General features: G+C 47.8%; 1 pseudogene; it reads left to right on the forward strand.

The window, feature by feature from the left end:
* The first annotated feature begins 59,483 nt into the window (after positions 1-59,483).
* LOC119977922 lies at positions 59,484-59,707 on the forward strand (annotated as a pseudogene).
* The last annotated feature ends 84,472 nt before the right edge of the window (positions 59,708-144,179 follow it).

Genomic DNA, 144,179 nt, shown 5'->3' on the forward strand with positions numbered 1-144,179 from the left:
TCCACACATGAAACAAACATAGGGCATACATAAATACACAATGTAAATACATGGTCACAGGCATCGGGTGAAGCATACGGAATGTAGGACTACTCAGTCGGGCAGATGTTTGAAGAAATCAGATCAGTCCATATGATGGCCATTAAGTAAGTTAAGAGCCCATTGTGTTAAGGGTAAGATCCTGGCATGGATAGAGGAGTGGCTGACTGGCAGAAGGCATGGAATGGGGATAAAGGGGTCTTTTACAGGATGGCAGCCGGTGACTAGTGGTGTGCCTCAGGGGTCTGTGCTGGAACCACAACTTTTCACAATATAGATTAATGATTTGGAAGAAGGAACTGAAGGCATTGTTGCTAAGTTTGCAGATGATACAAAGATCTGTCAGAGGGACAGGTAGTATTGAGGAAGCAGAGGGGCTGCAGAAGGACTTGGACAGGCTAGGAGAGTGGGCAAAGAAGTGGCAGATGGAATATCATGTGGAAAAGTGTGAGATTATGCACTTTGGAAGGAGGAATGGAGGCATACATTATTTTCTAAATGGAGAAATGCTTAGGAAATCAGAAGCACAAAGGGACTTGGGAGTCCTTGTTCAAGATTGTCTTAAGGTTAATGTGCAGGTTCAGTCGGCAGTTAATAAGGCAAATGAAATGTTAGCATTCATGTCGAGAGGGCTAGAATACAAGACCAGGGGTGTACTTCTGAGGCTGTATCAGGCTCTGATCAGACCCCATTTGGAGTATTGTGAGCAGTTATGGGTCCGGTATCTAAGGTAGAATGTGCTGGTCTTGGAAAGGGTCCAGAGGAGGTTCACAAGAATGATCCCTGGAATGAAGAACTTGTCTATGAGGAATGATTGAGGACTCGTTGGAGTTTAGAAGGATGAGGGAGGATCTTATTCAAAATGACAGGATACTGCGAGGCCTGGATAGAGTGGATGTGGAGAAGATGTTTCCACTTGTAGAAAAAACTAGAACCAGAGGACACGATCTCAGACTAAAGGGATGATCCTTCAAAACAGAGATGAGGAGGAATTTCTTCAGCCAGAGGGTGGTGAATCTGCGTTATTCTTTGCCGCAGAAGGCTGTGGGGGCCAAATCACTGAGTGACTTTAAGACAGACATAGATAGGTTCTTGATTAATAAGGGTATCAGGGGTGATGGGGAGAAGGCAGAAGAATGGGGATGACAGAAATATCAGCCATGATTGAATGGCGGAGCAGACTCGATGGGCTGTGAATAAATGAATGGGAGGCGGGTCAATGAATGGGAGGCGGGTCCGCGTGATGGATGGGCTGTGTTCACCATTCTCTGTAGTTTCTTACAGTCTTGGGCTGAGCAGTTGCCATACCAGGCTGCGATGTAGCCAGATAGGATACTTTCTATGGTGCATCTGTAAAAACTGGTCAGAGTCAATGTGAACATGCTAAATTTCCTTAGTTTCCTGAGAAAGTAAAGCCACTGTTGTGCTTTCTTGGTCATAGAGCGACGTGGGTGGACCAGGACATATTGTTGGTAATGTGCACACCTGGAATTTGAAACTGCTAACCATCTCCACCTCGGCACCATTGATGCAGACAGGTGTGTGTACGATATTTTGCTTCTCGAAGTCAATGACCATCTCTTTAGTTTTGCAGACATTGAAGGAGAGATTGTTGCTGTTACATCACTCGACTAGTTTTTCTTTCTCCCTCCTGTACTCTGACTCATTACTGTTCGAGATCTGACCCACTACGGTTGTGTCATCAGCAAACTTGTCGTTGGAGTTGGAGCCAAATTTTGCCACACAGTCGTGTGTGTGTAGGGAGTGTAGTGGGGGGCTAAGTATGCAGCGTTGCAGGGCCCTGGTATTGAGGACTATCGTGGAGGAGGTGTTGTTGTTTATCTTTACTGATTGTGGTCCATGGGTCAAGAAGTCAAGGATCCAGTTGCAGAGGGCGGAGCTAAGTCCTAAATTTTGGAACTTTGATATGAGCTTGGCTGGGATTACAGTGCTGAAGGCGGAGCTGTAGTCAATGAATAGGAGTCTGCGTCGGAGTCCCTGTTGTTGCGATGCTCCAGGGATGAGTGTAGGGCCAGGGAGATGGCCTCTGCTGTGGACCGGTCATGGCTGTATGAGAATTGCAGTGGATCAAGGCATTCTGGGAGTATGGAATTGATGTTTCTCACGACTAACCTCTTGAAGCATTTCATAATGATCGATGCCAAGGTTATCGGATGGTAGTCATTGAGGCACTGTTCCTGGTCCTTCTTTGGCACAGGTATGATGGTGATCTTCTTGAAGCAGGTGGGAACCTTGGAACAGAGTAGGGAGAGGTTGAAGATGTCCACGAACACATCCGCAGGACCTGAATGCACGACCAGGGACCCCGTCAGGGCCCGTCACTTTCCGAGGGTTCACTTTCAGGAAGACCGATCGGACTTTGGAAGCTGTGACGGTGGGTATGGGTGTGCCCTGGTCTGCTGGAGCAGTTGACAACGGTTTGATGGTTTCCTGCTCAAACCAAGCATGGAATGGACTAAGTTCACCGGGCCGGGGTGCATTGCTGCTGGAGATTCTACTTGGCTTTGCTTTGTAGCCCACTTTGGTGTTTTAGACTTGCCACAACTGATGAGAGTCATGGTGTTAGTCTGTGACTCTAGCTTAGTATGGTATTGTCTCTTTGCATCTCTGATGACTTTGCAGAGGTTGTACCTGGATTTCTTGTATAGGTCAGGGTCACCAGTCTTGAACGCCTCAGGCCTGGCCTTCAGTAGGGGGTGAATCTCCTGATTAAACCATGGTTTCCAGTTGGGAAACGTCCATATTACCTTCTTTGGCATGCAGGAATCCACACACTTGCTGATGAAGTCTGTGACGATGGTGGCAAAGCAAACTCATGTAGGTTAGTCTCTGAGTTCTTGAATATGGACCAGTCCACTGACTCCAAGCAGTCATGTAGGAGCTCTTCTGCTGCCTCAGACCAGCACTGCATGATCTTTTTAACTGGATTCTCTCACTTAAGTTTCTGCTTGTATGCCGGGAGAAGGAGCACGACTTTTGGTCTGATTTTCCAAAGCGCGGTTGGGGGGTGGATTGTTAAGCACCCTTGATTTTTATGTAGCAGTGGTCGAGAATATTTGTGCCCCGGTGGGATAGGAGATGGGGTGGTGGAATATTAGAACATAGAACATAGAACGATACAGCGCAGTACAGGCCCTTCGGCCCTCGATGTTGCACCGACATGGAAAAAAAAAACTAAAGGCCATCTAACCTACACTATGCCCTTATCATCCATATGCTTATCCAATAAATTTTTAAATGCCCTCAATGTTGGCGAGTTCACTACTGTTGCAGGTAGGGCATTCCACGGCCTCACCACTCTTTGCGTAAAAAACCCACCTCTGACCTCTGTCCTATATCTATTACCCCTCAATTTCAGGCTATGTCCCCTCGTGCTAGCCACCTCCATCCGCGGGAGAAGGCTCTCGCTATCCACCCTATCTAACCCTCTGATCATTTTGTATGCCTCTATTAAGTCACCTCTTAACCTTCTTCTCTCTAACGAAAACAACCTCAAGTCCATCAGCCTTTCCTCATAAGATTTTCCCTCCATACCAGGCAACATCCTGGTAAATCTCCTCTGCACCCGTTCCAAAGCTTCCACGTCCTTCCTATAATGAGGCGACCAGAACTGTACGCAATACTCCAAATGCGGCCGTACCAGAGTTTGGTACAGCTGCATCATGACCTCATGGCTCCGGAACTCAATCCCTCTACCAATAAAGGCCTATGTACATGGACACCGAGATCCCTCTGCTCATCCACACTACCAAGAATTTTACCATTAGCCAAATATTCCGCATTCCTGTTATTCTTTCCAAAGTGAATCACCTCACACTTCTCCACATTAAACTCCATTTGCCACCTCTCAGCCCAGCTCTGCAGCTTATCTATGTCCCTCTGTAACCTGCAACATCCTTCCGCACTGTCTACAACTCCACCGACTTTAGTGTCGTCTGCAAATTTACTCACCCATCCTTCTGCGCCCTCCTCTAGGTCATTTATAAAAATGACAAACAGCAACGGCCCCAGAACAGATCCTTGTGGTACGCCACTCGTAACTGAACTCCATTCTGAACATTTCCCATCAACTACCACTCTCTGTCTTCTTTCAACTAGCCAATTTCTGATCCACATCTCTAAATCACCCTCAATCCCCAGCCTCCGTATTTTCTGCAATAGCCGACCGTGGGGAACCTTATCAAACGCTTTACTGAAATCCATATACACCACATCAACTGCTCTACCCTCGTCTACCTGTTCAGTCACCTTCTCAAAGAACTCGATAAGGTTTGTGAGGCATGACCTACCCTTCACAAAACCATGCTGACTATCCCTAATCATATTATTCCTATCTAGATGATTATAAATCGTATCTTTTATAATCCTCTCCAAGACTTTACCCACCACAGACGTTAGGCTCACCGGCCTATAGTTACCGGGGTTATCTCTACTCCCCTTCTTGAACAAAGGGACCACATTTGCTATCCTCCAGTCCTCTGGCACTATTCCTGTAGCCAATGATGACCTAAAAATCAAAGCCAAAGGCTCAGCAATCTCTTCCCTGGCTTCCCAGAGAATCCTAGGATAAATCCCATCCGGCCCCGGGGACTTATCTATTTTCACCTTGTCCAGAATTGCCAACACTTCTTCCCTACGCACCTCAATGCCATCTATTCTAATAGCCTGGGTCTCAGCATTCTCCTCCACAATATTATCTTTTTCTTGAGTGAATACTGACGAAAAGTATTCATTTAGTATCTCGCTTATCTCCTCAGCCTCCACACACAACTTCCCACCACTGTCCTTGACTGGCCCTACTCTTACCCTAGTCATTCTTTTATTCCTGACATACCTATAGAAAGCTTTTGGGTTTTCCTTGATCCTACCTGCCAAAGACTTCTCATGTCCCCTCCTTGCTCGTCTCAGCTCTCTCTTTAGATCCTTCCTCGCTTCCTTGTAACTATCAAGCGCCCCAACTGAAACTTCACGCCTCATCTTCACATAGGCCTCCTTCTTCCTCTTAACAAGAGATTCCACTTCTTTGGTAAACCACGGTTCCCTCGCTCGACCCCTTCCTCCCTGCCTGACTGGTACGTACTTATCAAGAACATGCAATAGCTGTTCCTTGAACAAGCTCCACATATCCAGTGTGCCCAACCCTTGCAGCCTACTTCTCCAACCAACACATCCTAAGTCATGTCTAATGGCATCATAATTGCCCTTCCCCCAGCTATAACTCTTGCTCTGCGGGGTATACTTATCCCTTTCCATCACTAACGTAAAGGTCACCGAATTGTGGTCACTGTCTCCAAAGTGTTCACCTACCTCCAGATCTAACACCTGGCCTGGTTCATTACCCAAAACCAAATCCAAAGTGGCCTCACCTCTTGTTGGCCTGTCAACGTATTGTGTCAGAAAACCCTCCTGCACACATTGTACAAAGAACGACCCATCCAATGTACTCGAACTATATCTTTTCCAGTCAATATTAGGAAAGTTAAAGTCTCCCATAACAACTACCCTGTTACTTTCGCTCTTTTCCAGAATCATCTTCGCCATCCTTTCCTCTACATCTCTAGAACTATTAGGTGGCCTATAGAAAACTCCCAACAGGGTGACCTCTCCTTTCCTGTTTTTAACCTCAGCCCATACTACCTCGGAAGAAGAGTCCCCATCTTGCATCCTTTCTACCACCGTAATACTGTCCTTGACTAGCAGCGCCACACCTCCCCCTCTTTTGCCCCCTTCTCTGACCTTACTAAAGCACCTAAACCCCGGAACCTGCAACAACCATTCCTGTCCCTGCTCTATCCATGTCTCTGAAATGGCCACAACATCGAAGTCCCAGGTACCAACCCATGCTGCCAGTTCCCCTACCTTATTTCGTATACTCCTGGCATTGAAATAGACACACTTCAAACCACAGTCCTGAACACTGCCGCCCTCCAGCGAAGTCAAAACTGTGCTCCTGACCTCTCTACTCTCAATCTCTCGCACCCCAAAACTACAATCCAGGTTCCCATGCCCCTGCTGAATTAGTTTAAACCCCCCCAAAGAGTACTAACAAATCTCCCCCCAAGGATATTGGTGCCCCTCATTGGCAGTACACTCTTGAGGTTGGCCTGGTAGAAGTCCCCCGCCACGATGAACAAGGCCTCTGGGTATTCAGTTTCATTGTTATTTATAGCAGTGTACAATTCATCAAACGGCTTTCTCACTTCCGCCTGGGGTGAGATGTAGACCGCCCTGATAATGGCAGAAGTGAACTCCCATGAAAGCAGTAGGCAGCACTTTACAGTCAGGAATTCCAGGTCCAGGGAGCAGTAGTTCGGCAGGATCGCCACGTCTGAGCACCAGGAGGAGTTGATGAAGAGACAACCCCTCCATCCTTTGCTTTTTCCGATGGCGCCATGTCGTCCATCCAGTGTATTGAGAAGCCGTCAGGTTGTATGGCACAGTCCGGTGAAGCAGGGGTGAGCTACGTCTCCGTGAAACAGAGCACACAGCAGTCTCTTACTTCCGAGGAAAGGTTGAGGGTGCTAGGCCTTTTCTCATTAGAACGGAGAAGGATGAGGGGTGACTTGAGGGAGGTTTATAAGATGATCAGGGGAATAGATAGAGTAGACAGTCAGATACTTTTTCCCCGGGTGGAACAAACCATTACAAGGGGACATAAATTTAAGGTGAATGGTGGAAGATATAGGGGGGATGTCCGAGGTAGGTTCTTTACCCAGAGAGTAGTGGGGGCTTGGAATGCACTGCCTGTGGAGGTAGTTGAGTCGGAAACATTAGGGGCCTTCAAGCGGCTATTTGATAGGTACATGGATTACGGTAGAATGATGGAGTGTAGATTAATTTGTTCTTAAGGGCAGCGCGGTAGCATTGTGGATAGCACAATTGCTTCAGAGCTCCAGGGTTCCAGGTTCAATTCCGGCTTGGGTCACTGTCTGTGCGGAGTCTGCACATCCTCCCCGTGTGTGCATGGGTTTCCTCCGGGTGCTCCGGTTTCCTCCCACAGTCCAAAGATGTGCAGGTTAGGTGGATTGGCCATGATAAATTGTCCTTAGTGTCCAAAATTGCCCTTAGTGTTGGGTGGGGTTACTAGGTTATGGGGCTAGGGTGGAGGTGTTGACTTTGGGTAGGGTGGTCTTTCCAAGAGTCGGTGCAGACTCGATGGACAGAATGGCCTCCTTCTGCACTGCAAATTCTATGATAATCTATGTTTAATCTAGGACAAAGGTTTGGCACAACATCGTGGGCCAAAGGGCCTGTTCTGTGCTGTATTTTTCTATGTTCCCTCTGAGAGCTAAGTCTAGCATTAAGCTTGATCGCTTGAACGTTTGCCAGGAGTATGATGGGGAGAGGCGAGTTGAAACCAAGTTGTTTTAGTCTCACCTGCAGACCGCCGCGTTTCCCTCTCTTCCGCTGTCAGCGGCTGCTTCTGGATGGGATAAGTCTGATCTGGTTGAAGGTCAGTGGTTGGATCTGCTAGGGTCCCGGGTGCTGTTTTCGATTTTGGGGTCGCGCGCGGCAGGGCTGACTGCGATTTTGGGGTTGCTGGGTGGGGGCAAGTTTGCAGTCCGGTCAGGCCCCTGGGTTCTGCAAGGACAGGTCTACTTTTTGGCGTGTTTGGGTTCTCGCGTGGGGTCTCCACCGTTTTGGGGGTCTTTTGTCCGGGTTTGGGTCACAGGCAGGGTCTCCCTGGGTCAGGATGGGCTGAGTCTCGTGTTTGGTTCCAGCATTGGCTGGTGTGGTCGGCCACTCCTGGAATCGGGCCTTGGATTAGGCCTGATTGGGCCTCCACAGGAATTCTTCTTTCCTCCATCTGCCGGTAGGTCTGGGTGGGCCAATCCTGGTTGGGAGGCTGGGTGGGTCTCTCTGGTTCACGTTGTGCCGGGTCTTGTGGCCGAGGACTGGGTCGGGCGTTCCGGCGGCTGGCTGGGGCAGTCCGGGGGCTGGTGTCGATTCCCATACCGGGTAGGGCGCTCCACGGGCCGGGTGTGGTCCTGTGTTAAGTTGGGGTTGGGTTTCCTGTTCGGGCCTCATTTGCTTCCAGATCGTTGGTGGAGTCCTGCTAGATTGGTTGGATGGGGTCATCCGGGCCAGCCCACAGACGTTGTAGGATCTTCAGACCTGCAAGGGAACATAAAAGAGAAAGGTTAGAGACAGTGGGCGGCATTCTCCCCTACCTGGCGTGACGGAGGGTCCCGGAGTAGGGGAGTGGCGCCAACCACTCAGGGGTCGGACCTCCCCAAAGGTGGGGAATTTTCCCCACCTTTGGGGGCCAGCCCCGCGCCGGAGCGGGTGGCACCAGAAGACCGGCGCAAAAAACCGGTGCCCCCGGCAGCGGGGCTGGCCGAAAGGCTTTCGCCAGTCCGCGCTTGCGCGATGTGGGGTTCTCTTTCGCTTCCGCCATGGCGCGACCCTGCTGGGGGTCGGAGAATTTTGCCCAGTGTTAGTGTTAGAATTAAGTTCTAAAAGGTTCGTACGGTTATAAGAGCTGTAGGACGAGGAAGAGAAATGCCTTAGTCCTTAGTGAGCAGCGTCTTGTTCTGAGATGTGCCCCTGTATTCCAGATGTCCCAGCCAGTGGAAATAATCTGTGTCTCCCCTGTCATCCTCTTCAAATTATTCTAGGCTTTAATGAGATTATAAACTTCAAAGAGTACCGAGCCAATTTACTAAATCTTTCATCACAGTACATTGTCAGGGATGAATCTTCGATCTACTGTCTCCAATGTCAAGTATGTCCTTCCTTAAATATGAAGTCCAAAATGTACACAGTGCCCCAAATGTACCTTGCTCAATTGTGGCAAACCTTCCTTATTTCCAACTCCAATCTGCTTTCAATTAAGGGCAATTTAGTGGGCTGCACTGTAGCACAGTGGGTAGCACTGTTGCTTCACAGCTCCAGGTTCCCAGGTTCGATCCCCGTCTTGGGGAGTCTGTGCGGAGTCTGAACGTTCTCCCTGCATCTGTATGGGTTTCCTCCAGGTGCTCCGGTTTCCTCCCAGAAGTCCGGAAAGACGTGCTCTTAGGTGAATTCGAGAGTCTGAATTCTCCCTCCGTGCTGGGGTGTGGCTTTTCATTGTAACTTCATTTTAGTGTTAATGTAAGCCGACTTGTGACAATAAAGATTATCATTATTATTTGCCATTTGCCTTCCTGATTACTAGCTGTAACTGCGTGCTTTCTGACAGCCTTATATGATCGTTCAATATTCCGCACCATTCACGACTCCTCAGATACTGAAGCAATCTGTGTCCGAACAAATCAAGAACTGAACAATATTCAGGTTATGGCTTATAAGTGGCAAGTAACATTCAAGCTACACAAGCGCCAGGCAATGATCATCTCCAACAAGAGAGAATCGAACAATCTATCCCTGACATTAATATCACTGAATCTCCCCCCCCCCCATCAATATCTTGGGGGGGTTACCATTGACCAAAAGCTGAAGTGGATTAGTCATATAATACTACGGGTCCAAGAGCAGGTCAGAATTTAAAAAAATAAATAAATTTAGAGTGCCCAATTCTTTTTGTTTTCCAATTAAGGGGCAATTTAACATGGCCAATTCACCTACTCTGCACATCTTTGGGTTGTGGGGGTCAGACCCACGCAGAAACAGGGAGAATGTGCAAACTCCAGTGATCCGGGGCAGGGATCGATCCCGGGTCCTCAGTGCTGTGAGGCAGCAGTGCTAACTACTACGCCAACATGCCCGCTCCAGCAGGTCAGAATTCTGCAGCGAGTAACTCACCTCCTGACTTCCCAAATCCTACCCACCATCGACAAGGCAAAAGTCAGGAGTGTGATAGAATATTTTATACTTGTCTGGGTGAGTGCAACTGTCCATCAAATGATACCATCAGAGATAGATTAGACTGTGATTAAGGAGCGGAGCTATTCAAAAGCGATTGTCGACCGACAGCAACCTGACCTTAAAGAAAGCTTTGGAAATTGCTGTATCCATGGATTTAGCAGCCAAACAAGCTCAAAAGTTGAGTTCAAGCTCAAGAATTCACAAGGTGCCAGTCTAAACATGAACAGAGACACAGACTCGCACTTGCCAAAGGTCTGCACAAACCAGGCACTCAGCAGCAGATTGTTGGTGCAAATTGGCCCGACACTGGTGGCAAGAACGGCACAAAGTACTCCAGCATTGGGCCAACCGGAAGTTGCAGAATCCTCTGCACTTCCGGGGTCTATGCTGGCCGGCGAAGGGCTGGCGTGAGTTAGCGCATGCGCAGAACTGCCGGCGTGGTTCCGCACATGCGCACACCAGCCGGTGTGTTCTTGCACATTCTCAGGGGGTTTCTTCTCCGCGCCGGCCATGGCAGAGCCTTACATGGCGGGCCAGGCCACCGTGGGGGTCCCCCCGCGCCCCCCCCCCCGAGGTCCGCATCAGCCGGTCTACCAGCCAGGTCCCGCCGTGTGGGACCATGTCCATTTCACACCGGTGGGACTGGCCAAAACGGATGGCCGCTTGGCCCATCAGGGCCTGGAGAATTGCCAGGGGGACCGCTGCCAACGGCCCTTGACCGGCATGGTGTGATCCCTGCCCCCACCTGAAAACCGGCGCCGGAGAATAAGGCTTTGGAGCGGCTGGGCGGGATTCCTGCCGCCCCCCCCCCCCCCCCCCCACCCCCGGAGATTCTCCGACCTGGTGGGGGGGTCGGAGAATCCCGTCCATCATGTGCAGAAATTGTGGCAGAATAGGCCACTTTGGTCATGCTTATTGGAAAAATAAACAAGCTTTAGGCAAAACTTGCAAATGCAGGAGCCCAAAAAAGCAAATGGGAAACTGAATAATGGAAAAAGCTTCCACGTGGCACAAAAAGGACGTGAGAAGAAACTTGATTCACAGTCCGAAGATGAACTGCCACTAAAGGTGCTGGCTACTGCTGGTGAAATAAACAGTCACTGGGTAACTCTGTGACTGGGCAGTTAGACGATGAGGATAGAGGTGGATAATGGAGCAGCGTTTCATTGGTACCAGAAACCAGAAATGTTCTACTTCAAACATGTCGATAACACTGCTGTAATCGCAGGACAAATTCGGAAGCCAGAGGTCAGAGAATCATGGCATTTCAGCAGTGCAGAAGGAGGCCATTTGGCCCATGGGGTCTGCATCAAACCTCTGAACGAGCAGCCTGTCTCCGCCCACTCCTCCACCCTATCCCTGTAATCCCACCTAACCTTTGGACAGTCTGGGGCAACTGAACATGGCCAATCCACCTAACCTGCACTTCTTTGGACTGTGGGAGGAACCGGAGCACCCGGAGGAAACCCACAGAGACACAGGGAGGAAGTGCAATCTCCACACAGACAGTCACCCAAGACCGGAATTGAACCCAGGACCCCGGAAGTGTGAGGCAGCTGTGCTAACCTTTGTGCTAGCCTGCCGCCTGTGTCATGGACATGGTGCTTTGAGGAAAAACTCCAGGAGCAAACCCTGAGCTAAAACCATATTCCACTTGAAGACATGAATTACCCATACAGGCAGGTTGTCTCCTCTGGGGAATGAGGCATTATTCCACCACGATTAAGAAAACATTGGCCATTGTGGAGGAAGGGACTAGCCAGGGGCTCTTTCTGGTGACCGTGGCTGGATGCCAATATCATGGAGAAGGCAGGAATGTGTTTGTCTTGCCCAAAAACACAGAACCTGTTGCCATTAGCGCCGTTACATCCATGGGATTGGCCAGAACAGGCCTGGCAACAGGTACATGTTGATTATGAGGGTCCGGTCGAAGAGTGCATGTTTCTCATTCAAGTCAATGCTTTCTCGAAATGGCCTTATGTTGCCACCATGAAAACAATGTTTGCTGAGAAAACAATTGTGAGATTGGGTGAAATCTTCAGCAGATTCAATTACCCTGAACAACCCATGACCCGTAATGGACGGTAGTTATTTTCGCAAGAGTTGATACACTATTTGAAGGAGAATGCAATTCAACACATCTGATCCACCCATCATCATCCTGCCCCAAATCTGCTGGCAGAACATTTTGTACAGAGGATGAAACTAGAACGAGAGAACAAGGTTCATTTTCTAAACGCTTCAGCCAATTCCTGCTCACATGCAGGAATACTGCGCCCTGAAGAACCCAAGTTTCTCTGGCGTTGCTAATGGTTAGTGAACAGGAAAAGTGAAGATTATGGGCAGGACCAAAAACAGGGTGGATCACTCTGGCGTGGGCCCCCCCGAAACGGCGCAAAGTCTCCGGCCCGGAAAGGGCAAGGAGGGGCGTGACGCCATTCGCGATAGCGTCACCCGTCGTGGACGCGCGGTGTCACAGCGCAAAAGACGCCACCCCCACCCCTCGGAGAGCCGTTAAGATGGCCACCCGACGCGCAGCTCTGAGGTTCCAGGAGCGCGACATCGAGGCGCTCCTGGATGCAGTGGAGCAGAGCACGGAGGCCCTGTACCCCAGACATGGCCGCAGGGTCACCCCATGCCTCAGCCATGCCTGTGGAGGGAGGTGGCAGAGGCCGTCAGCGCTGCGGCTGTAACACCAAGGACAGGCGCCCAGTGCTACAAGAAGGTGAATGACCTTATCAGGGCAGCCAGGGTGAGTAACCCCCCCCCCTCACCCCCCCCCCCCCCGAGGTGTGGCACACCCCCAGGTGCAACTAACCCTAACAATAACCCTACCCCTAACACTAACCCTAACCCTAGCCCTAACCTCCCCCCCGCCCCCCTCCCCCCCCATGTGCGGCACATCCCCAGGTGCAAATAACCCTGACACTAACCCTAACCCCAGCTGTAACACTAACCCTAGCCCTAAACCTAACCCCCCCTCTCCCACCGCCATGTGTGGCACATCCCCAGGTGCAACTAACCCTAACCCTAACCCTAACCCTCGCCCTAACCCTAGCCCTCGCCCTAACCCTAACCGTACCCTAACCTTAGCCCTAACCCTAATCCTAGCCGTAACCTTAACCCTAACTCGAATGTGCTGCGCACTTCTGCCAATATACACACAACCACTGGCTTGCATGTGTATCCCTGCCTAACACTGTTGTCTTTTATCCCTGCCCCCCACCCGCCCGCCCCCCACAGGAGAAGCGCGCACACAACAACAGGGAGCGTGAGAGGACCGGAGAGGGCCCAGCTGATGAGAGACCACTCACCATTCATGAGGAAAGGGCCCTGGAATTGGCAGGCAGACCCAAGGACCGGGAAGTTGCCGATGCAGAGGTCGGGGGCACACCACCAAGTGAGACCCCCCACGGCCCATCCCCCTTCCTCCATATCCCACCTCCCCCACACCCTCCATTCCCAAATCCTCTATATCCCCCCATATCCCCCCTCCCCCATAACCCCCCTCCCCCATATACCCCCTATCTCCCCTCCCCCATTCCCCCAATATGAAATGAAATGAAATGAAAATTGCTTATTGTCACGAGTAGGCTTCAAATGAAGTTACTATGAAAAGCACCTAGTTGCCACATTCCGGCACCTGTTCGGGGAGGCTGTTACGGGAATTGAATCGTGCTGCTGGCCTGCTTGGTCTGCTTTCAAAGCCAGTGAATTAGCCCTGTGCTAAATATCCTCCCTCCCCCATATCCCCCCTCCCCATATCCCCCATATCTCCCTTACCCAAATCCCCTATATCCCCCCCATATCCCCCCTCCCCATACCCCCATATCCCCCTCCCCATACCCCCTCCCCTATATCATCCATATCCCCCCTCCCCCATACCCCCCATATCCCTCCTCCCCCATACCCCCCATATCCCCCCTCCCCATACCCCCCATATCCCCCCTCCCCCATACCCCCATATCCCCCCTCCTCGATTTCCTCCGATCACCGCCTGCGTGTCTAACCATGCATGCTGTGTTGTGTATTGTAGGACCAAACATCGAGGCTCCCATCCCCGCGGATGCCGACTGCCCCCAGGGTGGCCACGGATCATTATGCGGTGGTCGCAGACCACCTGAATGTTCATGGAATAGGTCCCCCAACTATTGGTGAAGACGGCCCTGTTATCTGCAGGTGGCCGCACGGCGACGTGCATCCCATCGATCGCGCCCTGGACCATGGGAAACCCGGCTACGGCAGCGAGGCCCGCTGCCCGGGCATCCTGGCTGGCCCGGTCCACAGTGAATGGATGTAGCGGGCTGCAATGGCATACAGTCTGTCACTGCCCGGCGCACCGATATCTGCGAGATGCCGGACAGGTCCACACTCTGCGCCTGGAATGACCCCACGGCATGAAATTTCAGGGCCACCGTAACCTTGACGGACACGGGAGAGGGTGTCCTCCGCAAGTGCCACGCGGTCCCAGGTGTGCCATCAGGTGGCAGATGTGTGCCACAGTTTCCTGGTATGACGAGCGAGGCCGGTACACACGGGGCCTCCTGGGGCATCTCCGTCGCAGTGGCGCCACCACCTCCTCCACCCCCTCCCCCTCCTCCTCCTCCTCGTGCTCCTCCTCCTCCTCCTTGTCCTGTCGGGCGGGCGGTCCTCCAACCTGGGCAGTTACCACCTGCCCCTCTACAGCACGCTTCTCTGCAGCAGCCTCCGCCGCCTCGCTGGCACACTCCTGCTCCTCCAGGGCAACATGTTGAAGTGCGGCTCCCGCCACGGCGGCCAACATCGCTGGGCGGCGACCAAACATAAATGCCTGCAGGGGGTGTGGGGTGGGGATGGGGGGAGGGTGGAAACAATGACATGTCAGCATTGCCCGTACCCCTCCCCCAGGTGCCATGGGCTGCATGGCCGCGTCTGTTGGAAGCAGCACGCGGCCAGGCGGAAGACCTCCCTCGTCCTCTCCCCTCTCCCGGGGCTCCTACCCTCTCCCCGGTCTCGCCCTCCCCTCCCTGGCACTCGCCCTCTCCCCCCTTCCCCGGCACTCGCCCCCTCACCCCGGCACTCACCCTCTCCCCCCCTCCCCGGCACTCACCCTCTCCCCCCTCCCCGGCACTCGCCCTCTCCCCCCTTCCCCGGCACTTGCCCCCTCACCCCGGCACCCACCCTCTCTCCCCTCCCCGGCACTCACCCTCTCCCCCCTCCCCGGCACTCGCCCTCTCCCCCCTTCCCCGGCACTCGCCCCCTCACCCGGCACCCACCCTCTCTCCCCTCCCCGGCACTCCCCCTCTCCCCCCTCCCCGGCACTCGCCCTCTCCCCCCTTCCCCGGCACTCGCCCCCTCACCCCGGCACTCACCCTCTCTCCCCTCCCCGGCACTCGTCCTCTCCCCCCTCCCCGGCACTCGCCCTCTCCCCCCTCCCCGACACTCGCCCCCTCACCCCGGCACTCGCCCTCTCCCCCCTTCCCCGGCACTCGCCCTCTCCCCCTTCCCCGGCACTCGCCCCCTCACCCCGGCACTCGCCCTCTCCCCCTTCCCCGGCACTCGCCCCCTCACCCCGGCACTCACCCTCTCCCCCCTCCCCGGCACTCACCCTCTCCCCCCTCCCCGGCACTCGCCCTCTCCCCCTTCCCCGACAATCGCCCCCTCACCCCGGCACTCGCCCTCCCCCCCTCCCAGGCACTCACCCTCCCCCATCTCCGGCACTCGCCCTCCCCTCCCCACCTCTCCAACCCCCTCCACACTCCCCTCACACCCCCCCTCCACACCCCTCTCACACACCACTCCCCTCACACACCCCTTCCACACCCCCCCTCCACTCACACACCCCTTCCCTCACACCCCCCCTGCACACACACCCCCCTCCACACACACACCCCCCCCTCAACACACACCCCCCCCCTCCACACACACACCCTCCCCTCCACACCGACTGCGGCCGCGCCGTCACTTCTCCTGCGGCCACCCCACGCCGTGACCCACCTCCGCGCTGTCCGGCGTCAGCCATCAGCACTGGTTGACGCCGTTATATAGGTGTTTTGATTTACGCCAGTATGAGCCGTGGTCACGTCGGCGGGACTTCAGCCCATCCGGCTGGGAGAATTCGGGCAGTCCCGGGGCCCTTAGCGTCGCGCCGGTCCCCGCCATTCTCCGAGGTGGGTGGCGCGATTCACGCGGGGCCAGAATTTGGGGGGTCGGAGAATTCGGAGGATGGCGTTGCGGGATTCACACCAACCCCCTGCGATTCTTCGAACCGGCGGAGAATCCCGCCCTATATCCCAGGTCCATTGTAGAAAGTACAATTAGAGTGTGATTTGGCGGAGTGTTCAAAAAGTTACCAGTGGTCAGAATAGACTTATGTTTTGATTTGACAGGAGTGAAGGTTGTAGCTTCATCCATGATTACAGAAAGTCTGAGGGAAATACTGCAGATAGCGCATGAGATATCAATGGCAGGACATGTGGGAATTCGGAGAACTCATTGGGCGTTAAATTACTCAAAGAAATAAATATTGAAAGACATTAATCGCACATCAAGGCAGTGAATCTGATTCTGCTGAGAGTGCTGAAATTATCTCCAAGAGAATGGTTCCTCACAAACGTTTGTCAAAGACAAAATCTAGGAGAACTTCAAGACCGAAGGTGACCCGAAGAAAGAGGAATCCAAATCTAATAGTACTGACAGTGATGAAGGTTGAGCCAAGAGTTCTGAATCCAAATTGGATTCTGATTATGAAGAAATGCTAATCAAGTGCTACCGAATAGACTTGTCACTAATTGATCTTGAACAAGTAATGGAAAGTAATTCTTCCAAAGCTGAGGAAGAAGACAGCAAATCAGACGAAGAAAGTGAATTGGACATTCCTAAAAGTAACTAGTTACAGCCTCTTGCAGGAAACCCATTGCCATCCACTTCAGGTGCAAATATTTCCCAGAGCATGTCTGTCTTGCAGAAAAATATACGTAATAGCTTGGCATCAGCTATTCAGGATGAGGACAGCAATGCCTGTGGAAAGACACCAAGCAAACAGCTGATTAACACACCTCCTTTGAAAGGCACACAGTGCCTGTTCAAGGTAAAGGAAGCAAATAGCAAAGGAGATTAAATAATTAGTGATCAGTTCCTTTTGAAAATGAAGAGGAAGATCGATGAAGAACTATGCAGTGATTCTGAAACCACATCTGTTGACAAAAAAGACAGCAGGTTCATGGAATCAACAATGTGCTATCCCCCAATTCTGATAATGATGTGAAAGATAGTTACATGCCACCACCATTTAAAGGAACAATGTCTCTTCAATTCAACACATCCACCATGGACACGCCTAGCTTCACCTTGCTAATCTGAAAGTAAAGCAGAAAAGTTGAAATCTGGAAAGCCCAAATTGTCTCAGCCCCTCTTACTAAATGGAGATAAAAGCTGTGATTATAAAGGCTCTGATAAAGAAGTAAGGGCTGTAAAACAAAGAATGGTGCATATAAAGCCAACCAACTCTACAAAGATTGAATCCTCAGCTTTACTTGTTGCTGAAAGTAACCGTGTGAAGGAAAAGAGAGAATGTAAAGTTGGAGAGGTGTTTATTGATTAAAAATTAACCAAATATTTCCCTCAGCAGCGATAATATTGCTTGTAGTTTGGTTGCAGAAGATCCTCGAAATTTGGAAGAACATTAATTGGACAATCAGAAAAGACTGACTGCATTACACGAGAGACAGAAAGAGACAGAAATGCAGAAGAAACTCATTCAGGGAGCCCTCTCAGTCAGAAACCTGACAAAGAGGACCAGGTTGTCTTTCATTTTGAAGACAAGAGTGAAAACAAGGCAGTGTTTGAAGATATTAGAGGGTGTTCTGAAACCAAAGGTGCAAACCTATCTGCAGAAGATGAACAGAGGGAAGATTTAATAAAGATACTGCAAAAATATAGGCAGCTTTGTAGGGAAACACCAGGGTGCACTACTTTAACTCGTCATAATGTAGACATAGGAAGCTCTGAACCAATAAAGTCACATCTGTCTCAACTAAAACCATGGAGCTTGGCTCAGTTAGAGACTGAATTCTGGTGTATGTTGGAAGTATTGCAGGAACAAGCGAAAGCGCTGTGATCCACATAATGCCAAAGTCGAGTTTGTGAGTGCCCGCCGGGTGGAACCATGAGAGAACCACGCCGGTGGGAACTCAGCCAGCTGCACTTGGAGAATCGCTGCAGGGGTCTCTTCTAATGGCCCCCGACCAGCACCACGTCGACCACGCGTGCCTGATTGGCGGCAATCCTCCGGGGTCTGGAGAATCATGGGAGTGCCATCGGACCCGATCTCGGGTCTGATGTCCATTCTCTGTCCCCGCGCCGAGCCCGATTTCGGCTCGGAGAATCCCGCCCATGGTGCCCGGCCCGTTAATGGGATCCAAGTGGTTCCGAATTATTCTTTTTCAACTTCTCTAAGACACGGGTGCGAACCTTGATCCTGCCACCATCAGGGGACGGGAGCGTCAGAACGGGATCGATGCCCTCCTGCCTGCATTGGATTCTCCGACACATTGGGAGCTCCGTTACCAGGCGGCGGAGAATCTAGCCCAACATCAGCGGCCATTTGCGCAGATAAGCGTGCAGTGTAACATAGCAACCTGTGGTGTTAACACCTCCTGAATAAACTTCTTCTTTTGTTTGAGCCTCTGTGCCCTGCAGACTTAAATTTAAAACCACCACAGAATCCTTCATCCATGCTGATATATTACACCCAACTCTATTGGCCTTTATCTTGCCTATTAACCTTTTGTGCAGCACATTATAAATGCGTTTTTAAAATCCAGGCATAACGCAGCTACTGGCTCCTTTTATCTATCCTATTAGTTACATTCTCAAAAAACACAAATAAATTTGTCAAAAATGATTTTCCTTTTTGTAAAGCTTTGTTTGATCATACTGTGATTTTTTAAAGTGCATTGTTAAGACTTCCTTAAAAATAGAATCCATCCATTTCCTGACAACCGATGTCAAACTAACCGGCCTGTATTTTCCATCTTTCCTCTCTTCCTACTTTGGGGTATTCTAACATGTTTCTGTCATAATATACACATCAGTATATAATGGTGCAGAGACACACACTGACTGACACACTGCAAGACCAATCAACACACACAACACAGCAGCCAATCGCCAATTAGAGCACGCTCACTATAAAGCCAGAGGGCACTAGTTTTCCCGCTCATTCGGGATGGAGCCTCTGAGACGGACAGAGCTCGCAGCTAGTAGCACAAACCTTCACCATGCGCTAACAGTTTAGACTGGTTAGGGTAGGCATAGGTCTTCAGTTAATCTAACATAGTGTTGACCCACAGTGCAAGTATGTTCAACAGTTCTTAGCTTAATAAAATAGTGTTGTACTATTACAAGTGTTGGTAGCCTGTCTCTGTTAATGCTAAGGTAAACGCAGAAACCACAGATCCAGAGTACCCAATGCATCAGTTTCTTGTGGCAATGTGGCTCTGTTTGTATGCATACAGTGTAAACAAATTGTGGTAACCCACGTGACTGTATTGTCTGGTCTGTACTGTATCAGACATGCCTAGACTTGTCCAGGTTGGCTCCGCCTGTGGCTCCTCTCCTCGGGGCTTTCTGTATTCTGTATAAGAGTGGCAAGTTTCCGCCTCCGGCCCCAGTTTGGGTCCAGAGACTGGAGGTTTGCTGTTTAGTGTATTGAAGCCTCAGTTAACTTTATCAACTCGTCGTGTATTATTGATGGTGCATCACAAATATGACATTTTGGTATGCTATGGTGGTTGAAATGCAGCTGGCAGAGTGGTTAACCCTGGTTAAGTCATAACAGCTGCTGTAATGCTTGACATTGACCTGCACGATGTGCTCCCTACAATTACACTAAAGTTGCACATTAGATTCCAGTACATGGCAATTTTTTGTATTGTTTCAAAATAGGCAATCGATAGCACTCTGCAAACTTCGCAAACTTTTATGCCCACTGTACCTGCTTTTCTCTGCCAGAACAAGCTAAATGCAATAACTTCTCTTTGACGAGAGAGCCTCAGTTACATGCCTTATGCAGCAATAAGCTCCAAACTGTAAGATATTGCTAATATTTCCAGTAAAAGTGTGGAGGAGCCAGATACTTAAGGGTTCATTGCTGCGGTCATTTTCACAGCCACTGGCAATGCAATTCCTGCCCTGCTCTGAGATCGATGTTGTGAATGCCATATTGACCATCTTGGTGGGGAGTAAACATCTAAAACATTGGTCATCACTGAGGTTCAGGTAAGAGAATCACTTCCTGAATAGCCTTGACAGAAATGGCCTACCGCAGAGATCACTTTGCGCCCATTGCTTCTTCCAGCAGCTTGTCCTGTTCTGCAAGGACTTTGTTCACTCCTGTGAATGGCACACAACTCCCTTTAGAATTTTGGAACAATCATAAAAAGCTACAGAAAATTATAGAATTGCAAACAGACCAAAGAAATCAACCAGGAACTAAGGATCTAAATGTTGCTGATCCCTTAGCATTGGTAGGGGTCCTTGCTTCTTGGCACGTGCCTTAGTAAGAGAGACTGTTAGCTGGAATATGCATCTTCGAAATGACGAGGTGGTCTCAGAACAGCATTACATTTTAACGCCAGTGAATACTAAATGCATGAGCACTTTACAAATATGGCAGTCAAGACATTAAGGGGCATATCTAATTCTACAGTATGTCACCAGACAGGATTAGTTAATCAGGCAGTCCTAGAAATCGAGCATGTTAACTAACCTCCTAGATATTGTTGTATAGTTTCTTAACTTCAAATAAAGAACCCACCAAATTGAATTACCAATCTCCTTTATGTCAGTGGTATACTTGTGCAAAGTAAAAAGATGACAATTGAGGCCACTATACTTTGCACCGGAATTGCACACACACGGGTGAATATCATTTTGCAAACCTGAGTGTGCTCACAAACTGCACAATGCCATGATGAATTTCCGTACCCCTAAGTTCCCCAAATCATTTCAGGCAGGTTCATGAAATAATAATTTGATGTTGAATAATGTCTTTGTTGTTTTGAAACAGTTAGAGTTTAAACTTTCCATGGTGAATTTAAATTATTTCCCCATTCAATTGACAATCATCTACATTGTAATGAATGTAGGAATTTCAGTATATTGAATGATAGGCATTGGGTGCAGTAAGGGTTAAAAGCCTCTGTTAGTGAATGTGTGACTGCTGCAGTCATGTTTGAAAATAATCCTGGTTTGAAAGCCTTTGAGAGCCAGGGGTGCAAATTAAGCCATCGAGAAAGCTTGCACTAATGACATTTTGTTTGGGTTAGGGCAGGGGTGTCAAACTCAAGTACACCGTGGGCCAAAATTTAAAAATCGGGACAAGTCGAGGGCTGGACTGGTTCAATGTTTTTTTGCAAAACTTATTGAAATGAACTTATTGAACCTGGAACTAATAAAGCTTAGGTTATTGCCTATAAAAACAACATTAAATATTAAATAAATAAAACAATTAGTTGCATTTATTTCTTATTGCTTTATCTGGAGCTTTTCCAGAGTAATTTCTAATGAAAACATTTTTCCACAGGCCAACACTTTGTGATTCACACTATACCTGAATAAACTCGGCATCAGCCATATCATACGCCATAGGCGCTTCAATTGCTGGGGCCAGCTTTAATAGTAATTAGATATTATTAGGGCAGCACGGTGGCCTAGTGGTTAGCACAACCGCCTCACGGCGCTGAGGTCCCAGGTTCGATCCCGGCTCTGGGTCACTGTCCGTGTGGAGTTTGCACGTTCTCCCCGTGTCTGCTTGGGTTTCGCCCCCACAACACAAAAATGTGCAGAGTAGGTGGATTGGCCACGCTAAATTGCCCCTTAATTGGAAAAAATAATTGGCTAATCTAAATTTTTAAAAAAAGTAATTAGATATTATCTCGCGGGCCAAAGATAATTCCACCGCGGGCCGGATTTGGCCCGCGGGCCTTGAGTTTGACATATATGGGTTAGGGGATTCCCTGTGGAGTTAACTGGGTTTGAGCTTGGGAAGATAATGTTGTTACTGGGTGGAGCTAAGTTATCAGGTGTTTTGCAAAATGCAGTTTAGTGGAGTTCTCGATTAAGCTGCAAACAGATGTTCAGCAGTTTACTCTCTGCAGTTCAGTTAAATGATATGCCTGCAGATAGAAGGGCAATGTGTTTGGAAAGGTGAACAAACCAGCTAAATAGTTTCTGAAGACATACAGCCAGAGTTTCTGCATGGTTCTGACAGGATTCAAAGCTTTTCTTTAAAACAGTGGTACAAGATCTCTCTTTCTCAAAGAACATCTGTGTACAGCAGGTACTCCTTAATGGTAGCTTAAGTGGATTGAGAGCTGAGATGGTATTTCTTGGGCGCGATTCTCCGCTCCCCACGCCACGTGGGAGAATCGCGGGAGGGCCCCCCGACAAATTTCACGCCTCCCTCGCGCCCCCCGCAATTCTCCCCCGCTCGGAAGAATCGGCGTTCGCCGTTTTTCACAGCGACCGGCAATTCTCTGACCCGGATGGACCGTTTCATGACGGCGGCAACCACACCTGGTCGCTGCCATCGTGACACAGGTGCGGAGATGCCCGTTTGGGGCTTGTAGGGGGCCTGGTGGGGAATGTGCTCGGGAGGGGACAGACCCGCGATCGGTGCCCACCGACCGTCAGGCTGGCGTCTCAATCGGACGCACTATTTCCCCTCCGCCGCCCCGCAAGATCAAGCTGCCATGTCTTGCGGGGCGGCTGAGGGGAAAGACGGCCACCGCGCATGCGCGGGTTCGAGCTGTCAGCGTCGTGACGTCAGCCGCGCATGCATGGGTTGGAGCCGGCCATCCTGCGCATGCGCAGCTGACGTCTGACGGCGCGGCACCCCCGCGGCCGAGAGTTACGGAGTGACTCTCTTAGCCCCGCCGGGAGGGGAGAATAGGGGGCGAGGAGCGGCCTCCGAGGCCGCCAGGAAACTCGGCCGAGTTCACGACGGCCCTCCAGATTTTTCCCGGGAGCGGAGAATTCCGCCCTTTGTTCTTTGAGTGGGAATAAAGATAGCAGTTAAGGGTACTGTATTCACTGGTCTGGGATCGTAATAATGTACATGAAAATTTTATAAGCTGTGTCTTTATTTCCTTGTTAAATTTGTTGAAGGGTCATAATTTAAAGAGCTCCTGATGGGTCAACTATTTACAGCAGATCAAAAATCCACCCTGTTCCAGGCAATGCAGATTGGCAAATATTAATTAAAAAGCCACATGGGCACAGAACTGAACCAGGACATTATCTCCAGCATGCATTTCTGCACAAAAATTTATTTTATCTTGATATAATTTCACAAAATACAATTCCACCCCATCAACATTTTCGGCTCAAAATGCCAAATACAACCCAGTTAAAAATGAGTTACCCTTTCTTTCAATCACACCTGCTCTCTCCACTTTTGTCATCATGTTTATTAGGCCTAAGAAACAAAAAAAAATGAGTGAACAAGATACAAGGAAAGGTGGGAGAATTGGGCTTGTTCTCCTTGGAGCAGGGATGATTAAGAGGTATCGTGTCCGCAAGGGTTAGCAATAGAGCCACCCAGCTAGTCCCATTCTCCATCATGTGGCGTTGGACTGGAGTGAGCACAGTAAGAACTCTTACAACACCAGATTAAGATGATTAAGATGCTCAAAATTATGAACAATTTTGATCGGGTTTCCACTAGACTCAGGGTCACAATTTCAATATCTTCAGAGCTAGGAGCGAGATGAGGAGAAACATGTTTACTCTGAGAGTCGTTGAGGTTTGGAATGCGCTAACTTTTAAAATTTGTTCATGGGACATGGGTGTGCCAGAATTTATTGTCCATCGCTAATTGCCCTTGAGGGGGCAGTTAAGAGTCAGCCACATTGCTGTGGGTCTGGAGTCACATGTAGGCCAGACCAGGTAAGGACGGCAGATTTCCTTCCCTAAAGGACATTAGTGAACCAGATGGGTTTTTAGGACAATTGACAATGGTTTCATGGTCATCCCTAGATTTTAATTCCAGACTTTTATTGAATTCAAATTTTACCAACTGCAGGGGTGGGATTTGAATTTGGGACCCCAGAGTATTCTGGGTCTCTGGATTACTAGTCCAGTGACAATACCACTGTGCCATCTTTGGTGGAGGTAGATGTCGTAGGTGGTTTCATGACAGAGATGGATACATAATTGAAAATGATTAATTTAGAGGACTGCAGAGCTAGGGGTGGAGAATGGGACTGAGGAAGGAGCAGTGCTCCGAAAGCTAGTGTTTGAAACAAACATGTTGGACTTTAATCCGGTGTTGTAAGAGTTCTTACTGTGCTCACTCCAGTCCAATGCCACATGATGGAGAATGGGACTAGCTGGGTGGCTCTATTGGTAACCCTTGCGGACACGATGGGCCAAATGGCCTCTTTCTGTGCTGTAAAAAGATCTATCAAACTGACTATGGATGGATTTTGTTTTGCCAACACTTTTTCATGAAATATATCCATCCGGTAATGTTGGGTTCCGATCAAATAATTTGTACAATCGATAATCCAATTCATTTATGGGCTGTCAGAGTGCTGTCAGTCAAAAGCTGTGTAAACAAGCCATGGGACCAGTTTGTCTAGAAGTTGTGGAAAACAATTAGGATGTAATGGTAGCTTCAAGGTGTTGGTCTCCAAAGAGTTGAAGGGAAGAGCTATATGCGGAATCAATTTAGCCGAAGTGGCCTCTGGTGATACTGAAGTATTTCAAAAGGAGAAAAAAATAGAGTGTGAATGTGGATGGTGCAGAAGATTAAAGGAAAGTTTATGGTTAAAAGGAAATACTGAGTAAAAAAAGCATTTAAATGTGAATAATTAATTTCCAGAGGAAGTTGAGTGATACAGAGCTTTTAAAAATGCACAAACTGATAATACATAATACATTGGTTCATAGAATACTGATAAAGAACTCACTTTTAACTTATTAAGCTTTAACAGCTGGAAGAAAGCATACTGCACATTCAGATGGAACAGAATTTATGAATATACATCAATCCAGTAACACTGTTCAGGAATCAATATTTTTTCCAATGGATAATAAATGGTAAATTTCCCATTTACATCCCCTTGTTATTGTACCCTTCATATTCCGTGTCTTCTTCCAAACCACGTATCACATTTGTTTCTGCACTCTATTCTAAATAGGCAGCTATATGAGTTTACTTAGTTGATGTAGGAAGGATCACAGAATATAAGAAATAATTATTTCTTCTTAGGGATCTACTCAAATCCCATGATGTGGGCGAGCGTTGTAATCAGCATTGCAAACTGTAAAACCTACTCACAGCTAATGACATCTATTCCTGATGGTGGTAACTGAAGGAGGAATGTTAGTGAAGAATTTTACCCTGCTTTTCTTCAAGTAGTGCCATGGGATGTCTTATGACCACCTGATCTGGCAGATATAATCTTGGTTTTATGACATCACCACCTACAGTGTATAACCCAGGCCTAGATTCTCGCCATGACGTAGAGTCTCGCTTGTGGCAAAAATAGATGGAGAGGCCCAAGTGGAGGTGCCACTTCAGAACGTGACTCATATAATTTACACAGGGGTGGTCATGTGCCAGGGTTGGGATTTGCGCATAAGCATTTTGTGGAGGCAGCTGCCATAGAAACCAATGGTTGTCTTCCCTCATATATCCAAGTGTAAATTTGTAGTGCGATATGTCTGAAACCCAATATGTGCAGATTAGACCTGGTAGGACCTGATCTGAACCTTGGGGATTTGTTTGGATAGCCAATGTACCCTTTGGAGAGATAATATCCCTTTGGATACGGTCCTGGTAAATAAACATTTGTGGAAGTTGTACCTCTGCAGTTGGGATTAACTCTGCTTTCTACAAGTTGCACGAGTTAAACCAAAAACAAAAGCTGTGGGTGGGGTTATCCAGTTCTCTAGCCGCGTATTTCTCAGCTGCCCACCATTTGCTGGCGCCAGGATTTCATCTTCTCGCTGATTGTCAATGGGGTTTCCCATTGTAACCACGCCACATCACTGCGTAGCCGCTGACGGGGGTAAGCTGCCGGCGAGAAAAGTGAATCGTAACTACTGGAGAATTCTATCCTATGTATGAGGGATTCTATTTACTCAAATTGCTAGTTAAAGAACCATTAGGCCGGGATTCTCTGTTGCGAGTCTTCCCCACTACTACTGTTAAGGAGGACGGATCATTTGACACTCAGTCAGATCTCTCATTCATTGCTACCAGACCGGAGAGTCCGGTTGCCGTGAACGGATGGAGAATTCCCCTCCTCCAATGGGTTAAGAATTTTTGCCCAGATTATTCGGCTTCCTTGACAGTAAAAGAGACTTGAAAGTTGAGATAACTTCATGTTCTACTCTGCTTTTCATCCAACTCCTCCCAGTCAGTTTTTCCTGGATTTTGATATGCGCACAGAGGTAATATCTCACAGAACAGACTCTTTCTGTCTTCAGGCCAATCTCCCACCTCATTAAATAAAGAAGAGGTTTAACAGTGCCTGCACTCTATGGTTTAGATCTATTTTGGGATTGTTCCAGATAAATATTTTATTGTGTCTGAGTGGCGATATGCTCCATTCTGCGTTTAACCTTTTGCATCATCAATGCCGTTTATTAATGCCTGATAAGCATTGTGTAGATATCACCAATTCCTGACATTTTTGAATTTTCAATAATTTATGTTTCCCATTTTTAAATTCATCTTACGTCACCACATTATTTTCAAGTCAGTCTCTCCTTTTTTACCTGGCTTGATAAAAATAATATTGCCCAATAAAAACAAAGGAATGATGATAAACAAACACATAACATTGTAATGTTTTTTTATGGCATATTCTAAAAACCAGTCTTTCGAAAACCTGCTAAAATGTTCCAGCTTTGAAGATGAAATAATTTATCTAATGCCTGATTTATGAGGAAATTATTGAGCATGCAGTAACATAAATTAACAAAAGATGACTTTATGGGTCAGTATAACAACAGCAACTACAATTACAAAAACAACTTGCATTTATATATTGCCTTTAATGTAGAATAACAGGCCGCAGGTGCAGTCAGACAAAAATGGATGCTGGGTCAAAGAAAAAGACATTAGGAGATGTGATAAAATGTTTGGTCAAATGAATTGGTTTTAATGGGGATCATAAACCACAGAAACATAGAAAATAAAAGCAGGAGAAGGCCATTCAGCCCTTTGAACCTGCTCTGCCATTCATGGCTGATCATCAAGTTCAATACCCTGATCCCACCTTCCCTCCATTTCCCAAAATGGGAAAGGGAGGTCAGAAGGATTAGGGAAGGATATTCAGACATGAGGCTGAGGCAGCTGGAGACACTGTTACAAATGGTGGACTCGAAGAAGTGGAGGATTCACATGTTGGAAGAAAGGAGAATTCATGGATGGTGGGAGTTGTGGCTTGAAGGAAGTTACAGAGATAAGAGGAAAATGAGGGTTGGGGTACAGGTAGGCAGGTTGGGCTGAAATGTTTCAACTTCTGATTGGCTGATTTTCACTGCCCTAAATGCTATACAAATGACTCTTACATTGATTTTGGTGTTGAAAGCTTGGACTGGACATATGCGATTTACCCAGATGCTTACACTGCAAATTTTACACATTTTATGATCTGGTGTAATTCAGTAATTAACAGCATAAGTCATTAAAACCCAAACATTGCCCCCACACTATCATCCACTTCCTTGACCGCCCTACCTCCTGACACCCCGACCCACAAGACTCCACAATATCCGATCCCCATCTGAAATTAACTCCAACATCCCCGACCCAACCAGGTAACTAACCATCCGGACTACCCTGCTGAGCAGAGTACACCCCCCCCCCCTCCCCCCTGACCTGCCTACCCTCGTGATTGGACTACCGCCCACACACTGCACTACCTGCCCATGACTGGACTGCCACCACCAGACATGACCCACCATCCCCCCAACCTGACTACCTCTCCCTGACCTGACAACACCCCAACCTGACTGCTCCCGACTTAAATACACATTCCTGACTACCCCACCCAATCTTGACCGTACTACTCCCCTGACTCAACTATCTGCTCCCATCTCACTATCTTCTGACCCACTCACACCCACCCACTCAACCACCTCTCACCCACTCAGCCAACCAATCCGTCTCTCACCCATCCATTCATCTACCTGTCACTAACCCACTCACTCACTCACTGACTCACTCACCCACTGAAAGATTGAAACCTTTCAAAAATTGCCTGAATATGATAGCTCATGTTGTAAAAATGGGGAGTACCCTTTTTGCTGCTCCTCGTTGCCCATCATTCCTGCACTTGCTGGCCTTTCACTTGGAATGCTAATCCATCATTACTGCTGCCAGGCTTGGAAGTCCTGGCTTGGAAAGGCGCAGAAAGGTCAGGGCCCAGATATCGTCATCAATACATGCGGCATTGCCACAGATGGGATGATCTGGACCAGTGTTTCTGTGGAAGGCCGTTACCTGAAACGTTAGCAGGGCAGCACGGTAGCATGGTGGTTAGCATAAATGCTTCACAGCTCCAGGGTCCCAGGTTCGATTCCCGGCTGGGTCACTGTCTGTGCGGAGTCTGCACGTCCTCCCCGTGTGTGCGTGGGTTTCCTCCGGGTGCTCCGGTTTCCTCCCACAGTCCAAAGATGTGCGGGTTAGGTGGATTGGCCATGCTAAATTGCCCGTAGTGTCCTAAAAAAAAAGTAAGGTTAAGGGGGGGGGGGGTTGTTGGGTTACGGGTATAGGGTGGATACGTGGGTTTGAGTAGGGTGATCATGGCTCGGCACAACATTGAGGGCCGAAGGGCCTGTTCTGTGCTGTACTGTTCTATGTTCTATGTTAACTCTGTTTACCTCTCTGCAGATGTTGGCAGACCTGATCAGTATATCCAACATTTTCTGATGCTTAAAATGTCAGATTTTTTATTATTCGTTCATGAGACATAGGCATCGCAGTCTAGGCTAGCATTTATTACCAAAACCTGTGAGCCCTTGAAGTGAATGGCCTTCTCGGCCATTTCAGAGAGCATTTAAGCAACCACATTTCTGTTGGTCTTCTAGGCCAGACCAGGTAAGGATGGTAGACTTGCTTCCCTAAACGATATTAGTGAACCAGATGGGGTTTTATGCCAATTGACAATGTTTTCATGGTCATCGTTAGATTTTAATTCCAGATTTTTATTGATTTGAAATTTCACCACCTTCCGTGGTAAGATTTGAACCCGGGTCTCCAGAGCATTATCCTGGATCTCTAGAATATTAGTCCAGTGACAATACCACTCCACCAGATTTCCAGCATTTGCAGTATTTTGCTTTTGGATTAGGAATGAAAAGAATAATTCGTTATGATGGAAAGGAAAGAGGTCAAATACTCAGTTCAGGTTGAATAGAATGCCAAGGTTGCAAAATATCTGATTCAACTTGAGACTGTTGGCCAGGGAGGGTTATGGAATGAATGGCAAGGTCATGAAGTTTTTGATGGGTGCAGAAGGCAACAGCTTTGGTCTTCCTGACACTTAACCAGAGTAAATCTTAGTTCTTCTAAAGCTGGACAAGCAAGCCACAGCACAGAACATTGAGGTGTAAAGAGACATAGTGAAGAGGTAGGGCTGCGTATCTTAATGTGTCCATGGAAGCTGATGTTGTGACAGGAGATAATGCACATTGGACAGTATTTGGATGAGTGAAAGGAAATATCCAGTGTTCCTTGTGGAGGTCTAGGTTTTGCAACATGGGAGCAGGAAGCTACAACATTGCTGGAGGTGCTCTCACCGTGATGCGATTGTTAATAATGGAAACAAGGGAAGGCATCCCACGGAGTTTGCAGCTGAGGCATTGAGGAAGGCATTGTGGTCAAAGGCAACAGTATGCACTGGGGATGAGGCAGGGATGCCCACTGTCCCCAATGCTGTATGCCCTGGCTATCGAGCCGTTGGCAATGGCACTGAGAACATTAGGGGTCTGGCAAGGGGTAGTGCGGGAGGTGGGGGGGAGCGGTGGTGGAGCACAGGGTCTCGCTATACGCGAATGATTTACTACTATATATTTCAGACCCGATTGGGGGGATCATGGGAAAATGTGGCTGATTTTCAGGGTATAAATTGAATATGTGCAAGAGTGAGGTCTTTGCGATTCAGGCGAGAGGATAGAGAAGAGATTGGGAGAGACGCCGTTCAAGATGGTAGGTGGGAGCTTTCGGTATTTGGATATTCAGGTGGCACGGGAATGTGTCGGATGGTAGAACTGATGAAGGGGGATTTTCAGAGGTGGAATGCACTCCTGCTGTCATTGGTGGGGCAGGTGCAGACAGTGAAAATGACGCTCCACCCGAGGTTCCTGTTCGTCTTTCAGAGCCTCCCAATTTCTATTCCCAAAAGTAAAAGCGGTGATTTTGGGATTTGTTTGGTGGGTAAAACCCATGAGGAAGATGCTGCTGAAGCGGGGGCATGGGATGGGGGTGGTGGTGGTGGTGGGGGGGATCTGGCCCTTCCAAATTTTATAAATTATTATTGGGCGTCGAATATGGCAATGGTCAGGAAGTGGGTAGTGGGGGAAGGGTTGGTTTGGTAGGGGGTGGAGGCGGCCTCATGTAAAGACACAAGTTTGGGGGCACTATTAATGGCATCTCTGTCGTTCCTCCGGCCAGTTAATCCACAAGCTCGGTAGTAGTGACAGCCCTGAGGGTGTGAGGACAGTGGCGGCAGCGCATTTGGCCGGAAGGACCGTCGGTGTGGGCACCGATATGTGGTAACCATCATTCGCTCTGGGTGGGGGTGGGGGGGGGGGGTGGGGGGAGGGGGGGGGGTGGGGGGGGGGGGCTGGATGGGGGGGTCAGAGAGGTGGCAATAGGTGGGGAATCGAGAAATTTGGAGATCTCTTTGTTGATGAGGGCTTCCTGAGCTTGGAGGAGTTGCAGGAGAAGTTTGAGTTGTCAGGTCATAATGGGTTCTGGTATCTGCAAGTGAGGGACTTTGTGCGGAGGCACGTTTCAACCTCCCCGCACCTGCTGCCCCAGAGGCTACAGGATAAGGTGTTATCGAGAGTAGGAGTAGGGAAAGGGACGGTTTCAGAGATCTACAAGGAACTGATGGAGTGGGAGGGAGTCCTGTTGCTATATTTACTCACTATAAATATGGCAGCCATTAAGGTTGCCCTTCTTTTGTCTCGATATTGATATTATATTGCTTTCAGAGTCACCAGATATCAAATGATACCACCACAAGGTTCAACCGGATATCGATCAAAGACCCAACAACCAGTTAGTTAGTTCAAGTTCAATAATACTTTATTTACACACAAGTTTAACTTATACATGCAACATAAACACTACGAGCTAAACTACACCTAACAACTATGACAATCTGTACTTAACTTCAGGCACCCGGCTTAGGTCAGAGGTACAGTGGCCTTTGTTTGAATCTGGATCTACTGGGTCTGGAGAAGTAACTGCGGTTCAGCTAGGCTCATCCATCTGGTAGCGAGCGTTGAACTTGGACTTGCTTCTGGTCGTGGTGCTGCAGTTGGAGATAGACGTTGCCAGGGCGCCAGGTCCAAAAGAGATCCAACACATGGCAGTGTCTCTCTTTACCCTTGGGGTGTTTTGAGCTCTTTTGGGCGGTCCTTAGGTTTGTACCCAATCAATTGGGCAGTTCTCGATCTCTGCCTTCGATCTGAGCCAATAAAGAGGCGGGTACCTTGATGGCTGGGCGTGTCCTAAGCGGTCATTGACCTTGCTGTTCATGCTTCCTGAGTAAAGGGAGTGGCACCGATGTGTCTGGAATTGTATCGTTTACCAGAGTATCAGTCCTTTGTCTCATGGAGATGGGTCAATAAAATGCTAATAGGCTGGGTGCTTCGATGCTGTCTGGATTCTCTGCTCATGAATATACATGCAGGCTCTGTGCCTGCCTGAATCTTACATTGTCCACATTTCCCTTTAGGCTTTGCGAACGTCCATGTTTCTTGTTGTAAGTGGCCATCCCAGATGGCTACAGTCCCAATAGGGGAGGTGAAGAGAAAGTGGGAAGAAGAACTGGGTGGGTAGTTGGAGACAGGGGGCGGGCCTCTCCAACCCCCCCCCCCCGCTGGGTCGGAGTATTGCCGGGGGTCGGCGTGAATCTCGCCCCCGCTGGCTGCCGAATTCTCCGGCGCGGAAGGTTCGGCGGGGGCGCAAATCGCGCCGTGCCGGTCGGCAGCCGCGAGCAGCGGCCACCCCGCAATTTTCCGGCCCACGATGGGCCAAAGTCCCGCTGGTTCTATGCCAGTCCCGCCGGCGTAAATTGGACTAGTTCCCTTGCCGGCGGGCTCCGGGGTCCTGGGTGGGTGCACGGGGCGATCTGGCCCCGGGGGTTTGCCCCCATGGTTGCCTGGCCCGTGATCGGGGCCCACCGATCCGCGGGCAGGTCTGTGCCATGGGGGCACTCTTTTCCTATTGCCAGCCATGTAAGCCTCTGCCATGGCCGATGCATAGGTGACCCCTCACGCATGCGCGGGGATGATGTAAGCAGCCGCTGACGCTCCCGTGCATGTGCAGTCCCGCGCCAGCCGACGGAGTCCCTTCGGCCCCAGCTGGCGTGGCGCCAAAGGCCTTCCACGCCGGCCAGCGGGGCGCAAACCACTCCGGCACCGGCCTAGCCCCTGAAGGTGTTGAGGATTCCGCACTGTTGGAGCGGCCCGACGCCGGAGTGGTTCACACCACTCCATCCAGCTGGGACCCATCGGGTACGGGAGAATCCCACCCCGGATTATGGGAGGAGGCCCTGAGGTCTGTCAATGCATCCTCGTCTTGTGCCAGCTCAGCCTAATACAATTCTAGGTGGTACACAGGGCGCAAATGATGGTGGCCTGGATGAGCAGGTTCTTTGAGGGGGTGGAAGATAGGTGTGGACATTGTGCGGGGGTCCTGCATACCACATCCATATGTTTTGGGAATGTCTGAGGCTGAGGGGTTTCTGGCAGGGGTTTGCTGATGTCATGTCAGAGGTCTTACAAGTGACGATGGTTCCGAGTCCAGAGGTGGTGATCTTTGGTGTGTTGGAAGATCCGGGATCCCAGGGTTGAGAGTGGCCGATTTCCTGGCCTTTGCCTCCCTGGCTGCCCAGAAACGGATCCTATTAGGATGGAGGGACTCGTGTCGCCATCTCAGATGGCCACCTGCAAAGGATCATGGGAATTATGGTCAACCCAGGACTCAGGCAGACCCAGAGCTTGTGTGTGTATTTGCAACCCAGATAGCTAGACGCAATCGAAACCCCCGCTTGTTTCCATTCTAATGGCCCATTTCCCCAGAACAATAGGACTGCACTCAAGAAACCGACACAGCCACAGACTGATCGGCACCACTCCCTTTACTCAGGGAGCCTAAACAGCCAAGGTCAATGACCGCTAATGACACGCCCAGCCATCAAGGCACTTGCCCCTTTATTGACCAAAATCGAAGGCAGTGATCGAAGCCTGTATTATTAAGTCCAAGTTAAGGACCGCCCCAAAGAGGGATAAGAAGAGACACAGCCATGTGCTCGGTCTCTCTTGGATCTGGCCTATGCCAGCCCAACTGCAACATAACGACCAGACAGACAAGTTCAAGACCAACGATCACTACCAGATGGATGAGCCCAGCAGAAACTGAGCCACTTCTTCCACTCAGCCACGCAAGATCCGGACAAAGGCCTTGTCCATCTGCATAGAGCCGGTTGCCCTGAAGTTAAGTATAGGTTATTATAGTTGTTAGGTATAGTTTAACTTGTCGTTTTTTTGTGTTGCACGTCGAAGTAATCCTTGTGTGTAAATAAACCATCTTTGAACTTGAACTGACTAACTGGTTGTGTGGTCCTTTGATCGGTATCCGGTAAAGCCTTGTGGTGGTATCATTTGATACCTGCCGACTCTAAAGAGCATCATTATTAATTGGCGACATTACTCCGGTGCCGATTGGCAACATTATTAGTGACTCTAGTGGGATAGTATTCCGATTAAATTGGCAACACTCGGAGCCCCCAAAGTCGGGGGTATGGGTTAGCGACATGGCGGGGTTTCTCTCAGACTTGAGAAAATCAAATTTGTCTTGAGGGGATCGCGGCAGGGGTTTGCCCGGAGGCGATAGCCGTTCATCGACCTCTTCGAGAAAAATTAAGCCGTCACTGCGGGGGCTGGAGTTTGTTACTGGTGGGGGGGGGGGGGGGGGGGGGGGGGGGTGTTGGTTATATTGTTTTGTTCTTGTTGACACCGGATGGTTAAAATTGTTAAAATTATAAATGCTATAATAAAATATTTTCTAAAAATAAAAGGCAACAGTGAGGTTGTGGAGATTAGGGAAGGAAAATGTATCATGGTCCCAGTCATAGAGGATGTCATTCATGGTTTTGATTAAGTTCTTGTTGACCCACTTGGCCGCCGTCACTTTCATGGTGAGATTTGAACACTGAATTTTGGCATGGATTTGGGAGCCAATTTGCACAAGAACATTGGGGGGAAAAACAGTTTGGAAATGAAGTGCGAGTTTTCAGGGATGAAAAGGTCAAAGGTTGATTTTAGGTGAGTGATGATGGCTGCATTGGAAGGAAGCAAGAGATATCTAAGGAGAAAGTATTGCTTGCCATGTCAGCTGGCGTGAGGACAGGAACAGAATTTGGGTGGTCAGAAATTCAGCAGAACCGGGGTCAAGCTAGCAGGAGGTTAGTCTAATCAAAAATGGGAATTTTAAGAGCGCAGTAAATTGGATGTGAGACAACCAGTTGAAGGACACCCTAATAAGGTTACGGTGGGGTGACTACTGTGGCAGGTTTTGCTTTGTTGCCAAGGGGAAGGGGCAAGTGCAGCCGAGACAGACAACTTTCTTTAATCATGAACTTATTGCAAGAGTTCCTACTTCTAAGAAAAAGATTGCGCCTCACATGATCTGGCAGTTGAACTGCCATGGTTTACATGAAGCTCATAAAATCAATGAGTGAAATATTACAGTAAAATGCAGTGCGCACCCTGCACCCAACCTATCCACCCCGTCAGCCTCCTATTGCGAGGTGATGCATTTTGGAAGATCAAATTCAAGAGCGGACTATATGGTCAATGGAAGGGTCCTGGGGAAAATTGATGTACAGAGAGATCTGGGGGTTCAGATCCATTGTACCCTGAAGGTGGAAACGCAGGTTGATAGAGTGGTCAAGAAGGCATACAGAGGGCAGCACGGTGGCCTAGTGGTTAGCACAACCACCTCACGGCGCTGAGGTCCCAGGTTTGATCCTGGCTCTGGGTCACTGTCCGTGTGGAGTTTGCACATTCTCCCCGTGTCTGCGTGGGTTTCGCCCCCACAACCCAAAAATGTGCAGAGTAGGTGGATTGGCCACTCTAAATTGCCCCTTAATAGAAAAAATAATTGGGTAATCTAAATTTATAAAAAAAAAAGATGGCATACAGTATGCTTGCCTTCATCGGACGGGGTATTGAGTACAAGAGTTGGCAGGTCATGTTACAGTTGTATAGGACTTTGGTTCGGCCACATTTGGAATACTGCGTGCAGTTCTGGTCGCCACATCCACCAGAAGGATGTGGATGCTTTGGAGAGGGTGCAGAGGAAGTTCACCAGGATGTTGCCTGGTATGGAGGGGGCTAGCTGTGAAGAAGGGTTGAGTAGATTAGGATTGTTTTCATTGGAAAGACGGAGGTTGATGGGGACCTGATTGAGGTCTACAAAATTATGAGAGGTATGGACAGGGTGGATAGCAAAAAGCTTTTTCCACGAGTGGGGGTGTCAGTTACAAGGGGTCACGATTTCAAAGTGAGAGGGGAAAAGTTTAAGGGAGATGTGCGTGGAAAGTTTTATACGCAGAGGGTGGTGGGTGCCTGAAACGCTTTACCAGCGGAGGTGGTAGAGGCGGGCACGATAGCATTATTTAAGAGGCATCTAGACGGGTATATGAACAGGTGGGAACAGAGGGAAGTAGACCTTGGAAAATAGGAGACAGGTTTAGATAAAGGATCTGGATCGGCGCAGGCTGGGAGGGCCGAAAGGCCTGTTCCTGGGCTGTAATTTTCTTTGTTCTCTGATTATATGGAGGGTGGTGGAGCCTATTGAAGTCCTTAAGTGGCCAATCAATGGCCACTGAAGTATCTCACTCTTCCTCAGCGGCTATATTTTTCTTAGCAAGGGAGACCCATGCCAGGTAGGGAGACTGGCAGCTTTTGCTACACAGGCTGATGTTAGGAAAGAGGGGGACCTCCTTTGGGGATGGCCTGGGCCCATTGGAGACATCACCTTACAAGATCACCCCCACATCCACTTAAACCTACACCCTGGCCTCTCAAACCCAGCACCCCATCCCAACTACCAATACCCCAGACTTATCGGTAGTTTAACATCCATAACCTCTTCTTCGGAACTGTCTGTGGAAACGGCAGTGCCACCACCTGAACCTGGGGCGAGATTCTCCGCACTCCCAACGGTGCGGAGAATAGCATGGCTCGTAAAATTTTACTGCCACGCTGTTCCGACGCCCTCCCGCTATTCTCCCCCCCCCACCCCACGCCCGACTCCTGATACGAATCGCTGCCGCCGTTTTTTTACGGCCGGCAGCGATTCTCAGCTGATGGATGGGCCGAGTTCCCAGCCCTTTACGGCTGTTTTTACGAACGGCAAACACACTTGGTCTGGCCGTTCGTAAAAACGGCCGTAAACTCTCGATTTTTAAAACCATGGCACCGATTGGCACGGCCGTATCACGGCCGTGCCAAGGGTGCCATGGGCCCGCGGTCGGTGGGCACCGATCGCGGGCAGCGGGCCCGATGCCCGCGCACTCTTTGTCCCTCCGCCGCCCCGCTGTATCACTTCACGGGGCGGCTGAGGGGCATTCCGGCCCGCGCATGCGCGGGTTTCGCGCAAATGCGCGATGACGTCATCCGCGTATGCGCGGGTTGGAGTCTTCCAATCCGCGCATGCGCGGCTGACGTCATATGACGCGTCAGCCGGTGCTAACTCTGGCAAGCGGGCTTAACGAAATTCGTTAAGCCCGCGATGCCGGAGTTTACGGCGTCAGCATGCTAGCCCCGACCGGGGACCAGAATCGGTTCCCGGTCGGGAAGGGGGGGGCTGGCGGCAAACCCGCCCGGATTTGACGCCAGCCTTACGATTTCTCCCCATATGGGAGAATCGCGCCCCTGATGTTTCTGGGATGACAGAGCTGCCAGCCACTTGGATCGGTCAGATGTTCTTCTCCACAAATGTGTTTCCAGTCGACTCTTCGGTTGGCAGAGTGGATAAATCCTCCCAACCAAAATGTCCTGCCCATGGAACTGTAGACTGCTTACAGCACAGAATGAGGACATTTGACCCTTCGGATCCAGATTAGCTCCTCTGCAAGAGAAATTTAGCTCGACCCACTCTCCTGCCCTTTCTCATTAATCCTACATTTTGTTTTTACTTCAGGTGCGTATCCAATTCCTTTTTGAAAGTAAAGACTGGATTTGCCTCTATCGCCTTCGTGTGGGATACAGTACCTGTCATTAGTCATGCCAGAAAAGGACAATGAAAGTAACTGGCACCACTGCCGATGGAAACACAATGCCAACTGGAGTAGTTCCTACCTCGTAAAAAGCAATGAGCGGGATTCTCCATCAGCTGACGCCGAAATCATGGTGGGCGCTGGTTTCACACTAAATGGACAGTGATGTCAATGCGTTCCACTCTCGCACGTACAGTAAACGCCGTTGGCATATCATTAGATTGTCTGACCCAGTATTCTCTGGGGCCTCCGCGATCCCCCTGCTCTACCGGGGTGAATTTCCAATGGCGAGGTTCACTTGTGCTTTTAAAAATCGAGAAACGGGCGTCATGGCTCATGAGGGAGAGAGAGGAGGTAGAACATAGAGAGGCCGACAGTGGGCTGCCGGGCTGAACATTGGCTGGGCTGTCTGGGAAGGGGGAGTGAGGGTTGCGGGTGATGGGAATGGGGTGGAGGTGACCCCCCATGGGACTGGGGCAGGGTCCAGGCAGGAACCGCCATTGCCACGGCCTGCACGGCATACATCTTGCTGTGCTCCCCACTGACCACCCACCTTTACAGGTGGTTTTGCAGAGTGACACCGGCCATATGGGTGCCCTCACCTCACCACCCCTGCACCCACCTCCATCCACCAGCACAACTCCGTCATACCACCACCCCCACAAATTGCCACCATCCACCGGTGGGCCATCACTTTGCCCACGCATGGGCAATGCTCACAACAGACCCTACAGGGGGTGCCAGACAGGGAATGCAGAGCATACCGCTGGCATGGGCAGTGCCAGCCTATGGTACCCCTGACAGCAGGGATTGGCACCAGAGCCAGAGGCCCCTACGATGCCGGACAACAACAGGGCCAGGGTGCGGGCTGGGGGAGGAGACATGCGGGAGCAGAGTCCGCAGTGCAACAGGGGACATCGTGTAGCCCGGTGACCTGTTTGGTCACGGGTTGTACGCACCATGCTAACATGTCGGTCTTTAACCCCTGCAGACAATGGATATTGGAATTCAACCAGCAATGGTGGCCGTCCTCTTAGTCGCCGCAGCCCTGGGGGATGCACTGCGACTGTACGGACTGGAGCTGCTCGAGGATAAGGAAGCTGCAATAATGGAGCCTGCCCCAGAGGAACAGGAGGCAGCTGCTGAGGAAGGAGAGCCGGCCGCCCAACAGGCGGAGGAGGAGGAGGTTGAGGTGCAAAGGAGGTATTGCATGAGGCCTCTCATGTACCGTACACGAGGACCTGTCGGACCGGGCATGCCATTGAAGACTCTGGCTGAGCAGGGGACAGTGCGACATATCTGCCAGACCCTGGAGCATCTGGAACCCCTGGTGAATGGGGAAGGACACCTGCTCCCGGTGATGATAACCCTGAACCTTTACACCATGGGCTCCTTCCAGGCGTTGAATGGGGCCCTGTCCAGAATATTTCAGAACTCGATGGACAGGTGCATCCGCACTGTCACGGAAACTCTATGTGCCCAGTCAGCACAATATATCCAGTTCAACGTGGACCGAGCCCATCAGGGTAGCAGGATTCACCACCATCGCTGAGATGCCCCGGGTTCAGGGAGTGATTGATGGGATGCAGGTCGCCTTATGAGCACCTGCTGATGACAAGCCGTTCCACACAAACAGAAAGTGGTTCCACTCGATAAATGTGCTGGTGTGTGACCATTGGATGCGCAACATGTACGTCTGGGCCTGATACCCGGGCACATCACCTTCATTCTGGCACACTCGATGATTCCCGGTTCTTTGAGGCTCAACTCCGACTGGTGGGTTGGCTTCTGGGGCGACAGGGGTTATCCACTGCGGTCGTGGCTGCGACACCTATCTGAAGGCCACTGACCAACGCAGAGATCCACTACAATGACGCCCATGCAACGACCAGGTCGTAATCGAGCAGTGCTTTGGCATCTGACAATGCGTTTCAGGTCCCTGGACTGTTCTGGAGGGGCTCCCCATTATGAAGCTGAGAGGGTCGCCCCTCATCGTGGTGGCCTTCTGCGTCCACCACAACATCCTGCAGCAGAGAGGTGATGTGCTGGAGGAGTGGGATGCACCCCAGGCCTTGACCGATGAGGAGGATTCGGGAGAGGGCAATAATGGACAGGAAACTGGGCCCAGACATGCAAGGGAAGCCTCGCAAGGTGTGCGCCAGGGCCAATGCACACAGGACACTTTGATCGCCTCCAGGTTCATCAACTGAGAGGGACGGAAACTGCCCAGGGGCAGGGACACTACATGCCACACCCACGCCCTCCCAGCCGACCAGCTCCCCACCTGCAACCCCCTCTGCACTATGGGGTGCAGGCCCTGGGTGGCAGTAACAGCGGACCTGGTCCATGGGATGGAGGATGATGACGACCCCCCTCTGGGGTGAGTCCTGGTGCTCCTCATAATTTCACAAAGTCTGACTCCTGCCCATGGTAGCACTTTCCACTATCCACCTGGGTGATCTATGCGAGCCATTCCATTACACGATCCCATCGATTCCCTGGGGTGGTGGAGGTGGAGAAGGAGGCAGAGCAAGAAGGGGGCCAGCCCAGACCAGCCAACACTCACACCCATCTGGCAGAGCACCGAGGTGGGTTGTAACATCGTGCACGACTGTTCAATGTGAAACATTTATCCAGATACGTGCCCTAGCCCCATCACTAAACTGTATCCTGCACCAGTGCTGACCTACTTGGTGTCTATGTCTAGGGAGCAACTGGGCCAGCAAGGGCGCAGCTGCTGCTTGGCTATTCCAGCTGGCGTGGTGCCACCCTGTTCTGTCAGCTGTCCACCAGAGGTGCTAGGGACAGGAGTGAGGGTGTCCCATCACCTACCCTGCGGGAGTCACCGGCACAGACCCCATCAACTCCTCTTCTCTTGGGGTGCCTGATGGCTCCCGGGCTACTCCATGGGATGCGGGTGCGAGTGGAGCTAACCCCTGAGGCTCCCCTGCCATCTGGCGCTGTGAGTCCGGGAGGCTCGCTGCCATCTCAACTTGGGTCTGCGTGCTCACTGCCATGGAGCACAGGTAGTAGACCACCTCTGACTGGGACTGCACCACATGACTCTGACTGTGCCACCACCTTCTGTGGCTCTGCCACATCAGCCAGTGACTACGTCACATCCCTTTGGCACTGGGCCACCTCCCTCTGTGTCTGTGCCACATCGGCCAGAGCATGGGCAATGCCGACGATGCTCTCAGCCATGGCCTGTTGTGACTGGGCCATGCTGAGGAGTTCCGCTGCATTGCCCATGTGGCTCTGGCACATGGCTGCCTGTGAGAGGGCAGCCCTGTCCTGGACTTTGACCACCTCCTGCACAGATTGCCCCAGGCCTTGGACATGCTAATCCACAGCCGAAACTCTTGCCCCCAGGACCTCCACCGCAGCGGCCACCCATAGAGTGTCGGCCTGGGTGGCACGCATGGCTGGCACCATCTCCTGTTCCTGTCCACCTTTGGACTCCCCCACCTGTGCATGCAAGTGCTGGATGCTTGGCGACAAACTCTCATGCAGTTCCTGGCTCTGCGACTGCATCTCCACCAACGATGGATCTGTCAATTCCAGAAGCCTGAAACAATTCAGGATGGCATCTAGACCTTGGGGACGTCCCACCCCTCTGACCGTCCGCCCCCTTTGGAGTTCCGACCTCCACCTGCTGTACCAGAGCAGCTGTGTGGTGCACACCAGTGGGTGTCCCAGGAACATCTTCACTAAAGTGCCCAAGAGGTGAGTGTCTCTGGGATGGTGATGGAGACTGTGGTGGGAAATCCGTGCCATCCTCAGACTCGAGCTCCGGGTACCCTAGATCTCGGATCTATGGCTCGCATCCACGTCGGTGAGCTTGTCGCTGGTCAGCACCTGGGGTTCTGGCTGTGACTGTGGCTGGGGGCGGTGTGGGGGACACCAGCGGGTCTGGCAAGGCACATGGTTAGGCCATTGACTGAGGGGAAGTGGAGGTGGTGGGGGTGGTGGAGCTAGGGTGTGGGGTTGGTGTGGGGTATTGTGAGGGTGGTGTGGGGGTGAGAGTGGTGTCAGGGTGATGTTGCAGGAGGTTGACACATGTGTCACGGAAACCGCAACTCAGCGGGGTCTCACTTCCTCATCAGACGATGACCTCTACCCTTTCCTCGGGTTTGCGGAGCAGGTCCAGTGCTCTCTGATGTGCCATGAAGAAAAACCTCAGGACTCCCCCCAGTCTTTTCCTGCTCCTTGTGGTAATGGGCTGCCTTCTCCTGGTGGTGGTGAAACAGAAAACGCACAGTGTTAGACAGTCCGAGGGGGAGGGTAGCTTGTGGCTTCTGTAGCCAGGGCACCTGGCTCTGACGGCCAGTATGGGTGCTGGCATGTGGTGCAGGTGGGGTTCGGATGCCCTCTGGGTGGGGTGGGGGAAGGAGAAGTGTGTATGGGACGGGGCTGGCGCCAGGGGCACAGTTCTGCCTACTCACCCTGGCCGCCCTGAGGAGGTTATACAGTTTCTTCTGGCGCCGCTGGCCAGTTCGGACGGTGTTGCCGATGGCGCTTCGTAATAATGCCCACTCGGTAAGTGTTGTCCAGGTATTCATTATCTGGATCCGTCGCACTGCCTGGATCAGAGTCATGAATTCGGTGTTGCACACTTCTGATGCGCGCTGTCGGAATTGGGAGCGCTGGCTCCTGACTGGTGGTGCAGATCTGCACAGGGCTGCATAGTGGTTTGGTTTCCCAGTTTAAACTGCGTTTTCCTCTTGCAGGGCAGGTTTTTAAAAAATGGGCGGTGCTGCAGTTCGCACACGTCATGACGTCGGCGTCATGACGCTCAGTGCATCGTTGCGCATGCGCGGTGCGGTCCTCGGATGTCTGCACCTGCACAGTGTGGTTTTTGGCCACTTTGTGTTCCCGATCGCATTGCGCATGCGTCAGGCCCTGGGAAGAGCGCGCAAAATGGCCGCTTTCGTCAATGTGGAGGCACTGCATCCGGGAGATGGCCTGAACACTCTCCACCTCGAGGGAGTCTTGTTTTTTACTTTCTGCCGTTTTGTACTGTGAATAGCGATTTTTAGTGTGCTCATGCACAGCACACATTTCAATCGCGACTGGCAGGGACATGTGCTTGATTTTCAACAATTGCTCTCACAGAGGATCAGAATGGACTCCAAAAACGATTTGGTCTCTGATCATGGAGTCAGTTATATCACCGAAGTTGCAGGATTGCGCTAGCAGACTAAGGTTAGTTAGATAGGAGTTGAAGGATTCGTCTTTACCTTGCATCCTCTGCTTGAAGATGTAATGCTCAAAGATTTTGTTGGTGTCCACCTCGCAGTGGCTGTCGAATTTGTCCAGGATGGTTTGGAACTTCGTTTTGTCCTGTCCTTCGGAAAAATGAAAGGAGTTGAAGATCTCTATCGCATGGTCACCCGCAGTGGTGAGTAGAAGAGCTACCTTCCGAGCATCGGTCAGGCCATTAAGGTCAGATGCTTCCACGTATAGTTGAAATTTCTGCTTGAATGATTGCCAGTTGGCACTAAGATTGCCGGTGGGCCCTAAGCTGATGAGGAGCCTGAATATTGTCCATTGTGCCTTTATTCAGTTGTCACGGATCTTGCTGAGCTGAACTAAATAGATTGAACAGTCACTCCTGGTATCATGTTGTGTTATGCTGCTTCAGATAACACAGGCTGCTACTTGATGCAGTCTTAACTAAAGGATGTTCCAGACTCTGAAATGAGTTCAACGTGTTTATTGAACTATTCACACAGTTCTCAAATGAGTTCGACTCTCTGCTAATCTAACTGTAGTGACTCAGTCTAACTGTACCATCTTGCTCTAAGCCACGTGCTGGGCTGTGATGCTGCTGATCAACCCTGTCTAACTCTCTAGATGTCTGTCTGTGGAAAGGGGCAGGGTGTGAGTGCCTCATCCCTTTTATAGTGTTTATGTCATGCCCCCTTGTGGTGGTGCCACCTCTGAGGGCCCTGACTGCCCATTGGTTGTGTCCTATTCCGAGTGTTCATTGGTTGCCTGTTTGCATATCATGACACAGGTGAACAAATCTTTTGTCTTGTTTATTCTGAGAACATCAGCATAGAGACGTCGAGAGGAGGCTATCAAATGCAGCTGTCAGTAACACTTGAGCACAGACAGATACAAATGCTGAAGCAGCTTTTTGTTTTGCTACTGCAGATCATGGACTGCTGACTGTAGTTGCAGCTCACTTCACAAAACTCATAAAGCTAATGTTTCCCAGTTTGAACATTGCAAAATAAATCTCATGTTGGACAACAAAAGCCACTGCAATAATAAAAGCTCTTGCCAATCACCATTCAGCCCAGCGAGATGAGTGCTTTCTCTGAAATGCAAATTTCCAGAATGTGCAGTAAAGTTTTATGTGCTACCCATATCAAAATAAATGATTGGTCCTGCTATGAATTGAAGCCCACTCAATTGCTGATGGAAATTTGTAGATGCACAATACTCCAGAAGATGTCATCCCAATCACTATCATTGCCATTAGAATATGATAGAATGTTACATTGAGATTAGAAGTAATTTAATTATGTCTCAAACTAAGGTTTTAAATCTAACCAAAGGAAGCCATATAGGTATGGGTCTGGAGTTGGCTATAGGAGTGTGGTGAATCACAGTCCGTGTAATTCACACTTATATGATGTACTGTGTCTATGTAAGCTCGGTATACGAGCAGATGCGTGGCTCTGCCCACAGGGGGAGATGAGGAGTTTGTACTGGGCTCCACCCTTGGCTCCGCCCATGGCTCCGCCCATGGCTCCTCCCACTAACTGGAAGCATAACGCCTGGCAGTCGTGAGCCTGCCTGCCAGTTCATCTCGTCACAGGCAGGCTCTGTTGTAAGACTATTAAAACCACTGTTCACTTCCAACCACGTGTCGTGTGAATTGATGGTCACATCAAGTAGACAAGCAATTAAAACATAATTTGTAGCAATATATAATCATTTCAGGCATAAGGGGCGGGATTCTCCGACCTCCCGCCGGGTCGGAGAATTGCCTGGGGAGCAGTGTGAATCCCGCCCTCACCGGCTGCATAATTATCCAGTGCCAGAGATTTGGCGGGGGCGGGAATCGCACCGTGCCGGTCGTGGCTGCTGGCAGCGGCCTCCCCTGGTGATTCTCCGGCCTCGATGGGCCGAGCCACCGCTCATTTTCAGCCAGTTCCGCTGGCGTACCTTACACCAGGTATTTGCCGGTGGGACCTGGCTTTGCGGGTAGCCTCCGGGGTCCTTGGGAGAGCACGGGGGGATCTGGCCCCGGGTGGTGCCCCACGGTGGCCTGGCCCGCGAGCGGGGCCCACCGGTCCGCGGGCGGGCCTGTGCCGTGGGGGCACTCTATTCTTCCGCACCGGTGGCTGTACCGGTTCGCCATGGCCAGTGCGGAGACGAAGCCCTCTGCGCATGCGCTGGGATGACATGAGAACACGCTGGCACTCCCGCGCTTGTGCCAACTCGCGCGGGCCGTCGGAGGCCCTTCGGCACCGGTTGGCATGGCGCCAAGCCTCTTCCCCGCTGGCTGGCACAGCGCAAACCACTCCAGGGCCGATCTCGCCCCTGAAGGTACAGAGGATTCTTCACCTTTGGGGCGGCCTGACGCCGGAGTGGTTCACGCCACTCCTCGGCGGCGGGACCCCCCGCCCTCACCGGGTTGGGAAGAATCCCGCCCAAGAGTCCTACTACTGGCTAAAAAAAGGAGTTCAGGATGGTATTAAATAAAATATCAAAGGAAGAAGTTCAGAATGTTGCCAAGAAGAGTAGTAAGCTTGAGGATTGGGAGATTTTTAAAATTGAGCAAAGCAGAACCAAGAAATTGATAAGGAAAGAGGACAGGGAATACAAGAGTTGGCTAACAAGGGCCAGAAAAACAGGTTGTAAACATTTCTTTAAGTACGTAAATTGGAATAAATTAGTGAAGATGAATGTCAGTCCATTAGCAACAGAGCCAGGTAAAATTATAACAGGCAATGGGAGAGGCATTAAACAAATTCTTTATTCAGTTCGCCGAAGCGATGGTCCCACCATCCTCGACCAAGTAAGTCTTGAAGATTCCACCCCATGGCCAGTCTAGCTCAGCAGGTTTTCAGAAACGATAGTCTTGGACTGAATCAACTATTACTTGGACAAGTGAGGATTATGTCACACTAACGCAATCCGACTTCTGAAACATAAATTCAAAATGGACACATTACGTTAAAACAAAGTAGATTTGGGAGGTCACGTGATGTTTAACCTGCCCATACACACAGAACTACAAGGCCCCTGAGCTAATCTTCATGTCTGGACAAGACATTAAAATGCAAACAACCTTTCTGGACATATCTTTGAGAAGTTATTAAAATGTAAATAAACTGTTTCATAATACTGCGTGCAGATCTTCCAAATTCAGAGTTCAATTCCAGAGAATGGGTGTAAAAAACACTGGCCGGGATTCTCCGTCCCGGGACATTCGGAATGCATTCCCCGATACGTTCGTAATGACTGATTTGCATCTATTTAGCGGACTGGTGCCCTGTGCTATGTCGTCCTGTGATTATCCCCCCATCCCTGGGAATTACATGGTCGCGGATCACTTCTGGTTTCTCCCATCGTGGTCCTGGTGTGGTGGACCTCGCGATGGTAGAGACCATCCGAGCCCATCCGAGGGTCAAACCCCCATACGGCAGATTGGCCTGACTGCCCCCCTCACCCCCACACAGTAGCACCGAACCCCCGGAAATCCTGGGTGCCTCCTCACACCCAAGTACGCCCCCCCCCCCCCAAAGTCGCCTCTAACAGTGAGATCCTGCGCAGGGACAACTGTGATAGGGAGACACCCCCCCCCCCCCCCCCCCCCCACACAGGAACCATTGTGATAGGGAGACACTCCACAGGAACCACTGGAACCCTTGTGACAGGGAGATATGCCGCAGGGAACCCTGTGATAGGGAGACATCCCACAGGGACCCTTGTGGTAGGGAGACATGTCGCAGGGACCCCGTGATGGGGGATCCCCTACAGCAGGGGTGGGAAAACTATGGCCCGCGGGCCGCATGCGGCCCGCCAAAGGTTTTTATGCGGCCCACCAAGTCATTAAAAAAAAATTTTTATTTTTTATTTTTAAGGTTAATGGGGGGGGGGGGGGGATTAGGGTTAGGCTGTTGGGTTACTGGTATAGGGTGGATACGTTGACTTGAGTAGGGTGATCATTGCTCGGCACAACATCGAGGGCCGAAGGGCCCATTCTGTGCTGTACTGTTCTATGTTCTATGTTCAACATGAGGCACCCAGAATCATAACCGGGTGAAATAATTATTTAACTTAATATACTATGCGGCCCTTTAAAATTTTGAATTTCTGAATGTGGCCCTTGCAAAAAAAAGTTTGCCCACCCCTGCCCTACAGGGACCCCTTGATTAAAACGCGACATCCAAGGACCCCTGACTAAAGGCCCCCCCCCCCGCTGCTTAGGGACCCCCTGACAAGGGAACCCACCCTCCCACAGACCCCCTCGGAAAAGAGACCTCTGTCAGGAAGGTACAGAGCGGTCAGACAGGGGCTATGGGAAGCGTTTTAGCTGTAAAACCTGCCTTGCAAATCCATATGTCCATTCCTGGAAGGGGAGAAGCTGTGCCTGCATCTGGTTCCCATAGATTCACTATCGGCAAGCTAGTCATCACTATCAAGCAGTTGTCTGTGATTGACAGCACGTAAAAACCATCTGCAGCTTTGATCCATTAACAATCCCTTCATGCTTCATTGGCCTAAGTGGTGAAACCCCAATATTTGTAAATATTGAGCACACCAAGGAGATGTAAGTGTATTAAGTGTATTCCAATCACTCAAGTGTGTGATTTCACTGTACCTACCTCTTTGTGTGCCGTTTCCCTAGAGGGCGAGGATATGGATCAGTACTAATACAGGAGATTCAGATGACAACTTCAAAGGGGCTGCCTAAATGATGCCAACGCACACTGCGATGCTTGGTGCATGGTAGGCCTGCCAGAACATCTTGCAACGCTCAAAATATATGGAATAAAACGTTGATATGGCTGACTGGCACAGGATGAGTGCATTGTGGCTGATGTGAGGGTGATGGACCTTCACCAACATGATGTTTTGAGAGTGGACACATACCAATTGCGCACCGCAGAATAGTAGTCTCTCCAGTTCCTGTATCTTTCCTTGTCAGGAGCAGTGTTTAAAGAGCCAAATACATGTGGTCAATGGTCCCGGCAATTGAAAATCCTGCAATTCTGGCAAAGCCTTGTATTCTCCCACCCTGATTGCACTTACTTCAGGAAAAGCAGTCTTTCCAGCTGGAAAGTTCCGGTAACATAAAAACCTGGTGTCATGGTGACATAGACGTCTACATACAGAACCATCCTTGCTCAAGTTGCAATTTGAGTTCTAAGAGTTGGGCCAGTTCTGTGACCACCTTGTTGAGCTTGAATAGCCTCAGGTACTTCTCTTTGGTTCAGGCAGTGGTTGGAGAAGAGCTCCCAAAAAATCCTTGGTGGCTTGGGTCATCTCTGGAGATTTTTCCTTCTCCTCCTCCCTCCGCTTGGAGCTTCCCTCATTTTACTTCAAATATAGTTATGTTGCAGATCAAGAGATATTGCAACCACGCCCCCAAACTTTGGTAACCAAATCCTGTGTCATCCCGAATATTAGGCAGCACCTCCCCAAAACACCTCTACGAACACACCACTGCTTCCACTAACTCAGCCTAAATAGAAGTAAGAATTGTAAGAGGAGTAACAGAACATGGGGCGGAATTCGCCGGCATCAATCCCGAACCCGCCGTGTCCCGACTTCTCCGCCCCCGAGATTCGGCGGGCCCCCCGTGCCGGTCGGCGGGCCCCCCGCGGCGTTTCTCCAGCCCGCGATGGGCCCCAGTCCCGCCGCTGACATGCCTCTCCCACCGGTGTGGTTTAAACCACCTACCTGACCGGCGGGATTGGCAGCGCGGGCGGGCTCCGGGGTCCTGGGGGGGGGGGGGGGGGGCGGTGCGATCTGACCCTGGGGGGGTGCCCCCACGGTGGCCTGGCCCGCGATTGGGATCCACCGATCGGCGGGTATGCCTGTGCCGTGGGGGCACTCTTTTTATTCCGCCCCCGCCATTGCCTTCACCATGGCGGAGGCGGAAGAGACCCCCTCCCCTGCGCATGCGCCCGTATGACGTCAGCAGCCGCTGACGCTCCGGGGCATGCGCAGCCGTTCACGCCGGCTGGCAGAGTGGGAACCACTCCGGCGCGGGCCTAGCCCCTCAATGTGAGGTCTTGGCCCCTAAAGGTGCAGAGAATTCCGCACCTTTGGGGCGGCCCGACGCCGGAGTGGTTCATGCCACTCCATTCCGCCGGGTCCCCCACCCCACCGGGTAGGGGAGAATCCCGGCCATGTTAAGTGTCTATTATAAAAGCAGCACATTTAGAAATACATAATATAATTTGGCAGAGTCAGCATGGATTCATGAAGGCAAATTTATTAGGGTTTTTAAAGTGGAAACAATCAGCATAGAAAAACATGAACCAGTTGATTTGATATACTTGGATTTCCAAAAATGGTTTGGAAAGGTACTGTATGAAAGGCTACTTACTAAGATGAGAGTCCATGGTGTTGGGATAGTGCATTAGTTTACAGGAGTTATCATGGGGGATTTTAATCTACATGTTGATTGGGTTAACCAGGTCGGTCAAGGCAGCCTTGAGGAGGAGTTTATAGAATGTATCCGCGATAGTTTTCTAGAACAGTATGTAATGGAACCTACGAAGGAACAAGCGGTCCTAGATCTGGTCCTGTGTAATGAGACAGGATTGATTAATGATCTCATAGTTAGGGATCCTCTCGGAAGGAGCGATCACAATATGGTGGAATTTAAAATACAGATGGAGGGTGAGAACACTAGTTTTTTGTGCTTAAACAAAGGAGATTACAATGGGATGAGAGAAGAACTAGCTAAGGTAGACTGGGAGCAAAGACTTTATGGTGAAACAGTTGAGGAACAGTGGAGAACCTTCCAAGTGATTTTTCACTGTGCTCAGCAAAGGTTTATACCAACAAAAAGGAAGGACGGTAGAAAGAGGGAAAATCGACCGTGGGTATCTGAGGAAATAAGGGAGAGTATCAAATTGAAGGAGAAGCATACAAAGTGGCAAAGACTAGTGGGAGACTAGAGGACTGGAAAACCATTAGGGGGCAACAGAAAGCTAATTGAAAAGCTATAAAGAAGAGTAAAATAGATTATGAGACTAAACATGCTCAGAATATAAAAACAGACAGTAAAAGTTTCTACAAATACATAAAACAAAGAGTGGCTCAGGTAAATATTGGTCCTTTAGAGGATGAGAAGGGAGTTTTAATAATGGGAGATGAGGAAATGGCTGAGGAACTGAACAGGTTTTTTGGGTTGGTCTGCACAGTGGAAGAAACAAATAACATGCCAATGACTGATAGAAATGAGGCTATGACAGGTGAGGACCTTGCGATGATTGCTATCACTAAGGAGGTAGTGATGGGCAAGCTAATGGGGCTAAAGGTAGACAAGTCTCCTGGCCCTGATGGAATGCAGCCCAGAGTGCTAAAAGAGATGGCTAGGGAAATTGCAAATGCACTAGTGATAATTTACCAAAATTCACTAGACTCTGGATTGGTCCTGGCGGATTGGAAATTGGCAAACGTGACACCACTGTTTAAAAAAGGAGGTAGGCAAAAAGCGGGTAATTATCGGCCAGTGAGCTTAACTTGGGTAGTAGGGAAGATGCTGGAATCTATCATCAAGGAAGAAATAGCGAGGCATCTGGATGGAAATTGTCCCATTGGGCAGATGCATCATGGGTTCATAAAGGGCAGGTTGTGCCTAACTAATTTAGTGGAATTTTTTTGAGGACTTTACCAGTGCGGTAGATAATGGGGAGCCAATGGATGTGGTATATCTGGATTTCCAGAAAGCCTTTGACAAGGTGCCACACAAAAGGTTGCAGCATAAGATAAAGATGCATGGCATTACGGGTAAAGTAGTAGCATATGTGGAGGATTGGTTAATTAATAGGAAGCAAAGAGTGGGGATTAATGGGTGTTTCTCTGGTTGGCAATCAGTAGCTAGTGGTGTCCCTCAGGGATCAGTGTTGGCCCACAATTGTTCACAATTTACATAGATGATTTGGAGTTGGGGACCAAGGGCAATGTGTCCAAGTTTGCAGACGACACTAAGATGAGTGGTAAAGCAAAAAGTGCAGAGGATACCGGAAGTCTGCAGAGGGATTTGGATAGGTTAAGTGAATGGGCTAGGGTCTGGCAGATGGAATACAATGTTGACAAATGTGAGGTTATCCATTTTGGTAGGAATAACAGCAAACGGGATTATTATTTAAATGATAAAATATTAAAACATGCGGCTGTGCAGAGAGACCTGGGTGTGCTAGTGCATGAGTCGCATAAAGTTGGTTTACAGGTGCAACAGGTGATTAAGAAGGCAATGGAATTTTGCCCTTCATTGCTAGAGGGGTGGAGTTTAAGACTAGGGAGGTTATGCTGCAATTGTATAAGGTGTTAGTGAGGCCACACCTGGAGTATTGTGTTCAGTTTTGTTCTCCTTACATGAGAACGGACGTACTGGCGCTGGAGGGTGTGCAGAGGAGATTCACTAGGTTAATCCCAGAGCTGAAGGGGTTGGATTACGAGGAGAGGTTGAGTAGACTGGGACTGTACTCATTGGAATTTAGAAGGATGAGGGGGGATCTTACAGAAACATATAAAATTATGAAGGGAATAGATAGGATAGATGCGGGCAGGTTGTTTCCACTGGCGAGTTTAGAAGGAACTTCTTCACCCAAAGGGTTGTGAATCTATGGAATTCCTTGCCCAGTGAAGCAATTGAGGCTCCTTCATTAAATGTTTTTAAGGTAAAGATAGATAGTTTTTTGAAGAATAAAGGGATTAAGGGTTATGGTGTTCAGGCCGGAAAGTGGAGCAGAGTCCACAAAAGATCAGCCATGATCTCATTGAATTGCGGAGTAGGCTCGAGAGGCCAGATGGCCTACTCCTGCTCCGAGTTCTTATGTTCTTATTAGCATGGATAGAGGTTTGGCTAACAGAAAGAAGATAGTGAGTTGGGATAGGAAGGGTATTTACCAGATGGCAACCTGTAACTAGAGGAGTTCCACACGGATCAGTGTTGGGGCCACAATTATTTACAATCCATGGCCCATAACATCTGGGTTCCCCACTGTCGTATTTGGGGGGTACCTCAATGATGCACTGGGGAATTCCTTTCGGACATTCCCATGTCAGGGTTTACCCGGCAATTGCCCAGAGGAGCAACTTCCTCTGGAAAATTGCACTGGACTGGGAACGTACGATAGAAGCCATTTAAATCTATAATTTCGGATGATTCTGCCAGTTTTACCATGATAATTACTCTGAAAGATTTAGAAGAAAAAAAAATCACTTGTAACTCCATTTGTATTTGATAAACGCAGGCTCAACCTCACATGGGGCACTCCACCCCACCCCCAGGGGATCCACCACAACTCATCACTGTGTTTCCCTCGACACCACCCCAAACCAGGCCCCCCCCAAACCAATCTGAGTCCTCCGACCCACCCCACCTCCGAACACCACAGCCCTGGCTGCCTGACTCCCCCCCTTCCCTCCCACTCCCTGCTTAACCTAGCCTGACCCAAGTGTTTCACTAACAGATTTTACCTTCTCTTCCAATGGGTGCGGTCCTTTTTCATCCACCCGATAACCCAAATAGGTCACCTCGCTGGTCTGAAATGTACATTTCTCTCTCTTTAGGTGCACATCAGCCTTGGTGAACCTCTTTAATATCTCCTCAAATTGGATTAGTGTTGTGCTCAGGGTTTTGGCCAAGGGTGGGTATCATGACCAGTACAGGCTTGGTGGGCCATGGGGCCTGTTCCTGTGCTATATTGTTCTTTGTTCTTTGTTCCTCTTCCGTTGAACCGGTAATCAGGACATTAACTACAGAAACTGTAAATTTCGGTAATGGCTGTAATAAATTCTCCATGGTGCGTTGGAAAATCACACATGCTGACGATACCACAAAAAGTAAACGGGTATATTTGTATAAGCCTTTGTGCATGTTGGTAGAGTCACATACTCTTGGGATGATTCTTCTTATTCCAATTGCAAGTAAGCATGGCTTGTGCCTAGTTTGGTAAAGGTTAGACGACCAGCGAGTTTAGCATAAAGATCCCTGATCTTGGGTGTGGGATATCAGTCTAATTTGGTCGTTCAATCGACCGTCAGTTTGCAATCACCGCAAATGTGAACAGTCTTGTCTGGTTTGATGACAGGAACGATAGATACGGATCACTGCAAAATGCACCTGTCTTATGATGCCTTGGTCTTCGAGGCACTTATGTTCTGCTTCCACCTTTTCCAATGTGGAATAAGGGATTGGTTTCGTCCTGTAAAATCTTGGTGTGGCATCAGGGTCTAGGTATATTTTGGGTTGGATCCTGTTTATGTTTCCTAGTTCATCTTGCAAGGACCCAGAATACTTCGGGATAACTTCATGCAGCCTCCTCTCATCTTGTCTGAATATTCCTATCCAATTCAATTTAATATGTTGGAACCAGTCACGCCCCATCAAACTTGGACCTTGTCCCAACACGACAATAAGCAGGAGCCGAGCTGAGCGCTGTCCATAAATGACCGGGGCATCGTGGTCCCCTTGATTTTAAGTGCCTCTCCTGCATAAGTGGCTAGTCGGGCCGTGGTGTTCTTCAACCTTGTTGGACCCGTTTTGCAAATAACGGTAAGTTAGAAAGGTCGCCAAAGCCTTGGATATCCACATCCATCTTCAAAGGGCATCCATTAACTAGCAATGCCACAGTTATTGAGGCCACTTTGCTCACATCAATGTAGTCCAATGTCAACAGCTGTGTGCCCCCCCCCCCCCCCCACCCCCACCCCCACCGCCAGGCACGCTTTGCAATTCTTGAGCGCCTTTCTCGTCCCCCTCTGTGGACTAGGTTATTTCCAACATCCTTTTTAAGGTCCAGTTCTGATTCTGCCTGCAATTTCTTTTGAATGGCCACCCTCTGAAGGGTGTTTTGGGGTAATAATGATCTCTAACCAATTCCATGACACCGTTAAATTATTTTGAATCGGGGCCTCAGGGTAGGTCAAGTTCCTTAATATGCTCTATGCCTGAGTGCAGCAAGCCTTTTGCAAAATAGTTATCTGTTTTTCTTACAACGGTATCTGCTCAGAAAACATTACGCATATGCTCCAATTATTTCACCAAATTTTCTTCATCCACATTAAAAGGTTCGAGCTTACTAAAAATTTACATGGTAGCAGTTCTTCTGTAGTGTGCTGAAAATAGCTCGGAATCAGGCCGGGAATGCCTCCTGCCCTCATCCTTGCAATTGGAGGGCTGATTTATCTTCTCCCTGTCTCCAATGTAGTAATAGAAACTACAGGCAACCACCGGTTGAAAAAAATAACTGTTTATTCACATTACATTACATTACAAAACAACAACTCCTACCCTTCTTCCAGTCCAGATCTGCCCAGCAGTATTAAAGGCCTGCCCAGCAATTGAGCATGCGCGTGCTTCATTCTCAGTGGCTGGGGAGTCACGTGACCTCTGAGATTTGCTAAGCCCTCGGGCGAGGAGGTCACATGGTGTAGAGATCTACCATGCGGATTTAGAGGCACTTGCGAACACTAAAACTCAGTGGAAATTTGAGTTAAAACTTCTCGGGTGCAAATAAGAATGGTTTTTGCCTCTATTTGATTAAAATTGAGAGTCACTTAAATCTTATTCTCTAATAATTCTGGCTAGCAAAAAGGAATTTAAGAGAAGCAACTTGTACACAATTTAACTTTTAAAATAATACAGAAATGGTTTCTTGCTTCCAGCAAAACAGCTTGCATTTACTTCAAGAGTTAGAGTGGAAAAGTGAAAGTATGAAAAATAGAGACAGCGAATAGTTTAGATCAAAGTATAGGATGATTCTGGAATAAAGATGGCCGTACGGACCCTCATGGTTATACAAAATCATATCAATCTTTAGCCATCTATCTACACCCCTAAGTAATCTTAATTGGTTTGGGTTAGAATCAAATGAGTTTGATTTGACGGTTAGCTGTCAATCTTCAATGTGCAACATTAGTTTTAAATGTTTCGCATCTGAATACTTGTGCATGTTATGCAATGCGATTCTGTGCTATTATCGCGACCAGCTTAAACTGGCCTTCTGCTGACTTAGCTGTTATCCGCATTATGAACAATGGTGCCTTCATGTTACTATGGCGTTGCCATGGTGTTGCTATGACCTTGATCTGATAAATATCAGATCAGCACAAGTATAGTGTCAAACTGTCTTGGAAATGTATTTGTTCGCTCAGTAAAAGTGCTGTTTTAATCTATAATGGAATTCTGCTGTGTCATGCTGTTTTGTGTCTCTGTTCTGTTGAAGCTATATGTTTTGAAATGACCTGAGATTGCAAGTGTTGAAATCCTTAATTTAAAATGGGTATTTGAAACTAGGGCTTAATATTTACACTAAATAGCTATCTTTTACCTATCAGGTGTATTAGAAAATAGTTGGTTTCTACACATGGTCTCAGAAGTTTGCCGCGACAGGAATATTGGCAGGTTAAGCCTATGGGAAAAAACTTAGCAGATGGCAGATTACAATGTAGCAAAGTTATGCACTTTAGCAGGAAAAACAAAGGAGTTGAACATTATTTAAATGAAATGAAAATCACTTATTGTCACAAGTAGGCTTCAAATGAAGTTACTGTGAAAAGCCCCGAGTCGCCACATTCCGGCGCCTGTTCGGGAGGCTGGTAGGGAAATTGAACCCACGCTGCTGGCCTTAGTCTGCTTTACAAGCCAGCTATTTAGCCCACTGTGCTAAACCAGCCCCTTCATGGAGGCAGACTTCCGAAAGCTGCAACACAGAGGGATTCTGTGGAGGGCAGCATGGTAGTATTGTGGATAGCACAATGGCTTCACTGCTCCAGGGTCCCAGGTTCGATTCCGGCTTGGGTCACTGTCTGTGCGGAGTCTGCACATCCTCCCCGTGTGTGCGTGGGTTTCCTCCGGGTGCTCCAGTTTCCTCCCACAGTCGAAAGATGTGCAGGTTAGGTGGATTGGCCATTATAAATTGCCCTTAGTGTCCAAAATTGCCCTTAGTGTTGGGTGGGGTTACCGGCTTATTGGGATAGGGGGAGGTGTTGACCTTGGGTAGGGTGCTGACCTTGGGTAGGGTGCTCTTTCCAAGAGCCGGTGCAGACTTGATGGGTCGAGTGGCCTCCTTCTGCACTGTAAATTCTACGATCTATGATCTATGATCTATGATTCGTGGTGTCTTCATGTATAAATCACAAAAAGCTGGCATGCAAGTTCAGCAGATAATAGGGAAGGCAAATGTCGGCTTTTATTTCAAAGCGAATGGAGTATAAAAATAGGGAAATCTTGCTAAAACTACACAAGGCAGTAGTTGGACCACACCTGGAATAAATTGAACAGTTTTGATCCTCTTATCTATGGAAGGATATACTCGCATTTGGAGGCAGTCCAGAGAAGGTTAACTGAGTTGATTCTGGGTATGGAGAGAGATTAAGTAGGTTGGACCTGTAACTCACTTGAGTTTAGAACAGTGAGGGGCCACCTTATCGAGACATATAGGAACCTCAGGGTGTTGACAGGGTAGATGCTGAGAGGTTGTTTCCCTTTGTGGGATAGTCGACGACCTGAGTGCATAATCTCAGAGTAAAGGGTCACCCATTTAAGACAGAGATGAGGAGGAATTTCTTCTCTCAGAGGGTAGGGAATCTGTGGCATTCTGAGCCCTAGACGGCTGTGAAGGCTGGGCCACTAGGTGTGTTCAAGGCTGAGATAGACAAGTATTTAATCAATAGGTGAATCAAGGGTTATGGGAATAAGGCAGGAAAGTGGAGTTGAGGATCATCACAAGAGATCAGTCATCATCTCACTGTATGAGGGAGCAGACTCAATGTGCTGAATGGCATACTTCTACTCCTATGTCTTGTGGTCTTATGTTTGAAGTCAAAAGCACCTGACATGCAAGTTGGTGTCTGGTCCTTTAAATAACACTAGTGTGGTGCGACCGTTATATTAAGCTCCACTCTAGCTGGGAGTGATCAGGCATTCATTGGCCATGGGCAGACAAAGGGTGGGATTCTCCGAGCCTCTGCACCAAAATCAGCATGGGGGCGGAGAATGGGCGTCAACGCTGAAATCCGTTCCGACGCTGCTCCCGTGATTCTCCAGGTTCCCAGAGGCCCCCGCCACGATTCACCGAAGGTAACTGGCCGAGTTCCCGACGGCTTGGTTCTAACCATGCCTTGCTTGTCGGGAACAGTGGTGGGGGGGGGGGGGGGCGGGGGCAGGGGGATCCTTCACTGGGGGGGGGGGGGTGGCTTCATGGACGGCCACGCAAGCGATCGGGAGGCACCAATCCACAAGCGCACGCAACCTCGGGGGGGGGGGGGGGGGGGGGGGGGGGGGGGGCTAGATTTTTGGTGCGGCTCCACAAGGGTCCACCATGACGCAGGGGTGGTCGGCATGCGAATGCGCAGACTCCCGACCGGAAGTGCAGGGCCCTGTATCCGCAGCCAGAGCTGCGAGAAGCACTCCGGGGCCCTGCTAGCCCCCAGCAGATTGGAGAATCACTCTGGACTTTCCTTAAGTCCTTAAGGAAAGTCCAGAGTGAAACGCCCGCGTTTTGACGCTGGCGTAGGGACATAACCCCATTATTGGAGAATCCCGCCCAAAGTTCCTGAAACTAAAGTCAAATCATCCAGAATAGCTTGTTGATGTGATGATAGCACTATCTCTGACACACTTCTCAGCATGGGAAGAATGATAGAATCCCTACAGTGCAGAAGGAGGCCATTTGGCCCATTGAGTGAAGAGTATCAGAGGTCGCCTGCTAATATATTACAAACATGGTCGACATTTTGTCGAAGTTATGCTTACAAAAAGAAACAAGGGCCGGGATTCTCCGCTATCCGGCGGGGCTGGCCGTACCGGCACTGAGGAGTGGCGAGAACCACTCCGGCATCGGGCCGCCCGGAAGGTGCGGAATCCTCCGCACCTTCAGGTGCTAGGCCGGCGCCGGCGGGATTGACGCCGCGCCAACCGGCTCCGAAGGGCCTCTGCCGGCCGGCGTGAGTTGGCACATACGCGGGAGTGCCTGCGTGTTCTGGCATGATCCCAGCGCATGCGCAGGGGGATTTTTCTCCACGTCTGGCCATGGCGGACCGTTACAGCAGCCGGCGCGGAGGCAAAGAGTGCCGCCACGGCACAGGCCCTTCCGCAGATTGGTGGGCCCTGATCGCGGGCCAGGCCACCATGGCTCCCCCCCCCCCACCCGGGGCCAGATCCCCCAGCCCCCTCCCCCCTCCCCCCCCCCCCCCCCCCCCCCCCCCCCCCCCCGGCTCGGCCTACTGCAGGTACAGCTTATGATGTAATTTGAGTCACAAGTGTCAGAACTGAGCATGAATTTTCCTGGGTAGCATTTAAACGTTGATTGCAAAGTGAACCTTGTTAACAAGAAACCACTTTCCTTTGCCATAGCTACTGCTAATATATTTTAGTCATTTAGTTGTATAATTAGTCAAATAAATATGACATGTTGTGACGGAACCTAATTCTAATAGATCTTAATTATATACATGACTATTTTATGATAGATGTTAACTTGTGATTGTGATTATTTGAGTCTGTTCTGTCCCTTCATTATTTGTTTAACCAGTGATTTTTCAAGTTAGCAGCTATTGTTTAATGGCTGCAATTAAAGCTAAGTTATTGGTAATAATACTCAAAATAACTTTCTGCTGGAAGCTAATTATGCCATAAATCATTCTCGGTAATTCTTGTTCACCTTCTGTGATTGCTCTTTTAGGTAATTTAAAAAAAATATATTTATCCCATTCTTAAAGTTACTAAACCAATGCACAGACTGCATTTAGGTCTAGATTCACTGTCACGTGTACTGAGGTACAATGAAAAGTATTTTTCTGAGTACAGTCCAGGCAGATGGTTCCATATATGAAAAAACATCGGACATATGATAAATACACAATGTAAATACATAGACATTGGCATTAGGTGACGCATATGGAGTATAGTGCTACACTGTAGGGATTATTGCATGGTGAGATCAGTTCAGTCCATAAGAGGGACATTCAGAAGCCTGGTAACAGCGGGGTAGAAGCTGTTTTTGAGTCTGGTGGTGTGTGTTCTCAGACTTTTGTATCTCTTGCCCAATGGAAGAGGTTGGAAGGGAGAATAACCCGGGTGGGAGGGGTCTTTGATTATACTGCCCACTTTCCCAAGGCAACGACAGAGTTAATGGATGGGAGGTGTGTTGTTCTCTGCTATGCTATACCCTCATGATTTGATCCATGGTATTGATCAAAGAACAACGAGTCTTGTTGACAAACAAAACTACTTTATTTAACACTACTTAACTGGGTTTGACACTTAGCCCTCCTCATTTGACGGTTGTTTCAACATATTCATTTTTTCACCTCTTCTCTGCTTCTATTGTTTGACTGTTGCCTCTTCTAGTAACCTGCTATGCCCTGATAATTGTTGACCTAGGATTTCAGTTTATTAACTTGTCAGTTTATTTTGCATTGAAAGTAATTTTGTCAGAGATCCATGGACCATCTTTCTGTCAAGTCATTTTGTGAACTAATTCTGATGAACTAAATTTGAGTTTTGTCAATTAATCTAAGTTTTTGTTGACATGTCAGCTTCTGTAGTTAATTAAAATCAACGGTGTCTTGAAAGTTTACAAAACGCATTCAAGGCAGCTAATAAAAATTCATCAGTCAGCCATTAAATAACATTGAAGATATATTGCGGGAATGATTGACTAAAATTTCTTCTGATTTCCATTGAGCCTCAACATGTTTTGCGTGGAAGAATTGCTACAATACTGCAATTTAAGGGTTATTTTGTTGATTCACAGCATGCTTATGATTCCGGTTTGTTTGTTGGGTAATGGTGGTACTTCACGGCCTAAACTGCAAGTATTAAAGATTTGGTTTAATTTTCCGCGTGTTTAAGTCTCAGAATGTTCAACATTTCCCGTGCCAATTGCTTCTCGGCCTTTTGGCTAAGATCAAGCGTGGGATCAAGCCCAAGGTGAGGTGCAATGACTTTACTTGTCAGCTTGGATCATGTCTGTCTCTCGTGTGTGGAGACCATGAATTGGCTTCAATTTGAATTGGTTTTTGGAGCAAGCAATGAGATGGATTAAGAGTTTGCCCTGTCCACTCTGTTCATTGGCTTTGTAACTTCAAGGATTAAAAAAATTAAACATTTTTCGTGCCGAAATTACTCTGCAACTTTCCAAATTTTGTATCAGAGGTAATCTCTATGAATAATGTTCTGCATACTTCAGCATCTTTCCATCGAGTGTATGCTCTTATTCCATGATTTACTCTTTGATGAATTATCGTACACTACCATACATTGAGTTGCAGCTGCTCCTTTTCTTCCTAATCTATGAGCCTGTCTGTCTTCTTTTACTATATGTTCAATTTGAGGATTTTGTGTTATCAATAGTTATACTCCTGAAACCCATTTTGTGCAGGATGCATTGACATAGAATTCACAATACCTGTGATATATTGGCATGCTTGATGACTGTCAGATTTGGGGTAATTTACACAAAAATAGATGCATGCAGAGTCCGGTTGCTAAATCTGATAATCTGAGGCTGACTTTTATGCTGGGGATGTGGCCTCCTCCCCCAGTGTAAAAGTCGGGGGTAGACCTGATGTGTTGGGTAGGCTGGGTCTATGTGGACTGCGTTTGATGCAGTGTAGAGAGAGACAGGCTTCCAACACTTGATGAGATGCAACACGATTTTATTTAACATCTACCTATATTACATGCTTAACTGTGGGTTGACTTGACGGTCGACCTGAGGCTAGCCTGACCAGACTAACTGACGACCACATGGTGTTTGCACTGGCTGCTGCTCACGAGCTCTGACTGTCTCAGAGGCTGGATCCCAAGAGAGCGGGAAAACCAGTGCCCTCTGGCTTTATAGTGGTCGTGTCCTGTCTGGTGATTGGCTGCTGTGTTCTGTGTGCTCACTGGTCATCCTATGTCTCAATCACTGCCTGTCTGCACTCCATCATATATATGGATGTATATTATGACCAGACCTGCCTGCACTTGACTGACATTTAATGGTTGTTACATTGGATCGTTAAATGGCTTTACCGGCGGGAGGTATCGTCTTGTCTCAGGAAGCTGCTGGCCAATTAAATAGCTGTGTAGGAACCTCTCACAGGTGAGCGCACATTGCTGGTTGGAATTTTGCATCCTGGATTGGTCCTCCCCTTCACCCAGCTCCCACCTGTGATGCCAAGGAGTTATTAGCATGCATCAGCGGGCACAGTAACGGGGAGGCCAAACCAGTTGAAGGTGGACATCGGGTTTCCTGCCCTTGGCAACAAAAGGATTTATCTGCCTTTGGCAGTGAAGATTGATTTCGGCAGACTAAGTATGCGAGAGCAGTCTTGAAGGCAGGTCAGCATCATGTTATGAATGTGTAGACTCAGCAAGACACAAAGGCAGTCAAGGTCATCCACTGAACCTGTAACTTTATGAAGGATGTGCACATTACCAATTGCCCAGGAAAATGTGGTGGTGAGCCACTTTCTTGAAGAGTTGCAGTCCATGTGGTGCACCAATAGTGTTGTCAGGAGTATTAATCCAACAATAGTTTCTGATCAATGGTAACCCCCAGATTATTGATGGCGAAGACATTGAATGTCAAGGGATTCAGTGGTGGTAATGCCATTGAAGAGCAAGGGGCGGGTAAGATCCTCTATTGTTGGAGTTAGTCATTGCCTGGCACATGTGTTGTGCAAATGTAACTTGCCGCTTGTCAGCCCAAGACTGGATATTGCCCAGGTCTTGCTGCATTTGGACATGGATTGCTTCATTATGTGAGGAGTCGTGAATGGTGCTGAACATTGTGCAATCATCAGCAAACAGCCCCACTTCTGACTTTATGATGGAAGGAAGGTGATTGATGAAGCAGCTGAAGATGGTTGGGTCAAGGGCACTACCCTGAGGAACTCCTGCAGTGATATCCTGGAGTTGAGATGGTTGACCTCCAACCACCACAACCATCTTCCTTTATGCCAAGTGTGACTCCAACCAGGTGAGTGTTTGCCCCCTGATTCCCATTGCCTCCAGTTTTGCTGGGGCTCTTTGATCCCATACTCTGTCAATTGCTACCTTGATGTCAAGGGCAGTCACTTTCACTTCACCTCTGGCATTCAGCTCTTTTGTCCATGTTTGAACCAAGGCTGTAATGACGTCATGAGCTGAGTGACCCTGGCGGAACCCAAACTGAGTGTCCGTGGGCAGGTTATTGCTGAATAAGTGCTACTGGGGCTGGTTTAGCACACTGGTCTAAATCACTGGCTTTTAAAGCAGACCAAGGCAGGCCAGCAGCACGGTTCAATTCCTGTACCAGCCTCCCTGAACAGGCGCCGGAATGTGGCGACTACGGGCTTTTCACAGTAAATTCATTTGAAGCCTACTTGTGACAATAAGCGATTTTCATTTAATTCATTGATAGTGCCTTTGATACCCCTTCCATCACTTTACTGATGATCGAGAGTACACTGATGGGGCAGTAATTGACTGGCTTGGATTTGTCTTGTTGTTTCTGTCCAGGACATACCCGGGCAGTTTTCCACATTGCCGTGTAGATGCCAGTGTTGTAGCTGTACTGGAACAGCTTTCCCAGGGGCACAACAAGTACTGGAGCATACGTCTTCAGCACTATTGCCAGGATATATTCAGGACCCATAGCCTTTGCAGTATCCAGTGCCGTTAGGCTTTCTTGGTATCGTATGGAGTGAATCAAATTGGGTGAATACTGACATCTGTGATGCTGGGGACCTCTGGAGGAGGCCTCGATGATCCACTCAGCATTCCTGGTTGAAGACCATTGCGAATGCTTCAGTCTTATCTTTTGCACTAATGTATTGGGCTCCTCCATCATTGAAAATTAGGATATTTTTGGAGCCTGCTCCAGTGATTTGTTTAATTAGTCCACCACCATTCACAGTTGGATGTGGCAGGACTGCAGAGCTTCGATCTGGTGCGATGGTTGTGAAAATGCCTAGCTCTGTCTATTACCTGCTGCTTATGCTGTTTGGCATGCAAGTAGTCCTGTGTTGTTGCTTCAACAGATTGAAAACTATTTTTTAGGTATGCTTGGTGCTGCACCTGCCATATCCTTCTTCCATCTTCATTGAACAAGGGTTACAGACAGTGGTTGAATGCAATTTTGCTACTGCTGATGGCCCACAGCACCTCATAAATGCCCAGCCTTGACTTCCTGGAGTGCCACACAACATAATGGAGAGTTTCCTCATTGTGAAGATGTTGTGTCCACAAGGACAGTGTGGTGGTCACTCCTACAAATACTGTCAAGGACGGATGCATCTGCAGCTGGTAGGCTGGTGAGGATGAGATTAAGTATGTGTTTTCTCTTGCTGGTCCCCTCACCACCTGTCACAGTCTCAGTCTAGAGCTATGTCCTTTAAGGCCCTACCACCTCTGTTTGTGGTGGTACTACCGAGTCACACTGAGGTGCGCCCCCCCCAGCCCCTCCCCAGAGCATATTCTGTGCCCTTGCCGCTTCCTGAAAGTGCTGTTCAACATGGAGGAGTACCAATTCATCAGCTTAGGGGGAACGGTGTGAGTTAGTCAGCACAAGATTTCCTTGACCATGTTTGACTTGGTGCCATGAGACTTCATGAGATGCAGTGTTAATGTTGAGGAGTCCGAGGGCAACTCCCCTACCACTGTGCCAATACCTCTTTTGGTGGGATAGGACATTCTCTGGAATGGTGATGCCGGTGGCTGGGACATTATCTGTAGCGTATGATTCCGAGAGGTATGTCTAGTCTGTGAGACAGCTCTCTCAAGTTTGGCACAAGCCCCCAGATGTTAGTCAGAAGGGGTGTTAGAAAGCCTGCAGGTTTCTGGTATCTAGGTCAATGTCAAGTGCTCATTCCTTTTTGTTTCCTTTGGAATAATTGGGTACAACTGACTAAAGCACTTCAGAGGGCATTTAACAATCAACCACATTTGTATGGGTCTGGAGTCACGTGTAGGCCAGACCAATTAAGAGCAGCAGGTTTACATAGAACATAGAACAGTACAGCACAGAACAGGCCCTTCGGCCCTCGATGTTGTGCCGAGCAATGATCACCCTACTCAAACCCACGTATCCACCCTATACCCATAACCCAACAACCCCCCCTTAACCTTACTCTTTAGGACACTACGGGCAATTTAGCATGGCCAATCCACCTAACCCGCACATCTTTGGACTGTGGGAGGAAACCGGAGCACCCGGAGGAAACCCACGCACACACGGGGAGGACGTGCAGACTCCACACAGACAGTGACCCAGCCGGGAATCGAACCTGGGACCCTGGAGCTGTGAAGCATTTATGCTAACCACCATGCTACCGTGCTGCCCTTTCCCTTTAGGGCATTAAGTGTTCCAGATAGAAGAAAGACCCAGAGTTGTGTAACATAAATATTCTGAATAGGTATTCAGAATACCTTTGACAGGGAAGATAACCTAAAAGAAGAATTTGCAGGGTGGATCAGGAAAATGAGGTAAAGATGGAAGATTCTGAAATTGACTTTCCTTGAATTAAACTGGACAAACTGGACAATGAGAAAGTGATCCAAAAATGTTAATGCAATAATCAATTACCTTCCAGACAAGTATCAAAATGATTGAAAAGGCTATAGTCGTCACACAAAGCTATTTGTGATATTAAGTTGGGGAAAATAAATTTGGCTACACATGATGTAGATGTGGGGATTTTGTTTCAATAAGGCAACATCCTTAGAAATTGAATACAGTAAAACTATCACAATTTCAAACAGAAATTGAATTCGTGCTCCAGAATGACATCGTCGAGTCCAGTTACCGTAACTGGAGTTCACCTACTGTGATGGAACCAAAACCAGACTGTTATGTGGATTTTCAAAATGTGAATGCAGTGACAAAAGCAGATTCATATTCTATTCCTCGTTTGCAAGACTGCACTGAGAAAGTAGGACAATCAAGGTTTATTTGGTAGCGGCATGGTGGCACAGTGGTTAGCACTGCTGCCTCACAGTGCCAGGGACTCGGGTTCAATTCCGGCCTTGGGTGAATGTCTGTGTGGAGTTTGCACATTCTCCCTGTGTCTGTGTGGGTTTCTTCTGGGTGCTCCAGTTTCCTCCCACTGTTCAAAGATGTGCAGGTTAGGCGGATTGGCCATGCTAAATTGCCCCTTCGTGTCCAAATACGTGTAGGTTAGGTTAAGAGGTTATGGAGATAGAACAGGGAAATGGGCTTGGTGGAGTGCTCTTTCAGAGGGTTGGTGCAGACCTGATGGGCTGAATGGCTTCCTTCTGCATTGTAGGGAATCTATGATTTCAAAGATTGACTTGCTGCTAGGATATTGGAAAGGGCGAGAGAGATTTCAGCCTTTGTAACACCAGAAAGGCTTTATCAGTTCAAAGTTATGCTGTTTGGTATTACTAATGCATCAGGAACTTTTCAAAGACTGATGAACAAAGTTATCACGGGACTGAGTAATTGTGCTGTTTATATTGACGGCTTGGTGGTTTTCAGTCAAATATGGGAAGAACATTTACAACATCTAAAATAACTGATTGATTGACTGCAAGAAGCTAATTTGGCAGTGAATCTGGCTGCCTGCAAAGGTGCAAGTTACGTATTTAGGCCACGCTGGTGGACAAGGCCAGATGGCCCCCTCGTGATACAAAAGTGAAAGTAAGGGCAGCACGGTAGCACAGTGGTTATCACAGTTGCTTCACAGTTCCAGGGTCCCAGGTTCGATTCCCGGCTTGGGTCACTGTCTGTGCGGAGTCTGCACGTTCTCCCCGTGTGTGTGTGGGTTTCCTCCGGGTGCTTCGGTTTTCTCCCATAGTCCAAAGATGTGCAGGTTAGCGGGATTGAATGTGCTAAATTGCCCCTTAGTGCCCAAAACTAAGGTTAGGTAGGGTTGCCGGGGGGGGGGGGGGGGGGGGGGAGAGATAGGGTGGAGCTGTAGGTTTGGGTAGGGTATTCTTTCTTTCCAAGGGCCAGTGCAGACTCGATGGGCCGAATGGCTTCCTTCTGCACTATAAATTCTATGATTCTATGATTCCCAGTGTCTACCACAAAACAGGATGTTTTGAGATTAATGGGCATGAGTGGCTTTTACAGAAAATTGGAACCAAATTTTAGCAGTGTGGTTGTTCCATTGACTGAACTGAACTATTGATAAAGAATAAGATATTCCTTGGACATCAGAGTATCAGAATGTATTCAACAATTGAAAAACATGTGTTGATAATTGTGTCAGCTTTAGCTTTGATTTGATTTGATTTATTGTCACATGTACTGAAGTACAGTGAAAAGTATTTTTCTGCGGCCAAGGGAACGTACACAGTATGCACATAGTCGCCAAAAAGAATAATCAACAGAGTACATTGACAAATGGCACATCGACAAACAGTGTTTGGTTCCAGTGTGGAACAAGGGGCCGAACAAAGCAAATACATGAGCAAGAGCAGCATCGGGCGTTGTGAATAGTGTTCTTACAGGGAACAGATCAGTCCAAGGGGGACTCGTTGAGGAGTCCTGTAGCTATGGGGAAGAAGCTGTTCCTATGTCTGCACATAATTATGCCAAGTAGTTTAAATTGCATATTGATATGAGTGATGTGGGTCTTAGTGCTGTGTTGCTGCAAGAAGATGAAACAGGAAGTAAAAAGCCAGTGAGATATTTTTCATAGAAGCTGAATATACATCAGAAAAGATAGAGCACCATCAAGAAAGAAACTCTAGCCTGGTGTTAGCATTGCAAAATTCATGCAGCAAGCAGTTCTTCAGAAATAATGGTTTACATGGACGCCAATTCCCTTAAATCTTCAGAAACGTTTTGGACTTTTCAGTTGGATTTTGTGATTACAACTATTTAACCTGCACATTATACATGTGGCTGGATGGCAAAGTCTAATTGCTGATGTGCTGTTGAGAGTTTAAAGTTCAAAAAAGATTAGACATTTGAAACCGACAGAATGAGATGAAATATATTCTATTGACAGAGCAAACCTGTGTGTATTGTCATGTTGACAGCGCAAATAGGAATTTACATTTGAAAGTTATGGGAAGTGATTTAAAGTTACTTGTTGTATCTGAAAAGGAACATATGCAATTCAGAGATCCTGGGCAGGATTCTCCGTTAGCCGACAGCAAAATTGGGACATGCGATTGAGCGGAAAAGAGCGGAGAAGAGCGGAGAAGAGCTCCCGAAGGCGAAATCGCGGCAGGAGCCAGTTTGATGCTGAATCGTGCTGCTCCGTGTCCTCGAAAACGGCATCAGTGCGACGTACACTGCGCATAGTTGAAACACCGTTCGCATCTCATCAGTGGGCCCACCTGTGATGCTCCATCTCCAATGGGCCGAGTTCCCGATGGTGTGGTCCATGTGTGCTCTCACAAATCGTGAACCTGGCGTGGTGGCTGCTGAGAGAGAGAGCGGGCATACGGACAGTGTCCAGCGCCGCCATACTTCGCTGACAGCCATGTCGCTGGCCGGGGGGGGGGGGGGGGGGGGGGGGGGGCTTCTGTCAGGGCTGGGGGGAGTGGCCTGGAGGTGGGCTGTGGGGTCGGGGTAGATGGATACGCACCACCATTACCGTAGTTGGCAAGGCAGCCATGCGGCTGCGCATGCCGCTGATAGCCCGCTATGAAAGGGTGCAATGGGTTGAAAAGGTGGCCCCCCCAGGACAACCCCCTGGGTGCCCTCTGGCCCCAGTTGACCCCCCCCTCCCCCGGGACCCATCTATCGCTTTCTCCCCACCCCCTTTCCCGCTGCCCCGTGGGCATCTACCCCCAGCCTTCACCCACCCGCCCCCTCGATTTCACCTCCACTTCCCGCTGATCCGGCATTTTACCCCCCCTTCTACCAGGCACTCTCTCCCTGTCGGGAGCTGTTCTGCAGCCTGCCCTCTCCCCCTACTACCCTGTGCTCAGCACATCCCCACCACAAATGTGAGTGAAAACTGAATTAATGCCGTCTTATGTATCATGTGGGTAAAGGGATAGAAGGGTTATTTCAATTATACATTTCTAATGTATGCATATATATTTATATATAACTATATAAATATTCCTGTGTTTTATTCCAAAAAAACATCTGTTCTCACAAGCATTTACATTTATGCTTCCGTTGTTCTGTCTAATAGCAGCACTCAGAACTACAGAACATAAAATAAGGGACATGGTGAATGGTGATATTACTGTTGCTTAATCAGAGCTTTGCATGTGTTTTGCGTACACATGTAATTTCTCATCTAAAAATTGCTCCTATGTCAAACTAGTAAGTGCAGTACACCACCACCAAAATTGTGCAGGCATTGAGGTAACATCAGGGTTTCAAAACAATAACACAAACATCAGGCAGGATTGATACAGCATAGACGTACTCATTTGTAAATTGAGTTTTGAAAGCATGACTGCACTTTAAAAAGCATGCAACATTTTAATGACATAAATGAATCATTATAACATTCGTCAGGTTGTCGAAACGATGGGGTATTTACTGTGCTTGCGTTTATCTTCCACATTCAAAATGCCCAAATGATGTCCCGATCTGCTCAGTCCTTGAAAACAATGGGCGAGATTCTCCCATATGGGGAGAAATCGTAAGGCTGGCGTCAAATCAGGGCGGGTTTGACGCCAGCCCCCCCTTCCCGACCGGGAACCGATTCTGGTCCCCGGTCGGGGCTAGCATCCCGACGCCGTAAACTCCGGCATCGCGTGCTTAACGAATTTCGTTAAGCCCGCTTGCCAGAGTTAGCGCCGGCTGACGCGTCATATGACGTCAGCCGCGCATGCGCGGATTGGAAGACTCCAACCCGCGCATGCGCGGATGACGTCATCGCGCATTTGCGCGAAACCCGCGCATGCGCGGGCCGGGATGCCCCTCAGCCGCCCCGCGAATGGATACTGCGGGGCGGCGGAAGGACAAAGAGTGCGCGGGCATCGGGCCCGCTGCCCGCGATCGGTGCCCACCGATCACGGGCCCATGGCGCCCTTGGCACGGCCGTGGTACTGCCGTGCCAATCGGTGCCATGGTTTTAAAAATCGACAGTTTACGGCCGTTTTTACCAACGGCCAGACCAGGTGTGTTTGCCGTTCGTAAAAACAGCCGTAAAGGGCTGGGAACTCGGCCCATCCATCAGCTGAGAATCGCTGCCGGCCGTAAAAAACGGCGGCAGCGATTCGTATCGGGAGTCGGGCGTGGGGGGGGGGGGGGGGGGGGGGGGGAGAATAGCGGGAGGGCGTCGGAACAGCGTGGCCGTAAAATTTTACGAGCCACGCTATTCTCCGCACCGTCGGGAGTGCGGAGAATCGCGCCCAATAAGTCTCATTTGCAAACACCCACCTTCTGAAAACTATTCCCACTTAGATTTTCCATGCAGTTCCTGAAATTCTACATGTTGATAGCTTTTGCTGGACGTCAACTTTTTTCTAGCCAATAGCAGATACTCCTCACTGCAGTGTTCAAATAGCGTAATGCATTTATTGAATATTGCGCAGGTGTGCTAAGTGCTCTTAGTGTGTTTCTGCTAACAGGTTGCATGTGATATGTGACACCGTACCTGATACTTCCTTTAAGTGAAACCATTAGGGAAATAGAAGTATGCTTCGTGTAGCAAAGTAAATGAAGTGAAGTCGCTGACTTTCTACAACGAAAAGAGGAGGCAAAAAAAGGAACAAGCAAGGGAAGTTTCTACGGGTCCAGACTTGCACAATAGCTCTTAAGAGCTATGATGAGGAACGTATGGTGACCCTTGGAGAAAAGAAAAACATTAGTTATGAGAATAAAATATTGGCGATTGTTACAGATGATACAAAGTGGGGATGTAACAATCATTTTTGCAGCTATTACAAAGAGTTCTGAATAGTGTGTGTCCTCCCCTCTGCCAAGCAGTTGACAAAATGGATTGGGTAGAAATTCTTGTGACAAAGGGATGATGGCAGCCCTTCAGAATCATAGTTCATGTTGAAAATCGGATAATAGGAAAAGGTAGCGCAGACATCTTTCGGAGAGATTTTGAGGAGCTGGATTCTTGACTGTGGGTTGGATTTAATGGGCCTCCCTGATCCTCACCAACACCACCCAATTAAAAATTGGAGTGGGAGTCTTCCCCTCTCCTGATAGCTGCCCCACAGGTATTTAGCTCTGAGTGGTGCGGCTTCTGTTCCTATCTGGGGAGTAGCTGACGCCTCAGAGAGCTGCTGACAAGCAGATGTCTGGCAAGATTTCTATTCCCAGCAATGCCTTTGGGAGGGGTGACCAATGCTGGGTCTATCGCCAAGCTGGATGATGAAGAGTCCGGAATCATCGACACGTCTGTGGTCTCATCAGGGCCAAACTGGTATACCTTGCTGAGGTTTGTGAGGGGATGGAGAGTCTGGGATCCAGTTTGAGAGGCTGGGGAGGTGGAGGGTCGCCTTCAATGAGCCGGAGGGCCCACAATGAGAACCCTTTCCTGGCCTGACATCAGCAATAACTGCCATTTTTCCCATATAGCATGTGCCTCCACTGCTGTAAGTAAAATTCCTGCATGTGATTCCAGCAAGGACAGGATTGAGCAGATAGATGGTGGGCCTAGTTAGAATTATAGAATATTTATAGCACAAAAGAAGGCCACTCAACGTGTTGTGTCTCTGCTGGCCCTCTGATGGAGCAATTCACCTATAGCCACTCCCCCCCTCTCCTCCCTGTAGTCCTGCACACTCTTCCTCTTCAGGTAAAGCCCAACCCCTCTCAAACGCCTCAATTAAACCTGCACCACACTCTCAGGAAGCGCATTCCAGACACTTTCACAAAAGCATGAATATGCTTTTCCTCTTTTCACCTTTGGTTCTTTCGCTGGTTACCTTAAATCTCAATCCATTCAACATTGGGAACATTTTCTCCTGATCTGTGCTGACACTTCATGATTCTGCACACCTCTGTCACATCTCCACTCAACCTTCTCCACTCCACGGAGAACACTCCCAACTTCTCCACGCTATCTGCATAACTGAAGTTACTCATCCCGAGAATCATTCTCATGAATCTTTTCTGCACTCTCTCTATTGCCTTAGCATACTTACTAAAATGTGTTGGCCAGAACTAGACTCAATGCTGCAGTTGTGGCTGAACCAGTGTTTTATACAGATGTGCTTTAGGCCTTGGAAGTATGTACAGATATAACACCAGCTTCTCTATCTGTACAAGAGTTTTTTTTACATTGCCTTTCAAAATGTCTGCACTCTCTTTCCAGTTGCTAGCCTTTCTCTCACATTGGAATCTACTTGCAGCCAACAAAGGGATGCCTTTATGTGACCCAAAAATAGCTTAAACGTCCTGTGGCCCATCAGCAATATGTAGTGACAACCATACAGGTATTGGTGAATTTTCCAGACACAATATATAATAATCAGTGCCTCCTTGTCCAACTGAGCGTAGTTAGATTCTGCACTTATTAATGTACGAGATGCAAAAACGATTGGTCTTTCTTCCCCTGAAGATAGTATATGTGACACCATCACTCCAACACCGTACGGTCAGTCATCACAGGCAAGTTGTAATGGTAACTTCGGGATGCATATACAAAAACTTCTGACTTTTTCAGTGCTTGTTTAGCTGACTGATATTCTTTTTCACATTCTGGGGTGGTATTCTCCTGAACCCGGCGGGACGGGGGTTTCCGGCGGGATGGAGTGACATGAACCACTCCGGCGTCAGGCCGCCCCAAAGGTGCATAATCCTCCGCACCTTCAGGGGCTAGGACGCCCAAAAGTGGTTGGCGCCCCGCCGGCCGGCGGGATAGGGGCCTAGCGCCACACCAACCGGTGCCGAAGTGCCTCCGCCGGCCAGCACAAGTTGGCGCATGCGCGGGAGCACCAGCGCGTGCTGGCGTTAGCCCTGCACATGCGCACAGAGATTCACTTCTGCATCGGCCATCGTGGAGGACCACAGCGGCCGATACGGAAGGAATAGAGTGCCCCCATGGCACAGGCCCGCCCGCAGCTCGGTGGGCCCCGACTGCGGGCCAGGCCACCGTGGGGGCATGTCCCACGGCAAGATCCCCCTGCAACCCCCCAGGAACCCCGGAGCCCGCCCGTGCCGCCAGGTCCCGCCTATAAGGGACCTACTCTGATTTACGCCGACCGGACCGGCTACAGGCGGGCAGGACTTCGGCCCATCGCGGGCCGGAGAATTCTGGCAGCCCCGGTGCCCATTGAGACACGCCAGACCCCGCCATCCTCCAAGGCAGGCGGCGGGACTCATGCCGGGCCGGTGTTTGGTAGGCGGGAGAATTAGGAGGACGGAGGGGTTGGGATTCACGCCGACCCCTGGCGATTCTCCCACCCGGCGGGGGGGTCGGAGAATCCCACCCCTGGTGTCCATTGCCATGCCTGTTTTGTGCACAACAAGGTATATAACGGTTTCAATAGAGTTGCCAGATGCTGGATAAATTTTCCAGTGTAGTTGATGAACCGTAGGAATGACCTAAGTTGAGTGACATTCATTGGTCTTGGGACCTCCATAATAGCTTCCACCTTTTCAGGTCCTTTTTGCGGACTCTTATTGTCAATTCCATATCCTAGATGTTGTATGGATGCCTGAAAGAAATCACATTTATCTATCCTGACACGAAAAACATGCACTTGAAGATGTTTCAGTGTAGCTTCTAAGTATTATAAATGTTCTTGTTCATTTGTGCGTGATCAATACATCATCTAGAATAGATAATACTGTACCCTCTGTGAGCCAGTAAGAATCTGGTCCATTGATCGTTGATAAAAAATCTGGTGCTGATGTAGTTCCAAAAGATAACCTTTTGTAATTTAATACGCTTTAGTGAGTGATGATCGTTAGCAGGTATTAAGATTCAGCTGCCACATTCATTTACAGTTGAGCTGCTGTCAATCATGCTGAACTTCAGTCCTACTGCTAGGCCTGCAAATAAATCTTCAATTAATGGTAACGGGTATTGATCCTCGCATAGAACCGGATTGATTATTGCCATCAAATCTCCGAAGAAATGAATTGTACCATCCTGAATCATGACGGGTATAATAGGGGTTGCCCAGTCACTTGAGGTGATGGGTTCTGACACTCCTATTACCACAAGCCTGGGCAGTTTCGATCCGTCAAACTCAGAGAATCATGTCGTACAGACGATGCCTCAGACACCATTGCCATCTCCTGCCTCACCAGCAGGGCAGACGGAACAAAGATGGGAGAACAGTGCTATACGGTCGAGAGGGAGCTGCCTTGGAAATCTTAACATTTGCTCAGGACCACATGAAGTCTCATGGCAATAGGTCATACATGGGCAAGGAAACCTGCTGATTATCACGTACCGTCCCCCCTCAGCTGGTGAATCAGTGTTCCTCCATGTTGAACATCACTTGGAGGAAATATTGAGGGAAGCAAGGGCACAGAATGTACTCTGGGTGGGGGACTTCAATGTCCAACATCAAGAGTTTCTTGGTAATACCACCACAGGCTGGGTCCAAACGGACATAAGTGCTAGACTGGAATGTGGCAGGTGTTGAGGGAACTGTTAGTGGGAATGAATCCAAAAGAATCACTCGACACTCAAGTCTGTTCCAATCGTCAAAAAGTTCATTAATATAACGCCAGTAGGAAGCGAATCGCTGGGCACACCATGCATATCTCCATCGAACAAAGGAAAGCATCAATTTTTATACACTTACTCAGCCCAGCCGGCTGGACACAATCCAATCCTAATGATTATAGATTACAGATATTACTTATAGATCAAATGAAATTAGTCGCTAGGCATGATGTGCTACATAGTCAACTCCTGGGCAGACATGGTGCTGGATTCTCCGTTTGGGAGACTAAGTCCCCACGCCGGTGTGAAAACGGTGGTGTTTTACGACAGGAAAACTGGAGCAAAACGGTCATCGATTCCCTGCTCCGGGAGGTGGGGGGGGGGGGGGGGGGCGATACTAGCAGCGTAGAGCTCCCAGCTCTAGTTGCCGATACGGCCTGTAGCTTTGCCGGGTCCGTGGCCGCGCATGTGCTCCGGGGACTCGGGTTCAAATCCAAACCATGGCAGATTGGTGAAATTTGATTTCAAGCAAAATCTGGAATTAGAAGTCTAATGATCGCCATGAAAACATCAGCGATTGTTGTAAAAGACTATCTGGTTCACTGATGTTCTTTAATGAAATGAAAATGTAAATGAAAATCGATTATTGTCATGAGTTGGCTTCAATGAAGTTACTGTGAAAAGCCCCTAGTCATCACACTCCGGCGCCTGGTCGGGGAGGCTGTTACAGGAATTGAACCGTGCTGCTGGCCTGCCTTGGTCTGCTTTCAAAGCCAGATATTTAGCCCTTACATGGTCTCGCCCACATGTGACTCCAGGCACAGCAATGTGGTGTACTCTGAAGTGCCCTCAAGGATGGGCAATAAATGCTGGCCCTACCACACCCCATGAGCAAATAAAAAAAAAACACAGTAACAGTCATCTGCAACTCTAATGCTAAATTCCCTGTCACTACTGCTTTCGCAACCTTACGAGGCTTCATATGTGAATTTATTTGCCAAGTAAGTGCTTAAATCTTTAGTTTGTAGTTGCTGGAGTTTACAGGTATCAGCACATGGGCACAAAGTTTATGGAACTCCCTCTGTGACTCCTGACAAATGTGGTTCTCATTGATTCCAGTAATGGTGCTGGGAGGAACAAAAGATAATTTACAAAAATGAGGCAGCAATGGCAGGTGGGCAGGAAACATTTGCCTTTTCCCTGACCCTGTCCTCACGTATCCATAACTTCCATGTTTCCTGAAGCCAGGGAAACATGACTGGCCTACAAAACAGTTTAAATCTAAGGCTGCCAGCCTCTTAAAAATATTAGAATTGATTTGGCTGCCATCTCCTTATCCTGCCTCAGTTAAATCCATAAGTGACCCTTCTTGGAGGCATGTTGGTGTCGAGCTTGAGTGTTAGCGAAACAAAACAAAACCCAGAAAATTAGTCGGCAAATGGCTAAAAGTCACAGAGGTGTAGATTGACATGTCCTTTCCATAACCTTCAATCAACCCTAGGTTTCCATTTGAAATTGAAATGTTAGACATCCTACAGGCCACAATATAACGGAATACCACTGAAACCTCCAAAATTGGAACATTTCCTCCACCAGATGGACACATATGTGATTTGGCAACATTGTCATCAAGTGTCAACACGGGACTTCTGTTCCAAGCTCATGGGAAACCTTGAGCCTATTTGTGCCAGATGCTACACTCTGATTGTACATGTAAATTAATAAAGGTACTTAATTCCATCACTACTGGTGTGATAAAGATGATTTGGAATTCAATAAAACTGAGGAACATTAGCAGCAATCTGAAAGTTAAACAAAAATGCTGAAAAAAGCTATAAATACGACATACAGTGCATTTACCTCCTATTCCTATTAAGGATGTACTTGCAAATACAAACCTTTCACAATAGACCTTTTGGAAAAGTAAGTCGATGCAAACATATAAGAATTAAAGTCTTCAGAGTTTTAACTGTGCCGTTTTCTTCAAATTCACATTTGGCATAGTGTATGCGAATTAACGTTCTCATTGTTTTGCACAAACCTAATTTACAATGAAGGCTACGTTGCCTTTTGAAATAGTAGGAATAATTTTTATTTTGAAATCTACTTATGAAGGCAATTCTATACAATGCAAAATTGGGCATCACAGCGTCAGGGTCCCAGGTTCGATTCCCGGCTTGGGTCATTGTCTGCACGTTCTCCCTGTGTCGACGTCTGTTTCCTCCGGGTGCTCCGGTTTCGTCGTACAAATCCCGAAAGACGTGCTGTTAGGTAATTTGAACACTCCCTCTGTGTACCCAAACAGAATGTGTCGACGAGATGCTTTTCACGGTAACTTCATTGCAGAGTTAATGTAAGCCTATTTGTGACAATAAAGATTATAAAAAGATATGTATAATAAAAGGAATTAAACTGAAACATTTTCACACCCTGCTCTTTGCTACAATTAGGCTCAGCTTTGGGTTAAAGAAGGCAAACGATGAATGGCGTTCCTTCTCTTGATCAGTGTCCAGCTCTTGGGCTGCACGGGTGCATGAGACCGGGATTGAGCTCAATTCTGATGACATTCACAGATAAACAACTTACCAACGTACATTGTCTGGACCACATTTGAGGAGCTACATGAGAAAGGCACTGAGAGGTGGGGGTGGTGGTGGTGGTGGGGGGAGGGGGGGGGGGGGGGGGGGGGAGGCACCAGTGAAACCATTTCCTATCCCCAAAAGAGAGGCTTAAACTGGCAGGAAAATGAGAAACAAAAGCAAAGGTGACAAATGGGTGTATCGCCATGACAGAATCAGGAGAGCTGAAGACAGAAATTTGCTGAACTAACAACATGCAGAACTTGGCTTGGTGATGTATTATTTTGAAAGGAGAGTTGACAATGCTTGATCCACACAATTAGTTGAATGGAATTGCTGGTCATACTATTTATTTACGATTTTTTGATATATCAATTTAGCTTGTGTCTAAGAAATGAAAAATCTGCCAGATCGGTTCTAATCATAGGTCTAGTGATGGCTCGTTTCATTATCCAGATAGGGTGACAAGAAATGCTTGCTGAGAACATTGAGTTAATTAAGCGGAATGACTGTGAAAAGAATATGACAACCGGGAGTAGGTCAGAATCTGCAAGGCATTCTAAATCCTGAGACAACCCTGGGTAGGATTTCAAAATTAGTCGAATAAAATATTCTGACCGCCACAAGAAAATGTAGATTCATGAAACATTAGACTTACCATTGGTTTATATGTACTTTATTTATTCTTTCACATGAATAAAAAAAACGGATTCATGTTTGCAGATTATTCTGCCAACTGCAAAAGTGTCAAGTTGAGTGGTCTTGGTTTTGAAAGAATGTTAAAAAGCAGTGGATAAATAATTTAGGATAAAAAACTCAATGAAACCTTTCCAGCATAAGGAATGAGGATATTAGGAAAGGCTGAAACATCTTTTATATCATACACATATTGAAGCTGAATGTCAATTCCACAGCGAGCATGTGCTCTCAATGCAGTTTCTGTATCCTTCTCAGATATTAGAAGAATAAGCTCAAACTATCACGAATTATCAGCAGCATGTTTACCCAGCCTCAAGTATCAATTATACTGCCCAGCAGGTGAATTTCCTGTTGGAGTCTCCCACTTATCCATGAAAGAGCTAGAGAAATGTCGTTTCTACATTTTGTGATTTCCAGGTGTGTTTTGGGCAAATTGCAATAAAGAAGTTCATGAAATCCAATTGAAAATCACACCCTACTCTAATTAATAGCATTCAGGAATTGACACTACATAGATAGAACAGGACAGCACAGAACAGGCCCTTCGGCCCTCGATGTTGTGCCGAGCAATGATCACCCTACTCAAACCCACGTATCCACCCTATACCCGTAACCCAACAACCACCCCCCCCATAACCTTACTTTTTAGGACACTACGGGCAATTTATCATGGCCAATCCACCTAACCCGCACATCTTTGGACTGTGGGAGGAAACTGGAGCACCCGGAGGAAGCCCACGCACACACGGGGAGGATGTGCAGACTCCACACAGACAGTGACCCAGCCGGGAATCGAACCTGGGACCCTGGAGCTGTGAAGCATTTATGCTAACCACCATGCTACCGTGCTGCCCACTGTTCAATGAAAAATGCGGTAATGCTGTCACGCATGGGTTGCGGGCAGGTGTCAGGAGGGTCACGGAGCCAAGCTTCGTGGCATTCCAGATTGCAGGAAGTCGTTCTCAGCGGGCGACCAGCTTTAAAAAATGCCGGCCGCAACTGGCGTTTAGAATGCCGGCTGTTCTGCGCACGCGCATCAGCAATGCGCAGGCCCGGCACCCAGCGGAGCAGAACACCTCCTCCTGACATGAGTACGTTGACCCAGGTGCAGATTTTTTTTTTAAATCGCTGGAGTCTTCCTGCCTGGTGTGGTGGCAGAGAGCAGGTCATGCACCGCGAACACTGACAGCATATGCTCTGGGTGCGAGAGAGATTCCTCCATTTTGCAGCTGCCTATAGTGCTGCTATGAGCTCCAGGGTCTCCGGTAAATAACCCATTAAGAATAAGATGAACACAGGAACAAAGCAGCATAAAGATTATTAATTGAGGTGTGGGTTATTAATTGTGCCACTGCAGACCAGGATTCAAAGTTCATGCATGTTATTGTCATGGGCCAGGATTTAGAGAGTCATGGAGTTCACCTGACCCACAACTTCGAATAGATTGTGGTTATGGGGAGCACACGGACCTACCTTATAGTTGTGATGTAACAGAGATTTACAGTACTTTTAAATTAAAACAATGGTTATTTATGAAACCAGTTAACACTTTATAAACCCACAGTAAACATCTTAACAACTATCAACACTAATAAATCCCCCAAAGAATACAGTACCCTATAAGTAACTCTTAATCTTTCCTTACAACATCCATAAGACAAAAAAAAAGAAACCTTTTACAGAAAGACATCAGGTTTAACTTCTCTACTGAGACATGTACAACATTGAAATCTTCAAATGAGCTGAAGTTAGTCTGTAGCCTGCAGAGAGAGATCCTTACAGCTGCTTGCTTTGCCTGCAGCTATCCAGCTCTCAAAACCAAACTAAACACACCCTGTAGCTGGGAGCCCAAAGCGAAAGTAAAAGCTGACAGACAGCCCAGCTCCACCCACACTCTGACATCACTGCAGTAATAAACACCCATTTCTTAAAGGTACACCCACTACTGCTATTCTATATAAAACACCCATTTCTTAAAGGTACTCTCACATGACATTATATGCTAGTGAGCACTAACAAATGTAAGTTCAATGCCCTCAAAATGTCAAAGACATTTGCAGACTAAGCATAGTGAGTTCAAGGACAAACCTCTTGATTTTTTTCAGCGAACGAAGTGAGATCTTAAATCATCAGCTGAAGTCATTATCAGAAATGTAGCATTGAACAACAAGGCAAGTGAGATTGTGAGGACCAAGCAGGCTTATTAAAGGTAAGTGAAAATAGTGGGTCACAAAGTTCGGGCGGTCGTGAAAGTCGGCCAGAATGGGTCGCGAAGGTCAGCTGACAAGGGTCCCGACAGATAGCCGGTTGGCAAAAATTCATCCCGGGTAAAAAAGTTTGAAGAACCCTGCAGTAATAAAACGTTTATACCAGGAATTTCTATGGGGTGTCTTTGAGCTCCCACACCACATGTCACCCGCCCGTCCCCACACCCACATCCCATCTCAAAGTCTAGAAAAGTGACTTAAATGGGAACTCAGCAAGATGCAAAAACTGCAGCAAGTCTGATGCTGAGGGAAAAAAAATTCAAAAGCTTTTTAAAAATAAATTTAAAGTATCCAATTCTTTTTTCCAATAAAGGGGCAATTTAGCATGACCAATTCACCAACCCTGCACATCTTTTTTGGGTTGCGGGGGTGAGACCCACGCAGACATGGGGAGAACGTGCAAACTCCACATGGACAGTGACCCAGGGCTGGGATTGAACCCGCCCTCAGCACCATGATGCAGCAGTGCTAACCTCTGTGCCAAAACCAATCCAAAGCCGTTGGTGTGTTTATTCACTGCTCAGGGTGTAATTTGCAGTCTTTTTTCGGTTCATGGAGGGGAGGTTTTCCATCGAATACTGAAATATGTTGCAAGTTAATGTTTATTAAATTACTCTGGGGAGGACCTCATCAATGAACTGAGTTTGCATTACCCCTTGTTCTTCTTATAACATACAAATGAGGCCATTCCACCATCATGTCTGGACTAGCCAACAGCCTAATTGCATTTTTTGGCTTTTGAGTCACATAATCTCTGCAGTGCAGAAGGAAGTCATTTGGCCCATCTAGTCTGCACCGACCCTCCAAAAGAGCACCTGACCTAGTCCGCAACCCCACCATAACCCCCACCTAACCTGCACATCTTTGAACTAAGGGAGAAAACTAGAGCACCCAGAGAAAACCCACGCAGACACTGGGAGTACATGCAAACTCTACACAGTAAATTATGACACTTCAAGTGCACATCCAAATATATTTTAAATGTTATGAAGGTTTGTAACTCCAAAGTTCTTTCAGGGAGTGAATTCCAGGTATCCACCACTCTCTGGGTGAAAACTCTAGTTATGAAGAGTCAGCATGCCATTTACTACATGCTGCATCTGCATGCTTACCTTAAGCAACTGGTGTACGAGGGCACTCAGATTTCGTTGCACATTCTGCTCTCTCAATTCACAGCTACTCAGATAATAATCTGCCTTCCTTTTTTTGCTTCCAAATTAGATAACCTCACATATATCCACATTATACTGCAGCTGCCATGCATTAGTCCACCCACTCAGCTTGTCCAATTCACACTGAAGCACATCTGCATCCTTCTCACAGCTCACCCTCCCACCCAACTTTATGTCATCTGCAAATTTAGAGGTATCACATTTAGTTCCCTGGCTGACCAACTAATTAGATACTTTGTTGTGCCTTCTGTCATGGGAGTGCCCCTTTAGTTCCCTCATCTAAATCATCCATATATATGCAGAGAGCAGTGAGTTTAAAGGTCAGGAATAACACAAATGACTTGCTCACCTGGTGCATGTGAAATGTGTATCTCCCTTCAAAACATACCTGCCATTTTGAAAAAGACCCATCTATTCCTACTCTGATAACTGGTAACAACCAGTTACCTACCCATCCTGCTATCCTACTCCTAATCCCAGGCACTTTAATTTTACATGCTAATCTCTTATGTATGACTTTGTCAAAAGCCTTCTGATAATTCAAATAAACTGAGTCCACTGACTCCTCCTCATAAACTCCACCAATGAAATCCTCAAAGAATTCATCAGCATATTCCCTTCATGGATATAGAACCCGTTTGCACCAGAACAGGATACAGGCAACATCACAAACTAACATCATACCCATAGCTTCAAAACAAAATGACAGAAGGAAGAAAACAATGTCCAGAGTTAAAATGTTGTCTTCAACATTAAGCTACTAAGGGGGAAATGTTTGTTTGCCTAATGCTGTTCCAAGTGACTGAATGCAGATGCAATTTGCTTCTTTGGGGGCGGACAGTGTTGCAGCTGTTATCTGAGCAATGCACAATGTTCCACATTCATATTATTGAAAAATGCTATGTGGGCCACACAGATTGCAGCCATTGTCACTGGTTGCCGCATTTAGTGCTGCTAGAAATGGCAAATTTTCCACCCTTTTTCTCCTTTCAATCCATTAGCTGCTAAAAAATACTGTAAGATTTAAGATGGGTTTTGCACATTTGGCAAATTTTATGCAAGATAACTGACCCTGGGCGGAATTCTCCGCTCCCGCGATAAATTGGGAAGGCCGTCGTGAACTCGGCCGAGTTTCACAACGGCCTCGGAGGCCGCTCCTCTCACATTATTCACCCCCACCCGGGGGACTAGGAGCGGCACTCCATAACTCTCTGCCGCCGGGCCTTGATGTTTGCGTCAAGGCGGCGCGCCGAGAATGATGCGATGGCGGCGTCTAAGTGACGTCAGCCGCGCATGCGCAGGTTGGGGCTCCAACCCGCGCATGCGCGGCTGACGTCACTACGGCTGACGGCTCCAACCCGCGCATGCGCGGTTGCCGTTTTCCCCTCCGCTGCCCCACAAGACGTGGCGGCTTGATCTTGCGGGATGGCAGAGGGGAACGAGTGCGTCGCTTTGAGATGCCGGCCCGACGATCGGTGGGCACCGATCGCGGGCCAGTCCCCTCCCGAGCATGGACGTAGTGCTCACTCCCCTCTCTCCGCCCCACAAGCTTCAAACGAGCATTGGCCGCCCATGTTCACGACGGCAGTGACCAGGTGTGGTTGCCGCCGTCGTGAACCGGTCGGGAATGGCAGAATCGCCGGTCGCTGTGAAAAACAGCGAGCGCCGATTCTTCCGAGCGGGGGGGGTGGGAGAATCGCGGGGGGGGGGGGGGGGGGGCGTGTTGTGAGTCACTCGGCCCTCCTGTAATTCTCCCACCCAGTGTGGGGAGCGGAGAATCGCGCCCCCTGTATCTCACAAATAAGAATAAAAAAACTTTTGCTCATACAGAACATGATTAGTGCTTTAAAAAGAGACAAGCTGTTGAAGCTTTTCATGTTGCACTCATCAGGATAGATTTGTAAGAATGGCAATTCTAAAGGAAACCCTTTACAATTAGTATTTTTGCCAATTTCGACCTGCTCAGTGCAAGACAATAAACGTTGGCTGGGATTCTCCCGATCCCCCTGCGCTGGGTTTTCCTGTGGCATGGGCGGCTCACCATTGGCTGCCAGAGGGATCTTTCAGTCCCATTGATGTGAATGGCCATCTGCATTGCCCACCTGATGTGCCACAGGGGATCCTGACCTGGGGGGCCGCCTTTGGCAGGACCGGAAGATCCCACTGGCAGGAAGGGCTGGAAAATAAATGTCACAGACAGCTACAAGTAAAGACTTCCATTTTTCATATCCTCAGAATGTCCAAAATGCTTTACAGCAGATTAAATACATCTTCTAAAGAGCTGTCACTAATGTAATGCATAGAAATGCACGCTAAATTTATGCACAGTGAGATCCCAAATCACTCCCTACAACGCAGAAGGAGGCCATTTGGTCCATGGAGTCTCCACTGACCCTCCAAAAAGGTACTCTACCTAGGCCCACCTTCCCCCACCCTATCCCTTTTACCTCACCTAATCTGCACATCTTTAGCATGACCAATCCACCAAGCCTGACATTTTTGGACCGTGGGAGGAAACCGGAGCACCCGGAGGAAACACACAAAGACAAGGGAAGAAAATGCAAACTCCACACAGAGGGTCACCCAAAGCTGGAACCAAACCGGGGTCCATGGCTCTGTGAGGTAACATTGCTAACCACTGTGCCACTGTGTCGTCAGAAGGATAAATGATCAGGTAATCCATTTGAAGTTGTTGGATGAGTGACAAATATTAGCCATGACACTGGGGAGAACTCTGATCTTTTTCGAAGAGTACCATGGAATCTTGTATGTCGACCTGACAGGAAAGATCGGGTCACTTCAGCTTAATATCTCATCTGAAAGGTGACACCAGAGGCAATGCAATCATACTACACCAAAACTTGGATTATGTGCTCAGGTCTCTGGAGTGGGTTCAGATACATGCTAACACATTCTGAAGTTGGTGCTTTAATTGAAAAGAAATGTCCATCTGTCACCTACCCAAGTTAACTGGAGCCAAACTAAGAAACACAGTAATATTTAATGAAAGGGATCAGATAGATCAGTAGAAAGAGGCCATGTTAAACACAATTTTCAACTAAAATTTACAAATTTTCTGATTGCAATTGATGCCTCACATCCTAAGCATTTTTGACTAAAGATAAACCCCTCAGGAAAGAATTTCTACCTATTAGGAAAGGATGAACAGCTTGGGTCTTTACTCTCTTGAATAGAAAGAACTGTGGAGTTAGCTAGATTCGGAATTGAAAACTGATTTTGAATTAAAAACTAATTAAATTAATATGACTTCATTAAATGCATTTATAAAAGGGAGTACTTGGGCAGCACGGTGGCACAGTGGTTAGCATTGCTGCCTACGGCGCTGAGGACCCGGGTTCGAATCCCGGCCCTGGGTCACTGTCCGTGTGGAGTTTGCACATTCTCCCCGTGTCTGCATGGGTTTCACCCCCACAACCCAAAAGATGTGCAGGATAGGTGGATTGGCCACATTAAATTGCCCCTTAATTGGGAAAAATAATTGGGCAGGCTAAATTAATAAAAATAAATAAATAAAAAATAAAAGTGAGTACTGAAACAAATACAGATCCATTAAAAAGGGGTTGTGGTAAAAGACACCACTGACTGCATGTTTACACAGGTAGTCAACGACTCAACAAGTTCTTATCAGTAGAATGATTTTCCCAGGCGAGCCATGTGCTTTTCATAGACCTGAGATAGCAAAATATCTCGGGCTGGATTCTCTGGTCCCCCAGCCCTGTGTTTCTCGGTGGTGCGCTGTTCCCTGGTGGCAGGATTCACTACTTCTGCCGCCAGTTAATGCGGTTTCCCACTGAACCAACCCCACGCCATCGGAAACTCGTGGGTGGGGATGTGCTGCCGGCAGCGACAGTGAATCATAACGGCCGAGAATTCCGTCGATCAATGTAAGGCCGAGGCTGTTTATTGCAGCAGGGACAGGTACTGTTGATTGCAGAAGGAGCAGGCATCAAAAACGGAGATTAGTGTGGCCTCTGGGGAGAATTGGAGAGGACAGATGGTGCCTAATCTCTGAGACACCCTGCCTGTTAACTGAACAATATTCTGTCTACGTGACTGTCAGTGTACAAAGGTGTTTGTAAATCTGTAAACTGGCAGAGTGCTACCGCGGAGGCCCCCATTGATGTTGGTCTCTGCGACCACATGATGGAAGAATAAACGATAGTGCTCTACCCGTGACTCCTGAGATAATTTTGTGCAAACCCTACGACAACACCTAAAGTGTGGTATTTAAAATTCTAAAGAGTTTTGTTTGAGTACACACAGAGAAAGTGCTTACATTCATGAGAGAAAACAAAAACTGAGGCCATCAGGATAGGGTAGCAACAGCAAAATGACTTCATAAATTCAAAAGGAATATCTTTGCCCAGAGAGTGATAAGAATGTGAGACTTGCTGCCAGATGAAGTAATTGAGACAAACAATATAGATGCAATTAAGAGGAGGCCTGGTAAGCATATGAGGGTGAAAGGAATAGCGGGTTACTCTGATATAGTTAGATGAGGAAGGTTAAGAAGAATCCCAAGTGGAGCTTGAGTGCCTGAATAGACTTGTTTAGCCAGATATTCTGTTTATGTGCTGATATTATGTGTAGTTCAATTCTATGTAAAGTACATTGAAGTGTGAAGGGATCAGTTGAACAATTTTGTCTCCCAAGTGATTACATTTACTTTCTCAATGAAAAATGGAACATTTGTACCTCTGTGGAATTGATAACTTGCCAGTAAAACTGTGCAAACATGGATCTTCAAAAAATGCAATAGTTGGAAATAACATTTTGTTCGTGGATTGTTAATTATGGAGAAATATTGACATTCTTCTCTATTCCATGAAAGCAGAAATTGCAGGAGATGTTTCAGCATGAAAAGTAAAAATTACAATTTGCAGAATCATGAAGACATTTAAATTAGTTTTATTGGTCTCAGGTGTGGGTTGGAAAACCAGACTTCCAATCTTACTCCTGATTTGCTTCATGTCATATTTTATGAGTTGTGATTTTGACCGAATTAGACGATGTCACAGGCATAAACAATACTCATTAGCATGTAATATTAATTTTAATCTTGTCAGATGCCAAGTTTTACTCTCTGGGTGAGAGGTTTGTCACAATGCCCCTCACCCATACTAAATGGATGAGTCCGGAGTTCTGGAAACCATCTTTTTCAAAGAGCGATTGCTGCTTGAGTTGCTGATAAAAGTGTTTTCTTTAATTTACAAAACATTTTGCTTTGTGCACTCATTGCTTTTGCTTGTACTCTGCTGTTTATGCAATTTTTACTTTCATTTCTTTTCAAGACTTTTCTTCATTATTCTTAAATTACCGTTGCCAGTTAAACAACTTCATATAAAGCAGTTATTTCTCTGCTGGTTCCCTGCAGTAGAACTTTGTTTCCATGAGGGATACAGGCTCATGAGTACCGGTGAATCACAAAGGTAACCCACAGATCCTGTGTTATCATTCCCTTTGGTTCAATCGCCCAGATTGGATGTATGTTTTGAAGTACGTTAAAACAACTAGCAGCATGTTTATGAGTCTTGTGGGTGAGCTTCTTGAAGAAATGCTGAAGACCCAAAAAGATATCACAAAACAAAACAAAAAAGCTAAAAAGAAGTGGGATAAAAATGTAAATGTTCATCAACAGAGCACCCTGAGATGGTAGGAGAGGACTATAGAAGTAAATCATAAAGGCGTATAGTGAATGAAACTGATGAAGAAAGAGTAAGAAGCATGTACACTGAGAAGTAAGGCTGAGAGCTGATGAGCAAGGTGCCGCTGAGATGGGTGACACTTTTAAAGTTGGTAAAGGGATACAGAACTTCAAGGAAGGATAGTGAGAGGACAGATGTTGCAGAAGTGAACAGTTGTCTTGGAGTGGGTTGCATCGAGAGTGTAGTAGAAATACCTGTGAGTTGTACCACCTGAGAAAGAGAGGTGTAGGAAAGTGAAGTTCTGAATGAGTCATGTTATGGGAGAGGCATTTTCAGAACCCCAAAATGTATCATGGAGTTCAACCAGCCTCTCCCTTTAATGTATTGTTGCTTTTGAATCACACGGCTTGGTCTCCAGGTGTGGTATTACAATGAAAATGAAAATGAAATGAAAATCGCTTATTGTCACGAGTAAGCTTCAATGAAGTTACTGTGAAAAGCCCCTAGTCGCCACATTCCGGCGCCTGTCCGGGGAGGCTGGTACGGGAATCGAACCGTGCTGCTGGCCTGCTTGGTCTGCTTTATAAGCCAGCGATTTAGCCTTGTGAGCTAAACCAGCCCCTATTATGGACATGTGGATTTTTAAACACAAAACAATGTTTATTCCATGAATTCAACTTAACCTTTTAAATAAATATTGGATCACTTAACACTCCTAAATTCAAAGATAACCCTGAAAATAATACAACACTAAATAATCCTTCAAAGTGTTCCTTCAAACCTCCAAAAGACTTAACACCTTTAAACAGAAACACATCAGGGTAAAGACATTACTATTATGAGTTTAAATCACCCAAATGATTCAGAGATATTCTTTCCTGGCAGAGATCACAGCAGATCCAGCTCACTGCAAACACAGACACACCCAAGCTCTTTAGCCTCAAAACTGAAACTAAAACTCCCAAAAAGCAGAAGTGAGCTCAGCTCAGCTCCCCACACCCTCTGACATCACTTCAGTAATATGAGCTGCTCTATTTGTTAAAGGTACATTGCTTAAACATCCATTTCTTAAAGGTACTCTCACATGACAGTCAACTGAGGAGATAAAAAATACTATGCAGTGAATTTTAGGCTTTTGAATGGGGAAGTGAGTGTTGGAACCAGAAGTGCAATTTTCTCCGACTCCTGCCCCAGCCTTCTAGCGACACCAAATAAAATGTCTTCCAGTCAATTAACAGCCACCTGGCAGGAAACTGATCCAACTCAATCAGGAAAGAGTGGGAAGCATCCGGAATAGGATGTCCGGGCAGCAAAGGATCAGGCTGTGAATGGGAAGTGGGTCAGCACCACCCATTTAAAGGCAGCCTGGCATGGGTTGGTGGCACTTACACAGCAATGAGAGGTATGGAGGCACACATTTGGGCCAAGATGACTTATAAATCCACTGAAATGGTGGAGCGGTAGCAACTAAGAGCTTGTTTTTTTTTTCAATTTTGGTGACTATTATCCCAGCAGTATATTATTCACAACCCTTCCTCAGAGATGAAAGAACATTTGCGCAAATCTGTCCTACACCCCTAAGGAAAGGACCCAAATTCCACCCTTGAACTCTTTTTGCCTCCCCACAGAGTTGCAAGGCCACCATCTGGCAGAGACTGTGGAGGAACCAGCTCTGGAGGGTCCTAGACCCTCACAATTTGCTGATGACTCCCTATGACTCTTCCTCCAAGATGTGCGTGATTGGTGGGAGGGCCTCATGCCATCTGATGGCAAAAGGAGATCGCCCAGCCAGACCAAGGCAGCTTGAACAGAGGTTGCAGAAGTAATGAGCAACAGTGGGGTTTTTCACAGGCCATATTCGCAGTGCCCCAAAAGATTCACTGAACTTGTACGATCTGCTAGAGTCAGAATAACCATTTTGCAGATGGACCTACATGGAAATGTATGAGGATGTGATGTGTGGAATTGATGATCAGCCATGATCATAATGAATGGCACGGCAGGCTTGAAGGGCCGAATGGCCTCCTCCTGCTTCTATTTTCTATGTTGCTGTGACATCAAGATGGTCTGACAGATTAGAATACAGATTGTTATTTAAATTGTCACATCATTAGCACATCCTGTGTCTCCCGGACATCCAAAGCATCCTGTGCATCACTCATTCTCGTCATCATCAGATTAATCCTCAGAATTCTTGTCAGAGGATGAAGCTCGCTCCATTAGGTCCTCCTCTACCAGGGCTCAAGTGGAGATTGGCTGCCCAACACCATCTTCTTCAAGAGTAATTAGCTTTGGACAATAAATACCGGCCTTGCCACTGAACTGCACCTCATGAGCAAATAAAAGACAATTCACTTACACTGCCTTCAGTCCAACAGTCTCTGTTCACCGTGTCTCAGACCTCACATTCATAGCTTCACCTCTCTCTCACACACTAACACTGCTGCCAGCCACACACCTACATTTCACTGCTTGTACGCATTGCCAACTAATCAACTATGACAGGCACATACCCAAACACATTGCATCACCCTCGCTGACATAGTTCCTTCTCTCTTGCTGCACAAGGTGGCTGGTAACTAAAGGCAGCAGCAATTCACTGATGGAAAAGAGGTGCAGCCGTTCGTCCTTGTCCCTATGTGGAGACAAAGGCCATGAGTAAAGCTGAGGCCAGTGGTGGGGCTGAAACCCATTGAGGTTGACTGTCTGTTTCTGCAGTTGGTGGGGGCATGCACCTCTTCATTTACCCAGCTCCATACCTCACCCCAATCCTATCATTGTGACTTTGCCCTTTCAGATAGCCAGGCCCACTTGATCAAGAAACAATGTAGGACATGAATTGTGAGGAGAGCAGGAAGCCAATAAAGAAGAAACACTGTCACTCTCTCCCACACCCACGACCACCAGCTCAGATACTGGAATTGTGTGTCTCACATAGCATAGAAGTGATGTGATGAGTGTAAGAAATTGGTGTATATATGTATAATATTTTATTTGAGTAAGGTTTGAGTAAGGTTTTTAAAAGCTTAGGTTAAGGTGTGTATTTGTTGCAGAAATATTATTAAATAATCTATATTAAGGTCCAGACTGTGCGCATATTGAATCTGCAATTAAGAGGTCATAAACTGTGGGAGAATTATTTATTTTAACCATTTACTTGTTTACAAAGAGCTACTTAATGTAATATTGCTATGATTGCCAGAGATTTCCTGGAGACTAGATAATTTATGAGGGATTGCACATCGTCCTATCTAAGAAGGGGATGGAACATCATAGTGGGATACAGATGATGTAATTAATGTGATGGGTCTGTCTGTAGTTACGTAGCCTGCTAGAAGTTTTTAAGTTGAATAGCTTATGCTGTCAGGTTGAACGGAAGACAATAGGATTTTCAAGTTACTCTTGAAAGGTTCTCTCTCCAAAAAGTCTCCACCCAGATAAGCAAGTAAATTTGTTCTCTTCACTTTATTTATAAGTGGCATTTGAACTGTATTGAGGCTGTTTAGTTGGAATATTTATAGTGAAGTGTAAGGTGTAAGTTTAAATATTTCCTTGCATTTGAGAACTGTTTAAATGATAATTGTAAAGCTATTTTATTTCATGTTAGTGCAATTAATTCAGTAGGGATTCTATGGTCTTGGGTGAAGTACCCTTTTCCACACCGTTTTACAAATTAAAAAAAAAGTGTTTGGGGTTCTTGCCTGGTATCCTAACAAATGTTGGTGTATGGTTCAGAATGTTAACAGTGGCATCTACACATGGTGAGTCACTGAGAAAAATTGGCCTGCAGCGTGGTCTGGGGGCAAGGATAGAACAGGTTCACCTGCAGAAGACTCTGAGGAGAACTTTGATGGGCAGCAGACAGAAATACATTGTACATTGGTTAGTCAGAAAGCCTGATGTCATTGTCCATGAACATAGAGGAGTCTGGTTCATAGGGCTTCACTCAGAGTATAGAGCCCATCCTTTCCAGCTTGAAAGTGATCTCCATGAGAATCCTTGCAGACCCAAAAAAGATGCAGCATCTGATGGCCAATATCGCAGCACAAGCAGAAGCCACTCATTGTCTGAGGTGTTCAGTGGAAGCTCAGACAGAGATCATGAACACTCAAGCCACACAAGCCCAGCTGGGTGCCATCCAGGCCTTCTGCTATCATAGCTGTGGATACCAGTCCTTAAAGGGGCTTGCAGAATCTCATATCAGTCCAGCAATTTGAGCGCTACAGATCGCTGGGACTGCTGAGGCACCATTTCAGTGAAGTGATTGTGACTCGGTTGAGCACAAAATGGATTTCCTCTCTCAAGGTGAGGGCATTTGTGCTCACACCACTGCTGCCCCGCCAGTGCCCCAGACTGCTGCCGCCCATGTCGAGTTTGAAGTCTCGCATTTCAGACTCAGAGTTGCTCAAACATACCCGCAGTCTCTCACAGTGAATATCTGTATTCACCCGGCATCCACTGGGGTAGCCAGGAAAAGGCACTAAGAAAGCGTGAAGGGTGATTTGTTGACAGTAGTATCCATAAAATTCCTACAGTTCAGAAAGAGACCATTCAGCCCATCGAATCTGTACTGACCCGACCAAGAGCACCATATCTTGGCCCACTGCCCCGCCCTATCCCCATAACCTTGTAACCCCACCTAATCTACACATCTTTGGACACTTAGGAGCAGTTCAGAATGGCCAATCCACCTGACCTGCACATCTTTGGACTGTGGGAGGAAACTGGAGCACCCGGAGGAAACCCACGCAGACATGTGGATAATGGGCAAACTCCACACACTCACTCAAGGCCAGAATCAAACCCGGGTCCCTGGGGCTGTTAAGCAGCAGAGCTAACCACTGTGTCGCTGTACTGCCCCTATGGCATGTTAAATGGTGGATAAAGTTGGTTTTGAATCAATATTTTGTGCTGGCTTTTATTTCAGTACTATAGTCAAGAGAAATAGCAATATGAGTGAGTCTTGTAGAATGGGGAGTTGTGGTTGCATTAGGTCAAACCGTAGTTGAATTAATTTTCTAATGTGCTTATGAAGAGCCTTTAAACATTTACTAAGTGTCATATAAGTATAAATTGTTGAATGAGGGGACCATGGGCAGCATGGCTGGAACGTGGATATACTGGTTGCCTTCTCTCTTTCCTTATCTTGTGCAGTACGATAACACAGTGGTTAGCACAGTTGCTTCACAGCTCCAGGGTCCCAGATTCGATTCCCGGCTTGGATCACTGTCTGTGTGGAGTCTGCACGTTCTCCGTGTGTCTGAATGGGTTTCCTCCGGGTGCTCTGGTTTCCTCCCAAAGTCCAATGATGTGCAGGTTAGGTGGATTGGCTACACTAAATTGCCCTTAGTGTCCAAAAACGGATAGGTGGGGTTACAGGGATAGGGTGAAGGTGTGTGGATAGGTGGAGGTGTGGGCTTGGGTAGGGTGCTCATTCCAAGGGCCAGTGCAGACTCGATGGGCCGCAAACACCTCCTTCTGCACTGTAAATTCTATGATTCTATGATCTTCTTCCTTACGTTCCTAAGGTCTGCGCCTTGAAGCACACACTCTGGCAACTACAACAGGATTCCTCCAGAACAGCCCACAAATTGGAACCATTGCTGCAGCGTCCCAAAGGTCTGCTCTGTGAAGTTGCGAACCATAAGTGGTTGGTTTGCTTGTGTCATAAACCCTTGAGCTAAGTGTTATGCCAAGAAGCCTTGTTGTCCAACAGCGACCCTTCTTCTCTCTGCTCAGAAAGGATACAACAATCTCCCTTTCCTGACATAAAGAGCTCCAGTCGTCTCTCTTATACAGCAGTGGACTGTGAACTGGAAGCTGTTTTGATGCTATTTGCTCCAACCTAGGAGGATTCCAATGTGAAGAAGTTCAGTGGCACTGGCAGCAGTGTCCTTGCCCTGTTCTGTGCAGGCCTGGTTGGAAGAGGTGGCAAAATTCAGTGAGCTCCTCCTTTTTAAAACGCAGGTGATGCACAGAATGCTCCTGACTTAGTTAGAGGTAGGAAAAAATATCCCAGAAGACTCCAGGCGACAACGCATCCAACTAAGAGCCGTCTGCCCTCCATCTCGTCCCTTATTATCTTCTTTGCCAACTCCACTCTGCTTCTCATGCTACATCTGAAATGGGATGGTAATTATTGAAGCCAAGATTGGGAGAAAGGTTGTCTGATTGGAACCTTTGAGCTCAGAGCCACATGCAGTCGCACCCTCACCAAGTTGATGTTTTGGTGTGATTTACACCTGGAGTGTGAGTGCATGGCACTAAAGCCATTTAGGTACCAAAACAACACGTGTAATACTAATACTGTCAGCTCTATTCAGTCTACATTCGGCACCATTAGGCTCCAGGATGACTCCAGCAACTAAAACCACAGGAGACCTTAAGAAAAAACATTTAGTTTCACAGAGACCTAGAGCCAAGTAATTATAGGTTAATGAACTGTTGATTAATTTGCAAACTATAAAGATGCATGAGAGGCTCTGTGAAGTTGTTGTACTGCAATAGATGTAGATCTAAAACTGTTCGCTATTTGAAGGAAGAAAATCCACACCTGGGCCCAGATTTTTCCTTTTGAGTTGGGTGCACAGAGATGGGTGAAGACCCAGCACGGTGAATGTGACCACTAAAAGTGTCTGCCCGAGTCCTCAATTTTCAGCTTGTGTTGGGGGTAGGTGGGCTAAAATAGCAGTCGGGACTGGAAATCCTCTAAGTAGTGAACGATCAAAGGCAGGGCTGGTACAGGTTGGATGATTCGGGTGAAGAAGCGGGTCTTCTTTCTGGCCCATTTGGGAAACAAGTTGTCATTGGTGAAGTGCCTTTACATTGGAGAAGATGTAATTTCCTTGTCAGGTGAATATCAAAGTTGTAATTGTTATCCAACCGTTAGCTGACCCTGGAACAGATGGCCCATCGTAGAGCTTTCCCAAAAGGAGGGTTGTCATTGTTGCTGCCTAATCAAAGTTTATTCCACAGAACCACTGAAAGCATGGATTGGATTCAGAAGACACAGCAATGGCGATGACCCAGACAGGGGCTCGGTCAGTCTGTCTGAGATTCATTCGCCCCATGGAACAGATGGCCATAAAGATTGCCAGGTTGCCTGAACAGCTGTCTGTTGGTGATGCCGATTCTCAATTCGTAGTTGATACAGGTGGTGTTGAAATCGGCAAGCAGATGGTGTTAATAATGGAGGTCATGCTGTCACTTCGCTGAGCACAAGAGGACGTTGACATGAGGGGAGTGCAAAGATGGGGTTGCATCATAATGGTAGCGCCAGCATAGTTAATGCAATGATGTGCATCAGAGAGTGCATCACAATGAAAAGGGCCGTACCTAAACGATGCACATTCAATCACTACTGTAGCGAGATTGTGGTCCAATTGAAGGCTTTAATGAACAAGTAGTTACCCCAGCAGCTCCGGTACAGAATGACTGCTGTGGGTGAAACACAGACTCTTATGCTCCGCCTGCTGGGCGGAACCAGCAGGCAGGTTCTACCACTCATACTACAGTGTAAGGTACATCCCACCTAGGTACCGCAATACCCCTAATATAGCCTACCACATTAAATAACTATTTTGGTTCTCACACAGGTCCTAATTCAGCTCCCTCACACCACCCCCCAGCCAAATCATCCCTCAGGCATCAAGAGAATGAAGAGAAGTCTGAGGAGATAGTTTCACATCATATTAGCTCACGATCAAAGTTTCAGGAGTCTCAGAGTGACAAAATCTTGACTCTAACCTAAATGGGTCACCCCTTATTTTTAAGCAGAATACTAGATTTTCCCCCAAGAGGAAACATCCTCTCCATATCGATGGTGTCACGACCCCTCACGATTTTACATGCCTCAATCAAGTTGGCTTTTACTCTTCTAAATTCCAGCGGATACAAGCCTGGCCTGGGCAATCTTTCCTCATAAGACATTCCACCCATGCTCTGAACTGCTTCCATTGTGTTCATATCTTTCCTTAAATAAGGAGACCAATATTGTACACAGTATTCCAGATGTGTCTCACCAAAACCCTGTACAACTGAAATATAACCTCCCTCCCTTTGTAATCAATTGACCCCTATGGCACAGCACTTGTTCCATCTTGCCAGCATAAATAGACCCATTTATGCCTACTCTGTTTCCTGTCAGCCGGCCAGTCTTTTATCGATACCAATGTTACCCCTTACACCATCACTTTATTTTTCGCGCTAACGTTTAGTAGCTTAGCAAATACCTTCTTGAAATCTAAATACAGTACATAAACTAGATCTCCTTTATCCACAGCACCTGTTACTTCTTCAACAAACTAAAATAAATTGGCTAAACATGATTTCCCTTTCAACAAAACCTTGTTGACTCTGATTCCCCTGAATTTTTCCAAGTGCCCTGCTTTAACTTCCTTATCCTACTATAGCTCCTACTATTTCCCCCGATGACAAATATTAAGCTAACTGGTTGATTGTTTCCTGCTTTCTGACTCCATCCCTTTTTGAATAAAGGAGTTATGTTTGCTATTTTCCAATCTAATGCTAACTCCCTGAATACAGGGAATTTTGGAAAATTAAAATGCACTATCGCACTAGTCACTTATTTTAAGTCCTTAGGATGAAATCTATTAGGAATCAGGAGCTGGAATATTTGTGTCCTCCCCCCCCCCTCCTCCCCAACCACCCCTCTTCTCACGGCTTGTTTTCTGGAGGTAGTGGCAGCTCACCATTGGCTGCCGGTGGGATTTTCCAGTTTTGCTGTGGTCTACAGTGTTTTGTATGGCTCTCACACCCTGCCACTGGGGAACCCATTGCAAGGGTTCTCTTGGATGAGACCGGAAGATCCCGCCGGCAGGAAAGGCATGAAATTCCCACCTGGGGACTTGTCAACCCACAGCTCCAACAATTTGCTCAGTACCACTTCCCAGGTCATTGTCATTTTCCTGGGTTCCTTCCTCCCTTCCATTTCCTTATTTACAGTTAATTCTGGGATGTTATTTGTAACCTCTGCAGTGAGGGGCCGATACAATTTACCTATTCAATTCATTTGCCATTTCCTTATTTTCCATCATTAAGTCCCCGGGCTCACTTTCTATAGGATCAATATTCACTTTGTTAACTCTTTTCTTTGTTAATATGACAAGATAACCTTTTCCTATTTGTCTTTCTTCCTAGCTAGCTTTCGCTCATACTCTAATTTTTCCGTCCTTATCAATCTTTTGATCATTCTTTGCTGTGGTTACACTCTTTGTGCAATTGTATGCTTTTCTTTATGTTTGACACTACGTTTACCTTCTTTAATTAACTACGGATGTTGGGTCTTCCTCTTGGAAATGTTCTTGCTTATTGGAATGTATTTATTCTGTGTATTCTGAAATATCCCGCTTAAACGTCTGCAATTACATTTTTATTGGCCTGTCCCTTATCCTAATTAGTGAGTTCCAATTAGCGACCCCTGCTTTCATGCCTTCGTTTAAATTTAAAATACGAGGGGGAGGGGATTTTCCGCTCCTCTTTTTGGCAGCTGGAAGGCTGGTGGGGCCTGGTAATCCAATGGGAGCCCCAAAATGACTGGTTGGATTTGCCGTTGACATTGTCCCCACCCCCGGCATGCTTCTCACCATGAAAGGTCAGGAATCCCATTAGCATACATTTACACCCACTTACAACCTATCATACTCTGCAGGGAATTACCCCCTCCACCACCATCATCACATCACACCGGTGGGGTTTATTGGGTTTGTTTATTGTCAAGATAACAGCGGGGAAGAAGCTGTTTTTGAATCTGTTTGTGTGTGTTCTCAGACTTTTGTATCTCCTGCCTGATGGAAGAAGTTGGAAGAGTGAGTCAGCCGGGTGTAAGGTGTCTTTGATTATGCTGCCCACTTTCCCTTGGCAGGGAGAGGTGTAAATAGAGTCAATGAATAGGAGGCAGGTCTGTGTGATGGACTGGGCTGTGCTCACGACTCTCTGAAGTTTTGTACGGTCTTGAGCCATACCAGGTTGTGATGCAGCCAGATAGGATGCTTTCTATGATGCATTTGTAAAAGTTGCTAAGAGTCAGTGTGGTCATGCTAAATTTCCTTAGTTTCCTGAGCAATTATGGGCGCTGTTGTGCTTTCTTGGTGGTAGTGTCGACGTGGCTGGACCAGGACAGATTTTTGTTGATGTGCACCCCGAGGAATTTGAAGCTGTTAACCATCTCCACCTTGGCCCCGTTTATGCAAACAGTGGTGTGTATAGTACTTTGCTTCCTGAAGTCAATGACCAGCTCTTTAGTTTTGCTGGCTTTGAGGGATAGATTTTTGTCGTTGTACCACTTCACTAAGTTCTCTATCTCCCTCCTGTATTCTGACTCATTGTTATTTGAGATCCAACCCACTGTGGTCGTGTCATCAGAAAACTTGTAGATGGAGTTGGAACCAAATTTTGCCACGCAGTCGTGTGTGTACAATGAGGAGAGTAGGGGGCTAAGTGCGTTGCCTTGCGGGGCCCCGATATTGAGGACTTTTGTGAAGGAGGTGTTGTTGTTTATTCTTACTGATTATGGTCTGTGGGTCAGAAAGTCGAGGATCCAGTTGCAGAGTGAGGAGCCAAGTCCTTGGTTTTGGAGCTTTGATATGACCTTCGCTGGTCTTATGGCGTTGAAGTGTTTACAACAGATCTTGACAAATGGGGACCTGGCTTACAGAACCCACCAGGGGTACACAGGTAAGTATAGCTTCTAGGGTGGAGTGGGTCATGCCCAGGTAGTACACTGGCACTACCCTTAGGAACTGCCCACTCACCAGGGGGCTTCCATTGGGGAGGTTGGGGATGGGGGGTTTATCTGGGGGTGGTCCTGTGTCTTCGGGTGGGTGGTTCCTGGGGGGGGGGGGAAGGTCCCATGTCCATAGGGGGAGAGATTGAAGGTCCCATGTCCATAGGGGGAGAGATTCTCTGGGAGGGTCTGTGGGGTGTGGGTTTCCTGGGGAGGAGGGATCTGATATCTGTGGGAGAGGGGTTTCATAGTGGGGACATGTTGCAATCTGTCATGAACGTAGGTTGCTGGTTGAGAAGGCTGATTCAGAGCCTGCCCTGCCAGCATGACGTCATGGATCCTGCCCCTTCCAATTTTCCAGCTGTTTAAAATTACAGCGGAGAAACCCGGCAAGGCATTTGTTGGGCTGCCCTCTGATTTTCCTGCCGACGACAGCACTTAGAAAAAGAAATTGAAAAGTTCCCCCTTTTGTCATAGACCCAATATTCTCTCCTCAAACAGAATTAAAATTCAATTATATTTTGATCACTTCTACCTCAGGTGTCTTCAGTATTATATCAATTCCTCATCTAGGCTACATTCGTCCATCAAATCTGTCCAGTCTATAGGTGAATTTAAACCCCCCATGATTTTCATAGAATTTACAGTGCAGATGGAGGCCATTCGGCCCATCGAGTCTGCACCAGCCCTTACAAAGAGCAACCCACTGAAGCCCACGTATCTACCCTATCTCCACAACCCAGTAACCTTCACTTAGCCTTTTTGGACACTAAGGGCAATTTAGCATGGCCAATCCACCTAACCCGCACATCTTTGGACTGTGGGAGGAGACCGGAGCTCCCAGAGGAAACCCACGCAGACACTAGAAGGACGTGCAGACTCAGCACAGACAGTGACCCAGCCAGGAATTGAACCTGGGACCCTGGAGATGTGAAGCAATTGTGCTAACCACTATGCTACCATGCTGTACCTTTCTGCCAAGCTCCAATTATTTCTTCCTTTAAGCCCCATTCTACCAGTATGGTTACTGTTAGAGGGTGTACGCACTACCTCTCTATTGTTCTCATGCCATCATTAATTAACGCCCCGGGCGGGATTCTGTAATGGCTGCTGCCGGAAAAGCGATTGGGCGAAGAATCGCTTTTGACGCCAAAATACTTGTGGGCACCAGTTTCACACCAAATCACAATTCTCAGTGCCTTGACAGCGGTAACAATGCATTCCACTCCGCACATACAGTAAATGCCTTTGGCATATCATTAGCGGGCCTGGCCTGGTATTATCCGGGGCCTCCACTATTCTCTGCCTCCACTAGGGTGAATTCCCAACTGCGCGGTTCACTTGTGGTTTGAAAAATCGGGGAACAGGCACCGTGGCTGCTATGGTTCGCCATAGTTTGCAAACAGTTGTGCCGCTGACTGAGGGGGTTTCTGCCAGGGCTAATAGAGTAGCATGAGGGTGGCCAGGAGATGGACTATGCTGTTGAGTTGGACAGGCACGGATCACCATTGCCGCAGCTGCAAGGGAGCCATGGAGCTGTGCATGCCGCTGACTGCCCACTGTGAACAGAGAGCGTCAGGTCATACGGGTTTTTCCCTAGGCCACCCTCCGAGGTGCCCTCTGACCCCAGCCGACCCATCAGCTGCATGGGTGCGCTCCAGTGTCACCAGTGCCATCTTGTTGGCTGAGATGATATGTATGGGGTGTGAAATGTGTATATGCCGCTGCAGTTTGTCAGCCTCCTGAGTGTCAATCACGGACACGGCGAATTCCGCACTGGTTCTCAATGGAATCGATTGTGTTCCACGTGGCACTGGTGCTGGCCCCTCAACGGTCGCTGAATCGTCCAGGTGTGATGCCAGTTTTGCTGTCGTAGAAGTTTGCAAATGTTGCCCCGACGTCAACACTTAGGGCGGGATTCTCCATTTCTGAGACTAGCAGCCACCACGACGGTTTCCAGATTTTTAAAAGCACAGGTGAACCGCATCATCGGGAACTCGGCCCATCGGAAGAGGAGAATCGCGGAGGCCCCGGGGAATACCGGGTCGGGCCCACTAATGATATGAAAACTGTTATTTACAGTACCTGCGTTCCGGAACGCATAGGCGCCGCTGTCAAGGTGACGGAGAATCGCGATTTGCCGTCAAATCGGCGCCCACCGCGATTTAGGCATCGGAAAAGATTGTCCGCCCAATCGCATTTTGCGGTTTCGACATCAGCCAACGGAGAATCCTGGCCCTTAGTCTCAGGAAAGGTGAATTCCTGTGCCCATCTTTTCTTAACTTCCTGTCCTTCCTAAAAGTCATGGACCCTTCAGTATTCTCATCCCAGTCTATGTCTCTTTAATAGCTGTCAGATCATACTTATTTATATTTGTTCTATCAGTTCATCTGTTTTATTTTAAATGCAAAGTGCATTCAGATCCAGAGCCTTTAGTTTTGTCCTTTTATTATTTTTGTATCTGCTGATTCACTCTTTGATTTGTACTCCCTGTACTCTTATGTCCCTTCCTGCCACGATTTGTTTACTATTTCCCATATTACTACCTTTCCCTTTTGTCTTGCTTCTCCAATTTGATTTCCCACATCTTCCCAAATTTGATCCCTTTCTCCCACTCTTTAGTTAAAAAACCCCCTCAATACTTCCCTAGTCATGTGGCTCATTGGAAAATTGGCCCCAGCACGGTTCCTGTCTCAACTGTCCCAGTGGTACAGCCCCTATTACTGATGCCAGTGCCCCATGAATGAGAACCCACTTCTTTGCGCCTCGAGTTTTTCTCTCTAATTTTATGAACCCTATGCTAATTTTCACGTAGCTCTTCCCTTTGTGGTTCTACTTTTTAATTTAGTGCCTAGCTCCTCATGCTCCCTTTGCAGATCCTCCTTCTTCGATCCACCTACGTCGTTGGTACCTACCTGGACCACAACAACTGGATTTTCCCTCCCACTGCAAATTCCTCTCCAGCAGATGTTCGAACGTGGCATCGGGCAGGAAACACAGACTCTTGATCTTTGCTGCAGTGAACAATATCAATCCCCTTCACTACATCCCCCTTTTGCTCCCTCCACTTGAATGGATTCCTGTATCACGGTGCCTTTCTCAGCTTGCTCATCCACCGTGCAGACCCCACTCTCACCCAGACAAGATAAGAGAACCTCAAACCTACTGGACAATTGTAAAGGTTGAGGCTGCTGCACTCCTGCCCTCTAGTCCCCTTACATACATAGAATTTACAGTGCAGAAGGAGGCCATTCGGCCCATCGAGTCTGCACCGGCTCTTGGAAAGAGCATCCTACCCAAGGTCAACACCTCCACCCTATCCCCATAACCTAGTAACCCCACTCAACACTAAGGGCAATTTTGGACACTAAGGGAAATTTATCATGGCCAATCCACCTAACCTGCACATCTTTGGACTGTGGGAGGAAACCGGAGCACCTGGAGGAAACCCACGCACACATGGGGAGGATGTGCAGACTCCGCACAGACAGTGACCCAAGCCGGAATCGAACCTGGTACCCTGGAGCTGTGAAGCGATTGTGCTATCCACAATGCTACCGTGCTACCGTACATGCCTCACTTGCAGCCTCCTGTTCCTGGCCACTGATCAAATCAGAAGTTCCTGTCCTAAGTGGTGTGACTGCTTCCTGGTATAAAGCCTCCAGGTGACCTTTCCCCTCCCTAATATGTCACAGCATCTGCATCTTGCCTTTCAGCTCACTAACTCTGAGCCAAATCTCCTTGACTCAAAAGCATTTATTGCAGATGTGTTTGCCTTGGGAGATCCCACATGCTGCCGGCTTGACATATCGCCTGTCCTGCCACCCTTAATGTGCTTTAATTAATTACTTAATTATATTATTCAATTATTTATTTTCCTTTTTTATATATTTTTTTAATCTTACCACCAGTTTGTGTCCTATTTTAAACCTAAGGACCGGAGCAGCACGGTAACACAGGGGTTAGCACAGTTGCTACACAGCTTCAGGGTCCCAGGTTTGATTCCAGGTTGGGTCACTGTCTGTGCGGAGTCTGCACGTCCTCTCTGCGTCTGCGTGGGTTTCCTCCGGGTTCTCCGGTTTCCTCCCATAGTCCAAAGATATGCAGATCAAGCGGATAGGCCATGATAAATTGCCCTTAGCGTCAAAATGGTTAGATGGGGTTACTGGGTCACAGCGATAGGGTGGAGGTGTGGGCTTGAGTAGGGTGCTCTTTCCAAGCACTGGTGCAGACTCGATGGGCCGAATGGCCTCCTTCTGCACTGAAAATGTTATGAAATTCTATGAAGTAGGCCTTAACCACACCACTAACCAGGGCCGGGATTCTCCCCTAACCCGGCGGGGCGGGGGGGGGGGGCGGGGGGGGGGGGGGGGGGGGGGTCCCTCTCGCCACTCCGGCGTCGGGCCTCCCCAAATTCTGCACCTTTAGGCTGGGCCCGCGCCGGAGTGGTTGGCGCCCTGCCGACCGACGAGAACGGCCTTTGGCGCCCCGCCAAACCTGCTGGGGGTCGGAGAATTTTGCCCTATATCTTGAAGCCACCGACCTCAAGGCCACATCGGATCGCCCTCTTCCTTTCTACAGCCGGGGACCACGCTATCCACATCTACAACTCCCTCGCATTTGCTGAAGGTGAAGACAAGACGAAGTTTAAAACAGCCCTGCTGAAGTTCGACAGCCACTGCGACATTGAGGTCAATGAGAGCTTTGAACGGCACGTTTTCCAGCAGAGGCTTCAGAGTAAGGATGAACCTTTTCAGTCCTTTTTAATCTATCTCCGCATCCTCGCGCAGTCATGTAACTCTGACTCGACAACTGATTCCATGATCTGGGATCAGACCGTTTTCGGGGTCCACTCCGATTGTCTTCGCCAGCAGCTCCTAAAGGTTAAGCAGCTCACGCTTACCATCGCTATGGAAACCTGTGTCCTCCACAAGCATGCTGACAACCAGTACTCCCATGTCAGGGCGGCAGAAATGGCACGGCAAAACCCCCACGTTGCGGAACGGGTGCAGGCCATCAAACAAATGCAGGGCCTGAGTCTGGATGAGGGTGGCCATTTTGCGCGCTTTTCCCGGGCTCCAGCGCATGCGCCCCACGACCGAGGGGACGGCGAGACCAACGACCAGCCCGCGCAGGTGCGCATGTCGTTCAACTGCACTGCGCATGCGTGCTGGCGCACGGAACATCCTGACGTCGGCGTCATGACATGTTCCAATTGTGGCTCCGCCCATTTAAAGCGGCAATGTCCAGCAAAATCTCGACGCTGTCTCCAGTGTGGCAAGCTTGGCCACTACGCAGCCCTTTGCAGATCTGCTCCACTGCCCAGCATCCAGCGATCCCAGCCACAGCGCAGGAGCGTCCGGTCAGTACAGCAACCTGTGACAGACTCCGACCCCGATAGTCTACCAGATCCCGATGCTGAGGGCTTCAAATCCCCATTCTGGGTGGGCATCATCACCAAGCATACGCTGCCTTTCTCAACGATGGTGAAACAACTCCCAATTCTGAGCATTGATCCGGACGACAAGTGGTGTGCCATCCTTACGGTTAACAAGGCTCGCATGTGTTTCAAGCTGGATACCGACGCTTCAGCAAACCTCATTTCAAAGTTTGACCACGACCCCATCCGCGTCAAACCAAGCATTCTCCCACCGGCCTGCCAGCTCCTTGACTACAATGGCAATGCCATTGCTGCCAGTGGCTCATGTCAGCTTGCGGTGTCCAATAGGTCATTAAAAGCAATGCTGCAATTTGAAATTGTAGGAACCAACAGAGCTTCCCTGCTGGGTGCTCGGGCCTGCAAACTCCTGAACCTAGTGCAGCGGATTCACACCATGTCGTCCACACAGGCAACAGCTTCTCCAGATGATAACTTCCAGGCTCAACTCGATGACATCATAGCGCAATACCATAGCGTGTTCGAAGGTATGGGCACACTCCCATACCGATACAAAATCATATTGAAGCCAAATGCCACCCCTGTGGTTCACGCACCGCGTTGTGTGCTGGCACCCCAGAAGGACCGCTTCAAGCAGCAGCTGCAAGACCTCCAGGACCACGGCGTCATTGGGTTAGCTCCATGGTTTGCATCAAGAAGCCGTCAGGGGAACTTCGAATCTGTATTGACCCCAAAGATTTGTCCTACAACATCATGAGGGAATACTACCCAATACCTAAACAAGACGAGCTAACCAGCGAGATAGCTCATGCCAAATTCTTCACGAAGCTGGACGCCTCCAAGGGGTTTTGGCAAATACAGCTGGACGCGTCCAGTCGAAAGCTGTGCACATTCAATACCCCATTCGGTCACTATTGTTACAACCGAATGCCCTTTGGCATCATCTCTGCCTCAGAGGTGTTCCACCGCATAATGGAACAAATGATGGAGGCATTGAGGGGGTGCGAGTGTACGTCAACGATGTCATTATCTGATCCACAACTCCTCAAGAACACATCGATCGCCTCAAGCGGGTGTTCCATAGGATCCACGAGCATGGTCTCCGACTCAACAGAGCCAAATGCTCGTTCGGTCAATCAGAAATCAAATTCCTTGGCGACCACATTTCGCAGTTCAGCATGCAGCCAGATGCGGACAATGTTTCGGCGATCAACGCCATGAAGACCCCGGAGGACAATAAGGCGGTCCTCCGCTTTCTAGGGATGGTCAACTTCCTTGGGAAGTTCATCCCCAACTTGGCGTCACACACCACAGCCCTCCGCCATCTCGTATAAAAAAAACGACAGACTTCCAGTGGCTACCCGCTCATGAGCTAGAGTGGCGTGAGCTCAGGGGGAAACTCACCAAGGCCCCGGTGCTGACGTTTTTCGACGGCGCCAAGGAAACAAAAATATCCACCGACGTGAGCCAAGCTGGCATTGGGGCAGTACTCCTCCAATGGGATGACTCCTCCTCCTGAGCCCCAGTTGCATATGCCTCTAGAGCCATGATGCCCACTGAGCAACGATACGCTCAGATTGAAAAAGAATGCCTGGGCCTCCTTACAGGGATCGACATGTTCCATGATTATGTGTATGGCCTCCCCAAATTCACGGTCGAGACGGACCACAGGCCATTGGTTCACATCATCTAAAAAGACCTCAATGACATGACGCCACGGCTACAACGCATCCTCCTCAAGCTCCGCCGCTACGATTTCGACCTGGTGTACACCCCGGGCAGAGAGCTCATTGTTGCCGATGCACTCTCCAGATCTATCACCACACCATGTAAGCAGACTGACTTTGTCTGTCAAATAGACGCGCAGGTGCAATTCTGTGCCTCCAACTTTCCGGCCACTGATGAGAGAGTTTTGCAAATTTGTGAGGAGATGGCCAGGGATCCTCTACTCCAGTGGGTCATGCAGCACCTCATGGATGGTTGGCAAAAGGGGCTGTGTCCCCTGTTTTATAATGTCAAGGACGATCTAACTGTGGTAGACGGTATCCTTATGAAGCTTGATAGAATTGTGAGCCCACAGAGCATGCGAGATTTGTTCCTCGGCCAAATCCACGAGGGTCACCTGGGGGTCAAAACATGTCACCGTTGAGCCCGAGAGGCAGTATACTGGCCAGGCATCAGCCAAGGTGTCGCCAACACGGTCCTCAATTGCCAAACGAGTCAAAGATTCCAGCCGGCTCGGCCTAAAGACACTCTACAGCCGCATGAAATGGTGACTCCCCATGGTCCAAAGTTGGTGTTTACCAGTTCCATGACAAGGGATGTGACTATGTCCTCCTAATGGACTACTTTTCCAACTACCCCAAAGTGGTCAAACTGTCTGACCTCACGTCAGTGACGGTAGTCAAGGCATGCAAGGAAACCTTTGCCCGGCATGTGATCTCAGTCATGGTGATGAGTGACAACGGCCCCCGCTTCTTCAGCCAGGAGTGGTCAGATTTTGCCCAGCTGTACAACTTTCGGCACGTCACATCCAGCCCCCAATACCTCCAGTCGAATGGGAAGGCTGAAAAAGGGGTCCACATCGTTAAAAGAGTATTGTGCAAAGCCACTGACTTGGGTTCTGATTTCAACCTGGCGCTGTTGGCCGACAGAGCGACCCCTCTGTCCCCAGCGCAACTCCTCATGAACCGCACGCTGCGAACGACGGTGCCGGCTGTCCACATTCCGGACCGTGACAACTTTCCGGTCATACAGAGGATGCAGCAGTCTCGGGCCCAATGCAAGTTGGCGTACAACGCCCATGCCACAGATCTCCCCGAGCTGGTCCCTGCTGACCGAGTTCGTGTTCAGCTGCCTGACGGTGGCTGGTTCGCCTCAGCTTTTGGTGGTCAAGCAAATGGCACCGAGATCGTTCCTCGTTCGCATGCCTGATGGCTCCTTTCTCTGGCGTAACATGCGGGCACCGTGTAGACTTCCACGCCCGCCACCCGACCGTGAGTTCCCGCCTCGCACACTGCTTCCTCAGGACGCGACCTTCCACGAGGCCACCGATCTGCCAGTTATTCTACCAACCTCTATGACCACCGCATTGGAGGCAGTTCCACCCATTCAAGTGCAGGCGGCCCCTGACCCACCCTTGAGGCGGTCAACTAGAATTCGTCGCCCGCCACAGAGACTGAATTTATAGACTGAATGTTGCATTACCTTGTTATCTCATCGTGTACACATCTGCACATATCGTTTTTTTCTCATGTGTTATCTGCCCTCTATCTGCACTAGACACCTTCCCATGTATATAAGTTAGGATATTCTGTATATAGTCAGGTTCCTGTACACATATTCATTATTTATTGACCTGAACACATATATTTTTTTAAAAGGGGGGGCGATGTCAAATTATACATCCAGGTATAAGATGGAGTGCAGACAGGCAGTGATTGACACACAGGATGACCAGTGAGCACACAGAACACAGCAGCCAATCACCAGACGGGACACGACCACTATAAAGCCAGAGGGCACCAGTTTTCCCGCTCTCTCGGGATCCAGCCTCTGAGACAGTCAAAGCTCCTGAGCAGCAACTAGTGTTGCACGTTTTACTATGGGCGTAAAACGCGTTTATTGGAGTGTATTAACACGCCTCCGAGTTCGACGTGTGCTTAACACTGCTAGGCTCTGTTCTATGTAATTATTTAAGCTCTGGAGTCGCCAGCTGCCGTATAGGCAACGTCACAAGTATTCCAAGGTCAAATTCAAAGTAATAAAGACGATACACCGATTAGTCAAGTTCAAACGATCAATATTTATTATACAGTTAATAATAAATACTCATGCACACACACTAAGAGACTAAGCTACAACTAAACATAAGCAAACAGAATACTTATCTAACAGGAACAGGCAAGGTCAGAGGACGAGGCCTTCGTCCTGGTTTTGTCTGCAGCCTTCAGCAAGCGTTCTGGCACTTGGGAGTCTAGCGGGCTTGGATCGCGTAGCGAGCGTTGAACTTACGGTTTCGGCGGCTGGTGCTCAACGGCTGGAGTCAGGATACCAGGTGTCAGTCGGGGCCGGAGCACAGGTTTAACAGACCGGACAACACGAGGTCCCTATCTTTTATAGGGGTTCCGTTGTCCTTCCCTCTTCTCGGGCGGGCTCTACCTATTGGATCAATTTCTTATCGATACTGGATTAATTCCCCAATGCGAGGGGGTCTCCGTGATGGAGGGGGCGTTTCTTATGTCCTTTTGTTCGGAGGTTTCTGGTGCCTCGATGTCTGGGTCTTGATTGGAATGTGTCCATTCAGAACCAAATGTATCTATTGTGTGGGTGTTCAAGTCTGATGGCCTCATTAGCATGCAAAGCGTTTTGCCATTTGCACCTAGCTAAGGTCTCTTCACCTGAGCCCAAACTGGTTTCTGCTGCTGCAGAATGCAAACTGCTCTTTGCAGACTGCTGTTCTGGCTGAACTGTCTGTTTCTCAGCAGCCTTCCATTTTAGTTTGGCTCAGTGTCCATTTTGCGTGGCCAGCATGGCTACATTCCCTCCTTGTGATCCTCACAATCATACTATTGTGAAGGATCACCTATGTACTTTGCCTCCTTGTGTTCTGACCTCTTGCCAGTTCCTGTTCTACTCTGTTCTAAACTATGGGAAGAAGAGAAAAAAAATTTAACTAACATTTCTACTTGGCCCTATGTCAAAGGGACATGCATTACTACAATTGGGAACCTCTACCTATCACTATTAACCTTAACCTTAACTTAAACATGTAATCACTCTAAACCTTAACCATTCACACCACAACATCACACTTCCCAACTCGGCAGTCGAGTATGGAACAATATAATACATGGCTGAATTTTATTTACAGAGTGTTGTAATCAGTGAGGGGTTGAGGGGTTTGGTGGAATCCGAAGATGGGGGATTGCACTCTATAGATGGGTGAGGTGCTGGAACGAGAGGCTCTCCTCTTCCATTTCCTCAACCTGAGGGTCTGCACTAGGATGGTGAGGATCGCGATCACCAACAGTGATTCGATTATGTAGGACATGGAGTACCACGTCATGAATTTAGTACACCAGGTCTGAACCTCGCTGATCAGAGCTGAGCACTGGGGGTTTGCTGTAATGGACACATTTACGGTGGGGGTTGTGGGGGAAACGTGTCTTGTTTCCACACATATACATATGACATTAAATAGTAATAAGTGGGCTTCCATCATTTTGCTGTTCTTCTTCTTTCTCTTCCTTCTTCCTCCGGTATTGACAATCCTGGCTTCGACCTCTGTCTCGTCCTTTGAAACCTTTGGGATCAAGCACAGTATCTGTCAATACACAGTTTAAGACCTTTACTTGTTAGTGCATCTGTCTTTCAAAACCCAATTGACCCTTTAAAATGACTGGCTAAGTCACACCCTGTGACTCCCCTCATTTTTTTTTTCAAAAAGCGAATTTAAAGACCAGCATACACCTAACAATCCTTCCTTCTGCGAGCCGTCTCGCAGGCTTTGCTGATTTATCATCCGAATGTTTCCGGGTGTAAATAGCATGTGGGATGGCGGCCGAAGGGCTACCTAACGTAAAATGAAAACAAACCTGGAAATAAACATCCGAATGAGTTGCGTATGGGCCGCTACGGGTACGAGTTGGATGGGATCCCCGGGTAGGGCGTGCTGTGCCATACCCGAGCTTGGCTGACCAAGGGTTGGTTCTCAGACAGGGCGGGTCCTCAGTGCCGTTTGTCCACTGCCTGAGTAACCTGGAAAGAACGGGTACGAATGTGTTTACCATGACTTGCAGCCTCTATTTTGCCGAATAGAGGGGCACCTAAAAACCAAGGGAGCCAAGATGCTCCAACTGAGGACATCACTGAAGTTCTCAGAGATATCTGCAGATAAACTATTTGGCGTGTGGCCTTACAACTTTGGAAAGGATCTCCAATCAAACCGAAGTTCTCAAAAGTTTCGGCAGACAAGCTAACGTGTATGTGAGGTGGTCACAATCTTTTCAGCTGAAAAGAAGATGTCCATCCTCCAACTGAAACATTGTACAATCCGGAGACAAACAAACATAAAACGAAGACAAACATACGTGCAGGTTCCATCAGAAAGGACATCGTTTCCCTCAAACGATTCCTATCTTACATCATCTGGACACCTCACTTTGATTCTGCCTCTGTGAACAGGGTCACAAAGGGGTTGCCGTGTCGGGAGTCAGACACCGTGTCGTCCTGCTCTCCCGGATCCCACACCCTTGTGTGGATCAGGCATGATATTTTGGAGTTGTGTGACCGGGGGTCACTTTCATCATTGCGGACAAGTCTGTAGGAATTGTCCCTGTGCCATTGGGTAGCGTCGAGTGTGTTGTCGGGGTAGTCGGGGTCGGGGGGTGGTTCTGGGTTTTTGAGGTAAGTGACTTCCATGGGGTCACTGGAGTCGGGGTCGTAGTTGGTGCAGTGTGGGCTGTATGGCTGTGTGGTGTCGCTGTCTTCAGAGTCAGTGTCTGTCCTACTGTCTCTGCTGTGGCAGCTTGTGGGCGTGTCGGGGCGTGGTCTGTAGTGGTCTGTGGGCGGAGTCGTGGGCGAGTCCGTGGATGAACTGGTCTGTGAGGGGGATGGTGGAAAAGTGTCTCTGGTGGGCGGGGTGAAGTGTTCTGCTGCATCCAGCAGGACATGGTGGGCATGGTTGGCCTGTGTTCCATAAGCCTTTAACTGGTTTATATGGAACCACGCGGTCTTCCCATTAGGATACTTTATCCTGTAAACGGAGGGGCTAATTTTGTCCGAAATTGAGTAGGGGCCGGAATATTTTGGAGCCAAAAAACTGCTGGGGTTATAAACAGATAACATTACCTGTTGCCCAACCTGGAATTCTGTGGTGTGTACGGTCTTATTGAAACAGGCAGTACGTTGCTGTCGGCGTTTCCCTAGCTGGACTGCGGCTGCGATCTGTGCAGACCTCACAGTCTCAACTAGATCTTTAACTGCCTTTTCATGTGTGAGGGCCGTCACTTCGGGGCTTGTCATGTCCAGTCCTAAAAGGAATTCTGTACCTTTCATAGGGCGTCCGGTCATGAGTGTATGTGGTGTGTATCCTGTCGATGTGGAGACAGTGTTCCTTATGAACATAAGTGCAAATGGGAGCACTGAATCCCATGTGGAATTGTTCTCTTGAACCATTTTCCTAAGGGTAGTTTTTAGGGTCCGATTCATGCGCTCCACAATCCCGCTGGACTGTGGATGATACGCAATGTGGAAGTTCTGTTTGATTCCGAATATTGTCAGGACGTTCCTCATGACCCGTCCTGTAAAGTGAGATCCCTGGTCCGAATCGATACTTCGGGGTAAACCCCATCTCGTGAAGATGTGGTGGGTCAGGATCTTTGCAGCTGTCCTTGCTGTATTTGTTCGTGAGGGAAATGCCTCTACCCATTTGGTAAAGGTATCTATCACCACCAGAACGTATTTATAGCCATTCCGACAAGGGGGCAATGGACCTATAAAGTCGATCTGGAGGTTTGTCCAAGGGCCGTTAACTGGGCGAGTATGCCGAAGTTGTGCCTTCTTAGAATACCTGTCCGGGTTATTCTGAGCACAAATCAGGCAATTCTCAATGTAGTGCGTTACATCATTCCTGAGATCAGGCCACCAACAGAGTTGCCTGAGGTGCCTCGTTGTTGCATCAATTCCCTGATGCCCGTGTCCGTCATGGAACAAGGCAATCATCTGATTCCTGTCCTGCTGTGGGACCACATAAAGTCGGTCCTTAATGATCACACCCTCATGTGTGGTCAGTGCGTGTTTAAAGTGCTCGTAAGCAGGCACAAAGTTTCCCTTGAAAACCTCCCTGAGGTCTCCGTCCTGTTTTTGTGCTGCCACGAGATCTTTAATATCAGTCTGTGAGACTTGGACTGCGCTCACAGGGGCGCTAGCTGGTGCGCTAGCTGGGGGGGTCCATAAGTGTCCTCTCCTGGAACCTGCCTTAGCCAACGCGTCGGCTTTTACATTCCCAGGGGGTGATGACCTATGGTGACTTCTTACTTTTATTATGCCGAAGGTCCTGTCCTTCGCTTTCGCTAAAATATGCTGGAGTAGAGGGGCTGATGGAAGGGGTTTTCCGTCTGCGGAGACAAAACCTCGTGTCCTCCACAGGGGCAGAAAATCGGTTAAACTGTTACAGACATATAAGCTGTCTGAATATATGTCTGCTGGGCTGGGGAAAGAATCGGGGTGGTCCACTATGTACGCTATGGCTGCTAGCTCTGCTGCCTGCGCGCCTAAGTGACCTGGTAACTTAAGAGCGATTTCTTCGAGAGCGCGCCCCTGCGCGTCCTCTACATAGATGCCGCATCCTGTGATACGCTCACCATTTAAAACTGTGGAGGAACCGTCTACATAAATCCTCAAGGGTCCACACGTGTCTGTGGGCTGGGGGCTTTGTGTCGGGTTCCCTATCTTCCTGGGTGGTGTTTTTGCTAAAAAGGGTCCTGTGTTATGCAGGGGAGCTACAATTTCACAGTCATGGGGCTGTCCGGGGTATTGGAGGTTGTCTGCTAAGTATGTGTGGGTGCGTGTCCGTTTCACTGTAATGTCCCGTCCTTGTAAAAGTAGGGCCCACCTAGCTGCCCTAATCTGGCTAACTGAACCGTCCTTCAGTCGACCGTCTAGGAGTAGCTGTGTGGGTGTATGTTCGGTTAGAATGGTGATGGGGTTTAGTCCGGTTATGTATGAAAAGTACTGTACTGCCCAGAAGACAGCAAGGAGGTGCCTCTCACAGGCTGAAAATCCTTGTTCTACTGGGTCTAACAGTCGGGAGGCATAAGCCACTGGTCTTAGCTGCTCGTGCCGTTCCTGAAGCAACACGGCCGAGAGGGTCAGATCGGTGCTCGCTACCTCTATTGCGTACGGTGAAAGTTGGTCTGGGACTAGCAGCGCGGGTGCTGCACTAAGGGCTCGTTTCAACTCTTCCACAGCGCCTGTGTGCTGCGGAAGCCATTCCCAGGGAGCTCCTTTCTTAAGGAGGTCTGAAAGTGGGGCGGCTTTTGTCGCGAATCCGTCGATGTGGTTCCGACAATAGCCAACCAGTCCTAAAAACGACCGGAGGGCTGATACATTCTGGGGAAGGGGCAATTTGACAATCGAATCAATTCTTTTGAATTCGATCTCGCGTTTGCCGTGCGTGATGACTGATCCCAAATACATCACTTTACTTTCCAATATTTGGGCCTTTTTCGGGTTAACTTTACAGCCAATTTCAGTTAAGAGTTCCAGGAGTTCGGCCAGAAGCGAAATGTGCTCTGCCTTTGTGTCTGTCTGCAGTAGTAGGTCGTCTACATACTGTACCAGACAATCGGGTCGGGAAAATTTTTCTAATCCACTTGCCAGCTGTCGGTGGAAAATGGAGGGTGAATTGTGGAATCCCTGTGGGAGGCATGTCCACGTGTACTGCTGCGTTTTAAAAGTGAATGCGAATTTGTATTGGCACGCTTTTGCCAATGGTATTGACCAGAATCCATTACTGATGTCCAATACCGTGAAGTACTTGGCGTTGAGACCCTGCTTGAGCATGGTCTCGGGACTAGTAGCTACCGTTGGGGCTACTGCGGGGGTTACTTTGTTGAGTTCCCGATAATCGATGGTCAGACGCCATGATCCATCGGGCTTCCTCACTGGCCAAATAGGGGCATTGTTGGTGGAGGCTACCGTTCTCAGTACACCTTGGTCCAACAAGCTGCCTATAACCTTTTCTATTTCCACCTCTGCCTCGAGGGGAAATCTATACTGCTTTTGCGGTCGGGGGTCCTGTCCGGTAACATGAACTTGTCCAGTCATTCTGCCACAGTCATGACGGTGACTTGCAAATGCTGTCCTGTGTTTGTTTAGTAGGGCCTTAATTTGTCGGTCGGTGTGGAGTGTAGTCAGGTCGAATGAGTACTCTCCCACTGCGCTAATCCGATTAGCGTAGTCTCCTACTGTGAGGGTGGCTGGGGCTCTGTCTGATCTCGCCATTCGCCAGACACACTGGTTCACTGGGTCGAACGACAAGCTGTGAGCGTTCATAAAATCTATCCCCAGGATGTGTTCTGCTGTCCGGGGAAGATTTACTAAAACTACGGGGTGCCTTGTGCTAATGTTCCCTAGCTGGATCGCTACGGGTGCTGTGATATGTCCCTGCTGCGAGTGTCCGGTGAACCCGCTAAGTGTGATGGTGGAGGTGGTCGGCCACGTGTCTGCGTGTGCCGTGGTTGTGGAGTTAATGGTGGTGCGGGATCCTCCTGTGTCCCACAATAACTCTATGGGCTTCCCTTTGACTTTTGCCGTGACTACGGGCCTCCCTGATGAGTCCCATAGTGTGTCACAGACCCAAGTGGGGGAGCCCGAACACCGTCAGTTCGTCTCGTCCACATTGGTGGGTCCTGACTGTACTGCTACATTGTGGATGGGTTTTGCCTTGTTGCGGTTCAGAGTGCCTGTCTGCTGGCCTCTCTGAGATCGCTGGGGTGCATTACACTCTTTTGCCCAATGCCCTAACTGTCCACAGTTATAGCATTCCTGTCCTTTCTGTTGAGGGCTGCTCTTGCCTTCATTTACCCATGCGGGCTTCTGGTGCTCTCTGACTGCTTGGATATCTGCAGCAGCCTGAGCCTCTTCTGGGGATCTAACCTTTGCTTTTGCCTGAAGCGATTGCTCCCAAGCGCGGGACAATCTTTTGAGGACCCATTTTTCGTTATGGGCCTCTTCTGAGGGGTCGTAATTATTGCAAGCGCTCTGTCCTGCTTCTGTTGCGTGTGAGATAATTGTGCGCGTCCACTTAACCATGTTTTCGCGGGTTAAATGCGCTCTATCTAGCTGTCCGAAAACTGCGCTGAAGTGAATCCACAGCCTTCCTGCGAATGCTGTGGGGTGTTCGGATCTCTTCTGCCTGAACTTATTCAAGCCTTCTACGGGGTCACCTCTATTGTACCCGATGGCATCTAAAATGGCAGTGTGCATCTCCTCTAGGCTGCCTCCTGCCACGTTTTGTGGGTCGGGGAGGGCTGCCACTACACTCTGGTCTAAGCTCAGCACGGTGAGCTTAACCTGCTCTCTCTCATCCAGGCCGTACATGGTAGCCTGCTGTTTAACTTTCGCGAAGAACTGGTGGGGGTCTGCGGTGGGGAGGAACGGAGTGATCTTTTCACAAGCGTCCCTTAGCTGGGTTACTGTTAAAGGGGTGGTGTAAGTTATGTCTGGGGCGCCTTCTGATTCGGCTTTCCTCTGTGTGGTTACGGGATTCATGGGTGCGGTTATGATCTGAGCTGTGGGGGGTTGGGGTGCCTGTCGTTTCTGCTGAGCTGCGGGCGCACATGTTCCCTGAACATACCGCTGCGCTGTCTCGCTTAATTCCTGCCAATCTGGGGCGTTTTCCCCATCTAACTGAGCTCCAAAGGTGCTTTGGAAGCCATTCTGCACCGAAAGCAGAGATTGCAGTTCCGCAATCTGTTTTCTGCATTTCGCGTGGTCAACTGTGCTTTGTCTTTGTTCGGTCGTTGCAGCGTGGAGTGCTCTCAAAGCTGCTTTGAGATCGGAGCATTGCCTCTGCAATGCCTCCACCTGCTTCTCCGATTCCTGTCTTATCAGAACGGCACGTTGCACGTCCTGATAGGCTTTCTCATACTGGGTCTGGGAACTGTTCAGATGAGCTAGACAAGACTGGTGAGCCCTCTTGGCATCATCCACCTCTCTACCCTTCTCTGCCAACTTCCCTTTAAGATCCAGGTTTTCTTTCTCGATGTCCCTGACATCGACCTTACTCATTCGGTTCCTTTCCTCTAAATCTGCCCGGAGCGTCCTAATGACCTCCTCTGCGCCTCGCAACTGTGCCAAGCAGGACACAATCGCCATCGGCTTGCGTGCTTTTCCTAAACTCTTTTTGTGTATTTGAGAGAGGTTCTCCCACCAAGTATGACCTATACTTCCGGGACCTGTCTCCTCATTTGCACAAAACTCTTTCCAAAGGGGCCATCCCTTTCCCTGCAGATATTTGCGGAGTTCCAGCTCCCACGTGGGACACTGGCCTACTCTGCTACTGCTGCTGGTCGCTGCGACCACAAACCTTTCTGGGTCCATCAGACGTTCCATTGCCTGCATGGCCATTTCCTCTGACTCTCTTTTTATAATTTGGAACAGGGGGTTGCTGGGGTGGTGTTTCGTGAAAAGGGTACGGCTTACGCTATTTTCCGATTACAAAACTACCGAAAGTTTGTCGCAACAAAAAGCTTTCAGTTTTACCTTACAGCCCTGTTAGTACGCATGCACTAAAACACACTTCCGAATTTCGCTTATTATTTTGAACACCTTGAATACTTGTGATCTCTTTCTTTCTCTGCAATTTGGAGTTCTAATTCAAAGGTTCCGGGTTCGGGTCCCGGCGGAGTCGCCACTAAATGTTGCACGTTTTACTATGGGCGTAAAACGCGTTTATTGGAGTGTATTAACACGCCTCCGAGTTCGACGTGTGCTTAACACTGCTAGGCTCTGTTCTATGTAATTATTTAAGCTCTGGAGTCGCCAGCTGCCGTATAGGCAACGTCACAAGTATTCCAAGGTCAAATTCAAAGTAATAAAGACGATACACCGATTAGTCAAGTTCAAACGATCAATATTTATTATACAGTTAATAATAAATACTCATGCACACACACTAAGAGACTAAGCTACAACTAAACATAAGCAAACAGAATACTTATCTAACAGGAACAGGCAAGGTCAGAGAACGAGGCCTTCGTCCTGGTTTTGTCTGCAGCCTTCAGCAAGCGTTCTGGCACTTGGGAGTCTAGCGGGCTTGGATCGCGTAGCGAGCGTTGAACTTACGGTTTCGGCGGCTGGTGCTCAACGGCTGGAGTCAGGATACCAGGTGTCAGTCGGGGCCGGAGCACAGGTTTAACAGACCGGACAACACGAGGTCCCTATCTTTTATAGGGGTTCCGTTGTCCTTCCCTCTTCTCGGGCGGGCTCTACCTATTGGATCAATTTCTTATCGATACTGGATTAATTCCCCAATGCGAGGGGGTCTCCGTGATGGAGGGGGCGTTTCTTATGTCCTTTTGTTCGGAGGTTTCTGGTGCCTCGATGTCTGGGTCTTGATTGGAATGTGTCCATTCAGAACCAAATGTATCTATTGTGTGGGTGTTCAAGTCTGATGGCCTCATTAGCATGCAAAGCGTTTTGCCATTTGCACCTAGCTAAGGTCTCTTCACCTGAGCCCAAACTGGTTTCTGCTGCTGCAGAATGCAAACTGCTCTTTGCAGACTGCTGTTCTGGCTGAACTGTCTGTTTCTCAGCAGCCTTCCATTTTAGTTTGGCTCAGTGTCCATTTTGCGTGGCCAGCATGGCTACACTAGAACAAACACCATGTGGTAGTAAGATAGTCTGGTCAGGTTAGCCTCAAGTCTCCAGCCAAGTCAGCATAGCATCAACCCACAGTTAAGCATGTATTATAGTTAGTTGTTCAATAAAATCGTGTTGCATTTCTTCAAGGGTTGGAAGCCTGTCTCTCTTTACACTGCATTAAACGCAGTCCACGTAGACCCAGCTTACCCAACACATCAGGCATGGGTGCGATGCCGGCAAAGCGGAGGATCACCCTGACGGAGAATCCTGTAGTCTATTTCTCCCGTCTGCCTGCCTCCCTGTTCTTTTTTCCTAAAGCACATTGATTAGGATTTTACATTTTTTAGAAACAGGTGCAACAAAGTTCCAAAATAATACCAAACATAAGGAGAGCAACCAAAAAAGGCTCAACATGCATGGGGACGAATGGAATAGGGGAACAACATCAGAACTGGTTTAGTTCAAGCACTGGGCGAAATCGAATATTCCCGTGAATGCACCAGAAACCAAGTGAAGAGCAGAATAAGGTCGTAACAACAGGACATGGCAGGACGATGCCGCCCTTGGGTGACTGTCTGTGTGGAGTTTGCACTTTCTCCCCGTGTCTCCGTGGAATTCCTCCGGGTGCTCCGGTTGCCTCCCACAGTCCAAAGATGTGCAGGATAGGTGGATTAGCCATACTAAATTGCCCCTTAATGTCCAGGGATGTGCAGGTTAGGTTATAGGATTATGGGGATGGGGTGGGGTGGACACTCAGAAATGGGCAGAGTGCTCATTCGAAAGTTTGGTGCAGACTCGATGGGCTGAATGGCCTCCTTCTGCACTGTAGGGATTCCATGATTTTATACAGGAGACAATATAATGGATCTATGATGTCCAGCACTACAGAAAAACTAAAGAAAATTCCAGGAAAACCCCAGCTCTAAGGGAAAGGTGGGCAGTAGAGGTGGTGTGGATGGCTGCGGGTGGGGGACTGATGGTGTGGTATGGTTGGCACCCCCAGGGAAAAGGGAGCCATCAAGACACCCCTCAAAAGGACGGCCTGGGAGGGAGGGCTGATCCCCCCCCCATCCCTCCAACACCAGGCAACACATTCTGCCAACCAGAATCACCCAGGAGAAAAGCTAACACCACCTTAAAACAGCCACACCAGGCCAAACACCGAAACTCAGTCAGCCTGCACATAAATAGGTTGGATTGCACGTCTAAGTAGCTCGAGGGAAAAGCAAAGGCAAAGTGAGAGACACAGCCGGAGCCTCAGTCTCTCAGGCATCCGAGAAGAGAAAAAGAAGGAAGAAAAAGCAAGAACAATCAGAGCTAATCACATGGATAACAGGGAAACATTGTCCAATCCAATAATAGAATCCTAGAATGTATAGTACAGAAGGAGGCCACTCGGCCCGTCGAGTCCGCACTGGCCCTCGAAAAGAGCACCCCATCCAAGCCCACACCTCCAGCCTATCCCTGTAATCCAGAAACTCCACTCAACCTTTTTGGACACTCAGGGCAATTTAGCATGGCCAATCCACCTAACCTGCACATCTTTGGGCTGTGGGAGGAAACCGGAGCACCCGGAGGAAACCCACTCAGACATGGGGAGAACGTGCAGACTCCGCACAGACAGTGATCCAAGCCGGGAATCAAACCTGGGACCCTGGAATTGTGAAGTAACTGTGCTAGCCACTGTGCTACCGTGCTGCCAAACTCCACACTTCCCGGGCCATAGCCCACCCCATGCCAATGAGAGGGAGAACCAACCACCCAATCAATGAGGGGGCATAGCCCAGCACCGTACTAGGAAAAGGAACAGGAAATTGTATTCCTAGGACCTTTCATACAGCGCCAAACCGCACCGAGCTTACGCCTATCCAACCCCATCCAGGGCAGGACACCGCTCCCACTCACTCAAGAAGAGAAAGGATAACAATCCAGACATAGCCAGGAGGGGTCTCTGATCTGGAGGAAGAAGAACCGTCAAGAGTACTCAATTCTTTTTTACCCAATTAAGGGGCAATTTAGCCTGGCCAATTCACCTACCCTACACATCTTTGGGTTGTGGAGGTGAGACCCACGCAGTCACGATGAGAATGTGCAAACTCTTCACGGACAGTGACCTGGGACCAGGATTGAACCCGGGTCCTCGGCGTTGTGGGGCAACAGTGCTAACCATTGCATCACCCTGCCGCCAAGAACCCTCAAGACGTCCAGCAGTTGGCCTTCCTGAGGGTCGATCCTTCTCCCCCAACCTCTAATAGCCTATTGCCCCCCCAAGCCCCACCTCCCGCCGTCCACCAGGCCAGACCCTAACCAGCACCATGCCTACCCCAATGAGAGAGAAGAAACACCCCGAGGGAAGGGACGCCCAAACCAATTCAGGGAAACCACCACCATACCCAGGACCACCCTCACCCTCAACCACAGGTACGGACGGATTCCACTTCAGCCTGTTCTAATCACAGACATGTTAAAGAGAGCGACCCGTGGAAGGGGAAAAGATAAACGCGACCCGAATGAAGAGTCAGACAGAACCCAGTCCTTCCTAGGATAACAAAAGGTCTGTCTGGACCGATGAAGGATAGAAGCACGGATTCTTAAATTCAAATCAAAATAGAAAAAGAAAAGAAATCCCGAAACAGATTAGCTCTAACTGGGGGACTAACCTCAATCACAGCGAGGATGAACGAACCCCAACCTTCCACCTCTCTCCCCGCTCCTGCTCCACTCATTTTCCCACTGACCGAGACAGGTTGGTGAAGACAAAGAACACCCCACTCTCCCTCAACAACAAGGAATATAAGACACTTCAAAGCACGATTGCTTTAACTATATACAAATCCCATTTTCCATGTTCAACTAAACATGAACTTGCTAAATCAGGATAACCGACAGTGCAGGTCATCACACCCAAAATAAACACAGCATCAAGCAAACAACAACATGGTCAACAGGGAACAATGTCCAAGATAACAACTGGATTGCAGGGCAGTCCTCAGGATAAAAGCACCTTCCCGGACGCAGGGGGAAGCAAAAGTCAAGGAGAGAACATGATCAGGATCGACGAGCACTTCAGCGATTCCAACGATTGAAGCACGAGACACCATTACTTCCATTATGACATCTCATCAGCATCCAAGTGATCCACAACCTACACCCCAGCCGGGGGCGGTGACTCAACCGGTTACGGCCAACTTCAATCCCTCACGTTAAACATTAAGAATAGGACAATACAGGACCAGTGATAGGTAGGCCAAACCGCCCCCCAGCCTCGATGACAGGACACGATGCGCCCCATCAAATCTGAAATGCCCAGTCTCCACATCGAGATTATCGAAACATGGCAGCCAATCTTCAAACTCACTCGGGAACTCCTCCGCCACCTCTCGCCGGAGACCAGGCTCAATGGTGTGAACCTCACAGTTCCCCTCTCCTTCTCCCGGGCTTGTCAGGATGGATGACAAGCCATGCTACAGGAACTCGACAGTTCCCACCCGGGAAAGCATTCACTCAAGTACAAGTCTCAAGTATCTCCTCGTGCACCTCCAATGCCTCCAAAAACATACCTGGCAATTCCTGGAAGTGAGCCCTGACAACCTACACCTCAGAGCCGAGACTAACAACCAGGATGAACATCTCCATTGACAACCATCTTTCGATGCACAGAGCACTGCCAAGGCGGGAGCCCGTTCAGTAGCAACTGCACCACTGAAAACAGGGCCCCACTCCAGCCCATATAGCAGCCACTCTAATATTCACCATGGACAAACGAGCCACTCTAATACTCCCGCCGACATGGACAAACGAGGATTTAAAAATTTTTTCTCAGCTCCTTCTTGCAAGAACACCAACCAAACACTTCTCAAGATGTAGCACAGGCCATGCACCCCAAGAAAAGACAAATATAAATGTGCAACAGGGTGAAAAGGTGGATTAAAAGATGAGCAGAGCTACAGCCCACAAAAACGCAACCGCTCCTGCATTCACATTATGTGACCCCATACCCACACCTCCCCATTCTATCGCCACAGGCTAGGCTTTGTCCTATTAGTGAAAACCCAGAAATCCTGCCACTGTTGCCAAAGGAGCACACACATTGCAAAATGGGGCCTTGCTCCTTTTTCTGGCCCTCATCATCCAGGCTTGCGTAGTTTCCAGGTGGAAGGGCCAGAAAAACAGCCTCTTTCCCATCAAAAATAAAGCTTTATCTGACTTCTTGTGAACTATTCAGGGAAAGTCTACTAGTTAGGGCTAAAGATTGGAAATGGTTGTGACTATGCTTATCAAAAAGACAATTAGAATATTGGCGTTTATTGCAAAAGGACTGGAGTATAAAAATAGAGAAGTGTTATTGCAATTGTATAGGATGTCGGTGAGACCACATTTCGAATATTGTGACCAGTTTGGTCACCTTATTTGAGGAAAGATGTGGTAGTATTAGAGGAAATTCAGAGGAGGTTCCCCAGATTGCTTCCAGGGATGAAAGTGGGATGTATGACGATAAACAGTTTGTCTTATACTCGCTGGAGTTTATAAGAATGAGAGGGGATCTGATTGAGGTATATAAAACACTAAAAGGGATTGATAAAGTAAATGTGACAAAATGTTTCCGCTTGTGGGGCAATTTAGAATGAAAGATCAGGGATATAGGTTGAGAGGTGGTCGATTTAGAACTGAGATGAGGAGGAACTACTTCTTGCAGAGGGTGGTGAATTTGTGGAACTCGCAGCCCCATGGTACGGTAGAATCTGAGTCACTAAATGGTATCAAGAAGGAAATAGATATATTTCTGATTTTAAAAATGGGTTAAAGGGATATGGGAAACAAGTGGGGAGGTGGATGTGAGACCAGAAAGAGATCAGCCATGTTCCGATTGAATGGCAGAACAGGCTCTATGGGCTGAATTGCCTACTTCTGCCCCTAATTCTAATGTTCCTATGTTCAGATGATGAATGTAGACAGGGTGGTTATGTGGACATTGGGATGATGCAGGTCCGTAAGGGACCACGTGACGGTAGCACAGGTGTTCTCCCTGATGAACAGGCAGACACACAGCGTGTAAGAGTTACTCAGGGCACACAAACTGTTATGAGCCCTTGGTCGCCAGTCATGGAACCCAGCATTTCTACAATGAACATTTTCAAATTCCTCTCTCTGCTATCTAATTGAGGCACTCGCCTGCTGTTTATCTTTCATGGATTAAGCAGTGCTTAAATAATAGAGAGAACATTCATGGGATCCTTTGTGGACATCAATTACCCACACTCATTTCAAGTCTTTTATTTGTCATAAAAGCTGTATTTATAATTATTGAAATTAAGAGACAGACCTGAATCTAAAATAATATCCGGGATTGATACAACAGTGGAAAAAAGGTGTTCAGAATGTGTGATAGGATGAGTGCGGAAAAATGACTCGAAGGAAATTTATTTTTAAAATGATTTACATATACTGACAATCTCAAGCCTTAATAGCGGGCGCATGAGTGAACTTGCACCAATTAAGTGCGAAGAGAAACCTAAACTATGGTGCTTGAAACCAGAATAATGTGACCTTGGAGATGGTAGGTAATAGGAAGCTTCAGAACTCCACAGGGTGAAAAATGACTCTTGCAACGTAACATGCTTTCAGGCTAAATTGTCCAGAGAGTATTAGAGTGGCTGCCAGACGGGCTGGATGAAAACTCTTTTAATCCTGGCTCTCAAACTAGCATTTAGAGAAAAAATATATATTTGTAATGAATTATTGACATAAACCTGGCAAAGCTTGGTTGATTTGATTTCCCTACTTTGGAAAATAAGGTAATACATTAAGAGAAATGATACGTAAAATGCTACACCACTGCAGGCTCTTTTTGTAAAGTTACTCAGTCTCATATTCCAATTCAACAAATGGATGTCAAGTGACATTGTCAATGGACCATGCTAAATATAAAGTCTGAGATCTGTTAAATTCATCTCACTTACTTTCTAAAAGTGCCAAGTTATAATGAGCTGCAGCTTTTGGACGCTTTAAAGATCACAGCAGATTATTAGAAGCTGTTTTCTCCTGACACTTCACTGTGGTGCAGGAACGTTCAAAATGTTATTTTAAGCCTATTAGCTCAAGCAATCATGCAGGGCTTTCAATGAATTAAGAGCTTCTTATGGTTTCAAATTATACTGCAGGAAAATGCCGTCACTTCTTTTGCCAGGTTTATTTTCCAATAACTCATCCCTTCCTCAGGGACTTCGCTTAAAGGTCCATGAACCCCCAGCACCGTCTCCCACTGTCCAACCCCACCCGCATTTGCTAAAGTGCCCATTTTTGTGTTTGAGTCTTGGCAAAGAGAATCAACAAGCTGGTCAGCCCTAAGGGATATCAAGGGACACGCAAAAAGAAGTATTTCCTATTTGGTCCACGAATAACACTGACCAATTTCCCCCTCCTGAATCAAATGATTCTGAGGGCAATTATGTCGCATCCTGCAGGTTTCCCATTTCACATCAACAATCTCAGCACAAATCAGATGTGAAATGTGGGACCTTATGGTCTGTGTCGATCACTAGATGAACTCACTGAGCCACCGGGGACTGGCCAAGAGTTATGATGTATTGCTGTTTCAATGCTGCTGATTTCTTCTCTCTTCCAGTTCATGTCCAATACTTTTGGCAACAAAAACAACTATGATAGTCATTCCAGTAAAAAAGGGGCCAAATGGCTGACTTTTGCTCCTAACTCGTATGATTCCTTCAATTTTCATTATTTGAGGTCAGTCAAGGGTATAATCTATCGTAATTTATTAAAATTTACTTTGGAGGCAGGCATGATGGCGCAGTGGTTAGCACTGCTCCCTCATGGCGCCGAGGTCCCAGGTTCGATCCCAGCTCTGGGTCACTGTCCGTGTGGAGTTTGCACATTCTCCCCGTGTCTGCGTGGGTTTCGCCCCCACAACCCAAAGATGTGCAGAATAGGTGGATTGGCCACGCTAAATTGTCCCTTAATTGGAAAAAATTAATTGGGTACTCTAAATTTATTTAACAAAAATTGACTTTGGAAGAACAAGTTGGAAGGAATTAAATAAAAATAATAATCTTTATTAGTGTCACAAGTAGGCTTTCATTAACACTGCAATGAAGTTATTGTGAAAATCCCCTGGGCGCCACATTCCGGCGCCTGTTCGGGTACACTGAGGGAACATTCTGAATGTCCAATTCACCTAACAGCCCATCTTTTCGGGAGTTGTGGGAGGAAACCGGAACACCCGGAGGAAATCCACACAGAAACTGGGAAAATGTGCAGACTCCGCACAGACAGTGACCAGAGCCGGGGATCGTACCTGGGTCCTTGGTGCTGTGAAGCAACAGTGCTAACCACTGTACTACCTTGCCGCATTTTGAGCAGCAGTTGAAATAAGGCTTGCTCAATTATTAATTTTTGGGATGCATATGACAAGGCCACAATTATTGTCCGATCCTTGTTGCCCTGACAACCGAGGGCATTGAGAGGCAACCATGTCATATGAGACAGGATTCATATACCACATGTAGGTCAGTCTGAGCAGAAGCAGCAGATGACTTTCCCTGAAGGCTGAGCGAACAGATTTTTATTATACGACAGTTTTCTTGTTCTTGTTTTCTCTAGTGCTAGGCCACAATTTACCATTTTCATTGTATTCAATTCACAATTAACTATAATGGAATTTGTACCTGAAGGTTGTACAATTAGACAGGGCTTGAAAACTGGCGTGGTAATCACAATGAATAATTAGCCTTTGCCTGTTGCTTCTGATGTTGGCCAACACGTAATCTTTGTGCTGACGGCTGATTTGCATCTTTATTGCTCGCAGCCAGTGCTAAATACTCTGCTGAGTGGCCTTATGTTGCAGCGGGGGTCCAAGTTTGTGTGACACCACCGGCACTCAAAGCTGGCCTGTGCTACTTAAACCCAACTTGGTACTTCCTAAAGGGAAGGTTCATTTTTGTTGGAAGAGGTACTAGCATTGAAAACAGTGTGAGCAAGAAGCATTCTGAAGTATGGCACACTTGGGAAAAGAGCATGCTCCAAGGTTCATGATGCTGCGCTAGTGCCTTGGCAAAGGAGGTGGACAGAAGGAAAGAAGTCCTTGTCCACAGGGGTTCAGAAAGCTTCCAAGACATATCTTAGAAAGGCAATGGGAGCAGAAGCTATGGCGGTCAGTGCCATGAGTCTTGTTCTAAGGACCTGGGTGCAGTACATCAAAAAATTAAATGGCCTCTTATGAAAGTTCAGATTAATAAAATCATCTTTTCCAAACCAAATCTCACCAATTTACACAGCTCACTTAACAGACTGCTCAATGCACCAGAACGGTAGCACAGTGGTTAGCACAGTTGCTTCACAGCTCCAGGGTCCCAGGTTCGATTCCCGGCTTGGGTCACTGTCTGTGCGGAGTCTGCACGTCCTCCCCGTGTCTGCGTGGGTTTCCTCCGGGTGCTCCGGTTTCCTCCCACAGTCCAAAGATGTGCAGGTTAGGTGGATTGGCCATGCTAAATTGCCCTTAGTGTCCAAAAAGGGTAGGTGGGGTTACTGGGTTATGGGGATAGGATGAGGCATGGGCTTAAGTAGGGTGCTCTTTCCAAGGGCTGGTGCAGACTCGATGGGCCAATTGGTCTCCTTCTGCACTGTAAATTCTATGATACTGCTGTGATGGTCATTTAATGGAATTAAAATAGCAGGTGTGCATCATCACTGCAAAAAAGTGATGTTGTACAGCATTCCCTCATCAAATGTGCACTTGAGCATTCCTGGGTTGGATATGGAGTTGCGAGTCTTCAGTAAAAAGTACCCAAAATACTTTTTACCATTTATCAGCGTGCGGTTGGTACGATTGTGTGATGGACCAAATAACACTACAGCCACCCATCAATAAACCCTAACAATTGTGATTCATCGCTCCCACTCATAGCTTCACCTCATACACTTTTTTTTCTTTTTTTATAAATTTAGAGTGCCAATTATTTTTTTTTTCCAATTAAAGGTCAATTTAGCATGGCCAATCCACCTAACCTGCACATCTTTGGGTTATGGTGGTGAAACCCATGCAGACATGGGGAGAATGTGCAAACTCCACGCGGACAGTGGTCCAGGGCTGGGATTTGAATCCGGGTCCTCAGCGCCATAGTCCCAGTGCTAACCACTGAGCCACGTGCCACTTCGCGCAACTGAAGCCCCAGATGCATATCCCGTAGCTTGCAAACATTGCCAGGTATTCAACTATATCAGTTACATCACCAAGCACATTGCATCACACTCACTAACACATATCCCTCTCTCCTGCAGGACAAAGAGGTGCATATCCAGATGCAGGTAAGCATAACTGGTGGAAATGGGCAGAGCTGTGTGACCTAACCTGATGGAAGAGATGGTCATTAATTGGAGTGCTCTCCTTGAGGCTTGTGGCCATTGGTAGGGCTGAACAGTTCAAGATGATGATATGCTGAAATTTAATCCTCTTTCTCTGTTTGTCTTCATTGCACAATCCCTTCTGATTTACACGATACAGATGGTATATGCATGCACCTCTTGCTTCCCCACATCTCTCCACTCACCGAACCCTTCACTTGTACCTTTCTGATACCTAAGAATAGAATCCTGGCAAGGCTGTTCTGGAAGAGTAAGAACTTCCAGAAAATAATGAAGAAGAAACACCCTCACCGGATCTCACATGTGCAGCCATCAGCTCAGATAATTCATAGAACATAGAACATTACTGCGCAGTACAGGCCCTTCGGCCCTCAATGTTGCGCCGACCTGTGAAACCATCTAAAGCCCATCTACACTATTCCCTTATCGTCCATATGTCTATCCAATAACCATTTGAATGCCCTTAGTGTTGGCGAGTCCACTACTGTTGCAGGCAGGGCATTCCACTACTCTGAGTAAAGAACCTACCTCTGACATCTGCCCTATATCTATCTCCCCTCAATTTAAGGCTATGTCCCCTTGTGCTAGCCATCACCATCCGAGGAAAAAAGCTCTCACTGTTCACCCTATCTAATCCTCTGATCATCTTGTATGCCTCAATTAAGTCACCTCTTAACCTTCTTCTCTCTAACGAAAACAGCCTTAAATCCCTCAGCCTTTCCTCATAAGATCTTCCCTCTATACCAGGCAACATCCTGGTAAATCTCCTCTGCACCATTTCCAATGCTTCCACATCCTTCCTGTAATGCGGCGATCAAAACTGCACACAATACTCCAAATGCGGCCGCACCAGAGTTTTGTACAACTGCAACATGACCTCATGGCTCCGAAACTCAATCCCTCTACCAATAAAAGCTAACACACCGTACACCTTCTTAACAACCTTCTTAACCTGGGTGGCAACTTTCAGGGATCTATGTACATGGACACCGAGATCTCTCTGCTCATCCACACTACCAAGAATCTTACCATTAGCCCAGGACTCTGTCTTCCTGTTATTCCTTCCAAAATGAACCACCTCACACTTTTCTGCATTAAACTCCATTTGCCACCTGTCAGCCCAGCTCTGCAGCTTATCTATGTCCCTCTGTAACTTGTATCCATTCAATTATTGATTGAAGCAGAAGACTGAAAGTAGAAACGGCCTGCTCGCCAGGGAACTGTTTTTTGTGTTTGGGAAAGGAGACCCTTCAACACCGGGTGGACTTCAGGAACCGGGTGTAGAGGGAGTCAGTTTGATTGGTTAACTGACAACCAGTGGGTTGGCCAGGGTCAGTGTCTGCCTGACAATAGTCAATGCTTGGCTCCAAAATGATTATTTCTGAGAGAACATGGCAGAAGTGTTTAAAGCTTGGAAATGAAAGGAACATTCTCTCTCTCACTCTCTTTCCTACTTGTTGAAGTGAAAGAACTGCTCTGTTATTCTGGAATCAGTGAATGCCTGGCACATCCTTTGCTATGAACCTGAAATGATGTGGAGTTTGCAGGGCAGCACGGTGGCACAGTGGTCAGCACTGCGGCCTCACAGCTCCAGGGATGCGGAGTCTGCAGGGCAGCAGGGTGGCACAGTGGTTAGCACTGTGCTCACAGCTCCAGGGATGCGGAGTCTGCAGGGCTGCACAGTGACACAGTGGCTAGCACTGCGGCCTCACAGCTCCAGGGATGCGGAGTCTGCAGGGCTGCACAGTGGCACAGTGGTTAGCACTGTGACCTCACATCTCCAGGCATGCGGAGTCTGCAGGGTAGCACGGTGGCACAGTGGCTAGCACTGTGGCCTCACAGCTCATGGGATGCGGAGTCCGCAGAGCAGCACGGTGGCACAGTTGTTAGTACTGTTGCCTCACAGCGTCAGGGACATGGGTTCGATTCTGACCTTGAGTCATTGTCTGTGTTGAGTTTGCATGTTCGCCCCGTTGTCTACATGGGTTTCCTCCGGGAGCTCCGGTTTCCTCCCACAGTCCAAAGATGTGCAGGTTAGTTGGAATGGCCATGCTAAATTGCCCCATAGTGCCCAATAGTTGGATGGCATTACTGGGTTGTGGGGATAGGGTGGAGGCGTTTGCTTAGGTTGGGTGCTCTTTCCAAGGGCCAGTGCAGGCTCAATGGGCTGAATGGTCTTCTGCTGTATTATAAATTCTATGATTCTATGAAGGTAGACACAAAAACAGAAAATGCTGGACAATCTCAGCAGGTCTGACAGCACCTGTGTAGAAAAAAGGGAGCTAATGTTTTGAGTCAGGATATCTCTTTGTCAAAGCTGTTCGCTGGACCAGGCTGTGGAGATGCAGGCTGAAACCCGGCCTTTTATGGCCAGAGATGGGTGAGGTTATCCTGCAAGACCATCTTTAGTCTCCCCCACTGAGAGCTAGCAGCCTTCTGCCTGTTATGTTGCAACCATTTGAGTCACACTACAAGAGGCACCAAGAGAGGTAAAGTCACATGTATTATGATCCTGGATCAGGCACCAGATACCGGACAGAAACCCTAATATTTTACTGAATTTGTAAACCTGCGAGAAAAGATACTTTGCTCCAGGAGTGACTCCATGCACAAATAGGAATATGTTGTGTTAAAACAAACTTTATTATTACCACAGTGTTAAATGAACTTTAACATCCTAAAAGAAAATAGCTGATCAGTTAATTACTAGTTAAACCACACTTAATAATAAAAGGAAATACTTTAACTTCCAACTGAGATCTTCTTTATCTCCAATCAAACAAACCCATCTCAGGTTAAAACCCTTTCAACTAGAATTAATAAACCTGGTTTTCATAACTTCTGCGAGTGTTTCGACCTTTTGTGCTTCGGCTTCATTTGAATTTTTTTCAGCGTTACATTTTTGCCCTCCCTCCAGTCGATCTTACAGAATGTGCACTGGTCACTGTCTGTGTGGAGTCTGCACGTTCTTCCCATGTCTGCATGGGTTTCCTCCGGGTGCTCCGGTTTCCTCCCTCAGTTCAAAGATGTGCAAGTTAGGTGGATTGGCCGCGCTAAATTGCCTTTAGTGTCCAAAAAGGCTAGGTGGGGTTACGGGGTTATGGAGATAGGGTGGAGGAATGGACGTGGGTAGTGTGCTCTTTCCAAGGGATGGTGCGTACTCGATGGGCCCAATGGCCTCCTTCTGTACTGCAAATTCTAAATCCTCATCGACACAGTAAAATCAAAATGCTCGTGGCTTCTGAAATATATATGTGAATTATATATTTTTTTGTGAATTCAAGGAACAAAAACTGATTAGCTTCAATATATATTACATTATTAATTCAATAATATTTAAACAAAACCAGCTACATTATTTAAAATATGGACAATCTTGGATGAACAGGAATGTTTGAGATACTGAGCAGTACAAGGTCCCAGGAGAAGATCAAATAAAGAATGACCAGATTGTGTGCATCTGGAGATAGAATTGATAAAAAGCCTTGGAAAAACCTCCTGTTAATTTACAGATCAAACATATCTGCATGCTGCACATTTTCTAAATCTTAAAACAAAATGAGCGAATGCCTGATGGAATTCTGGCCTGATTGTTGAATTCTGAAAAAAACTTATAAAATTGGGGAAAATAAATGGAAACTACCTTTATATCCAACCCAATTAAGCTTCTCTCTAAAAAATGGACAGATTTTTCTCCAGCCAGTTGAGGCAAGGGTTGGGAAATTCCCTGAAATTGACCTTGAGCCGAGATTCTGATGTAATCCTGCCCTCTTCCAGTTTTCCTCGAGGTGGTATTGAAGGGGAGAAGGGAAACTGTTTTGATCTATCAGGTAAGTAAATAAGTCAATGTTGAGGTTTTTAGGTAGCCAACTATGAGCTGGTTTAGAACAGAAGCCTGGATAGTTGAGCCACAGTACCTGTTTCCTGATCCCACAGGTGAGAGCACATTGTGAAGATCTCCTTCAGTGAAACTGGCCAACTGTGAAGGCCTTCATCAGTGAAACTGAAAGTCTTTAGCCATGCAGAACCAGGTTATAGGCTGGACACCAAAGAACTTCCCTCAAGGAATCGTAGAATCATTGAATTTGAAGTGCAGAAGGAGGCCATTCAGCCCATCCAGTCTGCACCAGCTCTTGGAAAGAGCACCCAACTCAAGCCCACACCTCCACCCCATCACCGCAACCCAACAACCCCACCCACCCTTTTTGGACACTAAGGGCAATTTAGCATGGCCAATCCACCTAACCTGCACATCGTTTGGACTGTGAGACGAAACCGGGGGTGAAAGAACTCCACCCGCAGCAATAGGAGCAACAACAACAGTGGCAAGACCTGCTGCTTTCTCCTCAACCGCACGCACCTCCATAGGCAGAAGGGATGGGCACAGAGATTTGGCTGAAGAAGGTGGGCCCCTCAGCACAGGGTGTACAGGATCAGTGCTTTCAAAATGTTTAAATACCAGTACCTCAGAAGGCTTAGAGCCTAATGGCAGACTACTGCTAACATCTGCCGACTCCTGGAACAAGACTTCTTTACCAGTGCACCAAGTGGCATTGATTGGTAATGGTTGACAAGGTGCTGTCACTGGAGGGCAACCCCCCCACCCCCATATCACTGGAGGGCAACACCTCTCCACCACCCCCCCCCCCCCCCACCGCCCCTCCATAATTGATAAGGCATTGACCCTCCATTCCCATTATCCACACCTTTCCCATTCCCAAGTCCCTGTCTCTCGCTACGTTGTGTGCACTCTTCTATTGTAGGTAAAGAAAGGCGGGAGATGTTAGTGCTTGCTTGTAGCAGAGGGAAATAAATCATTTTTGGAAGGGTCTATGAGGTTGTGGAAGAGGAATAGGCTGATGGTGAGTATTGGTGTCATCTGCTCACATGGCTGTGTGAGGTGCCTGTCGGGATAGGAATGAATTGAGTTGCAAGATGTGTTTGCCTGTCTCTCAGGAGAGCGACGGAGAAGTCAGTGTGTGGGGGCTGGGCACCTGCGAGTGTTATGTCGCTCACTTGTCAAGCCCTGCAGAAGTCCTAGATCATTTTGGTGCACTACCTCCAGGTTGGGGGGGGGGCTCCCCATTCCTGCAGCTGACTTCTTCCACCATTTCCACGCCTGACTGCTTGGTTGGAGAGGCTGGCATCTTCCTCCCATCCTTGGCGGAGCCCATCTCACTGCTGTGGCCCAGACCTAAGAGCAGGACAGTGAGAAAGCTGGGGAGCAGCCTTCCCACGTCTTCCCTCCACCCCTTCAGTTGGTGCGGCCTGAAAAATCCAGGTGCTGCTGAACTCCTCTGGCACATGTGGTTCCTTTAATTAGAAATCCTTCCTTTGACAGACTGGATGTGACACCCTCCCTTCCCTAACTGATCAGGTGTGATTCCAATTGCTTTGCTCAGATAATGAGTAACAGCCGGGTGCGCTGTTCCAGGATCTGCTCCCAACGTAAAAATGGCCCTGTCATTTCAGCAGAAGAGGGAGGGTGTAAAATTCCACTCCTTGGCTCCCTGTGCAGTTTTTACTCAGTTCTCATTTTAAAATGGATGATGTGAATCAAAACTACTTTGTTGCATTAGGAAGCATTGACCAGCGATTGAAGCCAAAAGAATAGCTGTTTGCTTGATGTATGTATTTGTACTGAAGGTCAACTAATTTTAATATATTCAACCTGAGTTTTGCCGTACTGAGAACTGAGTATCACATTGGGTCACAGCACATTGTAATTACCTCAGCTTAACCATTTGTTTATGCAGAATACATCACTCTTAGTTATACCATTAAAATTGGATTTTAAAACGAAATTGTTAGCAGTCCCAGTAAAAATGCGCAGAGGTCACCGAACCTGGCAATGAAAGGGAATTCACTCTGATTTCAAAAAAATACATTCCTCCCAAACCTTAATTTTTTTAAATTATGCCATTGAATTGTATTTAATTCTGTTCTTTGCTGGTTATTAAGTAGAGAAATTTCATTTTTTATTGCCGTTATTTCTTTTATTTCTCGAATATAGTTTGTCAGTGACATGTATGGCATTCTGACTAGGCTCGCCACCTCAGCCTCAATCCGGTCCCTTGGTCTGTGGGGGCTTTCTCAAAGTCCCTTGATGTCTTCTCCTGGGCCTCCAGCTCCGCTTCATTTTTTTTTCCCCAGCAAAAGGCATCTAGACAGGTATATGGACGGGCGGCAACAGAGGGAAGTAGACCTTGGAAAATAGGAGAAGGTTTAGATAAAGGATCTAGATCGGTGCAGGCTGGGAGGGCCGAAGGGCCTGTTCCTGTGCTGTAATTTTCTTTGTTCTTTGTTCTTTTGTTCTTTGTAAAACGTGATTTTTCTCTCTCGTCTTTTTCCCTCAGCAAAATGTGATTTTTCCTCTTGACTTTGTGACCATTTTACTACATAATCCGGAAAAATCCCAGGATATTCGTCCTTCAACACTTCAGTTGTCTGACTTTCCACTGGCTTATCAACCACAGTAGGCATCACTCCCACCTGCGATTCAGCTATATCATTACCCAAGATATACTGTTTTCCTGGACAAGATAGTTACTCCTACTACTACTTCACCACTCTTCATTGGACTTTCCAACCTTACCTTATATAATGGAACACTACTCTTCGCACCCTGAATTTCACATATTACCATCTTTTCTGACAACATTCTTCCCAAACTACATAACTCCTCATCTCTTACCACTAAAGATTGACTAGCTCCCGTATCTCTTAAAATTGTAACTTCTTTACCTGCTCCTTCTGGTACACATGAGTAAACTTTACCCACACAAGTAAATTATTTAAAGACATCTGACACCTTCTTATCAATCACCTCTTGATCAGGCTGTACAACCTTTTGCCGCTCCTTCGCTTCACTTGGGCTTTCCTTTACCACTCTAAAAAACTCCACTGTCTTATCCTCTTTTACCATATCAGCCTTCCCAGTGCTTTTCTTCAACCACCAACACTGTGACTTTACATGGCCTAGTTTATTACAGTGAAAAAATATGAAACTTTTAATGTCTCTTCCACCCTCCTGGATTTCCTTTTTAGTCTGAGGTACACTCTCATTATTATCTCCCATCAGATCACCTTTACCTTTACTCCTTGAGTATTTCTCATGTCCCCAGTTTCTATTCCTCACAGGCTGAAGCTGATGTCGGAAACCAAACTTTTATTTATGAACTAATTCATAATCATCTGCCATTTCTGCTGCTAATCTCGCAGTTTTAACCTGCTGCTCTTCCACATGAGTTCTTACTACATCAGGAATTGAATTTTAAAACTCCTCCAAGAGTATAATTTCTCTGAGAGCTTCATACGTTTGGTCCATTTTCAAAGCCCTTATCCATCTATCAAAATTACTCTGTTTGATCCTTTCAAACTCCATGTATGTTTGACCAAATTCTTTCCTTAAATTTCTAAACCTTTGTCTGTAGGCTTCAGGCACTAGTTCATATGCACCTGAGATGGATTTTTTTCACCTCCTCATACATCCCAGATACTTCCTCCGGTAGTGATGCAAACACTTAATTAGCCCTACCTACCAGCTTTGTTTGAATCAGCAATACCCACATGACCTGTGGCCATTTCATTTGTTTAGCTACCTTCTCAAATGAAATGAAAAAGGCTTCTACCTCCTTCTCATCAAACCTTGGCACTGCGTGGACATGTTTAAATAGATTCCCACCAAGCCTTCGACTATGATGCTCTTTCTCACTATCCTCATCACTATCTGGGGCAGCACGGTAGCATGGTGGTTAGCATAAATGCTTCACAGCTCCAGGGTCCCAGGTTCGATTCCCGGTTGGGTCACTGTCTGTGCGGAGTCTGCACGTCCTCCCCGTGTGTGCGTGGGTTCCCTCCGGGTGCTCCGGTTTCCTCCCACAGTCCAAAGATGTGGGGGTTAGGTGGATTGGCCATGCTAAATTGCCCTTAGTGTCCGAAAAAATAAGGTTAATGGGGGTTGTTGGGTTACTGGTATAGGTTGGATATGTGGGCTTGAGTAGGGTGATCATTGCTCGGCACAACATCGAGGGCCGAAGGGCCTGTTCTGTGCTGTACTGTTCTAAATTCTAAATTCTAAACTATCCTCCAACTGGACTTTTCCCTTTACGTCTGCCAATTTTAACTGACTGTCATGTTTCATGGCCATTTTCTGAAGTTCAAACTCTTTCTCTTTTTGTTTTTGTTCTGCTAGGGCTATTCTTTCTTTTTCTGTTTCTTCTCGCTCCTTTTCTTTGTCTATGATCTGCATCTCCCTTTCTCTTTCTTTTTCTCTCATTGCGTATTCAAGCTGCTTTAATTCTTTTTCATCTTCAAACTGCTTAATCTGCAACTGGATCTTTGCCATTGCCAATGTCAGATTGTAGCTCAGGCAAATTTAAATGCTCTGCTACCGCATTTTCGCATTTTGTTAGGTAATGTTAACTGCAATGTTTTTGCCAAATCTAACAGTCTGCTTTTAGTCTCTGTCCATAAGGGACTGTGTGTGACCTTTTCCACCCCCAAAAACTTCGGAGCCTCTGAAAGAGCCATTGTACAGAACACACTATCTACTTAAACTGGAATACCATGCCTGAAAAGCAACCGCAATATGTTTACCCATCACTGTCTTTACATTCACAAAGCCAACCCAATAGATAAACTTTTATCTCCCTCGAGTCCCCAATTTGTTATGGACCAGGGTGTAGAGAACCCCAAAGTGTATCATGGAGATCACCAAACCCATGACGTTTACTAGATTGTGGTATGGGGAGCACACCACCCACTCTACAGGTGTCGTACAGCAGAAATCTAAAAGCATTTTTAAAAGAAAAACAATGTTTATTCTATGAACTCAAGTTAACCTTTTTAAAACATACAGTGGACATCTAAACAACTATAAACTGCAATAAATCTCCAAAGAATACAATACTCTGTAGATAACCCTTAATAAATTCCCAAACAACATCCGGAAGACAAAATACCCTTTTTAACAAACAGAGATCAGGTTTAAATTATTTACTGAGAGCAGTTATCACTTTGAAATCATCCAAATGAACACTCATTAGCTTGTAGCAAGATCCATGCACATCTGCTGGCTTTCACTGCAGCTCTTCTCTCTGAAAACCAAACTAAACAAACCCTGCAGCAAACAGCCTCAATAGAAAGTAAAAGCAGAGCCAGAGATCAGCTCCACCCAGACTCTGACATCACTGCAGCCACTTGAGCAGACAAACATTTCTTAAAGTGACATTCCCAGTTCCGAGGCTGAAGGTTCCCTCCCTGCCCCCGCCTGTCTCTGCTGGCTTTTCAGCTTGGCAGCTGACTTTATCCCATTTTGCTTGGCAGTGCGGCCGATGGGGGGTTAGGGTGGGGGATTGTAGGTACTTTTTGTGCCCGTTTTGCTGGAGTTAAATGACCGTAGTCGAAGATCCTACAAGGGAACCACCTTTCGTGCGACCATTCAGCTCATGGCCGTTGTTCACCATCATTTGTGACATGCTGTGGTAGCTCCCTAGCAAGCAGTGCATTTACTGGTGTACAGAAAGTATTTTGTTTTTGGAAGCTGTTCCGTAAAAGTCAGCATCTCTATCCCCTTCTGCAGAGCTATGCCCAAGATTGAAGTCCGGCGAGAGTCTTCGTCGATTTTTCTTTCCACCTGCACCATTAACTTAAGTTGAATCAAATTGCGCAGTTCTGTCACACTCATTATCTATGCAATTTGGGCTGGGGTTTCTGTTTTGGTGCTGCTAAGATCAGAGTAAGTAACAGCGCTTCTGCAGGATCCAAGGTTATTTAAAATACCAAGACGAGGAGAGAGGCAAAAACATTCGCACAAAATGTCAAGGCTGATCAATAGCGATTGAGAGGCGATGCAGTATAGACCTTGGTTGACATGCTAGAGGTAATTTTTCAGCTTCGTTATGCCTCGCGCAAATCCCGTTATGGCCAGAAACTCTCATGGGAGGTCCAGACGGGATTTACGATGGGGAGATTTCAGGTCAGATTGAGATTTTTCCTGCCCCCCACAACAGCGACATAATCAGGTTCACGGCCACAAAGACATGAACCTGATTACCATACATTTTAATACATTTAAATATTTAATTTGGTTTAAAGCCGAGTCTTCCGGGAACGTAACATGTTCCCTTCTGCCGGCATGACGTAACACGAGCGAGAATCACAATTTGTCTCATAGATTATCATAGAATTTACAGTGCAGAAGGAGGCCATTCGGCCCATCGAGTCTGCACCGGCTCTTGGAAAGTGCACCCTAACCAAGGTCAATACCTCCACCCTATCCTCATAACCCAGTAACCCCACCCAACACTAAGGGCAATTTGGGTCACTAAGGGCAATTTAGCATGGCCAATCCACCTAACCTGCACATCTTTGAACTGTGGGAGGATTCTGTTCCCTTAGAGTCCCGAGTACATTCAAGCAACAATTCACAAGCACAATTTCATGCCTTTGGCCAATGTCAAGCAACTCCAACATGGCACCTTTGCCCCAATGGCCCACAGCACAGAGTCACCAATCTTCAGCTGCCTTCTTGAATGTTCAGGGTTTCTTCTTAGCCCTCTTTAATTACCAGAACTTCCCCTGAGCCCATTTCACATTAAAGTCTGCTGCCAGCGGTCTTTATCTCCCATTTGAGCCTATTTCGCTGCCCTACTCTTTTTAACTTCACTGGGACTGTTTCTGTCACCTATTTTTGTCCTTGCCTGGAGCTTCCTTTTGGGAACTTTCCTCTATCCTCACTTTCTTGTCTCTCTCTCTGCGACACTTGCTGACCCTAGTGCTCTGCACCCGGTCACCTGACCTGGCTTTTAGCGTCCTTCTTTTTTCTCCAGGGGCAGGTGCACAGGGAGAGATGTGGGTCCGAAGAACTTAATGGTGCCAAATTGCGTAGGAGTCGCCTGCTCCTTGCCTGTGCATGGGAAGTCCAAGGCCATCAGGAAATGGAGTTCCTGAACTCGGCATTCAACAGAGGAAGTTGTGTTTCACAACACAATTATTTCAAAAGTTATTATCTTCCTTTGCAATCTAGATTGGAAATTAATGGGACAGTGCGCTTGTTCTTGAAGTTGCCCTGTAGCCATCTAAAATGGCCACCTGCAAAGGACCATGGGAATTGTGGTCAACTTGGACACAGACAAGTACACAGCCTCTGATAATTCTGCAAAGAAGCCAGACCTGACCAAAACTTGCGACCATTAAAAGTCAATCACCATTTCCCCCAGGACAATAAAGTTTGAATCAAGGAGCTACAGCAGTAGCAGACTAACCGGCACCACTTCCCCTTATTTGGAAAGGCCTACGTGCCTAGGACACTGATAGCTGAGACCCGCCCTGCCACCGAGGTATCCGCCCCCTCATTGGCCAGGATCAATGAGGGTGATCAAAACCCTATCGATCCATTGGAGCTGGAGGTAGGACCGCCCAAAAGGGCGCGAAAGAGAAGAAGGATAAGAAGCCCTGTGCACTAGGGATTGGCCTCTTTCCGGCCGGCCTGTTTGTGACTAACTGCAGCATATCAACCAGCCAAGTTCAAGGACCTGCGATCGCTACCTGAAGGACGATGCACAGCCGAGACAATCCTGAAGACTTCCAACCGACGCACGTGGGCACAGATAAAGGCCTTATCCCCTTCACAGAGCCGGTCACCCCAAAGTTAATTAAAGGTCATCTTAGTTATTAGGTTTAGTTTAGTGCATAGCCGCATGAATCATTGCATAAAAAACAAGTATGTTTGTTAATAAACTGTCTTTTGGACTAATATACTGGTTGTGTGGTCATTCGGTCAATATAAGAAACAATTTGTGGTTCACATAAAAATAAAGAAGTCAACAGTCCTCTGATTGTGAGGGGTTTCCTGCGCTGCAAAATAGAGTGGGAGTGGGTTAGAGTAAGGTTTTTCAAAGTGCAGGTTGTGACCTGCGGGTGGGTTGTGCGCAGGTTTTGAGAGGGTCACGGCATTCTCGCGGTGGTCCCGACGGCAGGAGAAGTGGCCACAGGCTGAGGATGCAGCTGCTACTGGCTATTAAATGAGAACTGAATGAGACTGTGTGCAGTCTTTTGACCACCGGAGGCAACAGTGAGCAGGTCAGTACGCTCTGTATGAACACTTGCCACCAAACATCCTGTACGTATGTGCTTTTGGCGTCAAATCACACAGAATATCATCTTATATTTTTAGCTGCTGGCAAAAAAGGCAAGGGGACTGTGAAGATGAAGGAAGAGACGGCCAGGGACACAAATAGGTAGTATACCTACTTTCCAGGATCCTACATCCAAAGCTGCTGGGGAGAGCTGCACAGGGGAATCCATGCCAGGACGGAACAATGTTAGCTTCAGCTCTGTACAGAGCTCCAGAGCCTCTGGTGAACAGCCTCCAAAGAAGGCACTTAACTCAGGAACAAAGCAGTATAAAGATAATTTCTTGAGGTATGGTTTTATCAATTGTGCCAGTGTAAGTAAGGATGCAAAACCCATGTGTGTTGTCTGCAGAAAAGTACTGGAAAAAGAGGATTTTCAGATTTTGAAAGAGAAGTGGTGGTGAAAAATTCCTTTTGAGGTTGAGACCCAGAGTCTGTTATTGGCTTACAACTGACTCCAAGTGATGTACCTGACTGACGAAAGCACATTGAAACATGCCAAAAATCCATGAGGCTGTCAGCATTCCGTAATAACATCTCCCAGGAGTATCCAGTGCTGAGTAAAACAAGCATTTGGTTGCTATTGCTCTTCATGATGACCTACATGTGCGAGGTTGGATTTTTCATTCTCACAAAGGCGAAGTAGGCACAAAGGAACTGGCTGAACTCCACGCCTGCTATGCGCATTGCCCTCCCCCTTGTGAACCTGATTGGACTGAGATTGTGAGGAGCAAGCAGGCTTCCCGTTTGCATTTAAGGGTAAGCGAACATGACGTGGCATGTGTCCCAAAGGTCGGCTGGCATGTGCCCCAAAGGTTGACTGTGGGTCCTGAGAAAAAAAGTTTGAAAGACACTGGGTTAGAGAATGCCAGATTGAAATATTCTGACGGTGCATATAGCGGCTTATCGCATGTGCAGAGAAGGAGAAACAGTGAGTGTGACAGTGGATGCAATTTTCCAGCCCTTCCCTCGAGATCTTCCAGTCCCGCTGTTCACCATGGCAGGTTTCCTGGCAGCAGCTCAGCCAAGCCACTCAAAACACATAAACCGCAGTGGGACTAGACCATACCACTCTGAGGTTGTGAAGAAAGTACTTGTGAAGCTAGTCGTAGGTGTTGGGTGTCCAGTGCAAAGGAATGATAGCCCTGCTGTGATTGTATGAGAAGATTGGGAAGGGAAAGATTTTTCATGCTGGGGCTAACATCTGATGTTGCAGTGATCTGTAGAAAGTAAGAGTGATATGAAAATGAGTCTTGCCTTAGCAATTTTAGTGCAGTTGCTAAACTCTTTCATGCACTACAGTTCTAAAATCTATGTTGCTGGCATTGAACTCCCAAACACCTTACTCCATGACTACTGATTAGTTTTCACTTATTTCCTGTGTGACGTTTGTTGCTCTTTTATCTTTATTAATAATAACCACAAGACGCACGTATGTTCCTTGTAGTGGACAAATCACCACACAACCAGTATATTAGTTCAATTATTGTTTATTATTAAACGCAGGCTTGATCTACACGGGGCTACACTTTAAACTATACCTAACGGCATAAATGACCTTTACTTAACTTTGAAGTGACCGGCTCTGTGCAGGTTGGACAAGGCCTTTGTCTGAATCCCCATGTGTGGCAGCTGGAAGTCGTCAGGTACGTCTAGGCCGCGGCTCGTCCTTCAGGTAGCGATCGCCGGTCCTTGAACTTGGCTGGTCGATGTGCTGCAGTTGGTGGGGCAGAAGCCGGTCCCAAAAGAGAGAGAATGTTGGTTGCGCAGTTCCTCTTATCCTCCGATCTTTCGCACTCTTTTGGGCAGTCCCAACTCGGGATCTAATGGATCAATAGGATTTTGATCACCCTAATCGAATTTGGCCAATTGGGGGGGGGGGGGACCTTAATAGCTGGGCGGGACGTAGTTGTTATTGTTCAAAGCATGTAGGCACTCCCAAATAAGGTGAATAGGCGCCCCCGAGTCTGTTACTGCTGCTATGTTTCAATCTGTGTCCCATTGTCCGGGGGAAACTTTAGCAGGTGCAAGTATCATAGAACATAGAACAGTACAGCACAGAACAGGCCCTTCGGCCCTCGATGTTGTGCCGAGCAATGATCACCCTACGCAAACCCACGTATCCACCCTATACCCGTAACCCAACAACCCCCCCCCCACCTTAACCTTACTTTTTAGGACACTACGGGCAATTTAGCATGGCCAATCCACCTAACCCGCACATCTTTGGACTGTGGGAGGAAACCGGAGCACCCGGAGGAAACCCACGCACACACGGGGAGGACGTGCAGACTCCACACAGACAGTGACCCAGCCGGGAATCGAACCTGGGACCCTGGAGCTGTGAAGCATTTATGCTAACCACCATGCTATCGTGCTGCCCTATCTGAGTAGGTCTGGTTCCCTCTCCACAATACACAGGAGCTGTATATCGTCTGTGTCCCAACCTGACCACAATTCCCATTATCTTTTGCGGGCGGCCATTTTAGATGGCCACAGGTTAGACTGGGTTACTCCCTGGCTACATTGAAGCATCAGGATGTTTTAGCTCATTTCATGCTCCTGTCTGACCCAGTAATACACTGTCAATTGAAAACTTTTGAAAAGTGAACCTTCCCTTTCAGAGCCGTCTAATGACTTTAAATATGGCACGCCAACTCTATTTTTCACCCTCCCAAATTGGGACCTACCTATTATGGCAGTTCATGTGTTCTATTTAAACTAGCCCCAGTTACTAATCAGAACCCCACCATCAGACAGACTCAGCTGATGCTCTGCCCACTACCAACCCAATCTTATAATAATAATGATCTTATAATCTTTATTATTATCACAAGTAGGCTTACATTAACAGTGCAATGAGGTTACAGTGAAAATCCCCCAGTCGCCACACTCTGGCGCCTGTTTGGGTACACAGAGTAGGGACACCATTGTACAATCAAACAGTTTATTCTGTGCATCATTAAGTTAAAAGAATGGCAACATTGGACAAATCTCATGGTCAATTGCAGTGAATTTGATTTGTTCAGTACTATTTTCCCATCACCTTTTCGATATGTATGTTTATAAATCATAATTCATCTTGTCCGGAAACATCTTTTCTATCCAATCCGGAATGATTTTCCAGGATTATCAAAGACAAAATCAGACAAAGGTGCAACTATGCCAACTTTACTCAACATCTATGTTAACACAACGTAGATAAAGTTTCAGTATAACACCAAGCATTTAGGTAGGCCTTAGATTTACACAAAGCTTATTGTTAAACATTTAGTTTGGAACAAGCAATCAATTCGCAATAAAGATACAATCAGCATTATGTTACACATTTAGTCGAAAGTCGATAATGCTATTGCGCATTTGGGTAAACATTAATGGATCACCAAAGCACCTGACAAGTGCAAGTGATGGACTTTAAATCATACTGTGCTTCAGTTGTAGCTGAGGAAGGTTCAATTTGAGGTCACTGTATGATTTACTAAACTCAATAGTTATTTGGTCCTTTGTCAGATTGGTTTTGTGGGCCCAGCGGTTGGTTTGCTTTTAGAGAAATTTGGTGCATTTTCATCGGAGGACATCTCCCCGCTTCATCTTTGTCTCTTCCTGCCTCAGGTAAGTGGCAAATGCTTTCTTTATATTTGTGGCACTGTGCTTAAACCTCAAACTGTGCTCAGAGGCATGAGATTAAATATTGTCACGCCGCACGTCTATTTTATTTTTGTCAGCTCAATACAAAACCTCTATTAACCTTACAACACAGTGATTCTGATCTTTACGGATTCCTTTCTGGCTTATCTTTACTGACCGTAGGCTGTTTCAACTTGGTGTTGCTTGATTTGTGCCTGATTGACCGGACTGCGGTGTTTTGTGATGATTGTCTCTTTAAGGGCAACGCATCAACACACCTGTCTTGAGGGACCAGTTGGGACCGAGAGGGGGGGATCATCCCAGGGGGTGGAATCTTCTCGTGGGTAGAAGACATCCAGAAAATGTATAGGGACATGTCAGGGACTGGGGCAGCCAGTGGGCTGCTCTCGGGCAGCTGTGGAGCTGCTGGACTAAATGAATACATTTTGGGTTTCTAGTGATGTCTGTGAATGAGCATCATTACACGTGAGGATGGGATGGATTATCATGACACTGCCTCTGGCCTAACACCTGTGAGTATCTTGTTCTAGTCGAGTCTGAAGATAAATATACTCAACCGAATACCTGTCTTTGAGGGACGGATGTCGAGTGGACCTGGTTTGCCTCAGACAGTCAAAAATTTAGAAATTAATAAATTAAGAGAAAATATCCTCAGATGCAAGAGCTGTGACTTTGAGCTTCAGCAAACTAGAACTGGGGGTAAGGAGAAACAAAGGGTTTCTGCAAAGTTTTTATTTTAAAAAGAAGAGAAGAGAACACAGAGAGCAATGTTTGAAGTGAAGATAAAATGCCCTAGGGAGTTGCAACGAGTTCTCCAGAAGAGCAGGAAAGTGAAGATGCTGGGATTAGCAGGCTCCTGTTTTGGGCAGAGCCTGCAGCGTGGCGGTGTGGGGATGGGGTGGGGGTGGGTGGCCGGGGGGGGGGGGGGGGAGGAGGGGGGTGTCTGTGGCAGCAGTTCCTGCACTCAGGCAGTCAAGTTCTAAAGTTTAAAAAGAGAAGTCCCCAACTTGTTCAAAAAAATATTGAAGAGGTTAAAAAATATCAGTGGTCCAGAATTGACCACGTTGGATCACCCATTGAAATCAACAAGAAAAACCAACACATCGGGTAGAGGAGGAAAAACAGACCCATCAAACAACTAACCAAAAAAACCCTGCAAAGATCGCTGCAAAAGATTTCCAATAGGAAAGGAAAATGGTTTGAGGTTTGGAAGGGAAGAACAGCCAGTTTCATTATTTCGTCGAGCACAAATGAGTCTGAACTGAGTGAGCAGAAAGAAACCTTTATGACAATACTCTAGTATTTACAATATAAGTCAAATCCCAGTTGGGTCTGCTCTGTCGGTTCCATACCTGGCCGACTCTATACAGAAGTTAACCATGAATGATCTGGAGCTCAGCGGTGGAGCTCGTATTGGATGAGACTCACGAGGTGACTGATTGTTCCAACCGTCTAAGTCTCATGAGGGTTATTACATCCCCCCCCCCTCACAAAATACAAAGATTCCTCTGAGGCCTGCAGAGAAGGTGGGAGCCGGACTCTCCATGCACTTGGCTGTGCTTCTTGCACTCCTGGTGCTGGATCTGCCAGCGTGTACCTTGACAGCAAACATCGCTTCTGATCGGAACGCCATGGTGGATTCACGTGGTGGCTGCTGCACTGTTTTGCTCTCTGTCGGAGACCTCCAATGCCTGAGTTTCCATGTCTGAATCTGTATCCACTACCTCTTTCATTTCGACGCCTTGAGCCCTGTGGGGTAATGCTCTAGACTTTTCGGGCATGGGATTAGACCCTCAGATGCAAGAGCTGTGACTCTGAGTTTAAGGAAACTGGAACTTTGACAATAACTTTCTTCTCCTGAAGAACTTTGTGAAGAACTGGCCATTTAGATCGAATGTGATCGAGGTTCTTCCGCCTGATGCAACATTGTGCTTGCACTTGATAATATACTGGCCATGTCTGGCGGACAATTGTCCAGGAGATCCATTGGGTGCCGTCTGCAAAGCATCGAACATAGACTGAGTTACCTGGTACAAATATTCTGGCCGGTTTCGGTCGAATGGGGCAATGCCCTTGCAGCTCCTGGCTATGGCGCACTTTAGGTGAAGGGTTGAACCCTCTGGCCTATTCGCAATTCAGCCAGTGCCACTCTATTCGCGGCATGCGGAGTAGTCCCAAAGCAGAACAAGAACCTTGCCAGCCTCATGTCTATTGACCCCGAAGTCTGCTTCTTCAGTCCACATTTGAGCGTTTGTACCGCCCTTTCCGCTAGCCCATTTGAGGAAGGATGATACGGGCTCTATGGATGGATTGCCTTCAGAAGTCCTGAAAACTGTTCACTTGTGAAGGGTGTTCCATTATCAGCAACCAAACCTCTGAGATGCCGTGTGTACTGAAGGTCAAGCGCTCGATGGTCACCCGAGAGATGGTTGCCGACATCCTATGAACTTCCAAGTACTTAGCATGGATCAGAAACATCAAAGCCTTGAAGCAGGCCAGCAAAGTCCCCATGTAACCATGCCCGCGGCGGCCGTTCCCATGGATGAAGGGGCACGGCTGGCGGAAGCATCTGATTATCCTCACATACACCGCCCTGCTGGTTTAGTCTCTCTATCTCAGCGTCCAGGCCCAGCCACTAAATACAGCTGCTTGCTCTCATTTTCATTTTTGACACCCCTGGGTGCCCGTCAAGATCAGGTTCTGGTCTTTTTCCAGGATAATAATAATAATAATAATCTTTATTGTCACAAGTAGGCTTACATTAACACTGCAATGAAGTTACTGTGATAATCCCCTAGTCGCCACACTCTGGCGCCTGTTTGGGTACACAGAGGGAGAATTCAGAATATCCAATTCACCTAACAGCACGTCTTTCGAGACTTGTGGGTGGAAACCGGCTCACGCGGAGGAAATACAGGCATGCCAATCGCTTTCACCTCCAGGACACTGGCCGCAGCCAAGCGCCATTATGTGCAAATCGAGAAAAATGATTTGGCAGTTGTCTTTGCCGTGAAGAAATTCTATCAATATCAATAGGGGGAGAACATGCAGACTCCGCGTAGACAGTGATCCAAGCGGGAATCGAACCTGGGGCCCTGGAGCTGTGATGCAAAAGTGCTACCCACTGTGCTACCGAGCCACCCGATAACGACGTGCGTTCCCCATAACAGGATGCCGTCCTTCATGCCGAACTTGGACATCTTCATTGAGAATGCCCTTAATTCACCTGGTAAATATCTATGCTGACCCCCGTATAGGACTATTTGTTGAACTTTCGAGTCCACTCATGGATTTGGGATGCTGTAACAGGCAATAAATCTATTAAATTGCGTATGGTGACTACCTTGTCTGTCCTGGACTTGTTAGCATGGACAATTGGCTCAATACATCCGCATTTACATGGGTGTCGGGACGATGCTCAAATAAATATTCATAGGCGGCCAGCAGGAGGGCCCAATGGTGGATCCTTCCAGAAGCGATGGGTGGAATTGCCTCGTCTTCTTTAAAAAGACCGAGCAGTGGCTTGTGTTCCATGATGATCGTGAAACGCCGACCCTACACATATTGATGAAATTTCTTCACGGCAAAAGATGCTAACATTGCCACGAGGCCAGGGATGAACTTGCCATAATAGTTCACCAACCCCAAAAAGACCGCAGCTCCATGGTGTTTGTAGGGGTAGGAGCCTGTCGAATCGCCAGTACGTTTTCTGTGACCGGGTATGATCCCTCACGATCTACTCAGGTACACCCCTTTCCTTGCATGAAAACCACACTTTTCTCTCCGCAGGCGAATGCCCGTCTCCGAGAAATGTCAAAGCACCTCATGCAGATGAGTTAAATGCTCCTATTCGGTTGCCCCTGTGAACAACACGTCATCCAGATATACAGCCACACTGGAATATGGCACAGGCCAATGACCCTTCAAAAGGGAGGCTGGCATATTTGTACAGGCCTCTATGGGTGTTTATAGTGATGTATTTTCAGGAGGCCAAATCCAATTCTAACTGCAAATAGGCATGACTCATAT

Source organism: Scyliorhinus canicula, chromosome 14, assembly GCF_902713615.1.
Source record: "Scyliorhinus canicula chromosome 14, sScyCan1.1, whole genome shotgun sequence".
NCBI lineage: Eukaryota > Metazoa > Chordata > Chondrichthyes > Carcharhiniformes > Scyliorhinidae > Scyliorhinus > Scyliorhinus canicula.